Genomic DNA, 105,202 nt, shown 5'->3' with positions numbered 1-105,202 from the left:
TTAACTCTCTAGGCAACCCTGCTTCCTGTCTGGCCAGGACCCAGAGTTCCTCTGTGCCCACACAGAGGGGTGCAGAAATGGGCTGATAATCTAGGTAATGTGCTTACCAGAAGCTGTCACCTCAGTGAGATCACAGGCTGACCTCGGGGGTCCACAGCACCAGCGGGAATGAGGTGGTGCCCCAGCCAGGTCTAGAGAAGGAAGGAAGTGCATGAGCTCAGGCTTTAGGAACAGACAGCAACAGAATACCCCAGAAGCAGGAGGACCCTGTGACCCTCAGCAGCCACCACGCCAGGTGCAGCCTTGAGCAGCAGGGGGCGCTAGGATCTGCAGGGCCTGGTGTGAATCTAGGTCCCTCTCTCTTGTCAGTTTCACTTTGTCCACACCTCGTGGAGAAGAGGGGCTTTGAAAGACTGGACCTTTACCTAGGGAGCCATCCTAGAGTTACCTAAAGAGAACTTTCAGTTTATTGGATCAGACTGAGGTAACCACTTCTACTAAATCAATTAATAGGAAAATACACACACACACACACACACACACACACACACACACACTTTTCTCTGTGTAAATAGGCAGAGTGTAAATATACATCTTCTACATTCCTGATAAAATGTGATGGCCAGTCCTGAACATAAGAGTCCAGGTGAGACCTGGCCAGCACAAGGGGGAGAGGACCATGAATCACTCATTCCAGATCTTATAGGCTATATCTCCATTAATGTAGTCTAAGATTACAGGCTCACTGTCAGCAAAAACCATCAAAACTTTTTCACGCTGCTCACAGAAAAGACCAATCCTTGATAATTAATTTTCATTGAATATTTTTCTTTACTTATTTTCAAGGTAATATATGTTATAAGAAACTTTGAAAAATGCAGAAAAGCCTGCAAAAGAAATTTTAAATCATTCTTAGCCCTGCTACTCATCAGTTACTATTGATTAGCGTATCATCTTCCAATTATTTTTAAAAATCACACACAAGTAAAATCTCTTAGTATTTTATAACTTAAAAAATTTACAAAATGTATAAACACTCTCCCGTATCATTTCCTGTCATTATCCTTTCTCCACATAATTTTTAAGACCATACAGCAGAGTTTCTCAACTATTTCTGGGCCCTATTGACATTTTGGAACAGATAATTCTTTGTTGTGGGGAACTTTTCTACACACTATAGAATTTTTAGCAGTATCTCTGGTCTCTACCCGCTAAATGCCAGCAGCATCTCCCCTTCCCCACAGGTTGTGACAACCAAAAATATCTCCAGACTTTGCCAAATGTCCCATGGGAGCAAAATTATCCCCAACTGAGAATCACTGCTTTATAGTACTTTATCCTATGTAACTACTATCCTTTACTTATAAATTCATACCATTAGATATATATGTTATATATAGTTATTCTCTATCATAAATAACGCTGGGATGGCCAGCTCTGGTTTTGTTATTTTATGCATCTTACACATTTTCAAAAGTGGCTTTCTGGGTCAAAGAATATACTTGTTTTTAAGGCCTGTTTTTTTAAGGTCAATGATATATATTGTCAATTTTCCTTCATCAGTGTACCTATTTATACTCTTACCAAGAGTTTATGAAGTAACCTGTTTTCCTAACCCTTGCTAGCTCTGGGATGTATATTTTTGTAAAGATCTTGGCACATTTTATTTTTGATATACAGTTGACCCTTTGACAACACGGATTTGAACTTTGCACGTCCACTTATATCTGGATTTTTTTCAGTAGTAAATACTATAATACTACACAATTGATCCACGGTCCCTTGAATCCATGGCTACAGAACCATGGATACAGAGGATTGGAGAATGTGGGGGGCCAATTCTACGTTACACGCTATTTTCAACCATGCAAAAGATCGGTGCCCCTAACCCCCAAGTAATTATAAAACACAGTTATTCTAGTTACCTTTTATCTTGAAAATTCTTTGTTTTAGCCTGCCAGGATGTTTTAGATTGGGTTTCTGTCTCTGACAAGTTTTCCGTCTTTAACTTCATGTCCCTTGCAAATTTAATGAGAATTAAAACATTGCAAAAGATAGAGTGTAACCTAGACTCCTGTATCAGGCCAATAGAAATTTCCTGTCAGTCTACTAGTTCAGCTTCCCTAGGCACAGTCATTCCACAAGTTCCTCACTTGTCCCAGCATCTAACTCATATTTTCCAGCCTTTCCTAAAAGATACAGTGGAAGATATTGTCAGATGTTTTGTTGAGGTCTGGATATACTGTGTCTACCACATTCCTCTGATGAACCAATCTAATAACCCTGTGAAAAAATAATAATCCTTTACCTGTGCACAGCCCCTTACAGTTGGGAATCATTTCTAGGACCCTTTCATACAATGCTCACACAACTCCATGATGTTGCGATGAGGAGGCCAAGGCTCTGGGAGTTTAGGTAACTCATGAAAGTTGACAGAGGTGGTAAGTAGCGGAGCTCAGATGCAATGCAGTTTTCCTTCCTTACTTCCAAGACCAACAAAACTTTCTGTTGGTGATGCTTGCTTCTAGTAATTATTGCTTCCTTTCCAAGCCCCACTAGTCAGTATTGAGCTACCCAGCATAATGCCAGCTCAGTAAGTCTTCCCTTTCCTGGCCTATGACTTAGACATGTCTCACATTCTTTCAGGACCCTGAGGGGAGATTTGTCTGGGTCAAAAAAATCTGAAATTATTGAGAGCATGCAAGTGCTTTTCTTCAAACTGTTAACCAGTGTTGATTTTTTACAGTTTTTAAAATTCTATATATCTTCTCTATAAAACTAAATAAACTAATACCTAAATACATATTAAATATATATTATATATTTCTATTATATATAAAATATGTATTTAGTTATTAACTTAGTGTATATATATCTACATGTGTATCTTTCTCTATATATATAGAGAGAGAGAATATAAATGGAGAGAGAGGAGAGAGAAACTGTCTCACCTTATTGCCCTCCAGTTTCATGCCCCAGAAATAACTTCTGTTAAGTGTCGTGTGTATCCTGCCAAGCATTTTGTCTGGGGCTTTTTTTTTTTTTTTTTTTGGTTCATAAACAAACATGTAGTGTGCTTTTTTTTTTTAATATATATTTATTTGGCTGTGCCGGGTCTTTGTTGCGGCACGTGGGATTTTTGGTGCCGAATACAGGATTTTTAGTTGCAGCATGCAGGACCTTTAGTTGCAGCATGAAGGATCTAGTTCCCTGACCAAGGATGGAATCCGGGTCCCCTGCCTTGGGAGCGTGGAGTCTTAACCACTGGGCCACCGGGAAAGTCCCTGTAGTGTGCTTTTTATGTGTGTGTATGTATGTGTGTACATGTATATGTGTATGTGTATATAGATATATAGATTCAGAAAATTCTTTTCTACTCCAAGATCATATATATATATATATATTTACTGGTGCTTTTCTGGTATCTAAAAATATACCTCTAATTTATTTTGTTATAAGGAGTGAGGTAGGAATCCAGCGTTTTGTTTTTCAAAATAGCTAACCACTTGCCCCATCATCATTTTGATTAATTTACCTTTTCCCCACTGAAATGCCACTTTTATCATATGGTAAATTTCAAAATGTGTTCAGATGCCTTACTTTTCTGCCCTGTTCCACTAATCTATCTATTCCTATTTTATTTTATTTTTAAACCCCATTTTAATTACTTACTTTTTAAATAGAATTTTCTTAGCTGTTTTGGCTTTTTTTTTTCTTTTCAGTTAAAATTTCTATCTTGGATCTCAGTTCTTTCTAACCAAAGAGGATCCTATTTTATTCAGTGATCATGTTCTTTGACAGAGTAAACAGAAATAAAAAGTTGTGGAGTTTCACTTTCTTTTCTCATCCATCAAAATTATGCAGTTGGCTCCAAACAGTGAGCCCAGATGTCCCTCCCTGAACCTCTTACTCTAGACTTAATTAAAACAGCCCTTTCTGTTGTCATAGCTTTTTTTTTTTTTAACATCTTTATTGGAGTATAATTGCTTTACAATGGTGTGTTAGTTTCTGCTTTATAACAAAGTGAATCAGCTGTACATATACGTATATCCCCATATCTCCTCCATGTTGCGCCTCCCTCCCTCCCACCCTCCCTATCCCACCCCTCTAGGTGGTCACAAAGCACGGAGCTGATCTCCCTGTGCCATGCGGCTGCTTCCCACTAGCTATCTAACTTACGTTTGGTAGTGTATATACGTCCATGCCTCTCTCTCGCTTTGTCATAGCTTTTTGTTGCGAGCCTCAGTAGCTAGGCTTTCCAGGAACTCTCCTCAAGGCCTCTTACTGGTGCCCTCCTTACTCCCTACGCTTTGTGATCTGTGCTCCTCCGCCACTGGATTCTTTTATGTAGATCCTCCTTTTCACTGAACCACTTCCAGCAATAAAGTCGCAGTCCCTGTGAGAATGTCCTCATCCTCTTGGCCCACATCTCTGACTCTGAGTATTTAGCTGAGAGGGAGGGCATCCTTTCTATGACAGTTAGCTTCACAGCCTGAGCTGAGAGTGGTGCCCCACAGACCCCAGATACCCTCCTATGTCAAGCCCTAAGTACCTCATGATGAGGAAGAGGAAGGAACAGGTGACATCAGCATGTTGTCACTGGAAACTGGTAACCCCAGGGGCTGAGTTCCCTGCAGTCACCAGTATTGTCTGCTACTTTGCTCCTTGGGAGCAGGAGAGATCACATTCCTGCCCATCTTTTTCCAGGTGCAACGGTTCTCAATCCTGGCTCCGTGATTAACCACCTGGGGAACTTGACAAGCTATCAGAGCCAGCGCCCCGCCCCCAAAACAACTGAACCTGAGTGTCTGGGGATGGGGTCCTGGCACTGATATGTTTCAAAAGATCTCCAGGTTGTTCTGAACTGCAGCCGGAGTTCAGAAACGGTGGGCTGAGTACGGCAGGCTTCACCAGAGTGCGGTGCTTACTTGTATATATGGAACCAAGGCTGGGAAAATGGAAAAATGAAGGGAAAGACGTTTTTCCAACAACATTATCCTCCGAAAGGTTGGTAATTTTGCATTATGATTAAGTAATTAAGTTGCTTTTCATCTATTGCTACCTTTAACTCTCCTGAAAATTGTTTCTAAAAATCATTCGCTAGGGAGCTGTATATGTAAATCCATCCACATTATCGTTGCAATACAGGATCTATGCAGCTGAAATAATCTTGGCTCTAATACTCAAAAGGCAGCAAAGTAAGTGACAGTAATAATACCCCCCTCTACTTTTCCAGACCACAGAATAAGCAGCACGTGTGGAACATGGCGTTTCAAACGCTGCCACATCACTGAGTGTTCTGCGTGGCATCCGGGGTGGGAGCGTGCCGAGTAAATGTCTCCTCTTACAGGACGTTAGAACCTCAGCAGACACAGACTTTAATTCCTTCATCATCTGACTGCTTTAAAACCTTCCACTTTCTGCAGCGTGGAAACAAATTGGTCTGGGTTTCAAAATTCTTCTGTCAAGAAATAAACGAACCCGTGAAGGCATAGAGGGGCTTATCTGAGTGCAAGCAGACCCTGGGTTTTCAGAAGACTTTGACATGTTAAAAAAAAAAAAAAAGAGGTGTCTGAAGAAGGTAAATTGCTGATAGCAATAGCTCAGAGAATGAACTAGAGTAAACCAAGCTCCATCAGCCAGGGTGATACATGAGGTGGCGGTAGAATCTGGGCACATAACTTTTGCTATATGTGTATTCAACCCATCCTCTTGTTTCCAGCATCACTTTCAGATGTACTTGGGGCTCCAAATCCTTTTTGCCACGCCCCTGCAGCTAGTGGGATCTTTGTTCCCTAACCAGGGATCGAACCCGGGCCATGGCAGTGAAAGTGCCGTGTCCTAACCACTGGACCTCCAGGGAATTCCTGACCCAAATCTTAAACCTGCCCAGAATTATGTAATGTGAATCTGCTTCTGGGCTTTTCCACTGTCAGACTGGGCTTCTGATCTGCTGAACCAGTGACCACCCATCAGTATGGTGGAGTCTAAGGACTGACACCCAACATCATTCTCCCTTTAAGAGTTATGTCTGCCAGCCCCCATCGCAGAGAGCACTGCCAGCCACAGATTCGCGATTTGTGAGCACTGATGCCTATTCTATTTAGGGGCCCTCTTTAAGAAAAAGAATACAAAATTTGGGATAAAGGCAGAAATTTATTTAGAATGGAAAGGAGAGGGACTTCCCTGGCGGTCCAGTGGTTGAGACTTTGCCTTCCAATGCAGGCGGTGCATGTTTGATCCTTGGTCGGGGAGCTAAGATCCCACATGCCTCATGGGCAAAAAAGCAAAACACAAAACAGAAGCAATATTATAACACATTCAATAAAGACTTTAAAAATGGTCCACGTCAAAAAATCTTTTTAAAAAAAAGGAGAAATTTCAAGTTAAACACTTAAGCGGAAATCCACTACAAACAACACAAAATCCAGAAAAAATATATTGTATTTTTAAAATTTGTTTCTTTTAGATGTCTGCTCAGTTATCATCTCCTTGGGCGCCCCTCCTTCTCTCACCATCCCATACAAAGGAGCCAACACCCTTTACATTGTTCTCCATCCCCTCGCTCTGCTTTCTTTTTCTCTAGCACCTGTCCCTCAGGATGTCATATCTCTTCTTATTTGTTTGCTTATTGTCTTTCTTCCTCACTAGAAAGTAAGCTGTATGAAAGTGAAGGCATTTTCCGTCTCCTTCTCTATATTTCCCAACACCCAGCACTTACTAAGTGCTCGATAAATGTTTGTTGAGGAAATGTTGAAAATTTTTACACAAAATTCAATATTTTATAAAATAAATGTAGAGTATGATCCAGCTTTTGTAACAATATGCATAGGAATAAAGACCAGAAATAAACAGATCAAAATGTTAAAAGTGATTATCTCTGAGTGATTTTCATTTTCTTCATCTTGCTTTTATAGATATTCCAATTTCTTTTCAATGAGGTATTACACATCTTAGATAAATTAGAGGTGACATGCTTGTGATGAAATATGAAGTGAGAAAAGTTAGATACAAAATGTATCTAATAAGATCCTGATTTAAGTTTGTTTTTTTGCGGTACACGGGCCTCTCACTGTTGTGGCCTCTCCCGCTGCGGAGCACAGGCTCCGAACACGCAGGCCCAGCGGCCGTGGCTCACGGGCCCAGCTGCTCCGCGGCATGTGGGATCTTCCCGGACCAGGGCACGAACCCGTGTCCCCTGCATCGGCAGGTGGACTCTCAACCACTGCGCCACCAGGGAAGCCCTGTTTTGTTTTTTTTAATGAAAAGAAGACAAAAGACATACAGGAATGAGTTAATAGTAGTTACCTCTTGGAATAACTGGTGGTTTTCAATTCTTCCTACAGTTTCTGTTTTTGCAGTCTTTGTAATGGGCATGAATTACTGTGATACTCTATGAAAATTAGGACAACAAATATTAATATAAAAAAGAATAGGAGTTATGAAAAATGAGATAACTAGAGACACAGCTAGATATTTGGTGGTGTTCAAAGAAAGGGCAGGGCAAGACAAAAGGAGGGGCACCCAGAAGGAGGGAATAAAGTGGGAATACGGACCTGGATTAGATAAAGTTAAAAGAGTAATAGGGAAAGAAAGAAGGAACCAACCACAGGGAGGGATGAAAATAACAATGGAGGAGGAGAAGTGGAACAGAAAAATGCCCTCGTTTTGATTCAAATAAGTGCCCACCCTCAGAGCTTCCTAAATTTCTAAAAAATCCAAAGTTAAGTGGTAAGTAAATGGATATCATTTTGTAAACATTTTTTTTTAATTTCTTTTTGGCTGCATTGGGTCTTTGTTGCTGCCCACAGGCTTTCTCTAGTTGCTATGAGTGGGGGCTTCTCGTTGCTGTGGCTTCTCTCGTTGCGGAGCACAGGCTCTAGGCACGCAGGCTTCAGTAGTTGTGGCACAAGGGCTCAGTAGTTGTGGCTCGCAGGCTGTAGAGCACAGGCTCAGTTGTGGCACACGGGTTTATTTGCTCTGCCGCATGTGGGATCTTTCTGGAACAGGGCTCGAACCCGCGTCCCCTGCATTGGCAGGCGGATTCTTAACCACTGTGCCACGATGGAAGCCCCATTTTGTAAACTTTTGAGAGGCTCTTTTAAAAAGCAGTGAAGAAAAAATGTGTTCTGAAATTGCTAAAATGCCTTCTTAACTTCGTTTTTTCAAGATAGACATCTGAATCCGGATATTCATGACTTGACTTAATTGTGCATTAATTTCAGGTGGCAATGATTGACCATAACTGCAAGTAACTGGACAAATTCTTGTGGTCTCCAAGGACTACCTGAGTAATGGAATCATAATGATAATTAGGATGTGGTGAATCCACCTTCTCGCTAAGAAATAGAATGCCAAATAGAAGTAGTTAGTATTCATTGAAAGCAGTGTGTGAATAATCAGATAAAAGTACTTAGTGAAGGCACAAAAACACTTAGTGAAAATCCTTTAACATTTATTCTGTAGCACAATACACAATAAAATAAAATGTGGGTTAATTTTTAAATTCATAGCTTATCTAAAGGAACTCCTTGGGACTTATTGGCTATATTTAAAATTACTTTAAAGAGAGAAATAGAGGCCATATTACAAAATGGAAAGAATCCAAAGCTCCTTTTTACTAGAATACACATTGATATGTAAAAGTGCTTTTAATTGGAGATAATTAAAATAATAAGCTATATTTAAAATCATACTAAAAGATGTCTACAAAATGATGGGAACTTGGCTACAAAATTTTAACATGAGCAATATCAAGATATAATAATACCTTATCTAAATGAATATTTTTTTTTACTAATTTATCTTTTCACCCCACTTGCCCTTCTGCTTAGGGAAAAAAAAAGTCTCACTAATATATAACCCTGATTCAACAAGTACAGAAGAAATTTACTAGAATTATATCTCTATGGCAAAGTTATAAACATAAATTTACCATTGAAATAAAACTTGAAAGTAGTGCATCCCCTGAAATATATATTTGTATTCATATATCTATAAATATAGATAGCTACATATTTAATATATTACAGGCTTAACTGTGTTCCTCGCATTAAAAATTAACTTAAAAGGAAATGAAACCAGAACATCCCATCTATGTGGGCTGTTTAAGGAGTAATAAAATGAAATGCAAATTAAAACAAGAAGCTTTTTTAAAAACTTAAATTAACAAAGTATTTTAAAAATGATAGTACCCAAAGCATCATCATCAATCATCATCAATAGCATTTCAGAGTGATTCAAATCTTTTGGAAAGTAATCAGGCAATATAATATTGAGAGACATGAAAAAAATTATAACTTTCAATTTAGCAATTCCAGTTCTAGGAATGTATCTTAAGGAAATAATCCCAAGCATGGAAACAGTTATAAGCAATAAAACATTAATCTATGCATTACTCATAATAGGAAAAAAGAAAAAAAGGAAGAGGGAGAGGTTCCAGAAAAAATGCCAAATATCTAATAAAAGAATAGTTATGTAAATTATAGTACATTCATTTGATATATTCTACAGCTGGTAAAAATGATAGTTATGAAAACTAGGGAGAAATATGGAAGAAATCTTATGGTGTGTTAAATTTTAACAGCAGAATGCAAATTTGTATATACTGTATGATTGCAATTCTTCAAAGATATGCTTAAAAAAAAAAGTCCCAGAAGAAAATACATTAAAATGACAATGATGGGGCTGTTATGGTGATGAGATTATGGGTATTTTTGTTTTCTCTTCTTTCTACATTTTTGTAATGTAATTATATTACTTTAAAAATGAATGTTATTAAATTTTTGGATTGGAGATTTGATTTGCTAGTTTGGGATTTTTTTTTTTTGGCAATGTTTTCCAGCATCTTCTCCAATCCCACTATATCTCTGAAGCCTTGATAAAACTAAATAGCATAACCTTAAAGTAAGATTGGGGGGAAATTTTTTAGGTAAATTACAGGTGAAAATGCATATGATGAAATATGAGGCGAAAAAAATCTAGATACAAAATGTTTCATCTAATATGATTCTGGTTTGTTTAAAAATATTTTTATTAAAAATAAGGCATGACCTTCTTATATATGACATCAAAAGCACAAGCAACCAAAGAAAAAAAATTAATTGGACTTAATGGAAATTTAAAACTTCTGTTCTTCAAAGGATACCATTATGAAAGTGAAAAAACAACCACAGAATGGGAGAAAAATATTTACAAATCAGATATCTGATAAGAGATTTGTATCCAGAATATTCGAGGAACTCTTATAACTCAACAATAAAAGAAAGAATCCAATTTTAAAAATAGACAAGGGATTTAAATAGACTTCTTCTCCAAAGAAGATATGAAAAGGTGCTCAACCTTACTAATTATTAGGGAAATGCAAATCAAAACCACAGTGAGCTACAACGTCACTCTCAGTAGGTTGGCTATAATCAAAAGACAGACAACAACTAGCATTGGAGAGGACGTGGAGCGATTAGAACTCTCATTCATTGTGGTGGGAGTGTAAAATGGTGCACCTGCTTTGAAACATAGTTTGGAAGTTCCTCAAAAGATTAAACATAGAGTTACCTTATAAGCCAAAAATTCCATTCCTAGGAGAAATGAAAATGTATGCCCACACAAAACACCTATACATGGATGTTCAAAGCAGCATTGCTAATAATAGCCAAAAAGTACAAACAACACAAATGTCCACAACAGATGACTAGAGAAACAAAATGTGGTATATGCATACCGTGGAATATTATCCAATGAAATGAGGTTCTGATACATGCTATCCAATGAAATGAGGCTCTGATACATGTTCAGAAACATCATGCTAAGTGAAAGAAGCCAGTCACAAAGGACCACATATTGTGTGATTCCATTTATATGAAATGTCCAGAATAGGCAAATCAATAGGGACAGAAAGTAGATTAGTGGTTGCCAGAGCTGGGAGGTAGGAGGGTGGGGGAATGGATGCCGAGCATTTTTTGGAGACAAAAATAATCTAAAATTAGATGGTGGTAATGATTGTACAACTCTGTGCAGGTACTAAACCCACTGAATCTATAGGCTTTAAATGGGTGAATTATGTGGTATGTGAATTATATTTCAACAAAGCAGTTAAACAAAAAAAAAGAATGACACCTTTATTTTGACCCAAAGCTGTTTTAAAAATGGTTGAAGGAAATAGAGCAATAAATTAGTAGCCATTACCTCTTGATAGTAGGATGACAGGTTGATTTTCATTTGCTTCCTATTTTTTGGTGTTAACCAGTATTCATAATGAGCATTGTCTTATAAAGTATATCAGTAATAACTGTTATGTAATATGAGAGGTCCAGCGAGGCAGTGCTGTTAAGAGCTTAAGGAAGCTCTGGAGCAGACAGACCTGGGTCACAGTCCTTGCTCCAGGCTGCTGATGACTAGTTACGCAACCTTGGGCAAGTCACCTGGACCTCTCTGTGCCTTAGTTTCTTCTTCTGCACAAAGGACATCATGATGATTTCTCCATACTGGGTTGTGCTGAGCATTAACATAGAAGAGTTTGTGTAAGTGCAGAACAGAGCGCGTGGCATGTGGCAATCTCAATAAATGCAAGTTAGGGATAGGAGTCGTAATAGTAGTGGTATTAGTACTAGTGGTGGTAGTACTAAGGGATCCACAATGCCGAAAAGGGTTAAGAACCACCACCCTCAGTGGCAAGGCCCTCTGTCTGCCAGTTGGTCATTCGTTGTTAAGTGAGGAGGACAAGGAGGGTACCTCCCTGACTCACAGAGCTTTTGCAGATTATGTTGAGAAAAGCATTCTTTTGGTGTCCTGGACATTTTGAATTCCTAATACTGGTTATTTTTTTCTGTGAGCTTTGTGGAATCCAAAGGGAGGCCAGGCAATGGTATTTTTTTCAGTTTTGCTGCTACGCACAATTAATTTGCTCCTTTTCTTTCTTTTTAAAATTCACATCCAAATAAATGGTTGAATTTTGAATTTTTTCAACTAAATAAAATTACCTTGTTGGGTTCAAGACTACACTTCAAGAGATACAGAGTAATGAACCTTAATGAAATACAGGTTTATTTACTTCTATCAGATCTGTCTCAACAGGAGCACCATAAATTCTACCATTTTACTGAGCTTCTGCACAACTAGGGGAAAATTGGGCTGGATTTTTGCTCTTTTTATTCTGAGACTTGCTGTCCAGATCAACCTGAAAAATTGGGATTAGTTGTTTTAATGACTAGCATTTTGTGTCTATAAATAAGTGGTCACATATTGTGTATTGTCACAAGCATCAGAAAGTAGCAATTTCTGGTTCCTTCAATAATTTTCCTGATACCAGTTGTCTGGTAGAGGCAACACAGGGCGTTCCTCATTCTGTTTGTTCTTGGATGCTGGGGAGCGGGGGGTTCTGCATTTCCCAGCTTTCCTTATAATTATGCTGTGGGGTCTATGACTGGCTTCTCTGCAGTGAAATGCAGGGGGTGCAGTGGAAACAACCTTCAGTCTGACTCTTAAAACATCCTGTAATGATCCTCCAGCTCTCTCTTCCCTTGGATGCCATGTGTTCTAGATGAAGGAACCAAGATCCCTGGGTCCCCCTTTGGAGAAGAGCTGCTAAGGGAGCAGCCCAAGACACTGGACCATGACATGAGTGATACGTAAAACTTTATTGTGTTGAGCCTACCCTGTCTTATCTAAAACAAACCTGCATTTTAACACAGAAACTCCCGAATTCTCCCATTAGACGGTTGGTGTCATATCACAGTAACTGTGAATAATTTTGGTTTATATATTCTGCTTTAGTAATGTAACTAGGATCAGATGTTCACACAGTCTGCATCCTTACATGTTATGTGTAGCATCACTTGGATATTTGCCTTTACATTCTTTTCACTCCAAAACAAAAGAGGGGCTCCTGTTTACCCATGCCAGGGCTGTAACATCTTTCACCAGGCTCACTGTTCTCCCTATGGCTTCTCTCTAACCTGTGTGCCTTAGTTCTTCACTTGTAGCCAAATGTGACAGTTCAAAAGAGATGAATGCATGAAGAATGGTATAAACTATGAGATATCTTCCACTGAACGCATTATGATAGCCTTTCCCCCTTTTTGGAAAAAAAGTTTTGGTAACCAAATTACTAATGCATTAGGGTAACTCATTAAGTGAAAGATTACTGTACTATTTCTTTTCTTTTTTTTTTTTTTTTTTTTTTTTGCGGTACGCGGGCCTCTCACTGTTGTGGCCTCTCCCGTAGCGGAGCACAGGCTCCGGACACGCAGGCTCAGCGGCCATGGCTCACGGGCCCAGCCGCTCCGCGGCATGTGGGATCTTCCCGGACCGGGACACGAACCCGCGTCCCCTGCATCTGCAGGCGGACTCTCAACCACTGCGCCACCAGGGAAGCCCTACTGTACTATTTCTTTGGCTAAGAATCCAGAAGTTCTTAGCACCTTACAAGCTATCACATTTATATTACAAAATCATTTTTCCTCTAATTTATAAGCACCTTAAGATCAAGGGACGGTCCAGGTTGTTTTGGTTTTTTGTATTTTGAATTTTTTTGTAATCTCAAGTGCTGAGAGCTGGATTAATCTTATTCTTCAATTCATAGCAAATTATTGTCAGTCCATATAAGGTCCCTTTCTAGTTTTATATAATTTTATTTTTACCTATTCATCTCTACTCTCCCCCAGATAGTCATCCACCAATGCACCTGATATATGTTTTTTAAATATGCATGTATCCTTATGAAGTATGTGTTGTATTGTGTTGTGTGTGTGTGTGTAAAATCTTTGTTTCTTCTCCATGGGTATTAAATGACATTGTACAAAGTCTGATGCAAAAGTCTAGGCTAGTTTCTAGAATGTCAAATAGGCCACTTTCTCCACAGACTCTCAGATAATATGCTGAAAATTAGACTGGGCAACTTTATTACATTTATATGCTTTTCATTGCCCTTTGAAATGTGATTAGTTCTTTTAAGGATCAGGGACCCATATGACACTTAGCTTATAAATAATTAAATCCAATTAATATTCCAGACTGAACCAAACCTAATTTATTTCAAGTTCTGGTTCTTAGCTAAGGAGACCTTGGTTCACTACTTTTGAAATAATTTCATCTTCCCTTCAATTCATATGAGTAGAAAAATACAGGTGACAAGAAAGGGGAAGTTATGCATGTACAATTTATATTAAAATATGGTATTTTCTAATATGTCTTAAAATAATGGTACATTTCCTTGGATTAAAAAAAGTGTGGGGCTTCCCTGGTGGGGCAGTGGTTGTGAGTCCACCTGCCGATGCAGGGGACATGGGTTCTTGCCCTGGCTGGGAAGATCCCACATGCCATGGAGTGGCTGGGCCCGTGAGCCATGGCCACTGAGCCTGTGCGTCCGGAGCCTGTGCTCCGCAACGGGAGAGGCCACAACAGTGAGAGGCCTGCGTACTGCAAAAAAAAAATAATAATAATAATAATTAAAAAAAAAGAAAACAGAGGGACATTTTACAAAGTAACTTTCTGTTATTTTTCAAAAGTATCAAGGTCATGAAAAACAAGAAAAGATTGAGGAAATGTCACAGATGGAGGAGACTAAGGAGATGTGGTTACTAAATGTAATGTGGGATGCTAGGTTGAATCCCAAGACAAAAAGACATTTTTGGGAAAACTTGTAAAATTCTCCGTAAGTCTATAGTTTTTTAGTTATTGCATCAATGTTAAATTCTGTGTTTTGATAATTATACTGTAGTGATGTAATTTGTTACCAGTAGAGGAAGCTGAGTGAGGGTTATGCAGGAACTCTCTGTACTATTTTTACAACTTTTCTGTAGTCCATGATTATTTCAAAATAAAAAGTTAAAAAAGTCTAGGCCCCATGCCTTGTGGGGGGTCAATTTTTGATTATTGACACAATTTTTGAAATTAGTTATTGGTCTATCTAGGATTTATATTCCTTCTCTAGACAATCTTGGTATTTTTTTCTGAAAAATTTTCCATTTCAAGGGTGTTTTCAGGATTATTGATAGGATATTAATTTGTATTATTCCCCAATGTGTTTTGAAATCTCTATTGGGTTTATATTTATGTCACCCTTTCCATTAATTCATTATGACAATATTCATTTGTGATTTTTCTTATCCTGTTTTCCTCTTTGAACAGGATGGCAAGAGTTCTGTCTTTTATTCACCTTTCAAAGAATCTGTTTTGGTTTTGTCGATCATTCTATTGTATGTTTACTATTTTCATTAATTTCTGGTTTTATCTTAATTTTTTTCTTCCTTCCATTTTTTTGGTGTTCATTCTATTACCCTTTTTCTCACTTCTTGAATTGAACGCTTTGCTCATTAACTTACCACCCCTCTTTTTTTCCCAGCATAAACCATCAGACAGTATAGTATTTCTTCTAGTTCTATTTGACTGCCTCACTCAAGTTTTCATAAGGAGTGTTTTCATTGTTGTACAATTTTAATGGTCATAACTGAGGTTATAATTTTTCCTTTAACCTATGGATTATTTATAAGTTGCCTTTTAGCTTGAAATATATGAAATAATAATTATTACTAATACTAAGTTTATCTTATTAAAACATAGGCATTCTTGTAGTCTGATATCACTGTCATTTGCCACAAGGCTCACAATTTTAATAAATACTGTCCATCTGCTGTTCGTCTTCCCTTCAAAACATTAATTGGTTGATTGAAATTAGGAAATAATGTTTCAAAATAACAAAACCAATAATGTTTCAAAATAGAGTATATATAACTGACTGACCTAAAAGTTCCAATGGGCTCACCCTCCCCACACCTTTCCGACAATTTTGTATACTCACAAAGAGCAAAACACACCTTTAGCTTGATTTGTGATTCAGTTCATCATCCTCAAACAAATGATAGCCAATAAAAGTTTTCAAATTAGCATCTCCTCTCTGGCACTTGCAGGTATCAATGACATTTGTGTGTGGTTAGAGGTGATGGAGATTTGTGATGGTGCCAAAGAATATACGTCCAGAATCAGTACTTCTTACTGCTGGTGTTAAAGTATGACAAGCAATATCCTGGTGAATTTATATATTCCCACTGTTAGAAACACTGAGCTAAGCTGGAATCTGAAGGCAAGGTCAGTAAGTCACTCTCTAATATGGAACCTAATGAGGTTTAATATATAAGAGAAGGGAGTTTTTGTAACATATCCTATTTTGTGGTTTCGAGTGCTCTTTTCTATGAGCCCAAGATGTTAGAAGTAATGCCCCTAACTCATACAGACTAAAAAGGGAATCTAGCAGTGGTATCCATCACTGCCTGTGTTACTCAGGGTTGTCCAGAGATACAGAACCAATAGGAGAGATAGATGGGTGGATGGATGGATAGATAGATATATAGATAGATAAAGATAAGTCTGTAGGGTGGGCTGGCAGGCTGGAGACCCAAGAAAGAGCCAATTCTGTATGTAGTTCAAGTCTGAAGGCTGTCTGCTGGCAGAATTCCTTTTTGCTCAGAGAAGGTCAGTGTTTGTTCTATTTAAACCTTCCAGTAACTGGATGAGGCCCACCCACATCATGGAGGACAACCTGCTTTTCTCAGAGCCCATAGATTTCAAAGTAAATCTCATGCAAAAAACACCATCACAGAATAATGTTTGACCAACCACCAAACACTGTGGCCTAGCTAAGTTGACACATAACATTAGCCATCATACTGCCCCAAGAGGACAGGGCTGTCATGGGTGGCTGCTAGTATTTTGGTCCCTGGGAGATAGGGTGCCCAAAAGGAAAATTGCCTTGACGGAGACTTAATTGCAAGAAATAACTTATCCTCATTGGGAACCTTAAAATGAGTTACCTGCCCCATCTCTCTGAGGAGATATAGTCTTGTTCACTTCTCTTGGGCTTCCTTTGCTATGTTCTAAATGTCTGCTCCCCTGTGGCACTTCATAGACTCTCTGGCCCACCCTCTAAAAGACCTTGCAGCTAGCTCGATGCACGTGGCATCTGACCAACCCATTCTTTGTGTTTATTAGGTCAACTTCAGAGAGTCTGATTGATTGCTAGGTAGCCCCTTTGGCCACATGGTCCAATCAGCTGTGGCTAAGTGGGAATGAATCATGTAATTGACAGACTAATCCTTCCAGGAATATGAGTCCAAAACTTAAGCTGAAAGGGAAAGTTGAGAGTAACTACAACTTAGTCTCTAGTATGGTTTCCTAGCTGGGTCAATCAACGCACCTCAAAGAGCTGTGCCTGCCTTCTGTTTCTGTATCCTCAGCTCAGTTTGCCTTCAACTCACAGCAGGCCTCCAGACTTGCACAGGCTGTCTTCTGCCCAAGTGAGAGAAGCCAAGGCTCCCATAGGCCTTTCTGCCCCTGGCTGCCATTTGTCTGGCCACTGGAAAAGCTTATCCACTACATTATGTGTCTCCCGATAGACTGCTATGATCCCTGGCATGGACTGGACATCTCTTGTCCTGCTTTTGTATCCCTGTCTCCAGTCTCAGTGGCTTCCCTGGTCATTGCCTCCTCTTCCCTCCACAGACCTGCAGATTTTGAGTGTATTCACACTCCCCTTGCGTGATCTTAGATTTCTTCCCTCGGGATGCTCGTGGCTCAGTGGTTTACTCCACTCCAGGGTGAACCGACACATAGATAACATTGGCTTTCTGAACTTGCAGAGCTGAGAGGCAAACCCTGACATGGCTGGATCCCTAAGACATGTGAAGTGTCCTAAGATGACAGGCCTAGCACAGCTTGTCTGTCTTCCCTGTTACAGAACTACCAGCTGCAAGTGGCAGCAAAGCATCACAGTGAAAAGAACCAGCATGGGAGACAGCAAGCCTGGATTTGAATCCTGGCTCTTACATTCGCTAACTGTGGGACCTTGGCCAAGTTTTCTGAGACTTACTCCTGTAAAATAATAATAATTATAATATTCAACGCACAGGTTTGCTAGAAAAACTAAATGAGATGGGTGCAAAGTAATTAGCACACAATAAAGGAATGGTGATAGTTATTTTTAATCATATTATCAGTGTTAATAGAACATTTCCTAGTCCCCAGGAAATGGTTAAAGGGGAGGGATTACTATAGCGCACAGGCAACTCCTCATTTCTGAAATAGGTTTTTCCCTCCACTCCGTCTATCCTACAAGGTCACTGCCCTATGGGGGCGGTGAAGAAATGACAGATGTATTTATAGCAGTTAGGGAAACGGTATTTTGGATTTTGAGAACTTCCCCCACCTAAAACCCTCTCCTGTAATAAAAGTTCAAAGTCCTTTCCTTGCAGCTTATTTTTTTTCTTAAACCTCAGCAGCAATGTCACATTGAAGTCTCTCTCTCTGAGCAATTACCGCTGTACTAAAACATATTTCGTACTGAATTTTGGCTGGAGTGAAAATTATTTCTAATTTCTATTATTTCATTTTCCCCTTTAGCCAAGGAGTATACATTAATTAAAACACTATACGTAAACAAGAACAAGAAATAATTTATAACTTATGTGCAATCGTTTCATTCTCTCATGAACTTACATATTTATGTATTTGAATAAAACCTATGAATACTAACTGCCTCTTTATTCCTGCAAACGAGACTGATGGGGAGTGAACTGAAGAAGGAAAATGTGGGGCATGTAATTGAAAAATAAGATGGAATGATGAACTTGAGATGCATGTCTGCCACTGAATCATTTTGTGACTCTAAATACTACACTTCGTGCTCTGAGTCTCCACCTGGAAGATTATGGTAATATACGTATCTGGAAAGTATGAGGTAAGAGTCTATTTTTTATAAACATAGAACATCAAAAAGATTTTTGGACTTTTGGATCCAAACAGGCAAACATTCAAAACAAGAGTCTGGGAAATTAGAATCCTTGTTTAACCTGAAACATTTTATCCTTGGTTAACAGAGTTTGTAATATTTGAAGATGCTGCTTTAAATCTAGGGCTTCAACAGATTAATAGTACTCACACTTTGTTCAGCCAAAGAAACAGATGAATGGGCAACTTACAAAAGACGAAACACATTTGGCCAAGAAACACATAAAACAATTACCATCTCCACTAATAATATAAAAACTGCGAGCTAAACAACGATGTAGCTTTTTTTCACTTTCAAATAAGAAAAAAATTAAACAGTCTGATGATACAAATCCAGCTTTGGTGAGTATTGGGGAAATGCACACAGTACTGGTGAGAGTATAAGTTAGTATAGGATTTTTGACAGCAATCTGGTAGTAATTTTAAATCCACATGCCCTTTGACCAGGAAATTCCACTTCAAGGAATCTGTCCTACCTAAATACATATGACAGTCTTTACGATATCAATGTTTGTAATGGCCTGAAAAGGGAACCTAAACATCCATTAGTAGAAAGTGATTCAATCACTTACAGTAATCCATATTACCATCTGCCACTGTGAAAAAGAATGAAGTAAGTCCACAGATACTGACCGGGGTAGAAAGAGGGACTGTGCACGAAATATTGTCATAAAAACAAGTTATAGAACAATATGTAGAATATCTCATTTTTTGAAAAAGCTTTGTATGGAAGACACTAAAACAGTAAGAAGAAGACTGTAAAAGAAGTTAAAAGTTAAAGGATGACTTCTTTTTTTACTTTATATACACTATAATTTTTTAAACAAGTATAAATTACATTTTTTGTTAAAATAGTTTAAAATAGCATGTAATTTTACATGGATAGGCTCTTACAGCTATTTCTTCCTCCATCTCCCGCATTGCACTGGGCCAATCTCTTTACTGGATTTTCTCTTCTTGTTTTGGGAGGCATTTTTTAAAAAATAAATTAATTAATTTATTTTTTGCTGCATTGGGTCTTCGCTGCTGCACATGGGCTTTCTCTAGTTGCAGCGAGCAGGTTTCTCATTGCAGTGGCTTCTCTTCTTGTGGAGCATGGGCTCTAGGCGCACGGGCTTCAGTAGTTGTGGCACGCGGGCTTCAGTAGTTGCGGCTCATTGGCTCTAGAGTGCAGCCTCAGTAGTTGTGGTGCATGGGCTTTCTTGCTCCGCGGCATGTGGGATCTTCCCAGACCAGGGCTCGAACTCGTGTCCCCTGCATTGGCAGGTCGATTCTTAACCACTGCGCTACCAGGGAAGCCCTGGAAGGCATTTTTAATATACACAAGTTTTCCCTCTAATTATAATAAAAGAATGTCTATTTATTGGAGAAAATTTGCAAAATTCAGAAGTCTGTCAAATAAAATAAAACAACACTAATCTCACTGTCTAGAAATAAACTGTGCCTATTTTTCTGTATTGTCTTCCAGTCTTTTTAAAATAAATCCTTAATAATTAGAATTATAGATACGATATCATACAGTGATTTCTTTCTTTCTTTCTTTCTTTTTTTTGCGTTACGCGGGCCTCTCACTGTTGTGGCCTCTCCTGTTGCAGAGCACAGGCTCCTGACGCGCAGGCTCAGCGGCCATGGCTCACGGGCCCAGCCGCTCCGCAGCATGTGAGATCTTCCCAGACCGGGGCACGAACCCGTGTCCCCTGCATTGGCAGGCAGACTCTCAACCACTGCACCACCAAGGAAGCCCTTATTAACCACTTTTGACATAAGTTTAATAGTTACATAATATACCATGTTGTAGATATACCATCAGTTATTTCATAGTGAACATTTGATAGTTTCTAATTTTTTACCATGGTAAAGAATATGTATATATATGTATATAAAGTATATATTCCATTATATCTCTTGATTGTTTCTTCAAGATAAATTTCTTAAAAAAGGAGGAGGAGTGCAATATTGGCATGAGTATTTTAAAGACTCAATACATATTGCCAAATTCACTCCCAGAAAGGCTGAATTAATTTGCTCTTTTACCAGAAGGGGATCAAAGTGAATGAAACTTCAACCATCCTACTCTGACCAGTGGCTTAATTTCTAATTTAAATAAAATATAAAAAGAAACCAAAATAATAAGAAGAAATCTATTTAACAGGTAAAAATGTTTTTCCTTTTTAAAATTTGTATTTACTTATTGGTGTAGCTGAAAAAATTTAAGTATATTTTTTACTTCAGTTTGTAGTTTAAAAAAGAACTTCCCTCCATAGTAAAAAATTATCATAATAATTTCTTAATATTATATGAATATTTATTTGATAGTTAAATTGCACCAGTTGTCTCAAAAATGTCTTTGCTGGTTTGTTTAAAACAAAATCCAACCCAAGACCATGCATTCAACTTGATTATTATGTCTCTTAAGATTCTTTTAATCTACAGTTCCTTTATTTCTCTTTCTTTTTCCCTCACATTTCTTCCTTCCTCCCTTCCTTCCTTCCTTCCTTCCTTCCTTCCTTGCATCCTTCTTTCTTTTCTCCTCTCTCTCTCTTTTCATGTAGTGACTCTTGAAGAGATTGGGTCAGTTGTCTGTAGAATGTTTTATTTTTTCAGATTTGTCTTGTTTCCCTGCAGTGCAGTTCACTTTGATCCTCTATTCCCTGTATTTTCCGTAAATGAGGAGCTAGCTCTAAAGGCATGAGATTCAAGCTAAACATTTTTGGAAAGAATACATCACAGGTGTTGTGTATTTCTTATTGCATCATATCAGGGGTCTAACCTGTAACATCTTGTGGTCAGTCATTAGGAATGTTAAGGTTGACCCCTGATGACAGTGGTGACAACCTTCTCCCTCCATTGCACAAGTGGGTTTTCCCCTTTGCAACTGCTCAGTAATCTGTGTGGTGCACTTTTGCACCGGAAGAATGTCCTTTGTGTATCCACCATTCACCTACAGACTTTACCACCAATTGTTAATTTCTGCTTAAATCAGTGTTTTCATCTGGGTGGAAAATGATGATTTTATAATTCTATCATTCCTTCTGTTACATTTACTTCCTATTATTCTATTAAATAGAGCTTTCTCTCATCAACTGGGACCACTTGTTTACTCTGAAATACAACTCCTACTAGAAAGGTAAGATATTTATTCTTTTCTCTTTAATTACCACTTAAATATTTGTTGGCCACTTACAGCTCTTTTGTGAATTATCTTTTTAGTCCCTTGCCTATTTGCAGTGAAAATGTTCCTAATTCTCTTGGCATATACTTCCCACAATTTGTTGTCTGGTTCTTAATTTTTCATGTACACATTTTATTTTATTTATTTTTTTTGCGGTACACGGGCCTCTCACTGCCGTGGCCTCTCCGGCCGCGGAGCACAGGCTCCGGACGCACAGGCTCAGCGGCCATGGCCCACGGGCCCAGCCGCTCCGCGGCATGTGGGATCCTCCCAGACTGGGGCACGAACCCGCGTCCCCTGCACCGGCAGGCGGACTCCCAACCACTGCGCCACCAGGGAAGCCCTATATTTTTATTTAATCTCGTTCCCTAATCTTTTTCTTTGTGGTTTCTTCATTGCTTTCATGATTAGAAATCCTTCTTTATCCAAAGCCATATCCAACTTTATCTTCCTATAGCTGTTTTAATGGTTGAATTTTTTTTTAAACTATAGAACATGCTTATTTTTTAAAGCACCATTTTTTTTTTTTTTTTTTACAATTATAGAATACACTTATTTACCATTCCTCTGCTTAAAATCCTTTGAAGTTTGCAGGATAAAAGTCAAACTTGGCAGCTTGGCATATCAGCTCTTTGGAGTCTGGCCTTTCTTTTGGCTTCATCTCCCATCTACACTCTGGCAACCAGAGGCCACTTGCAGTTCCCTGAATTGTCAATGCTGTTCCATGTGTCTATGTCTTTACAAATATGGAGTCCCTTCTCCATGACTCACCACAGCTTGCCTGATTGACTTTCCTTCTTCCTCTTTATCACCTCTTTTTGTAAAAAGTTTTCTGTTTCTCTGCAGCTTAGTTACCCCTTTGTGATCCCCCTAGAGCCTTCTGGTCATATTTTTATTGACATTTATCTTATTGGATTATCATTGTCTTTATACATGTTTCTCTCCGCATCTCTCCATTTAATGCCTTAAAGGGGAGGACCATATCATGTTTACCATTGCCACTGCCAGCACACATAGGGCACACAATTTGTTGAATTTGTGAAAGGTTAATGAAAATATAGTTTTGGACAAAAAACCAAGATAACAATTTGCAAAAGCCTTTGCAGAGTGGTGGAAATGTCATTTCAGAATTTTCAAGATACAAATAAGAAGCTTTTCCCCTCCATTTCTAAGGTATATGGCTGTCAAAAACAGCGCTAACCTGAAAGAAAAATAACATCATATAAATATGACACCTATGTGTTAAGGATGGCTTTTTTTTTTTTTTTTTTTTTTGTGGTACGCGGGTCTCTCACTGTTGTGGCCTCTCCCGTTGCGGAGCACAGGCTCCGGATGCACAGGCTCAGTGGCCATGGCTGACAGGCCCAGCCACTCCGCAGCATGTGGGATCTTCCCAGACCGGGGCACGAACCTGCGTCCCCTGCATCGACAGGCGGACTCTCAACCACTGCGCCACCAGGGAAGCCCAAAAAACTCATGATTCTTGATCACGAGTATCATGATTCCTTGTATCCCTAGTAGGAAAAATACATGAGTCTCGGTACCAAGGGGTAGAAGCAGATTGGCATCTCTTATTATGACTCTTAAAGACTAATAGAGGGACTTCATATTTCTTGTCTCCACAACCCTGGGCTCTGAGGGGTTTGAGTTCCTGGTCACCAAAAGTGCCACACATTTGGCAGGTGATACAAGAATCCCATTGGATTATGAGCTATGGCTGCTGCCTGAGCACTTTGGGCTCCTGTGTCCAGGGACCAGGCAAGAAGAGTGTCAACCCAACCACTAGAGGCAACCATTTTTATGATTTTCTTTTTCACTACAGATTAGTTTTACTTGTTTAGACTTTCATTTAAATGGAAAAATACAGAATGTACTTTTTAGTGTCTGGTTTCTTTTACTCCACGTAATATTTTTAAAATTATTTTCATGGCCCAGGGTATGGTGTAGCTTAGTGAATATCACATGTGCACTTGAAAGGAAGGTGTATCTTGCTGTTGTTTGCCTTTATTTCACCTTCATACTTCAAAAGAATTTTTGCTGGATATAAAGTTCTAGATTGACAGAGCTTTTTCCTTCAGGTTTTACTTCATTGAATTCTGGCTTACTTTCTTTCTGATGTGGAGTCAGTAGTACTTCTTGTCTTTCTTCTCTGTATACAACGTGGCTTTTTCTCTGGTTGTTTCTAATATTTTCTCTTAATTATTGGTTTTCAGCAGTTTTGGGGTAATGTGCCTTGGTGAGGATTCTTTGTGTTTATCCTGTTTGGGGTTGGTTTGATTTCTTGTTATCTGTAGATTTATAGTTTTCCTTAAATTTAGAAAAGTTTTGGCTATTATGCCTTCAAATATTTAAAAATCATCACTCCGCTCTTTCTGGGTCTCTGTTTATACAGGTGATATGTAACTTAGTATTGTCCTTCAGGTCACTAAGGCTCTGTTCATTTTCTTTCTTTTTTTTGCCACACTGCATGCTTGTTGGATCTTAGTTCCCCGACCAGGGATCAAATCCATGCTCCCTGCAGTGGAAGCACAGAACCCTAACCACTGGACTGCCAGGGAATTCCTCTTCATTTTCTTTTCAACTTTTCTGCTACTTGTGCTTTGGTGTAGATAATTCTTTTGTACTGTTTCCTCATTCTCAGATCTTTTCTTCTGCAGTGTCTAAGCTGCTCTTATGCCCATCCAATGAAGTTTTCATTTCAGATATTGTATTTTTCTGCCCTAGAAGTTCTGCTTCGTTGTTTTTATAGTTTTCATTTCTTTCACGTTTTCTTTTAGATTCTTGACCACACTTTTAACAGCTGCTTTAAGTCCTCTGATAATTTCATCATCACTGTCATTTCTGGGTCCATTGACTAATTTTTCTCCTGTTCATGGTTCACATTTTCCTGCTTCTTCACATATATAATAATTTTTATTGGATACTGGACATTGTGGGTGTTACATTGTTTAGTGCCTGGATTTTCTCTTTAAAGACTGTTAAGTTTCGGGCTTCCCTGGTGGTGCAGTGGTTGGGAGTCCGCCTGCTGACGCAGGGGATACAGGTTTGTGCCCCGGCCCAGGAGGATCCCACATGCCGCAGAGAGGCTGGGCCTGTGAGCCATGGCCGCTGAGCCTGCGCGTCCGGAGCCTGTGCTCCGCAACGGGAGAGGCCATGGCGGTGCGAGGCCCACATACCGGAAAAAAAAAAAATAAAGATTGTTAAGTTTCATTCAAGGAAGCAGTTAATTTACTTGCAGATAAGCTTTTTTGGCTTTGTTTGAGTGAATCTAGAATAGCCTTTACTCTTGGGCTAGTTTAGCCTTATCTCTAAAGTGTGGCCTTTCTGAGGTCTTTTTACCAAATTCCCCAACTGTTTAATAGGGTTTTTCCATTCCAGTTGGTCAGAACTTGAATGTTTCCAAACTTTATTTAAGATCTAGTAGTTGTTCAGCTTACACTTCCCACAGTAGTTGTTATTTAACCAGCCTCCTGGAGTTTCATTAAACCTGCACCAAAGATTCAAGGAGACTCATGCATATTTCTGGAGCTCTTCATCTGGTTCTCTGCCCTGCAAATTTCAGTTGCCTCCATCTCTCATATTTCCAATTTCTCTCTCCTCAGTTAGTGAGAGTACTGTATTCTGCTTAGCTTTCCTCTATCCTGTGCTTTGGCAAATATCGCCAGAAAGAAATCTGGGGAAAACCTTGGGCTCATCTTAATTGTTTTTCTTCTTTCCTGGATCACAGTTCCACTGTGCCTATTGTCCAATGTCTGAAGACACTTGTTTCATAGATTTGGTTCAGTTTTCTATTGTTTGTGGTAGGAAGGTTAGTCTGGTACCAGTTATTTATTCATGGCTGGATCACCATAACATTTTTAAAATGTAAACTTTCTACTGAATAATAAAATGCATACTGAAAAATTGCATATATCTTAAATGTACAATTTGTTGAATTTTCTTTTCTTTTTTTTCCTTTTCTTTTTTTTTGTCTGCCCTGTGAGGCATGTGGGATCTTCGTTCCCTTACCGAAGGGATTGAACCTGTGCCTTCTGCAGTAGAAGCATGGAGTCTTAACCACTGGATAGCCAGGGAATTCCCAACTTGGTTAATTTTCATTAATTGAACACATGTGTAATCAACACCCAGATCAAACATTATTAGAACTCCATAAGCCCCCTAGGGGCCCTTTCCAAACATTAATACTACCTAAGGATAACCAATAGTCTGATTTCTATTACCATATATTACTTTTGTATGTTTTTGAACATCATATAAGTGGAATCAAGTAATACACAATTTTTGTGTCTGGCTTATACCAGTCGATTTTACGATTGTGAGATTCATTCATGTTTTGCATGTAGTTGTTGATTGTTCATTCTCTTTCCTGAAAACTAGTCCACTATGTGGATAGTCTAAAATTTATTTATCCTATGAACATTCTTATATATGTCTTGTAGCAAACATACGAATACATTTCTGTTGCATATATACCTAGGAGTGGAATTGCTGGGTTAACCCACTCCAAAAAACACCAAATTTATATAGTTAGTCCAGACTTACATATCCATATCTGTTTGACACCTCCATTTATAAGCATCTCAAACTTAACATATACAAAACCATTTTCTCCTCCTTCTAGGTTGGCTTAATTCATCTAGTTACTAACGGACTCATCCTTAATGCCCGTATTTTCTTTATCCTTCTTGGCAAACCAATCCATTATTAAGTCCCTTGGATTCAACCTCTGATTTATATATGTCTCAAAATTATCCAAATCTTTCTGTCTCTACTGTCATTACCTTAGTTGAAGCCACCATCATCTCTGGCCTTGACTAATGTAACTGTCTCCAGACTGGACTTCCAGCAAGCCCTCCTGTCCTCTTCCAAACTATTCCCCACAAACAGCTTAAGTGAGCCTTTAAATATGTAAATCTGATCCTACTTAACACTCTATTAGCTACCCATTGACCTTAAGATACATTCCAAAATACAGTCCAAAATCTATAATGTGGCCAGTAAGAGCCTGCATAGTCTGGCCTCTCTGCCTCACCTCAGCTCAAGTTGCTCCCTACACCTCAACCACACTGACTTCCTTTCAGTTCCTAGAACACATCAATTTCTTTCATGCCCCAGCAACCTCAAACATAATGTTCCCTTGGCCTGCAACATTCTTTAAGGCTCTTTCATATGCCTGGAGCTTAAAAGGCACTTCTTCAAAGAGCTCTTCCCTGATAGTCCTGGGTAATCTATCATCGCATCCACTAATTTTCCTTCGTAGAACTGATTACGATTTATAATTATGTAATGATTTATGCTTTAACATCTCTTGCTCCTATCACACTTTAGATCCATCGAGTGTTATGTTCACTCCTGTAACCCATTGCCTAACACTGTGCTTGGCACATAGTATGCAGTCAGTAAGTCCTTGTTTAATAATGCGTGATCGATACAAAAGCTGGAAGCGGCTGCAGGAACAGCATCTGGCATTCCTTTGCCAAGGATAGATGCCTCCCAGTGTGTAGTGGTAGGTGGGGCCGGTCTTTTTGTTCACTCAGAGGGGGCTTTTCCCCCTGCTTGTTCGATAAGTGTTTGCTGTAGGGCCGCGTAAGAAACAAACTGCCTCCAGATACAGGCGGCAGGCGGGAGAGATCAGCCTTATGTGCGAAAGACAGCGTAATCTGTCACCCGAGGATTTTGCACTCTCTTGACGTACAAGAGGGAAAAGCTGCCAACTCCCTTGGAGGGGGCGAGTCGGTGTGTCTTTCCCCGAGAACCGGATTGGCCCGGACGAGCCGAGGGAACGGGGGCGGAGCTTGATCTCGCCGGGCGCCAGCCACGTCTCACGTCGGGCTGCCCAGCAGAACAGCCACTCCCCGGCCCCACAATGCACTGCGGGCCGCGTCACTCGTAGCGGCGGGTTCTGGCTAGACAGGTATGGCTCGGCCCCTCACAGTGCTCGTTCGTCCCTTCTCCGCGTCGTTCCAACCCCTGGCTGGCCGCTTCCCTCGCTCGCCACGGCCTCCGACTCTCGCCGTCGGGACCACAGACCTACCTACCCCGGGCGGGAACTAAGCTCGTGGCGTGGGGGCGGGAGCGGGGAGTCGTCGGAGTCGCGGAGCTTTGGAGGGGTGGGATTACGGGGACTTCGTCCCCAACGACTTGAGGGGTCTGTGGGCCGCGCGAACGGCGGTTGCCCTTCAGCTGACCTGCCCTGATATGGGGCAACTCGTAGGGCGGTTGTAGGGGGCCCGAGGAGGAGGACAGTCGCTCTGGGCTGCCAGCGGTGGGGCAGCATTTCCTGGCGCCCAGGTGTCAGAAACACGGTGATCGTCCTAGGCTGTTTAGGTGGCCCAGAGAGCTTGACGTGGCACTTCCTATTTTTTAGGTAGGGTTACTTTGCCTTTTGTGGGGTTGAATGAGCATTGAACCCAGAGTTTTGCCCCGGTTGGCTCACGGAAACCTCTTAAGGCCTTGTTAATGGCACTTTGGGAACGATGTGGTGTAAAGGAGACCTGAGCAATTAGCTCGACAGGTGGAAGAAGGTTTCGAAATAGGAGGCTGAGCCCCAGCTGGCTTAAATCTCTCTGAAAGTGAAAACAGCTTTGGCTTTTTCTCCTATTTAGTTTCCTGGATCATCCACCTGAGGCAGTGGGAGAGCTTGAGATCCAGTTCCTCCTATGCCTCTTCAGCCAAGGCAAAGCCCAGAGCTACAGTGGCAGCCACCAGGCGGGAGATGTTGGGATCTCAGCTAACAGGTGGAACAGCCACTTTTTGAAACTCTCTGAACCCCATTTTGGGTTACTGGCATTTGCTCACGTTCTAAGATAATAAGGAATTAAGCAATACCTTAAATAGTACCTACAGTTTCTGGTGTATGAAGGTTGTAGTTCAGTATTTGAATATGACATCTGTGACCATGCCCTAACTTAAGGGACATCTGGGCATTTCCTGTGTTGAGAACCATGATCAGTTTAGTGCTTGTGTGTATGAATGGTTCTTAAAAATCTAAGTATATTTTATACTGGTGTGTGAACAGAGCCTAGGTCTTTTCAAAGGGGTGCCTGTGACCTTCCTGTCCAGGTAGTTGAGTAAGAAGCTTGAATATGTTGAGAGGCAATGTCTCATAGGGTGGTTAGAATTAGGCTTGACTTTAAATCTGTCACTTGATAGTTTAGGGATTGAATAAATTACTTTTCTGGGCTTGAATTTCCTCAAAGGTAAAATGGAACTGATAATACCTACCTCACAGGTTATTGGAAGGCTTAAATGAGGTAATGTGTATAAAGTGTCCGGTAAATAGAGGGCAGTCAATAAATAATAATAGCAAACGCTTAATATTGCACTTTCAGTCTGCAAGGCGATGTTTCGGGTTCCTTACATGTTCCTACAAGGTAGATACCATTAGCGTTTTAAAAATAACCCTATGAGATAGATACTGTTGGTAGCCACAATTGACAGATGAGGATATTGAGCATAAAAAGACAAAGCTTGCCCAAGTTTACCCAGTTACTACATGGTGGAGCCAGTTTTTGAACCAAGGCAATCTGGTTCCAGAGTTCATCCCGTTATCTGTAATACTATACTGCCTCTTAAAGAAAACATAAGCTGTTGTTTAAAATTGTTATTATCTCAAAATGAGTAGCTAGATAGTTTGTGTATCACTGGGTTCTTGCCCCTTGTTGGTTATAGGAGGAGCACAGTGATGTAGAGATACAAGAGACTTAGGTTTAAGCACTGTCATATATTAGCAGTGGGACATTGAGAAAGGGCGCCTCAGTTTCCTCATCTGTAAAATGGTTCACTCTTTGTGAACCATGAGGTGTTATGCAAATGATTGATGTATTTGTGTATGTGTTGGAGGCCCTCTTCGTAGATATAGGTATAATCTACTCTGGAACTCGAGGTCTTGTACATACTGTGCAGTACAAGCACCTGTAATAGGAATATCAAAGGCTGCTGGTAAGGTGGGGAGCGCTGGCCAAGCTGCAAAATAAACTCTGGTTGTTCTTGGTACCCTTTCCCCCTCTTTTCAAGCTCTGTCTCCCTAGTGACTTCCTGCTAACCTGTGGCTCTATAAAATCCTTCCCTTTTCACTCAATCTTGCCCCAGTGCTGTGCATCACAATTAGTGTAGCTTTCTCCACAAGTAACTCCCCCAGTCCCAGATCTCAGCTAGCACTTTTATAAAATAGTATGTACCAAGGTAGTGTTTCCCAAACTTTGGTAACATCAGATAGGTAATATAATTTGAATGATAAGCAGATGACCTTAAAAATATTCTCCAAAAATTTACACACACATTTGAATGAAACAAAAGTTCTTTATATGTTTTAATTTAAATTAGGAGAAGAACCTAACACCTCTAAACTGATTTCACAGATACTATTACTAAACATAGGGCAAAAAAATAAATCAATTGAAAGACCTGTATTAGGTAAAAAATAGTACAGGTGAGATGCAGATATGGTAAGATTTCTGAAAGTGGTACTTGGGTGACTGAAGTTTGGGAAATAATGGACTAAAATAAAATATGAGTGATTAAGCTATTATGAAATGTTTTTTATCTTAAAAGAGGCATTTATGAAAGCATCTTGCTGGAAAGTAGATATAAAATGTACTTATATGTTGGGTTTTGTTTATTACTTTTTGAGTGATTACCTTCCTGGAACCTTGGGCCTACAGTCATCACCCCACAAGGTTCTGAAGAAGACAGGTCAGCATCTTGTTATCTTGGGTCTAAAAGGCTCGTAACCACTGCTGTAGGTGTTTGGTGTTGTGGAAGTTTATTTTCCTCAGCCTTTATGTAAATGTTTACCCAGACCTACCTAGATTCTGCTTTGGGCTTTTTCCTCTAGCAGTTGCTATTGGGCAAACAATATATTAGCCAGCACTCAGATTTCCCTGTGAGTTTGCTGCTGCTGTCTAAAGGCATATGTTATATATTTTTTCTGTTAAAGGTGAGGGAAAATGGACCAGTGGCCTAAAAATGTATCTGTGGCCCCAATAAAACTACGACTGTTCTTGAATCTTCCCATGCAAGTGTTTTAACCTCTTCCTTTCCTCAATTCCTACTGGCTCTTCCTTGGTTTTTCCAGCCACCACCTTGCCTACTCTCTAAGGGTATCCTAACCCTAGCTTGGCCTTGATGTTGACAGATTCCTTTTTCTACTACCACAGTCCAGATAAGATTGGAGTGTGTGTTTGTTTTTTTAAGGAACTGTATTAAGAATTCGAGGTAAAAAGAAAAAAAGGGGGGTATATTTATTGAGTTGATAAAAGAGAGATTGCTTATCCTAAGGTGATTGAAGTAGTCAAGCCTCACATTGTTCATTGGACAGTCATCCCAGTTTCTTTTGTTAGTTCACTGGTTTGGATGCTAGGTTAAATGACTCGGGAAGGAAGAGATTTAATTTTTTCTCCTCAGAAAAATCCTATCTACTGATAAATACAAGCAATTCTCTGAAAACCTTTCAAGAATTTAGGAAGGGAATATCACTGCTGTGTTGTGCTTTCCATGACAAGCCTAAAAGTGTGTATTAGGAATATCTGAAAGGCAAGTTTGTCTAACTATAGTTTTCCAGTTAAAGCGGTGGGCAACATAGCTTGTGTTGTATTTGCTCTTTACATCTGAATTTCTTTAATTCTGGACTGATGCTTCTCGGTGGTAGGAACTATCTATTCCTAATGTCTGAAATAGCCCCTGGCATACAGTATGTACTCAGTAAATATTTGTTAAATGAATTGAACTTAACCAGGTTGTTATTCTGTTTTCAGTATATGTTTTAGGAAGTATGAATCATATCTTTCTGTCTTTTAAGTCATAAAAAAGAGCAACTTTGAAGATTACATGAAAGTTGGCACCCTATAATAAAGATTATTCCTAATATTTCTGTTGGGATCCTAGAAAGATCAGGCATAAGGAATGCAGTCTGCTTTTAAATACTACTAAGAATATGGATGTTTGGAAACTACAAGACACAACCCTGCTCTCATGTTAATTCCCAGAGTGATCATTGTGTTGCAGTATACTTCTGGAAAGACAAAGTTTTATATTTAAATCATAAATTTGTAAGGGTATGAATTAAGACATTTTCCTAATTTGTTACACTTAGGCTAAATGTTCAGTTGTGGTTTAATAAATAAAGAAGTGTGATAACAATTTTTAAAAGAGATTTATAGTATAGACCTTATCCCTTGAGGGATCTCTGCTTTCTTTTGCTACTGCTTTTAGAAGAAAAAAGAAACTGGTTGAATAGGAAAAAAAATGATTTGGATATGTCATGTTGGAACTTTCGTTCGAAGGTTCCATTATAGTAAAGGCTAATTTAATTCCTGCTGGGTTTTTTTCCTTTTAAATAAATGGAGGAGAAAAATATTAAAGGGTAATGACATATTAATACCTAGCTTTTCCTCAGAGGAAAAGGGGGAAGTAAATTTAAAGCATTAGCTTTATTATTTGGATTGATTTTAATGTCAGTCAGTTACCATCATGAATGGGCACTCAGATTTTAACTTGACATAGCAACAAAAGCTAGGGACCACTGGTTTCCAAAATTGGTAGCAGTTGATTTTCTTTGTCATTTTTTTGATATATTACTAAGTTTTTCATTTTTGGAGTGAGATAATATTGACCTAGCTGAGCTGGGCAGGTAAGGATTAATTTAGTCTCTGAGATACAATATCTTGAAAAAAGCCTATGAAATTGTTACCAGATTTTTCAGTTTTTTACCAGTTGTGCCTCCTGTTAGTGAAGGAGAAGTATTTAGTGGCATTGTGCTCTTTCCTGCCTGGCAGGAAAGAGTTATCACTTAATTTCAGACTGTGAACATGTTTTAATTCAGTGTTTATCAAAGTATGATCCTTAGATAATAAGCATAGTAATTACTTATGGAATTTGCTGAAAATGGAAAATTCTCAAGCCCCACCCCATAGTCAATGGATCAGAATTTTGGGGGGACGGTGGACCCAGAAATCTGCATTTCTAATCAAAATTCCAATGGTTTTTACACAGGGGACCACTGTGTGTGTGTCTGTGTGTGTATTTTATCAAAGTTTGACTATTTACCTGATTTCTTTCAGAACTGCATAGGCCTATGCAGTCCTTTTATCTATTTTTGTAAAGCATGATTAGAATATAATAAAAAAGGTAATTATGATTTGCTTCCTGATAAAAAGATTGAGAACAACATTAAAAGTAGTATTCCTTTAGGACTTCCCTAGTGGTCCAGTGGTTAAGACTCTGTGCTCCCAATGCAGGGGGCACGGTTGTTTTGTTTGTTTGTTTGTTTGCGGTATGCGGGCCTCTTACTGCTGTGCCCTCTCCCGCTGCGGAGCACAGGCTCTGGACGCGCAGGCTCAGCGGCCATGGCTCACAGGCCCAGCCGCTCTGCGGCATGTGGGATCCTCCCGGACTGGGGCACGAATCCGCATCCCCTACATTGGTAGGACTCTCAACCACTGCGCCACCAGGGAAGCCCCAGGGGGCATGGTTTTGATCCCTGGTGGGGGAAGATCCTGTGTGCCTCAAGGCATGGCCAAAAAAAAAAAAAAAGTAGTATTCCTTTAGCTTTAAAATTTATTTTAAATAAAAACATTTGTTCTGATTATAAAAGTAATATGTGCTCATTGTGAAAAGTAATATGTGCTCACTGTGGAATATTACAGAAATTTAGGAAATTATAAAATGATAACAATAACCCATAATACTATTTTCTGGAGATAAGCATTCTAATTTTGTCATGTTTCCTTCCAATATCTATTTCTCTATTTACCCCTCCCTTCTTCCTCCTCTGTGTCTTTATGGAAAACAGCATATGCAGTTTTGATCCTGCTTTTTTCTACCTAACATATAAGCATTTTACCACATTACTAAATTATTTTTAACAAACATAACTTTTTGTTGCATCATATTCCATCATAGCGGTGTACCATAATTTGTTTCACCATCTCCCTATTGTTGAACGTTTAGGTTGTTTTCGGTTATTTCTATGAGAAGAATGTCTTTCTGTTTAAAATCTTGTCTAATTCTTATTATTTTCTTTAAGATAGGGTTATGTATATAAATTTATTGTGGTCAGGGCTTCCCTGGTGGCGCAGTGGTTGAGAATCCGCCTGCTGATTCAGGGGACGCGGGTTCGTGCCCCGGTCCGGGAAGATCCCGCATGCCGCGGAGCGGCTGGGCCTGTGAGCCGTGGCCGCTGAGCCTGTGCGTCCGAAGCCTGTGCTCCACAACGGGAGAGGCCACAACAGTGAGAGGCCCACATACTGCAAAAAAAAAAAAAATTTATTGTGGTCAAAGGGCATAAATATTTTTAAACTCTTGTTGAATATCAACACATTGTTTTGAGAATGGTTTTTATTCCAATATGTACTTCCACATATACTTATGGAAATACCAGAAAGAAGTATTTTTTTAACAGCTAATTTGTGAAGGAAAGTATGATATATCATTGCTTTAATTAATATGTCTTTGATTATTAGTGAGTTGCACATTTTTGCACTGTGTTTATCAGCTTTGGCTTTTAATTTCTTACCTAACCCAAATTGTTCATTTTGTTTCAGGTCTTCTCTGTCACTTGAAATGTCTATGATTTTATCTGCCTCAGTCATTCGTGTCAGAGATGGACTGCCACTTTCTGCTTCTACTGACTATGAACAAGGCACAGGCATGCAGGAGTGCAGAAAGTATTTTAAAATGCTCTCGAGAAAACTGGCTCAGCTTCCTGATAGATGTACACTGAAAACTGGACATTATAACATTAAGTAAGACATCGGTTTGCTCCATTAGAATCATTTGCTTAGTGGTTGTCATTTTAATGAAATTTAAGTGGTCTAAATAGAAATTAGTGTTTGATTAGGAGAACTTTTCAAGTCAAGAATCATGTGGTTCTGAACTTATACTAAATAGTATTCATCACGTAATCACCCTTCTTATAGTTTCTCTGTGTTTATGTCTGGCTTTAGAAAATTTTATAGTTTTGCAGATTACAGATATTGTATCTTATAATTGATCATTAGATATTTATTGGTGTTCTTACATGCCCAGGAAAACTGTCATGGGAAATATAAAAAATCATACCTGATATCTGCCCTCAATGAACTTAAGAAGTTTACATCCTAGTGAGAGGGGATAGTGCTCATCACTATTTATTGTATGTAAAGAAAGTAAAACCGGGCAATGGAATAGTGACTTCATGGTGGTCAAGGGCCTCTCTGAGAGGGTTACATTTGAACAGAGACCTAAAAGATGTGAAAGACGGCAGTCTTAAGAATGCAGTGGATGAAGATCAAGGCAGAGCTGATAGCCAGTGCAGAAAGCCTTCACTACAGATCAAGAGATGGAAGGAAAACCAAGACAGTGAAGCAATACGGACACTTAATAGAGTGGTGGAAGGTGAGGTTAGAAAGGTAGGAATGGGACAGGTTACGTAGGGCCTTCTAGGCTATGATAAGGAGTTTGGATTGAGTTTAATGTAATAGGAAGCCATTGGAGAGTTTTAAGCTGGAGAGTTATATAAATCTAATTTTGGCTTTGGGTAGATCATCCTGACTGCTATATGAAGAATGGGCTCTAAGAGAGGAAGCAGAGAGGTCATTTGGGAGACTCTTAGAGAATTTCAGGTAGAGGTGATGCTTATAACTTGAATAAGAGTGATAAGGGGGCTTCCCTGGTGGCGCAGTGGTTGAGAGTCCGCCTACCGATACAGGGGACACGGGTTCATGCCCGGTCCGGGAAGATCCCCCATGCCGCGGAGCAGCTGGGCCCGTGAGCCACAGCCTCTGAGCCTGCGCGTCCGGAGCCTGTGCTCCGCAATGGGAGAGGCCACAACGGTAAGAGGCCCGCGTACTGCAAAAAAAAAAAAAAAAAAGAGTGATAAGGATGAGAAGGGGTTGGATTTGGGCTGTATTTTGGGAGCAGTACCAACAAATCTTCCTAATGGATTGAAGTGGAATGTGAGGGAAAGAGAATAATCAGAGTTACCTCTAGATTTTTGGCCTAAACAATGTCCATAATTACTTGGATAATGGGACTGAAATGAGCAAGACTGGAGGATATGTGTTTCAGTGGTAAAAATCAAGAGTTCTGTTTGGACTGTTGAGTCTGAGATGTCCTTTAAACATCCAAATGGGACTTCAGGTAGGCAGTTGGATGTATAAGTCTTAAGTTTAGTGAAGAGAAGGACAAGTGTGGAGATTTAGATTTGGAAGTTAGCTTACAGTTTATAATTAAAACCATGGGAATAGATGAGACCAAGTGGGAGAGCATACACATGAAACAATGAGAGAACAATTAACTCGAGCAATTTAATACTGATTGTGTATACAGTGGGAAATCAGATAAGAACAAAGTCCATATGTGATAAAATAAGGAGAGGGCTTCGTTACTGAGATGAGACATGAGCCATGTCCTGGAGAATTAGTAAGATTTGGCTAAGGCAGAGAGGAGGGCAATTCCAGGTGTAGAGAGGAGGCAGAAAAAGTAAAGACTGTGACTTAGCATGGTAGGTGCATTAACCTGCTTGGCCTGGTGTAGTGAATGGTGATTTAGGGATAGTTATGGGAAATGTGAGATACTTAGCGTGGGGCCAGATCCTGGATTTCCCTGCAAGTTCAGGTTGAGGGATGTCACTTTGATGATGTAATAGGTTATAGGAAACTCCTACTGCAGGATTGAGGGAAATGACTTGATAAAAAACAATGCTGAGACAGTGAAACAGAGGGTGAAATGGAAAGTCTGAGGAGAGGAGAGGCGTCAGCTTATAATTAGGGCCGGAACTAGTAACATACAAGTGCAAATGAAAAAGAAAATGCCAACCAGAAAGACACTTCAGAAGAAGAAACAGTTGAGCCTGATAAGATAGAATACCAGAGATGAAGAGAAGGAAGGGACAGAGATGACTTGGAATTGGAATTGGACAGAATGAGATCTTTGGAAAAGGTTGCTTATGGGGTGAGGGAGAAGAGGAAGACAGTGAAGCTCCATTTTGAGCATTTTAATTGAGGTTATGACAAGGTGTCCAGTTGAGGTGGGATAGAGATTTTGGAATCATTCACATAGAAATTGAAACTGTGAGGGTAGAAATGACCACTGAGTTTCAGAGAGGCCCAGAATAGAACCTTAGAGAAGGTCCATATTTACTTGGATTACCTGGGATAATGAGGTATTATCTTTAATTGGGTTTTCTGAGAGTTTTAACTAGAAAATGTGGTGGTGGTCATGGTAGTTAAAATACGTCTAAAACGATGTCTTAGTGTACTTCTATTTTTTGAAGAAAAAGCTTGAAGCATTCTAATATTTTTTTTTTTTTTTTGCGGTATGCGGGCCTCTCACAGTTGTGGCCTCTCCCGTTGCGGAGCACTGGCTCCGGGCACGCAGGCTCAGCGGCCATGGCTCACGGGCCCAGCCGCTCCACGGCATGTGGGATCTTCCCAGACTGGGGCATGAACCTGTGTCCCCTGCATCGGCAGGCGGACTCTCAACCACAGCGCCACCAGGGAAGCCCACATTCTAATATTTAATAGGCTCTTTTAGTGCTCTGGGTGTAGTGTTCTGAGTTTCAGTTATTGTATAGTGTTGTAGACAGATACCAGCATTACAGAAGATTGGCTTGAATGTGTATTAATTCTGGCAGATATCCTGGACTTTAAAAAAAAAACAAAAAACTTCTTTGCAAATGTTTTTTGTTCCTCTACCTATTGTCTTAAAAGTAGAGTAGAATGTAGTAAAATGTTAACACCCCTCCAGTGCCCAATGCTGTTTAATTGTTGTGAATTCTAGATTTTGTATTATTTATTTGCACCCCATGTTATTCCACAAAGGATGTGAGGCAATTAAAAAAAAATTCAAGAGTACAGGTAAGAGAATCATATGAGCGAAAAAATAAACATAGAATAATAAACTGAAATAACATTTTTTTCTGGAGATGCAAACTATGTAGTTTGTTCATTTTTTAGAAAAGGGCTACAAACATTGTTCTGAACTTCCTTGGGGCCAAAACAAAGGGGGATAATAGATCATTTATAGGATTCACAGTAACCATTGGATAAAAATGTTGCTTTTCATGTACTGAAACCTGATATACATAAAGAGAGACAGAATTTGGATAGCATTCTTCCAGGAACCATAACAATGAGCTTTTTATGATTTTTCTTATAATATTCCTTAGTGTAAACAAATAGCATGATGCAAAAAGCAATTTATTAGTGAGTTTAGGAGTGTGGTGAATCAGCAGAGGTCTAATCAGCCTGATTTAAGAATACAATTTAGAAATGTCTAAAGGATTAAATAGATTACATGGCCCCCAGAACCACACATAGAAAAGCCTCTGTGTATTTTTGTAGACAAGTGTTTTTTTTGTTTTTTTTTTTTTTTTTGCGGTACACAGGCCTCTCACTGCTGTGGCCTCTCCTGCCGTGGAGCACAGGCTCCGGATACACAGGCCCAGCGGTCATGGCTCACGGGCCCAGCCGCTCCATGGCATGTGGGATCCTCCTGGACCAGGGCACGAACCCGCGTCCTCTGCATCGGCAGACGGACTCTCAACCACTGTGCCACCAGGGAAGCCCTGTAGACAAGTTTTAAAAAAGGATCAAATAACAGAATTTTCAGTTCTAGTTCCTGACAAGAACCTGGATTTCATATATTTTCTGTTATTGATTGGAAGGCTTGTTAATTGGTTTCTAGGTTATTGAGGTTTTTATGCTATATGACAATAAATTTAGCCTGAAATATATAAAATTGGGAATTTATGTGTTACCTGACTTATTTAAAATTCTCATAGGACACCTCTTTTTTTAACCACCATGAGTTTGCCAGATAAAACTCACAGATCTGCAGTAGTTGTTGTAGCACAGCATGAAGCTGGCACCAGTCTACTTTCTCAGCCATGTTTCTAAATGCTTCTCTTTCTTTCAAAGCCCAGCTTATAGCTTGTGTCTTTTGAATCACCTTCTGCCTCATTACTACTATTTATTGGGTTGGCCAAAAAGTGCCTTCAGTTTTTTAAGTAAAAATAAAAGACTCATTTTCACCAAGAACTTTATTGAACAACGTATTCACCCTTTTGTTCCACTACCTTCTGCCATTTTTCAGGCAACTTCATAATTCCATCTTCACAAAACTTTTTATCTTTTTGAGCAAAGAACTGTTCCAGGTGCCTTTTACAGCCTTCCAGGGAATTGACATTTTTTCCATTAAGGGAATTTTGTAAAGACCTAAATAAATGGAAATCCGAAGATGCAACGTCTGGTGACTACGGCGGATGAATCAGAACTTCCCAGCCAAGCCATAACAGTTTTTGCCTGGTCATCAAAGAAACATGCAGCCTTGCATTATCCTGATGGAAGGTTATGCGTTTTCTGTTGACTAATTCTGGACGCTTTTTGTGGAGTGCTGCTTACCGTTGGTCTAACTGGGAGCAGTACTTGTTGGAATTAATAGTTTGGTTTTCCAGAAAGAGCTCGTGATAGAGGACTCCCTTCCAATCCCACCATATATATACAACATTACCTTCTTTGGATGAAGACTGGCCTTTGGTGTGGTTGGTGGCAGTTCATTTCACTTGCCCTACGATCTGTTCCATTCCACATTATTGTACAGTATCCACTTTCATCACCCATCACAATTTGTTTTCAAAACAGAACGTTTTCATTATGTTTAAGAAGAGAATTGTATGCAGAAATACAGTCAAGAAGTTTTTTTCACTTAACTGTTGTGGAACCCAAACATCAAAGTGGTGAACATAACCAAGCTGGTGCAAATGCTTTTCAGCACTTGATTTGGATATTTTGAGTCTGTCGGCTACCTCCTGCATGGTATAACATTGATTGTTCTCAATTAGTGTGTCAATTTGATTGCTATCAACTTCAACTGGTCTACCTGACCGTGGAGCATCGTCCAGTGAGAAGTCTCCAGCACAAAACTTCACAAACTACTTTTGATGTGTTTGATCGGTCACAGCACCTTTTCCATACATTGCACAAATCTTCTTTTGCATTTTGGTTGCGTTATTACCCTTCTTGAAATAATAAAGCAAAATATGCTGAAAATGTTGCTTTTTTATCTTCCATCTTCAATATTAAAATGGCTACACAAAAATTCACCAACTTTGGGCTTCCCTGTTTGGCGCAGTGGTTGAGAGTCCGCCTGCCGATGCAGGGGACACGGGTTCATGCCCCGGTCCGGGAAGATCCCACATGCCACGGAGCGGCTGGGCCCGTGAGCCATGGCCGCTGAGCCTGTGTGTCTGGAGCCTGTGCTCTGCAACGGGAGAGGCCACAATGGTGAGAGGCCTGCATATCGCAAAAAAAAAAAAAAAAAATTCACCAACTTTGATAAGTCTTTTTTTAAATGTACGCTGATATGACAGCTGTCACATACAGCCTAACAAAATTGTTTCGAATGAAGTTAAAGACAACTAAGTGCTACTAGAGCCATCTTATGGAAAAAACCGAATCGACCTTTTGGCCAACCCAATGATTTCTTTAGTGATCTTACTCCCTTCACAGATTGCCTGTAGAACTTGTTGACTGACATTTTCATCATTTTTTTCTTAATAATATTTTTAAAAATTTCTATATCCACTCTCTACAACTAGGTTGTAACTCATTGAGATAGTTGATGTGCCCTGGCTTATATTATTTTTGATTCCTCATCTCTTAGCATTGTGGTTTTCAAATTTTTACAGAAATTTAAGTGCTCTTTGCAGAATACCTCTGAGAAGCAAAGCTAAGTGTCTAATTATGTGCTAAATCAGATGGTACCTCACATTAGATTCTAGTTGAATAGGTAAAGGAAGTCCAAAGTTTTAAGGAAAAGAAATAGGTAACATTTAAAATAGTGAAAATTCCTTTAATTTTCTACCCCTATGTATTGGGAAAAAGATGAATTTCATCAGATTGTAGTAGCTGAATAATTCAGTTCAGCTAATGGAGCACATTCTGTGGAGCCTGGCTTGTGCTGGCACAATGCCTTGCATATATCATAGTAGCTGTTACATGAGGGATGGTTGTTTGTGGGGTATGGCAGGATTCTGAGTGCAGTGGAGTTAAAGTTAAGTCTTCATTTCCTCCAATATTCTTCAACTTGACTCATTGATTGGGGGTGGGGGTGGGGGTGGGTCGGTAATCCAGGTTTGTGATTTCTTTTCACATTACATAGTGATATTATAATTCTTTGTATAAAATTTTAAGGAATTCATCTGTTTTATTAGTTGAAGGATACTTAAATTGTAATAAATGTTTAATAGATAAACTTATGTTACTACTTAGGAAACAACAGTGACTGAAGCAATAATTATGAACCATATGAAAATTAAGTTGTGTCTTATGAGACCTTAAAACTTTGAGATTGGTTTTAGGTGCTTAAAAATCATAGTTGTACATTTTGATAAACGTTGAGACACTGATCTTATGAAAAGACAAACACTTCGGGAGGTCAGTCATACTCTGTTGAGAGTTTTAGTGCAAGAAGTGAAATTCCTTAGTTCTTTCACAGTAAATTCATTTGAAGTCTGATAATGGCTGTGAACTTCATAGGTTCTCTCCTTACCTGAGGAATTGCTTTCTTCATATTTGTCTCCAGACTGCTACCTGCAGCCAGGAATGCTGTTTTAGACTTACCTGCCTTTTGGTTTTTGTTTCTGGCTTTCCTTTCACTCTTTGGTGGTATTTTCTGATTACGGGAGTAACAGCTTCAACAAGGACCCAGTTATTAAGTACCTGCAATTGCCAGGCAATTTAGTTACTTTTCATTAAATTTTGCAACAGCTCTATGAATGGCTTTTAAATAGAACTTTTCCCCATTGCCAAGGGCAAAAACACAACTCACAGGAGCTTAAGCAAAAAAAGGGTATTGTGAAGGATAAGCAAGTTACCTAGTTGGCTGGAGCCAGGGAATCAGATGTTATCAGGAATCTTTGTCTCATTTCTCCAGTCTTTCCTTTTGCAGACAGATATTCTGCACATATTGGAAAACACTGCACAGGTAGCTCCAGGCTTACTTCATTCCAGCTGGCAACCCCACTGCCTCCATGTTTCAAGAAAAGGACTTCAATTGGCCTTGCTGTGTGATGGCCCATTTCTGAACTAACATTGTGGTTGGAGGGCTAAGGTACTCTTAGTTGGCCTGGCCTGGATTACATGCCCACCCGTTTGATGGGCAGCTTGGTCAAAGCCGTATAGAGTAGTGGTGGGGCTGGAAATAGTTCTCCAGAGGGAAGGGGAGAAGGGATGCTGGGCAGATAGCCATTATAGTACTACCAACCCTATTTTCAGAAGAGGGAACTGAGACTTAGGGATGTAAAGAAACTTGTTCAAAGTCACAAAGCTAATAAATGGTATATCTGACATGCAGTCTTTTTTTTTTTTAATAAATATATTTATTTATTTATTTATTTATTTATGGCTGAGTTGGGTCTTCGTTGCTGTGTGCAGGCTTTCTCTAGTTGCGCTGAGCGGGGGCTACTCTCCGTTGCGGTGCGTGGGCTTCTCATTGCAGTGGCTTTTCTTGTTGCAGAGCACGGGTTCTAGGCATGTGGGCTTCAGTAGTTGTGGCACGCAGGCTCAGTAGTTGTGGCTGATGGGCTCTAGAGTGCAGGCTCAGTAGTGTGGCTCACGGGCTTAGTTGCTCTGCAGCATGTGGGATCTTCCCAGACCAGGGCTCCAACCCACGTCCCCTGTATTGGCAGGCGGATTCTTAACCACCGTGCCAGCAGGGGAGCCCCATACAGTCTTTTTGCTTCAGCAATCACATTATTCTCTGGTAAAAGATGGAGTTATCTCCTTTTACCCTTAACCTCTTTCTTGACAGGGTGCATTTCTAATTCTCCTAATCCTTTTCACTTTATGGACAGTGAAATTAACCAGGGAAGAGAATTAAGTGAAACTACTCCCCAGGCCTTTTTGCTTGAGTAATGATGAGGAACAGAGTATATGTGAAGTCTGAAATTGATGAGATAGCATTGTCTCATTGAAGACAAGGTGTTTGGTGGGGAGGGGGTGTGACAGGGGAATGCAACCCACCAGTAGCTACCAGACCACTTGGGGGGAGAATGTAACCTGTGTTTTGTCTCATTATTAGCATCATAGCACTTTTCTACCGTTTAAAATTATGGTAAAATCCACAGCTTTTCAGCACCACATATGTTAAATAGGCTCTTATGAACTGGTCTAGGAATCTAATTACTCTTACAGTACAGTTTCTGTAGGTGCAGTAAACTTCTGGAATACAACTAACAGGCAAATGAGGGACTATCTACGATTGGTTATCTGAAAAAAGTCAGGATCTTTATTCTCTGGTGTGTGAAAGTGTGAAGGTACTAGGGTTAGTGGGAAAGGGTGAATCAGGAGATTAACTCTGCAGAAAAAGAAAAGGATGTCAAAGGCAAATTTTGTATCCAAGGTTTTGATGGTGTAATCACCTTTGGCTGCTTAAAATCATCTGATTCTCCTTTAGCTTACTGTTATAAGTTGCTATCACCTGGCATATTACATATTAATACATATTTTCTTATTTAATGAGGTTTAAATTAGTGACTAAAATGAGTCTTTTATTTATGGGATAATGTATTTAGCTCTTCACCATTGGAGGGTAATTGAAGGTTGGCTACCTAAGAGAGGAATAAGTGAGAAAATACGAAGTTCCTGGTAGAATGCTGCTCATGGCAGACAGTGTTACTGAGTTCTCTTTCTGGTTCTTATCACCGTACTGTCCTACTGATGACGAAGTCTTGTTTTCACCTTGTTTCTCATCAGATGTATTTGGTGATAATAAATTCATAATGTATACTGACTTTCATAACATCAAACCCTTTTTTATATTTAAAAGTGTAAACGCTTTATTTTAGGGAATGGAGTTCAGTATGGAAGGTTCTCTTTCGAAAATAAAATTTTTCTTATGCTTAGCAATTTTAAGAGTAGATTAGAGATTTCATGTCCTACTGCAGAACTTTTCTTCACCCAGGGAAGCTATTTACTGGGTAAATATGACTACAAAGGATAAGAAGATTTCCTGTGTGCAATGATACAATAGCAGTATGAAAACTATATGTAATACAAATATTATTGCTGTTTCAATTTATAAATAGTTTGCTATATACTTTGTCATTTGGCATGCTAAAAAAATTCAGTGTTGTTTCTTTAATCTTGTTTTGTATATCGTTTTAAGTGTATTCCCAGTACCTGATTGCAGGCGCCTGGCGGGCAGGGACTTGGTCTTTGACATCAAAGCCTATAGAGTAGAATGCTGGACATACGCTAGGTGCTCTATTATTTGCTGTGGGGAAAATCATCGTTTTCACTTATTATTTAGTTTGGTACAGCAAGTCCTAATAATGTCGGTGTTTAATTGGTGATGTCTAAAAATTTTTTGACATTTCATAAATAAAATTAGATACCAGGAAAAGTTTAATGTCTAAAACCACTTATTCGTTTTGTTGGACTTTAGGAATCGCTTGAAGTATGGCCTGCTTGGATACATGATAAAATTAGCTTTTAAACAAAGTGATTGAAAGGGGTAAATCCTTCTACCTAGAGTTTGAACTTCCACCAGCCTTACCTGTTCAAGACACACTTGATCTTGGAAGGCCCCAAAGAAGTTCCTAGTGTGTGTGCTGTGGAGAGGAACCAAAGATGTAATGAGGTTGGATAAATTCCTTGGCCAGAAGAAAGGCAGTAGCTATAGAGATCAAATCCCATTGGTCCCAAAGCACAGAAGTGGAAGGAAATAAAAAAGAAAAAGGAAATTAGAGAAAAGTAGGAAGAAAACAGTGGCAATTTAAGAATTGTGCTCAAGGTGGAGAAAAGAAGACGTTGTGTTGTTGTGAGATTAGTTAATGACAGTGATAAAAGGAAAGCAGACATACTTGTTAGACCTTTATAACCATCTGGAGGTGCTCACTGCAGAGGTGAGTGATTCTACATGGTCACATGGTGAGTGATTCTACAGTGTTTTAAGTAGGGGGATGTTGAAGACTCAGTGATCTGAACTGAAGCCTTCTGGTAACACTGGCCTGGAAGAGCAGGTGAAGTTCTGCTCCCTTCTGTCATTTGTCAAGTATTTATTGACCACCTTCTTTGTGTAGATACCACTGAGCTGTGCAATTATCTGTGCACAATATACTAAACAAATTAGGTATAATGATGCCATCTATGCACTCATTTATTTACTAATTTACTGAGCACTTATTGTGTACTAGACATAATATTCTAGGTGCTAAGAATACAGTGGTGAACCATAAAGAAATCATCCCTGCTCTCATGCAGCATAGATATTAGTGAGAGACATTACAACAAACATACAAATATATAAGTACGAGCTGGGTTAGTTACATGAAGAAAATTAACAGGTGCTTTGTTTACAATAAAGTAAGAATGAAATTAGATAAAATATGTAATATATTTAGCAAAGGGCCTAGTTCACACTAAGTGGTCAGTAAACCGTAGCTGCTACTGCTACTACTATTACTACTACTTTTCTCCCTCCTCATCAAGGCAGAAGGATAACAGCCAGATTGTCTATAACAAGTGAGCTAAATGAACCTGATGGACGGGCTAAAGGCTGCACAAACTGGCATGCCTCTAGTGACGTTAGACTGTTTCATGTGAGTAGTCCTCAGTGCGATGGTAGGAGTCTTTCAGTTTGTACCAGTGATATGAAAAAGCAGAACTTTTGATAACAAAGGTAAATCAACAGAGCTGTATGTACTTTTGGAAAACTGGCTTTGCATTTCAAATAAAGACAGCATTGTAAAGGTAAATTCACTATGAAAAGTCATAATATTATAGAATATAGCGTTTTCAGAGAATATCATGCATTTATAGAAAATAAAGACTTTGGGATAAAGACTCTGAAAACGTTAACATACAATCTTAAAAACATAGGTTATTTTATTTTTTTAATTTCACAAAAAATTCTCCAGTTAGATTGAGCTCAAGCAAGAAAAACCATTTGGGATAAACTCACGTAGGTGTCTGTGGTTCACTTATTAATATGGAAGTACAGTAAAACCCTGTTATAGAACAAGAAATAGAGTCTAAAAGCTTCAGTCGTCTTATTGAAGGATAGTGAAATAACTCCTATCTAGCCACTTGCAAGTTCCAAGTGTGTAGAAGCCAATCACCAATTGTGTTTTATCCCAATTCAAGTTATTGTAAGATATATTTGAATGCTAATGACATGTCAAAGAATTTTGATAACGGCAGGGAAGATTATTTTGGAAAGGGAAAAGTACTTGGGAAAATCATACCTTGATTTTTGATTTAGTTGTCAATTTTGTAGGAAAATACAGTATGTTATGACTAAACTTTTTTGACTGTGACCCATAAGAAGAGATGCATTTTACTTTGTGACCATTACTTAACATACAAATAGGATAAACAAAAGTTTTATGAAACAACATTCGGGTATTTTCTGTTATATTCTACTTCCATTTTTAAGAAAATGCTGTGTGTAATTCACTGAACTAATTTTATGATCCGCTAGTGGGTCACAACTTGCAGTTTGAAAAACGTTGCATGAAATGACTATGTGTTAAGTGGAACTTCAGAAAGGAATTCCAGGTTATTCCAGAAGCATAAGATCAGCACAATTTCACTAGTAGTATATCCCACACCGTTAATAATAGACGATTAATAGGTGCGAACCCCACATCATTTGGCTGCCTTGGATGGTCTTTTAAGAAAGAAAGATATATGTACATTTGCTTGCATATGCATAAACTCTCACAGGAAGGATACATACGAAATTAATAACATGAGTTGCTAGAGGGACAGAGAACTGGCTATCTGAGCAGAGGTGGGAATAAGACTTCAAGTATAGTATTTCCTTTCATTTTTCATTCTTTAAAAATTTGAGTCGTGAATATATTTATTTTAAAAGTTAAATTAAAAATAATAAATAAATTCTGCTACTACAGTATTAGAGAAAAGAGGGGAGAGGGGGACTCCAACATGGATCAGGGTTTGGCAGTAAAAATTGCTTTGATAGATCAGCAGTGTCTGGCATGGGAGTGGGAGTTACAGCCTGTATGCTCTGTTTGCTCCCCTTGATCTAGACCAGAGCTATGTTGATAGTACCATGAAAGAATGTTTAAGTGACTCATTAAAAAGGGTTAATTTTTGTCCCATACTCTGCTTGTTACAGGGGAGTGTATACTTTATTTTAGAAAGTTTTTTTTTCAATAGAAGATGGTTAATTTAAACATTTTTGTTTTTAATTTTTAACTTGTTATTTAGAAATACTTTCAAACTTTCAGAAAAGTAGTACAAATAAGAAAATTACAAATAATACTTGTTCCCAGACTCACCTTTTGTTAACATTTTACCCCATTTGCTTTATTGTTTTATCTGTCTACCTATCTGTCTGATTTATTTTTGTCTGAACCATTTGAGAGAAACTTACAAATACCATGCCCCTTTATTCCTAACTACTTCAAAGTGTATTTTCTAAGATTAGGGATATTCTCTTACTTAACTATAGTACTGTTATCAGGTCTATTAAATTTAATATTGATACCATACTTCACTTAAACTACTGTACTGCCTGTTTTCCGTTTTTGTCAGTTGATCCAGGAATATCCTTTACAGCATTTTTCCCCCTCTCTGGCACAGGATCCTAGGGTTAGGCATTACATTTAGTTGTGTCTCTTTAGCCTCCTGTGATCAGAAACATTTCCAAAGCCTTTATTTCTTTGTTTACAACATTGAGGTTTTTAAAGAATACAGCACCCCCATCCCTCTTTAAAGAAAATAGAATGTTGATTATTCTCATGTTCCTTCATGATTAGATTCAGGTTATGCATTCTTAGCCAGAATACTACATAGCTGACATGTCTTAATGAGGCACAGGAAGCCCATCTTCCCCTCATTAGTGATTTTAGAGTACTTGGTCAAGGTATTGTCTAGTTTCTACTGTATAATAAATACAGTAGAATTCCCTTGCAGCCAATAAACAATCCATGGGAAGACATTTTAAAGCCATGCAAAATTTCCTGTTCCTCACCAAAATATCCACCTAGATTTAGCATCCATTGATTATACTTGCTTGATCCAGTTTTTGCTCTGTGGGTTGCAAAATGCTGATTTTTCCAGTTCTAACACTATCTCCACATTTACCAGGTGTCACTCAGCATTCTGCTGTGAACTAGTCTTCCTTTCTTCCCTTTTGTTTGTTGTTATGAACTCATAAATTCTCTTCTTTCCCCCTAATGATTCATAATTCATTATTATGTGAGTAGAGGATTTGATGCTGGGGTCAGCGGATGACTTTAGGAGGTCAGTAATCACCTGACCTTGAAATTGTGTGCCAGGTTCTGGGTTGTTTCTGGGGAGAGTGTCCATAACTTTCATCAGAACCTCTAAAAAGTTCTTGATTCAAACAGTGTTAGGTTCCACTAGGTTGAAGGGTTGAAATGTTAAGCTGTTACCCTTATCTGTTTGAATAGTCTTTCCTGATTTCTACCCCAAGTGATAAGTAACTGAAGTGTTAGAATCATAATATGTGTCCCTCTCTAGATACATTTCACTTTTTTTTAAATTAATTTTTATTGGAATATAGTTGATTTACAATGTTGTGTTAGTTTCTGCTGTACAGCAAAGTGAATACATTCCACTTTGTTGTCTACTGTTTTTAAATTACAACTGAAACTAGTATCATATTTTGGTTCCTTTAATTTTTTTTTGCTGAAATATGTAATAAATGTTAATATTGTCATTGCCTCTGTAGCAGCAGTTTATGGTGTATAGAGCCAGTCTTCTGAAGTAACGAATTACCTTGATTTAATTTGAAATTTTAAATCCAATGTTTTTTACACTGTAGTTTTATTAGCTCCATGGGAGTGAGCTACATGATGTTGTGCACTGAAAATTACCCAAATGTTCTGGCCTTCTCTTTCCTGGATGAGCTTCAGAAGGAGTTCATTACTACTTATAACATGATGAAGACAAATACTGCTGTCAGACCATACTGTTTCATTGAATTTGGTAAGGGCCTGATTTTTTTTTTTCTTTTTCATTATCCTGTCTCCATTCAGTCGTAAATGATTTTTCATCTAATACTGAGGGGCAGAGGGAAAACTCAGAAAATTCTGCTAGCTTGCTTTTGACAGAATAATTTGACAAATGGTCTATAAATTATGGCAACTTCTTCATTTAGGTGCCTCTTAAAAAAATTCTGTTTGAGCTGTGTAGAGGATCCTGATTATTGGTTCAAAGAATTAATTCCAGAGGTTAATTTTTCAGTGAGAACTTTATAAGCTAGAGGTTCAGAGTTTTGTCTTTATGTGGTAGTATATTTAGGCTGCTTAATGTAGAACAGAGGTTGGCAAACATTTGTTGGAAAGGACCAGATAGTACAATTTTAGGCTTTAAGGATCATTTGGTCACTGTCACAGCTACTCAGCCCTTGCTATTATAGCTTGAAAACAGCCATAGGCAATACATAAATGAATGAATATAGTTATATTCTAATAACATTTTATTCACACACAAAAAAATCAGGCTAGATTTGGCCTATGGACATTAGTTTGCTTGACTCCTGATGTAGAAGAGGGAAAAAAAGTGAATTCAAGGTGTAAATAGTGAAAATAAAATTGGAAGAAATTTAGGAAATGTCTTTTATTGTTTTCATTAAATTTTTAAAACATCTGTTCTAATGGTGTAAGATAAATAAGAAAACAGATTTATATGAACATGCGATTTACAGTGTATGTTTTAATGTAATTACAACTGGTAAATACTGACAGACTTAATATTTTATGAGATCTAAATCCCTATAAAAATGAAGACTTTGGTTTAAGTTTAAAGGGAGCTGTTTTTGGTTTTCTTGTAGAAGCTCAAAGTAATTCCTTGAAGTGGATATAATAGTAGAAATATTCTCACAGTCATGTAATATTAAATCCTTAGTATATTTATAATTATTAATTTCTTGAGTATAATTTCTAGTGAGAAAAACTGATGATGCCATGATATATTAACCATAAACACAAATAATATTAGGACATTCATGACAGATTGAACAGTTTGGGATAGCAAATTAAACAGTTTATTGCAAAATTTACTGTCCATAAACATCACACTTTCAAATGGTTTAATTAACAAATGACTGCAAGGAAATTTATTTTTTATTTTACATAGATAACTTCATTCAGAGGACCAAGCAGCGATATAATAATCCCAGGTCTCTTTCAACAAAGATAAATCTGTCTGACATGCAGATGGAAATCAAGCTGAGGCCCCCTTATCAAATTTCCATGGGTGAACTGGGGTCAGCCAATGGAGTCACATCTGCATTTTCTGTTGACTATAAAGGTGCTGGTAAGATTTCTTCTGGTGAGTTCTGGATCTCAATTACTTCATTTAAAAAATATTTTCTAAGAACTGAGGAACTCTTAAAAATGAATTAATTTAGTCTAAAACTTTAAAGTAAGTACATGAGAGAATGTAGAAGTTCAAAGTAATCGTTTCTCCCAGTGTTTTATATAGTCATCTCTCAGATATGTGACTAATCAGCAATCTCAATTGCTTTTCAACAGCAATCTCAAAGGAACTCTTTGCTAGGGAGACACTCAAGAAGATTTCTTGGTACACATTCTTCTAGAAAAGAGTAATTTGTTTGTAATATATACCTATAGGCATGTAAAGTGCTTTGCATTATGTAAAAATGACTACATTCAAGGTTGGGGTTCTTGACTGTCACAGCACATGTGATCATCTACTCAGACATCCCCTCCCAAACAAGGAATACAGTTCTCAACAGTTGGGACATGTTGAAAACTTCTGCTTAAAAGTGGAAATCCTTGTTATTTTATAAGGTAGCATATGCCGTTGTTGAATTGCTTATTTTAAAAATTCTTTCGTGTATTTTGAGCTAAAATCTGTTCCCTATAATGCTAACATTTGTCTAAGTTCTGTGACTTATCCCTCCCTGACTTCAGCTGTACCAGAACTTTGATGTCAGCAACTCTGTGTCCTTTCTATCCTTTTAGTCTGATTGACTTCATATAAAATATCCCCAGTTTCCTTAGCCTTTGGTAATTTGAAACCCTCCTCATCCTGGAAGATTCCTCTTTATATGCTTTTGTTTGTTGGTATTCTTTAAAAGTGGCATTTAAGGCTGAACAGAACACTTCATATTTGGTTTGATTAATACAAATTATGGGAGAAAAGGGGAAGCAGATTTCACTAAAATGATCCAGCTAGTCAGGAAACAAGTAAACAAGCAAATAGCAGTAACAAGCCCTGGGGGAGAGGAGGTGGATCAGTACTTAGAGTTGTTAAAATATGTTATCTAAAATGTCCAGTTTTCAATTAAAAAAAATTACAAGACACGCAGAAGAAAAGGAAAGTATAATTCATACACTGGGGACGGGGTATGGTGGGGAAGGCAGGCATTAGAAACTGCCTGAGAGAGTGATCTGATGTCAGATTTAACAGACAAAGAGTTCAAAGTAGCCATTATAATTTTCTTCAAAGAAGTAAAGAAAACCATGATTAAAGAAGTAAGGAAGGTATGATGGTGATGTCATATTAAATAGGCAGTATTAATAAAAGATAGAAATTATAAAGAAAAAGAACCAGATTCTGGAATTGAAATTGAAATTCTGGAATTGAAAAATACAACTGAAATAAAAAATTAACTAGTTGGGCTCAACAGTAGATTTGAACCGGCAGAAGAAAGAGTTAGTAAACTTGAAGATAGATTGAGAGAGATTATCCAAGTCAAAGAGCAGAGGAAGATGAAGAAAAATGAATAGAACTGCAGAAAAATATGGGGCACTATTAAACACACTAACATACGCATGATGAGAGAAGCAGAAGGAAAGAAGAAGAGAGGGGAGCAGAAAAAGTATTTGAAGAAATAATGGCTGAAAAGTTTCCATTTACTCAAAAAATGTTAATCTATTCCAGGAAGCTCAAAGAATTCCAAATAGGATACATGCAAGAGATCCACAAATAGATGAATCATACTAAAAATCCTGAAAGACAAAGACAAGGAGAAAATCTTTAAAGCAGCAAGAGAAAAACAGCTTGTCATTTACAAGGTTTACCACAATTAACAACTGGCTTCTCAACAGAAACAATGGAGACAAGAAGGCGGTGGGATAACATGTTCAAAATACTCAAAGGAAGAAAAAAAACCTCAACCAAGAACCTTGTATTCAGCAAAGCTATCTTTCAAAAATGAAGGTAAAATAAAGATATTTGCAGATAAGCAGAAGATGAGAGAATTTGTTGCTGGCAGACTCATCTTAAAAAAATACTGACAGTAGTTCTTCATATTTGAAAGCCAGACCTAGATAATAATTTGAATCCATACCAAAAAAAAAAAAAAGAAAAAGAGCAATGGTAAAGGTAATTATAAAAGACAGGAAGAATGCATTTTCTTCCTTCTGCTAAGTGATTTAAAAAGCAGTCATATAAAACAGTGTATATATATCATCTCAATAGATTCAGAAAAAGCTTTGGACAAAGTTCAACACTCACTTATGATAAAAACTCTCCAGAAAGTGGGCTTAGAGGGAACCTACCTCAACATAGTAAAGGCCACATTCAACAGACCTACAGCTAACATCATACTCAGTGGTGAAAAGCTGAAAGCATTTCCTCTAAGATCAGGAACAAGACAAGGATATCCACTCAACACTTTTATTCAACATAGTTTTGGAAGCCCTGGCCATGGCTATCAGAGAAGAAGATAAAAGGAATCAAAATCAGAAAAGAAGAAGTAAAACTGTCACTGTTTGCAGATGACATGATACTATACATAGAAAATCCTAATAATGCTAATAGAAAACTGCTAGAGCTCATCAATGAATTTGGTAAAGTTGCAGGATACAAAATTAATAAACAGAAATCTCTTGCATTCCTATACACTAACAGTGAAAGATCAAAAGAGATTAAGGAAACAGTCCCATTTACCATCACATTGAAAAGAATAAAATACCTAGGAATACCTAAGGAGGCAAATACCTAAGCAGGCAAAAGACTTGTACTCAGAAAGCTATAAGATACTGATGAAAGAAATCAAAGATGACACAAACAGATGGAGAGATATACCATGTTCTTGGATTGGAAGAATCGATATTGTGAACATGACTGTACTACCCACAGCAATCTACAGATTCAATGCAATTTCTATCAAATTACCAATTGCATTTTTCACAGAATTAGAACAAAAAATTTTACAATTTGTATGGAAGCACAAAAGACCCTGAATAGCTAAAGCAATCGTGAGAAAGAAGAGCAGAGCTGGAGGAATCAGGCTCCCTGACTTCAGACTATACTACAAAGCTATAGTAATCAAAACAGTATGGTACTGGCACAAAAACAGAAATATAGATCAATGGAACAGGATAGAAAGTCCAAAGATAAACCTATGCCTCTATGGCCACCAAATCTATGACATAGGAGGCAAGAATATACAATGGAGAAAAGACAGCCTCTTCAGTAATTGGTGCTGGGAAAACTGGAAAACTACAATGTAAAAGAATGAAATTAGAACACTCCCTAACACCATACACAAAAATAAACTCAAAAGGGATTAAAGACCTAAATGTAAGGCCAGATACTATAAAAAACTCTTAGAGGAAAATATAAGCAGAATGCTCTCTGACATAAGTCACAGCAAGATCTTTTTCGATCTACCTCCTAGAGTAATGAAAATAAAAACAAAAATAAACAAATGAGACCTAATTAAAGCTTTTGCACAGCAAAGGAAACCATAAACAAGACGAAAAGGCAGCCCTCAGAATGGGAGAAAATATTTGCAAACAAAGCAAGTGACAAGGGATTAATCTCCAAAATATACAAACAGCTCATGCACCTCAGTATAAAAGAAACCAACCCAACCAATCAAAAAATGGGCAGAATATCTAAATAGACATTTCTCCAAAGAAGACATACAGATGGTCAACAAACAAAAAGATGCTCAACATCACTAATTATTAGAGCAATGCAAATCAAAACTACAATGAGGTATCGTCTTGCACCAGTCAGAATGGCCATCATCAAAAATTCTACGAACAATAAATGCTGGAAAGGGTGTGGAGAAAAGGGAACCCTCCTACACTGTTGGTGGGATTGTAAATTGGTACAGCCACTATGGAGAACAGTATGGAGGTTCCTTAAAAAACTAAAAATAGGGCTATCATATGACCCAGCAATCCCACTCCTGGGCATATATCCAGAGAAAACCATAATTTGAAAGGATGCATGCACCCCGATGTTCATTGCAGCGCTGTTTACAATAGCCAGGACATGGAAGCAGCCTAAATGTCCATTGACAGAGGAATGGATAAAGAAGATGTGGTAACATATATACAGTGGAATATTATTCAGCCACAAAAAGGAACAAAATAATGGCATTTGCAGAGACATGGATGGACCTAGAGATTGTCATACAGAGTGAAGTAAGTCTGAAAGAGAAAAATATCATATAATATCGCTTATGTGTGGAATGTAGAAAAATGGTAGCAACGGACTTATTTGCAAAACAGAAATAGAGTCACAGATGTAGAGAACAAACTTACAGTTACCAAAGGGGGAAGGGGGGTGGGATGAATTGGGAGATTGGGACTGACATATATACACTACTATGTATAAAATAGATAACTAATGAGAACCTACTGTTTAGCATAGGGAACTCTACTGAATGCTCTGTGGTGACCTAAATGGGAAGGAAGTCTTAAGAGTGGATATATGTATACATATGACTGATGCACTTTTCTGTACAGCAAGAAACTAACACAACGTTGTAAAGCAACTATATTCCAATGAAAATTAAAATAGCAATGTATATAGTGTATTTTGGTGCCTATGACATATAGAAATGTAATACATTTTCTAACAACAGTACAAAGGAGGTGGATGGTAGCAAAGCTGCATTGGGTTAAAGAAATGACTCCATACAGTAATTTGATTCCACAGGAACAAATGAAGAAAGCCAGAAATGATAAGAATTCATATTAACAAAACCTACAAAAATATAATTGTCCTTTTTTCTCTTAGTTTCTTTAAAAGACATAAAATTATGTAAAGTAATAATTATAACAATGTATTTTAGGGTTTATAATATTTATAAATGTAATATATATATATATCACACATATATTCAGCAATGCCACAAATATGGGAGAAAGGAAATAGAGCTATATAAGAGTAATGTGTCTATAGCTCACTTGAGTTAAGTTAGTATAAATCTGAATCTGTTTCTGATAAATTAAGATGTATCGATAGATGGTAAGTCCTAGAGCAGCCACTAAGCAAATAACTCAAAAAATAGTGAAAAATCATTAAAGAAAAATACTTCAGTATGAAATATTCACTTATTGCAATTATAGCAGTAAAGGAGGAATAGAGCAAAAAGGCATGAGAGATATCAAAATAAGTAAGAATGTCAGATATAAATCTACTGTCTCAAAAATCACATCATATGTGAATGGATTTTAAAAATGTGAATGGATGAAACATTCTAGTCAAAAGTTAGAGATTTTTAAAGTGGATTAAGAAAAAACAAAGATACAGATAGATTGAAAGTAAAAGGAAGAAAAAAGTTATATAATGCAAACAGCAACCAAAAGAGAGCCTGAGTGGCTATTTTGATATCAGACAAAATGGACTTTAAGACAAAAATTCCTACTAGAGACAGTGGACATTTTATAATGATAAAAGAATCAATATATTAAGGTATAACAATTATAAGTATATATGCATTTATCAACAGAGCCCCAAAATACAGGAAGTAAAACCTGTCAGAAATAAGAGCACAATGGGCAATTAAGCAGTAATAGTTGAAGACTTAAATACCTAACTTTCAGTAATGGGTATAAATGGGTAGAAGATAAACAATGAAATAGAAGACTTAACACCATAAACCAGCTAGATTTAACAAACATCAATAGAACACTCCCTTCATTATTAGAAAATACATTTTTCTCAAGTACACATGGAGCATTCTCCTTACGCTAAGCCATTAAAACAAGACACTTCATAAATTTTTTTTTTTTTTTTTTTTTTGCGGTACACGGGCCTCTCACTGTTGTGGCCTCTCCTGCTGCAGAGCACAGGCTCCGGACGCCCAGGCTCAGCGGCCATGGCTCATGGGCCCAGCTGCTGCACGGCACATGGGATCCTCCTGGACCGGGGCACAAACCTGTGTCCCCTGTATCGGCAGGTGGACTCCCAACCACTGCACCACCAGGGAAGCCCCACTTCATAAATGTAACAGGATAGAAATAACACAAAGTTCTTTATCCACAATGAAAAGAAATTAGAAATTAACAGGGAAAAAAATTGGGAAGCCTCACAAATATGTGGAAATTAAACAATACACTCCTAAATAAATATACATTCCTCTAATAATAATAATACACTTCTTTTTCTTCAAAGAAGAAATCAGGGGACATCCCCGGTGGCGCAGTGGTTAAGAATCCGCCTGCCAATGCAGGGGACATGGGTTCAATCCCTGGTCTGGGAAGATCCCACATGCCGTGGAGCAGCTAAGCCTGTGCACCACAACTACTGAGCTTGCACTCTAGAGCCCACGAGCCACAATGGCTGAGCCCGTGTGCCACAACTACTGAAGCCCACATGCCTAGAGCCCGTGCTCCGCAACAAGAGAAGCCACTGCAATGAGAAGCCAGCACACCACCATGAAGAGTAGCCCCTGCTCACCAAAATTAGAGAAAGCATGTGCACAGCAACAAAGACCCAACACAGTCAAAAATAAATAAATAATTTTAAAAATGAAATAAAATATTCATCACATTAAAAAAAAAATCAGAAGGGGAATTTAGACTTTGAGATGAGTGAAGATGAAGACACATCATACGAAAACTTATGAGATGCAGCTCAAGCTGCGCTTAGAAGAAAATTTTTAGCTATAAATATCAATATTAAAAAAGATCTCAAATGAATAACAACCTTCCACCTAAAGACACTGGAAAAAGAAAAGCAAATTAAACCTAAAGCAATCAAAAAGAAGGGAATAGTAAAATTTGAAGCAGAAATAAATGAAAATGAAATAGGAAGCAAAAACAATAGAGAAAAATCAATGAAATCAAAAACTGGTTCTTTGAAAAGATTAACAAAATTGACAAACCTTTAGTTAGACTGACCAAGAAAAAGAGAAATTTACTAGATACAGACATGAAAGAGGGGCCATTTCTACTGACCTTACAGAATAAAGGATTTTAAAGGAAAACTATGAAAAACTGTATGCAAATGAGTTAGGCAACTTTGATGAAATGGACAAATTCTTAGAAATATGCAAACTACAGAAACTGACTCAAGAAGAAATAGATAATCTTAATAGATCTATAACAAGAATAGAGATTAAATTAGTAATAAAAAACTATTCACAAATTCCAGACCCAAGTGGTTCTACTGGTGAATTTTATCAGTTAAAGAGTTAACCAATTCTTTACAAAATGTTCCAAAAAATAGAAGAGAGAGAATACTTTTCACCTCATTTTATGAGGCCAGTATTATTCTAATACCAAAACCAGATTAACACATCACAAGAAAAGAAAACTACAGACCAATATCTTTTGTGAACACAGATACCAAAATCCTCAATATAGTACTAGCAAACCAAATACAGCAGCATATAAAAACCATTATACACCACGACCAAGTGGGATTTATTCCAGTGCTGCAAGATTGGTTTAACTTCTGAAAACCAATTATTGTAATACATGATATCAATAAAGTAAAAAATAAAAACCACATGATCATTTCAATAGATGAAGAAAAAGAATTTGGCAAATTCAGCAACCTTTAACGATAAAAACACTCAACAAACTAGGAATAGAAAGGTGCTTTCTCAACTTGATGAAAAGTATCCACGAAAACCCACAGCTAACCTCATACTTAATGACAAAAGACCAGATGCTCTCCTATAAGATCAGGAACAAGACAAGGATGTCTGCTTTCACTACTTCTATTCAGCACTGTACTGAAGGTTCTAGACAGTGCAGTTAAGCAAGGAAAAGAAAAGTCATCTGGATTGCAAAAGGAGAAAGAAAATAGCTGTGTTCACATATGATATGGTCTTGTATATGGAAAATCCTAAAGAATCAACTAAAAAACTATTAAACTAATGCATCCAGTAAGGTTGTAGGATACAAGATCAAAATATAAAAATCAGTCATATTCTACTATCAGTGGACAATCTGAAAATGAAATTAAGAAAATCCTAGCAACTACTGGCCAAAACAAGACATTATGCTTTCTGTTGTTTGCAACTAAAAAGAAAGAAAATCTCATACGCTGAAAACTACAAAACATAGGAACAAATTAAAGACCTAAATTAATGGAAAGTAAAGTAGTCCTGTGTTCATGGATTAGAAGACAGTATTGTTATGATAGCTATACTCCTAAGTTGATACACAGATACAATGAAACTCTGAAAAGTCCAGCGCTATTTTTTTGTGCAGAAATTGACAAGTTGATCCTAAAATTCATATGGAAATGCAAGGAACCAAGAATAGTCAAAATAATCTTGAAAAAGAACAAAGTTGGAGGACTCACACTTCCAAACTTGCTACCAGGCTAGGTAATCAAGACTATGTAGTTCTGGTGTAAGGATAGACATATAGGTCAACAGAATAGAGCTGAGAATACAGAAAGAAAGACTTACATTATGGTCAATTCATTTTTAAGAAGAATGCCAAGACACTGAAAGAATAATCTTTTCAACAAATGATGCTGGGACAAGTGGATATCTACATGCAAAAGAATGAAGTTAGGCCCCTACTTTATAAAATGTGTTAAAACTAACTCAGAATGAATCAAAGATCTAAATTTAACAGCTAAAACTATAAGATTCTTAGGAGAAAACTTAGGTGTAAATCTTTGCGATTTTGTAGTAAGCATTTTTTTTTTTTTAGATTTGACACCAAAAACACAATGAAAAAAAAAGTAGACAAGGTAGACCTCATCAAAATTAGAAATTTTGTTCTTCAAAAGACACTCAAGAATTTGAAAAGAGAATTCACAGACACGGAGAAAATATTTGCAAATCATATATCTTCTAAGGCACTTGTGTCCAGAATATACAAGTAACACAACTCAAGTAACAATGCAACAATTCAATATTAAAATGAGAAAAGAATTTGAATACACATTTCTACAAAGAAAATGTGTGACTAGCACATGAAAAGATGCTGAACATTATTGGTCATTAGTAAAATGCAAAGCAAAGTGATAAGGAGATACCACTTCACACCCGCTGGGATGACTATAATAAAAAAGACAGACAATAACAAGTGTTGACAAGGATGTGGAGAAATTGGAACCTTCTTACGTTGGTGATGGGGTTGTAAAGTGGTGCAGCTGCTTTGGAAAACAGTTTGGAAGTTCTCAAAAGGGTAAACATAGTGTTACCATATGACCCAGCAATTCTGCTTCTGGGTGCCTACCCCAGAAATTGAAAATGTATGTCTAAACAAAAATGGGTACACGAATATTCATAGCAGCTAAAAAGTAGAAGTAACCCAAATGTACATCAACTGATGAATGAATAAACAAAATATGACATATTCAAGCAATGGAATATTACTAAGCAATAAAAAAGGAATGAAGTATTGATACATGGTACAACATGGGTGAAATTAAAAACATGAAAGAAGTGAAAGAAGCCAGATACAAAAGGTCACATATTTATAATTCATTTATACAAAATGTCCAGAATAGGCAAATCCATAGAGACAGAAAGTATATTAGCAGTTGATGGGAGCTGGAGGGAAATAGGCAGTGATAACTGTTAATGGTTATGAGGTTTCTTTTTAAGGTAATAAAAATGTTACGGAATTAGATGACGATTGTACAAGTCTGTGAATATACTAAAAACTTCTGAATTGTACACTTTAAAAGGGTGAATTTTATTGTATTTGGATTATATTTCAGTTTTTAAAATCAGTAATAAATGAAGGGGTTATTACTTTGAAGACTTCCAGTAATGATGGAATAGGTAATTCAGACCAACAGTCCCGCTAAATACATGTAGGAAAGCTAAATGGAATGTATATATTATATAGAATATATAGGTCTAATATAATATAGAATTAATCTAAAATATAATCTTCCTGAAGTCTTTGGAGATACAACAAGATTACTAAGAATTACTAGGATACAGGGGAGAATGGAGGCTCAGGGAGATGAGCCCAATGTTTGGAGCTACTTTTCTTTTTGGAGCCTTTACCAGTTCTGAAGGGAACTGCTGATGGCCTCTCAAGCCTTGGGAGACAGGGATTAGAGCAGAGCCCACCAAAGTGGTGAACCTCATGAGCAACCCTTCAGCTTTGGGTTACGATTTTGCATGTTTGCACTCTAGGAGTATGGGTAGACAGGAATATGAAGTAGGCTTTTATCAGGACTACAACTTAGTTTTGAATCATATTGGTCTCTAAAATCGGATTGAGCTGATTACACAGTGCTTTGTTCCAGAGATCCTGGCAGAAGCAAACAAATAAATTTCCTGTAAGAAATAGTCTCACAAGCTTCAAATTATGTCTATAACAAGATTTTGAAAATAGAATGGCAAACAATCATAAATAACCAGGCTCCTGAAGAGACTAGACTGTGAATGCAAACTATTAGGAACACATATGCATGCGTGTGCACACACACATGGTCTCAGGAACCATGGAAGCCAGAAGACAATGATGTCTTCTAAAGGATAAAAGAAAATAACTGCAAATGTAGAATTCTGTGCCTAACAAAAATATCCTGAAAGAATGAAGTAGCAAGAATGGATATTCTTGCATTGTTCCTGATTTTGATGTTACCAGGGAAAGCTCAGTCTTAAAGAGTTAAATATAATATGATGTTAACTTAGGGTTTATACTGATGCCTTTTTACCAGGTTGAGAAAATTCCCTTATATTCCCAGTTTGATGAATTCAGTTTTTATCAGGAACCGAAGTTAAATTCTGTCAAATGCTTTGTCAGCATGTTTTTTGTCTGCATTTATTGAGATGATTGTATGCTTTTTCTTTTTAAAGTCTATGTGGTAAATTACATTGTTAGCTTTTCAAATGTTAAATAAACCTTGCAGTTCTGTGATAAACCCCAGTGGGTCATGATGTATTATCCTGTTTATATATCATCAGATCCAATTTGCTGAAATTTTGTTAAGATATTGTATCTGTATTCATGAGGGAATTGGTTTGTAGCTTTCCTCTTTTGTGTTTTTTGTCTGGTTTTGCTATCAGGAAAAAACTGGACTCATAGAATAAATTGGGAGGTATTCCCTCTACTTCAAAATTTGAGAAACGTTTCTGTAGATTTTTTATTTCTTCTTCTTTAGGTGTTTAGTAAGTGAAGCCTTTTGAGCTTTTGGTTTTCTTTGTGATAAGGATTTTAACCACAAATCAGTTTCTTTGGTGAATGTAGGGTTATTCAAGTTATCTGTTTCTTCTTGATTTTTAGTAGTTTGTTTCTTTTAAGGATTCTGTCTGTTTCACCTAAGTTATTGAATTTTTTGGCATAAAGTTTGGCATCAGTCTTACTAGAGTTTATAATTTTTATTGATTTTCTTAAAGAACCAGCTTTTGCTTTCTTTGACATTTTATTGTTTTTGTTTTCTGTTTCATGATTTATGTTCTGATGTTTATTATTTCCTGTCTTTTGCTTCCTTAGGGTTTAGTTTGCTTTTCTTTTTCTAGGTTATGAAGGTAGAAGTTGAGGTCATTAATTTCAGAACTTTCTTTTCTAATACAGGCATTTAGTAGTATGTATTTCCCTCTAAATATTGTTTTAGCTAAATTTCATACATTTAAATGCATTGTATTTTCACTTTCAGAATGCTTTTTAATTTCCCTTTTGATTTCTTTTGCTATCCATGGATTTATTAGGAATGTGTTGCACAGCTTTAAATATTTAGAGATTTTCCAGATGTCTTTCTGTTAACTGATTTCAAATTTAGTTTCATTGTGGCCAGATACCAAATTTTGTATGATTTTAATCCTTTTACATTTATTGAGGCTTGGTTTATTCTCTCAGAGTATAGTCTATCTGAGTCATTTTTCTGCATTCATTTGAAAAGAATGTATATTCTACTGTTATTGGGTAGCTGATCACCCAATATAATATCAGTGATTAATATCATTTAGACCAGGTTGGTTGATGATGTTCAAGTCTTTTATATCTTTCTGATTTTTCTGTCTACTTCATTAATTATTGAGAAAGGGGTGTTGAAATTTCTGACTATATTTGTGAATTTATATTTTTCTCCTTTTAGGTCTATTGTTTTTATTTTGTATATTTTAGATCTTGTTAAATATTTAGTATTGTTTTGTTCTCTTGGTGCATGCACACCTTTGTCACTTTGAAATTACTTTCTTCATACCTAGTAGTATTCTTAGCTCTGCAGTCTACTTTATTAATATAGCCATGGTATCTTCTTTTATTAAATTAATGTTGGAATGGTATGTCTTTACCATCTTCTTTCTTTTAACATTTTTGTGCTTTATATATATATATATTAAATTTATTCTATTGAAGTATAGTTGATTTACAATGTTGTGTTAATTTCTACTGTACAGCAAAGTGATTGAGTTTTTTATACACACACACACACACACACACACACACATTGTTTTTCAGATTCTTTTCCATTAAGGTTTATCACAGGATGTTGAATATACTTCCCTGTGCTATACAGTAGGGCCTTGTTGTTTATCCTTTCTATGTATAATAGTTTGCATCTACTAATCCCAAACTCCCAGTCCATCCCTCCCCCACCCTCCTTCCACCTTGGCTACCACAAGTCTGTTCTCTATGTCTGTGGGTCTGTTTCTGTTTCGTAGATATGTTCATTTGTGTCATATTTTAGAATCAACATATAAGTGATATCATACGGTATTTGTCTTTCTCTTTCTGACTTACTTCACTTAGTATGGTAATTGCTGTAAATGGCATTATTTCATTCATTTTATAACTGAGTATTCCATTGTGTATATTATGTACCACATCTTCTTTATCCATTCATCTGTCAGTGGATATTTAAGTTGCTTCCATGTCTTGCCTATTGTAAATAGCACTGCAGTGAATGTTGGGGTGCATGTATCTTTTTGAATTATAGTTTTGTCCGGATATATGCCCAGGAGTGGGATTGCTGGATCATATGGCAACTCTATTTTTAGTTTTCTGAGGAACCTCCATACTGTTCTCCAATTTACACTGGTGCATACTGCACCAATTTACATTCCCACCAACAGTGTAGGAGGGTTCCCTTTACTCCATACCCTTTCCAGCATTTGTTACTTGTAGACTTTTTAATGATGGCCATCCTGACCCATGTGAGGTGGTACGTCATTGTAGTTTTGATTTGCATTTCTCTAATAATTAGCGATGTTGAGCATCTTTTCACGTGCCTGTTGACCATCTGTATGTCTCTTTGGAGAAATGTCTATTTAGGTCTTCTGTCCATTTTTTGATTGGGTTGTTTGTTTTTTGTTATTCAGTTGTATGAGCTGTTTGTATATTTTGGAAATTAAGCCTTTGTTGGTCGCGTCATTTGCAAATACTTTCTCCCAGTCCATAGGTTGTCTATTTTTTCATTTATGGTTTCCTTTGCTGTACAAAAGCTTGTAAGTTTGGTTAGGTCCCATTTGTTTACTTTTGCTTTTACTTCTGTTGCCTTGGGAGACTGTTGTGTCTTTATATTTAAAGAGGTTTCTTTTAGGTATCAGATAGTTGGGTCTTTTGAAAAAAAAATCCAATTTGACAATATCTGCCTTTTTATTTAGGTGTTTAGATCATTTATATTTAATGTGATTATTGATATGGTTGGGTTGAAACCCACCATCTTGGCTATTTGTTTTCTTTTTGTCCTTCCTGGTTTTGATCACTTTTCTCTTTTCCTGCCTCTTTTTTTTTTTTTTGCGGTACGTGGGCCTCTCACTGTTGTGGCCTCTCCCGTTGCGGAGCACAGGCTCCGGATGCGCAGGCTCAGCGGCCATAGCTCACGGGCCCTGCCGCTCCGCGCCATGTGGGATCTTCCCAGACTGGGGCACGAACCCGTGTCCCCTGCATCGGCAGGAGGACTCTCAACCACTGCGCCACCAGGGAAGCCCCTTCCTGCCTCTTTTTGTATTGGTTACTTTTGATCTGTTTTCTGTTCTTTGTTGGCTTACTTTACCTCCTTATTTCATTTGTTTGTTTTTGTGGTTGCTTTGGGTTTTATCGTATATATCTAATATTTTGTGGTAGGGCCACTAGGTTCTGCCATGGCTAACAAGCAAGCCAAGAATTAGTTCTCAAAATGAAAACAGGTTTTGCCTAAGGGCCGTGTCATTGCTTCAGAATACCTGGAGCCTCTTTTATGATTCTTCTTTCCAGGTTTGCAGCAGGCTCAAAACATCATCCCTGTTTTCCACGGATATTTTGAGCACCATTGGATCCATGGGTCATAAGCGCTGAGTGGCAGAACATCCTCTATTGAAGCCTGGATCCTTCTGTTGCTCTGGGCCCTCCTCAACCATTGTCATTTAGTAAATAAGTTGGAGCATCATACTGAAATCTAGAAAGGCATATGTTTCTAGAAGTATGTTTTCTTAGTGGTATGGGTTGAAAGGTGCAACTTGATCTTTACTTTCAGTGTACTCTAGACCTTTAACTACCTGAAACTTGACTGAGGTTGTAGACTTTTCTAATTTTGTGATTTTTTTTTTTTTTTTTTTTTTTTGTGGTACGCGGGCCTCTCGCTGTTGTGGCCTCTCCCGTTGCGGAGCACAGGCTCCGGACGCGCAGGCTCAGCAGCCATGGCTCACGGGCCTAGCTGCTCCATGGCATGTTGGATTTTCCCGGACCGGGGCATGAACCCGTGTCCCCTGCATCGGCAGGAGGACTCTCAACCACTGCGCCACCAGGGAAGCCCTGGATTATTTTTTACCCTCTGGCATATACATGTCATCCCAAGGTATCTAATCTAAGGCATATACTGTCTGTTCTTCAGGTACTATCAGCATGAGGTCATCAGTAAAGTAGATTAATATAATGTCCTATGAGGTGTTAAGATGTTAGGTCCTTTGTAAGCCAAGAGTTAGCAAACTTTTTTGTAAAAGGCCAGGTAGTAAAGGTTTTTACAGGCCATATGGTCTGTCTTTCAACTACTCAACTCTGCTGGTGTAGTATGAAAACAGCCATATACAGTATGGAAAAGAATAGGTGGAGCTGTGTTGCAGTAAAACTTTATTTACAGAAATTTGTGCTAGGCAGGATCTGGCCTATGGGTCGTGTCTGGCAACCCCTGCTATCGACTAATCAGTGGCACATAGTTGATATAACCTGGTGGCAATATCATAAATGTACTGATATCTCTACTAAGTAAAAGTAAAATGCTTCTGATTTTCTCTGTTTGTTAGGATAGAGAAAAAAAAAAAGTGTTCAAAAATTAGTACCTATGTGCCAGGGAATTAATTGATTTGTTCCACATGGAGACCACATCTGGTAAAGCATGTGCAATTGGAACCTACAGTAATCTGTTGTCATCCTCTAAGATGCACCCATTTTGGAGACAAACTAGAGAGTTAAAAGTTTTTGAGTATAATAGGAATCACCATACATGTGTCTTTTTAAACAAGCCTTGGATGGTGGCACTGATCTCTGCAGTTACCCTAGGGATTAATGTTTTTATGATATTTGGGTTGGGGGAGCTCCAAGACTTCCATTGGCCTTTCTTTCTCAAATATTTTTAATTCCATAGGCTTGGCAGTTGCTAAGAATGTATGTCCATTAACATACACACTCAGGATCCAGGAGAATTACCTTAATTTGGGGTAGGGGTCCAACTTGACCTACTAGGAGGCAGACTCTACTAGAAACTCCTTGTATTACTTGACATCCGTAAGTCTCCACTCTGACCTGTAGACTGCAGTGGTATCTTGGATAACCAAATAGAAGATACTTGAAAAATGGGGAGAATCTGGGATTTGTTATGATTTTAAGAAAGAGAAAGAGAGAAAAGTCTAAAGAAAGAAGTTTTTAAAGTAATTCACAATAGAAATTATTTTAATATTAACTTTAAAATTTGTTTTTAATTCAGACCAGGCCTCCATAATATTTTCTGTAGTCTTCCAGTTTAAATATACTTTCCTGTTTTACAATTTTCTTTCCTAAATAAATTTACTTTATTTTGGAATCTGGTTAATAGGTATTTGATAAACCTTATTTTGCAGACCTTTTTCTCTGTTACAATATCTTACTTTTGATTTCTTTTTCTTGTATTTCTTGACTTTTTTTCTTTCCTCTTCCTAACCTTGTGACCTGTCTCTCCACAGTCAGGCATAAATTTTTTTTTTTTTTTTGCCATATTATTATTTTCTGAAGTCTACAGATGTTCTCCTGGGGTCAATATGTTGAATAGTATGTCCTCTTTTACTTGTTCTCTTTTTAAAACATTTTATTATAGAAAAATTTAAACATATATCAAGTAAATAGAATATTATAACTAACACATCACCCAACTATAATAACTATATCAACATTTTGACATTCTTGTTTTATCTATACCTCCATTCACTCCCCACTTATCCACTTGATAATTTCTACAGTTCTTTCTCTTTTTCTTTTTTAATTAATTTTTTATACAATTTATAAAGGTTACTTTCCATTTGCAGTTATTACAAAATATTGGCTATATTCCCCATGTTGTATAATACATCATTGAGCCTGTCTTACACCCAATAGTTTGTACCTCCCACAGTTCTTTTTTAAGGGAAATTTGCACATATTGAAATGTATAAATATTTGCTATATGGTTTCAATAAATGGATACAGTTGTATAAACCACACTGTTTCAAAATGTAGATTTTACTGTTATTCAAGTATGGCAAGGCCAACAGATTAGGAGGCAACAGCTGTTGAAAAGATAGTTCTCATGGATCCCAAGAGAAGGGAGCACAGCACCAGCAGCCACATGGGGAAGTGCCAGTGAGGGTCAGGAGGCAAAGGAGCAGGAGGGAAATGTGGGCAAGAGCCTTTAGTGTGATTTCCCCAGGAAGGAACTGGAGAGGCAGAGTAAGCAAGTTTAGGATTGGCTAGTTTGAATACTTTTATTGAGCTGTGGGACATAGGGCTCTTTGTCTGATACCTGACCCTGCCGTGATTTGGGCAGGGGAATAGTGGCCCTGAGTGTGAGAACCCCATAGAGCAGATAGTTAGGAATGTCGGCTCCAGATTAGGGGTTTGCTTATGAAAGGCACTCTTGCAGGCGAGTTGTTTGCTGTCTCTAGGAATTAGATAGTCCTGGGACGGGCAGTCCTCTGATGTCAGCAAGGCCCCAAGATGTCAAAGTACCAAAAATACAGAGTAAAAAACCATGATTAGTACATTCCCCTATCACAATGTAGACCATTTCCATCTCCCCAAAAGTTCCTTTGTGTCCCTTCCCAGTCAGTCTCTGCCTGACTCCAGACAACCAGTGTTCAGATTTTTTACTTTAAATTAGTTTTATTTGTTCTAGAACCTGACATAAACAGGATTATATCATGTAATTCTTGTGTTCCCCTTCTTTTGCTCAACACGTCATATGTATGTGTTGCTTGTCTCTTTAATTTGTTGCTCTTTATTGCTGAGTAGTAGTCACTGTGTGAACATACCACAGTTTGTTTATCCAGAGTGGATAAACATTGGACATTAGCTTGTTTCCAGTTTTTGGTTATTGTAAATAAACCTGTTACAAACATTCATCTTTTGTTGACATATGTTTTCATTTCTCTTGAGTAAGTATTAGGAGTGGAATTGCTAGGTCAAGGGTTAGGTGCATGTTTAACTTTTTATGAAACTGCCAGTTTTTTGAAATAGTTGTGCCATTTTACATTCCCACAAGCAATGTATGAGAGTTTTGATTGCCCTGTATCCTCACCAACAATTTAATGTTGTTATTCTTTTAAATTTAATATCCTTTAAAATTAAAAAAAAACACTTCCTGAAACCCTAAACTTAATACCCTTTTCTCAGTTTCTTTGACACCTCTATTTTTAAGATAAATACTTGGTTAATCAGCCTTTTTTTCAATCTATACAATTTTCTAGACAGTTTGTCAATTGCCTGAAAATGCTGCTGTATTTGGCTGGTACCCCACAAGGCAAGTAGATTTCTCAATCTCTTTCTCTTACACATACACACACACACCCCTCACAATCTAACAAGTATTTATTGCTTTATTTTCTCCAAAGTATTATGCTAAATATTGTAGGGCATTTTATAAAGATAATAAGCACATTATCTGCTTTCAAGATGGGAAAAGCAAATAAAAGTCAATAAGTAAAATACAAGGTAGAATGCAATACATGCTCTAAAAGAGAGAAAAAGGAAGTAACACTTTTAGACCTTGGAGCCTTGAAGGACATGCAGGTTTTGACAGGTGGTGATGATAAGAAAGGGCCTCATAGTGAAAAGAATAGTATGTTTTTGAACCATACAATTAGTCTCATTTAGTCATAATTTAGTAATAAATTATGCTCATTTAGATAGAACTGACTTGAAATCTCTCTCTAATGTTCGAAAACCTTTTTCTCCAGATATTTTGGGCATCACTGAATAACTGCACCTTCTGAACTTTATCTTTGACTCAGAACATAGACACGTATTAGGATGAGGTTTGAGGGTTAGAATGGTACCATCTTTTTGAATCCTCATTATGACTGTTCTGGTACTCTGTTTCACCAATTATTTTTCCTTTCTCTTGATTATTTTACTTCATCTTCACTGAATTTTGTTGTTACACCTATAAATGTATTAAAATCTCCCTCCTCCACCCCATTACAGGGGAAAATAACTCTTTTTCAATCCTATTGTATCTGTCAAGCTATCATCCTGTTTTCCTCTCCTGTAACTGCAGAAGTGTTCACTTACTGCTTCTATCTCTTACCTTCACCAGTTATTTAACCTTTTGCTGTCTGAATTTTGCCTTCAGCCTCTCTTCTGAAACTATTTTATGAAGGGTCGAAACCATCTCTTAGTCAATAAATCTAATCTTTTTTTTTTCTTTTTCAGTTCAGATTGTCTTTGGCCTGTCTGCAGGCTTTGTAAGTCATATCTTTCTTCTTGATGGTCTCCCCTTCCTAGGCTTCTGTGGCTCTTTCCTTTTCTGGTTGTTCTACATCTGTCTTCCCCCCTTTAAAGGTAGTGTTTACCAAGGATTTGCCCTTGGCCCACTTCTTTCATTGGTAATCTCATCTGAACCCGTCCCATCATATGCAGACCTCATCTGTTTCTCCAGCTCACTGCTTTTACATTCTTCAGTTGCTTATTAAACATGCCTCACCATCACTTCAAGTTTGATATGTTTAAAATATCTCCATACTCGATCAAACCTGAGTTTCTTCCACTGGGTCTGTTAATAGCACCCTTATCTTTCCAATCACCCACACTTCAAACCTTGGCATTTTCCTTGATTTTTTTCTCTTTTGTTTCCCACATCTAGTTAGTTGCCGAGCCTAATAGTTTTAGCCTCTGTGATCTCTCTCCCCTCTTTCTTCTTCTCTACTTCTACTGTCACTATCCTAATTTAGGTCCTCATTTCAGTAAGTCTTTTGCAATGACTCCCTCATGAACTTCCTAATACAGAATTGTAGAAAGAGCATGGGCTTTTCAAACCCAAGTGCTAATTGTGAAGATGGCACTTACTAGCTGTCTGGCTTAGAGCAAATTATTTAACCTCAATTTATAGATGAGAAGATTCAGACACAGAGAAGTTAGTCATTCTTAACCTCATGAAGTACGCTGTTTCGAAGGATAAATGGGACAGTGTATACCTAGTGAGAAGGCACTAAAAAAATATTACTTATCTCTCCCTACTTTTAATCTCTTTACAGCCCATTAACAGATTAATATTCTTTTTTGTTTGTTTGTTTGTTTTTTTTGTGGTACGTGGGCCTCTAACTGTTGTGGCCTCTCCCGTTGTGGAGCACAGGCTCCAGACACGCAGGCTCAGCGGTCATGGCTCACGGGCCCAGCCGCTCCGCGGCATGTGGGGTCCTCCCGGACCGGGGCACAAACCCGTGTCCCCTGCATCAGCAGGCAGACTCTCAACCACTGCGCCACCAGGGAAGCCCCAGATTAATATTCTTTAAGCACAGCTTTAATCGTCAATCTCTTGCTCTTCCGTGTTTCCCCATTGTCTAATTTGCCCATAATTTTTAGCCTAGTGTTTCACTCTTAATTTGCTTCAGCCTCCCTTTCTGACCTTATTTCTTCCTACTCTTATAAACATCTTTTTGAGCAAAACAAAACCAGTAGCAATGCCCCATAGCAAAGTGGTTAAGAGCATGAGTTCTAGAGTCAGGCTACCAAGATTTAAATCCCAGTTCCTTTACCCAATTTGGGCAAATTTCTCAATCTCCCTAAACCTTAGTCTCCTGTCTGAAAAAACTAGGATAACTATACTGCCTACTGCATTGGGTTCTTGGAAGGATAAAATGAGATTATGTATATAAAGCAGTTGGTGCCTGGCACATTGAAAGCAGCCACTTTTAGAAGGATTAGTAGAAGGAGTAGCAGTAATAGTTTTTGTTGATGCTGTTATTATTTGCTTCTCCCATTTCCATCTCCAGGCTCTTCATATTCTTTTCTCTGCATGGAATGCAGTTCTTCCCATTTGTACCTGTCTAAATTTTAACCATCTTTAAAGATCTCCCTTGGTTCTTGTGTCACCACCTTTCCCCTAGTTATCTTTCCTTTTCAGAATTCTCTAACTCTTTTAGTTTAGAATACTTATTACTTTCATGTGCTTATCAGTCCATTTCCCTTTAAAAGACTAGAAGTGCCTTGAGGGCAGATTGTGTAATTCATTTCTTTTATCCTCTAAAACACACCATCTTACACAGAATCATGACAAAAAGTATTTGCTTAATAAATATATTAATTCACTATAACCAATAGCCCTTTTGTTCCAAAGGATTTACTCTTATTTCTTTAGGAATTTTTGTAAACTCTCCATTAATCGTTGGTACATGAAAATTTTAATTTTGTCATGCAAATGAAATTATTGGCCTCAAGGAGACTAATTAAAGAAAAAGCATTGTAGCAGAAGACAATAATAGCAAAACAAAACAAAAACTGACCAGGTGACACTGTTTTGAATTCAACAAAATTATTTTTTTCTACATTGCCTCTTATTTCTTCATTTCTTACTGTTCCAAATCTGCTCTGTACCTAATAGTACCTATCGTGGTGCCAGATTGAGGTGTGAAGTAAGCATTTGTGGATAACAACTGATATAAAATCTGTTTTATGAAATAAAGAATATCATATAACATAATACATTAAAATGTGATTAAATATCTCGTTCAATTTGTTAAAATGAGAAAGTGTCACCCTCACATTCTGTGCAGATGGAGTTTTCTCTTAGTAAGCATTCCCACAGTTCTTAGGAAGGGGGTAGGGTGGGAGTGGGGGAATCTCCACTTGAGAATTTCCTTTCTCACGGTGATTTGGCACTTCTCCAGCCTATCCTTCAGCATAATGTGTGCCTTGTCCTTGTTAAAGGAGGCTTGTCATTTGCTTTCATGTCTTTAAAAATATTTCTGGTCATTTGAAATAATTTATAAATGGTATACTATCATTATAAAGAGAGTGCTCCAAGGGCAAGAGGCAAGTGTTAGCAACTGAGTAAATATTTAATTTGTATAGACATTTATTTCTTAAATAGGTATTGATCAACACATTAAAATGGTAATATTTTTCTGTTCAAGAATGGCTGTTCCTTACTTGACCACAAAAGGCTATGGTTCTTCAAATGTAAAATGGATAGCTAGTGGGAAGCAGCCGCATAGCACAGGGAGATCAGCTCGGTGCTTTGTGACCACCTAGAGAGGTGGGATAGGGAGGGTGGGAGGGAGGGAGATGCAAGAGGGAAGAGATATGGGGACATATGTATATGTATAACTGCTTCACTTTGTTATAGAGCAGAAACTGACACACCATTGTAAAGCAATTATACTCTAATAAAGATGTTAAAAAACAAAAAACAAAACAAAAATTATAATTATGTGACATGATAGAGGTGTTAGCTAACACTATGATGGTCATATTGTAATATACAAATGTATCAAATCAACACATCGTACACCTTAAACTACAGTGTTATATGTTATTCATATCTCAGTTTTTGGTATGAAAAAATTTTTGATTGAAACTTTATTGCAGCTTTATTGTAATAGTGTTTTACATCTTGATGTATATCTGTTCAGTTTTTTGTCTGTTTCTATGTATGCATGTATGTGTGTTTATATACATATAAAAGTGACATTATACCATACACACAAATATATATACTATAAATAAGTATGTTTTTTAAAAAAAACTCATGATAACTGCATTAATTGTAATGAAAATGTAAATTAAAACTATGGTTAACTTCCAAGTTATATTAAAAAGAACGATAAGGATGGAGTGCTATCTGAATTCTCATTAAAAAAATTTTTTTTAAAAAGCTATGGTTCTTAATTACAGTACAGAATATTGTTTGGCTTTTTTGTAAGGTAAACTTGCTTTGTATACTTTAGAAATATTATTTCTATAATCTATTTAGTTATCAGGTGTCTTTATGCTTGAGGCCCTTGTTAAGGATCTCTTTTTTACTTAGAGCCCAGTTCCCCCTTACTACTCAGAGGGAGTGGGGAAGCATGGAGGGAGGGATGTAAAACATGACTAATTGATAGACCAACTGGATAGATTTTCAAATTGCGAGATTTTTTTCTGTAGTGATAGAAAATTTGGTATCAGTACTTTACAAAGGCATTTAGTTTTTTGTTTTCATATTAAAATCTCAAGGAAATTGATTAGGAGACCAAGCAGTCAGCTCGGGCACAGAAGAAATTTAAGAAAACTCATCCTGTATTAGGTGGATTTTCTGCTGAACCTGGGGAATAAATACTTTTTTGCGACATGTGGGTTTTCGTGTTTTTATGAATTGTTTAGGGAAGCTTTTCTGCTGTAATGGCTGAATATAAGTTGCAGAGATTTAAGCCCTTCCTTATATTAATGTCCCACCTCATTAACTTCATTGTTAGGGCTTTTACACTTCAGTGATTTAAATAAAATGATCTAAATGTAGTTCTGTTGTCCTCTCTTTCTCCCTTTTGAGGTCTAGATGATTATGTATTTAGTTTTGTGTTTTCATTTAGACTCTATAGTTAATTCTGTTAACTGCAAGATGATGAAGGGAAGCTATTGTATTTCTAAGTATCTTATGCTGCAACTTCTTCAACTGTTGTTTTAGCTTTTTTACTTTCAAATGGTCTTCAGAGACCAGGAACCTCATAACTATAAGAATCCATTCTACTGTAGAGTCCAGATCGGTGATTATAGATGAGCTTTCACATATATCCTGTGGTATTTATAGAGCTGGAACCCAGATAAGGAAAAGCTTTGCTTAAAAAAGCAAGCTATGTTTGTCCTTAAAACTGTTTTCTAAGCATTTTCAGAAAAAGTTGGAATTATGTAGTGAATTTCTGAGCAGACTCACCTTTGCAAATATTTGCAGCTACTTGTAAATGGTAGACATATTTAGGCATAAGGGTTTTTCCTGTATGATTTACTGCCAGATATGAGGACACCTTAGCACTGTATACCCCAAATGCAAATTAGGTGTCTTTGTTAAAAGTGTAGAGAAAAAGAAGTTAATTTGAGTTCAGGGGAATTAAGCTGTCATGTCAGATATTTTGCATTTTAAAAAATATTTAATTTCTAAGGTGCATTATTAAATAATTTTATGAAGATTCATCCGTATTTGACCCCTTTAAATTGAGCATTGAATTTCATTTTACATACCTGTAGGTATTGACGTGAGATATTGATGTTTATTCCTAATCACTTCTTTTATTTTCCAGCTCACCAGCGACTGGAACCAGCAACTCTGTCAGGGATTGTGGCATTTATCCTTAGTCTTTTATGCGCAGCTCTGAATTTAATTCGAGGCTTTCATGCCATAGAAAGTCTCCTGCAGGTACTGTGCTATTTTTGCAATTTCAGGTGACTATGCCTTTTGATTTTACTTGTTACACAATTGATTTAAATTGATTTGGGTATTAGTACAACTTAAAATGCATGCTCAGATTTTGTATTCTTTATACCTACTCTAGTTTCCCCTTCCTCTAAAAACACTGATTTCTAGTTGACTTCTTTGACCTAATTAACACATATTGATTTATTATCTACTCTCCCAGAAGGTACTGTTTAGAGGTATTCTGGGGACACCAAGATACGTGTGACGAGGGCCCTGCAGTCTCAGACCCTAGAGTTGAATTGGGGAGGCAAAGAAGTCCACAAACAAATGCCAAGTACAGAAAGTTTGGAAGAGGAGTGGTCAGTGTGAGTCAGGATAGGAGAAGGAAGCTCTGTGGTGAGGGAAACTCTGGGAGGGGTGAGCGGGACCTAGAAGGATCTGAGTGGACAGAGAGGAGTAGAAGAGGGCATTCATGGCCAGGTTTTTGTCCTACCGCTGGGTATTCCTACCTAGTTATCTGCTCCTTTTCCTTTTTTACTGGTGGCTGCCTGTGAAATCACTAATTTCTTGAGATATTGCCAACTATTTTGTTATCCAGAGGAGTTTCTTCCAGAGAGTAAAGCTATCAGAGTATACTTTTTCTCTTATTCTTTTTGTAAACTTTTGAAACTCCCTTTCTTAAAGTTAAGCACATCTCAGGCTTCCTTTCCGTGTTTCTAATCACTTTCCCTGAAGATTTTTTTGACACTCCCATGTTGTAAATTAGTTCTCTTTTTTTGGCCAGTATTAAGCCAAGAATATCATTTGTAAAAACCCAATCAAGACACCTTCTATTCTGTTTTTAAATAGCTGTTAGTTTGGGGGAATACTCAAGAGAGTGCCATTTTGAGTACCCTCTGAACATCCTCAGCCATATGAAGCCAATAGCTGAGGACATCACAGGTTCCAGGCAGCTGAGCTTTGCCTGCAGGGGGGTTGGGGGTCTTTTCATGACTTCCAAATTCCTCTCCCGAACATCCTGGGCATGCAGTTAAAGCCCCTCTTCCCTTTCAGGCACAGGACAGCTGGCTATTGTCTCTTGTCATTCCTGCCCCTGTTCCTTAGCCAGTTAGCTTTATTCCAGCAGGATTTCAATTTCGAGCTCGTTAAACAACCTGCCAAAAAGAAACAAAGGCAATTTGGAGACTGCTGACTCAAAATACTAATAAATAAGATCTTCTCTTGCCTTTTTTTTTTTAACTTGATGTAGTGGAAAGAACAGTAGCATAGGAGTGTGAAGAGTTGATTTTTGTTTGTGGAAGAAAGAGAGCGAGAGAGAGGGTTGGCTCCAGCTGAGCTACTGATTAGCTCGGTGACCTTGAGTAGCTCACCTTACTTCCTGGTCCTCAGTTTTATTGCTTATAAAATGAAGGAGAAAGGTGGATTTGATGAGTATTTCTCTAAGTAAAGGACACATTTACACCTGGTTACACAATAGATGACTTTAGGTGGTAGAGAGAGAAACATTTTTAATTTTAAGAGTTATGTATTTAATGTATATTAATGTATAGTGTCTGTGTTTGGTAAGGGATACTAGTTTCTGTTAATGGTAGAGATATGAAAATTTCCTTTTAAAAGAAATTAATTTTAATAAAAGTCACCTTTATGACATATCTTAATAAATAATGGTATAATTAGTATTTAGAGTTGTCAAAAATTATGAAGGTGGTTCTGTGAGGTTAAAATTTCATTGTTAAAATAATTCTCTGGTTGTTTGAAATTGGCAAACTAATAAAGGGAGGGAGCAGGCCTGGGTAGAGGAAAGGAGAGCTTTACCATCCCTGACTTAGAAGACAGTACATAAGTTGCAGAACCTGGCGTTTAGTCTGCATGATTTTTAAGTTAAAATTCAGGCAAGGCTGTCATATCTCGCAATTTTTTCAGGCACTCACATCCTATCCTTCCTCTTCCTGGACTGATTCTTTCCTCTGATTCACAACTTCAAAACTAAGCAAGTAGTATAGAACGGATGAACAACAAGGTCCTACTGTATAGCACAGGGAGCTATATTCAATATCCTGTGATAAACCATAGTGGGAAATAATATTTTTTAAATGTATGTATATGTATATCTGAATCACTTAGCTGTACAGCAGAAATTAATGCAACATTGTAAATCAACTATACTTCAGTAAAATAAATTTTTTAAAAAACTAAGCAAGTAGTATAAACTACAGCTTTTCATGGCTTTTGAGCTGTTATCCCCGACTAATGCCTGCCTTGATTCCTAAGTGTTTCATGTTCTCCCTCTGATCAGTAATGTCTTTGCCTCATCACAGTTGAGGTTTTCAGAAGAATAGTAATATGATTAAACTACTGCTTATGTGTAACTGACTGATAGCTCTGAGACTTCTCAGCCTACTTATATTTTAAAAAGACAACATTACAAACCGGTATCTCTCATGAACATAGAAGCAAAAGCCCTCAACAAAATATTAGCACATTGAATCCAACAGTGTATTAAAAGTATTATACACTACAACCAAGTGGGTTTTATTCCAGTTTTGCAAGGCTGACTCAACATTTGAAAATCAGTTAATACAATCTATCACATCAACAGCTAAAGAAGAAAAATCATATGGTCATATCATGCTTTTTTGTCAGAAAAAGCATTTGGGGGCTTCCCTGGTGGCACAGTGGTTAAGTATCTGCCTGCCAATGCAGGGGACACGGGTTTGGGCCTTGGTCTGGGAGGATTCCCACATGCCGCAGAGCAACTAAGTCCGTGCACCACAACTACTGAGCCTGTGCTCTGGAGTCCGCGTGCTACAGCTACTGAGGCCCGCGCTCCTGGAGCCCGTGCTCCGCAGCAAGAGAGGCTGCCACAGTGAGAGGGCTGTGCACCACAGCGAGGAGTGGCCCCCGCTCGCTGCAACTGGAGAAGGCCCGCGCGCAGCAACGAAGACCCAATGCAGCCCAAAATAAATAAATTAAATTAAATTAATTAACACAAAGAAAAAGCATTTGACAAAATCATGATAAAACTCACAGCAAACTAGGAATAAAGGGGAACTTCCTTAACTTGATAAGGAATATCTACAGAAACCCTACAGCTAACATCATGAATGATGAGAAAGTACATGTTGTCTTCCTAAGATCGGGAACAAGACAAGGATGTCCCCTATCACCACTCCTATTCAACATTGGAAGACCTAGTGAATGCAATAAGACAAAGAAAACGAAAAGTATACAGTTTGGGAAGGAGGAAATACAGCTGCCTTTATTCATAGATGGCATGATTATTTATATAGAAAATCCCAAAGAATCAACAAACTCCTAGAACTAATAAGTGATTGTAGCAAGGCCACAGGATCCAAAGTTAATGCATAAATGTCAATTGCTTTCTTATATATCAGCAAGGAACAATTGAAATTTGAAATTAAAATTACAATTCCATTTATATTGCCCCCCCCCAAATGAGACACTTAAGAATAAATCTAGCAAAATACATAGAAGATCTATATGGGGAAATCATGAAACTCTGATAAAAGAAGGGCTACCATGTTCATGGATAGGAAGACTGAAAATTGTTAGGATGTTGGTTCTTCTCAACTTGATCTGTAGATTCAACACAATCCCAATCAAAATCCCAGCAATTTATTTTGTAGATATTGGCAAAGTGATTTTAAAGTTTATATGGAAAGGCAGAAGACCCAGAATAACCAACACAATACTGAAGAAAACAGAGAACTGATGCTATCCAATCTCAAGACTTACTGTTAAGCTATAATTAAGACAGTGTGCTACTGGCAAAAGAACAGACAAATAATTTAGTCAATGGAACAGAATAGAGAGCCTAGAAATAGACCCACACAAATATAATCAACTGATCTTTGACAAAGCAACTAAAGCAATTCAGTGGAGAAAATTTTCTTTTCAATGAATGGTGCTGGACAGCTGCACATCCACATGCAAAAAAAAAAAAAAAGCTTGACACGGATCTTACACCTTGGACAAAAAAGTTAACTCAAAATGGATCACAGACCTAAATATAAAACAAAACTATAAAACTTATAAAAGGTAACAGGAGAAAACCTAGGTGACCATGGGTGTGGTGATGAATTTTTAGATCAATAACAAAAGCTTGATCCATGAGAGAAAAAATTGGTAAGTTGGACTCAATTTTAAAACTGCAAAGGACATTTTTAAGGGAATGAAAAAGATAAGCCATAAGCTAGAAGAAAGTATTAAAATATTTGCAAAACACATCTGGCAAGGACTTGTATCTAAAATATACAAAGAACTCTAAAACTGAAGAAAGCAAACAACCCAATTAAAAAATGGGCTAAAGAACTGAACAGACACCTTAACAAAGTAGATATACAAGAGGCAAATAAGCATATACAGAGATGCTCAACATCATATGTCATTAAGAAAATGAACATTGAAACAGCAGTAACATACCACTAAACATCTATTAGAATGGCAAAATCCAAAAAACTGACAATACCAAATGCTGATGAGGAAATGGAACAATAGGAACTCTCACTCATTGCTGATGGGAAATCAAAATGGTACAGTTACTTTGGAAGACAGTTTGGCTATTTCACACAAAGCTGAACATAGACTTATTGTATGATCTAGCAGTCATGCTTCTAGGTATTATATACCCAAATGAGTAGAAAACTTACATCCACACAAAAACTTGTGCATGAATGTTTGTATCAGCTTTATTTGTAATTTCAAAAAGCTGGATGCAGTTAAGATGCCTTTCAAAAGGTGAATGGATAGGGACTTCCCTGATGGTACAGTGGTTAAGACTGTGCTTCCAATGTAGGGGGCATGGGTTCAATCCCTGGTCGGGGAACTAAGGTCCCACATGCCGTGTAGCGTGGCCAAAAGAAAAAAAAAAAACCAGAATACACCCAAATAAATCCATCATTAAAAAAAAAAAGTGAATGGATAAACAAACTTCAGCAATCCATACAATGGAATATTATTCAGTAATATATAAAAAGAAGTGAGCTATCAAGCCAGAAAAAGACATGGCTAAACCTTAAGTTCATATTGCTTAATGAAAGAAGCCAGTTTGAAAAAACTATATACTATATGATTCCAACTGTATGACATTTTGAAAAAGGCAAAACTCTAAAGACAGTAAATGAAAAGCTTTGGAGGGAGAGAGGAAGGGATAAATAGTAGGAGCGTGAGATTTTTAGGGCAGTGAATCTGTTCTGTACCTTACTGTAATAGTGGTTATGTCATTATACATTTGTCAAAACCGATAGAATGTACAACACAAACAGTGGGCCCTAATGTAAACCATGGACTTTAATAATAGTATGTCACTATTGGCTCATCAGTTGTACCCCCTTAATGCAAGATGTTAATGATAGAGGAAACTGAGTAGGGGAAAAATGGTTATATGGGAACTCTACTATCTGCTTCATTTTCTGTAAACCTAAAACTGCCCTAAAGATAGCAGTCTATTCACACGTACATACACACACACACACACACACACACACACACACACACACACACACACATACACACATATATACACATGCTTCTTGCCTCTGTCTTAGAGTCTACAATTTCTGTAGAAGCTTCAAGGGTTTTTTTGTTTGTTTTAAATAGTTCCTTAAAACTGTGGTGGTAGGGTGTGAAAGCAGCATGGGGTACATTTTGGATGGAGAAAAGGGTTAGAGTGGTCTTTTTCATAGTAAAAGTAGTAGATCATTTATAATTTGGGCACTCTCTGGATGCTTGTATCTTTGAAGATGTGTCTTTCTGATGGTTGATACGGAATTCTTTCTTTTTCACTGTCGTCCTAGACTAAATTCACTCCAACAGCACTGCTTTCTCACTTGACCCAGGGAACTGTAAATTGGTCCATATGGGATTTTTAGCTATCTGGGAACTAGGGACACCTGCTTATTCTGTTCTCTTAGCATTGTTTCAAATCTTTGTTCTGCCATAACCCACATACATTCATCAACTCATCAACAGTTGAGGTTCCTAAAACAGTGATGCTTTAAGAGAGCAGTGAGGAAACAAGAGTGCAAAGTTGGGGGAATGTAGTCCACAGGTACTTTGTCACTCATAGGTAATTTTAAGGTATTTTCCAGCAAGTTCTGATCCTCACCTAAATGAGAAATACTGCTTTTGGAAATTCACTGGACCAAAAGTAGGGACCCCATTGTTCCAGTTATTGGGGATTTTATATCTGCATAGAGATAATGTTCTGGTAAGTGACTGGTGCTTGGAGATATGCTTCCTTGTCTTGTTATGAGAATAATGAGGGAGTACTATGTAGTGTTGGATTCCGTGTCCTAAAAGATGGAATGGACCATAGGCAAACAAATGGAGATGAATGTCAGAATGCAGAGGGCACTGTGATAAACTTAGACCTCTTAGCAGGATAGGATTAGGGGTGCAAGCTAGATTAATTTCAGTGAGTACATCCTTTATAGCTTGAATTAACCTGAAAAAAAATATACACGAAATTAGGGGCCTGAGTTCTCTCCCTTTTAATTTTCCCGCATTAGCACCTATTTTATCATTGTTCATGACTTGTACTGGTTAAAAGGTCCTTTGTATTCTCACTAAAGACATTGAACTTAAGACATACTCTTAGCCTTCTCTCTGGTTCATCATTGTACTTTGTGTTAGGAATAATCTCTAGAGTCGCTGGTTAATTTTTGGTCAGTAAAGTAGATCTTTTTGAGGTAGTCTGCTGTGTAGACTTGAATGCAAAATCCAGGACATGGGGCTTAAACTTTTATCTGTTCTGAAGTTACCTGTATTGGTGTTAACTCAGATAGATCATGGTGGTGATAGAGGAGGTGGAAAGACAGTACCTAAATTAAGTGGCCTCAACATTTCTTTAATACTTGATTTAAGAGCAAAGGATTTATTTGGGGATCATATTTTTAGATCTAAATGAAAGTGTGTAGTGTATTTCCTGAGTGTGAGCAATATATCAATATTAATTTAAAGTTTGCTTTCTTGGGGCTTCCCTGGTGGAGCAGTGGTTGAGAGTCCACCTGCCAATGCAGGGGACGCGGGTTCGTGCCCCAGTCCGGGAAGATCCCACATGCCGCGAAGCGGCTGGGCCCGTGAGCCATGGCTGCTGAGCCTGCGCGTCCAGAGGCTGTGCTCCGCAACGGGAGAGGCCACAACAGTGAGAGGCCCGCATACCGCAAAAAAAAAAAAAAAAATTAAAGTTTGCTTTCTTAAGGCTGTGAATTCTAAATACTCTTCTTGAATGCTAAAAATGATTGCCACGTTTATCTTCTAGTATGTAGCCTGGTGCCTGAGGCATGTTTAAATTTCAGAACCCACATGAACCAACATACCTGTATAACGCTGTTTGAAGCTTCAGCACAGTTTGTTTCTTCTAGATTAATAACTGCCTCTTAGGGTGACAAGGAGGGATTTATTAAAATGTGTAGTACTGAAGTTTTTCTTTGGTATCTTGAGTTCAGACTGAGGAGGTTTAGGGTGAATACAGTTTCTTTTTATTAAGTTGGTGAATTTGATTTGCTGTTCACAGTAATGTGTAAATTAGATTATTTTCACTCATTTCCATACTTTGTTCTGAGTTTAGAGATGTTAATAAGTTTATTGTGAATTGACACCTCACAAATGTATGAGCTTTTATCACACTGGGTTTCTTTTTCCTGTGTTCCTTTAAGGATCAACCTTGAAGCAATGATCTTAATTAAGCTGATGCCAACCTAGAAGTAATTCGCACATGGTACATTAGGAAAAAATATGAGTATTCTGATATAGCAGTAGAAATGCTGACCTGGAAGTCAGAATACCTGGCTGGATCCCCTCTGCCAGTTAACTAACTTTGTGACCTTGGGTTGGTTATTTTACCTTCTTGGAGCTCATTTTCCTATTCTGCAAGAGGAAAGTTTTAGACTACATAGGCTCAAGGACCACTTCAGTACTAAGGTGCTAACTCTCTGATTCTAAAATTGTTTGTAATGGATACTACAACTAAAAGTAATCAACTTGCTTTTATTCCTTCAGTTCTTTATTTCCAGTAGATTTGTTACTACCTTTTAAAGAAATTACATACCTATTAAAGCTCACTGAAAGTTATTTATTTAGTAGCGTAATATCTATGCTAAGATGCATTGCTTGCTTTCTTCTAAAAAAATAAATGTATTTTTCCTGAGTTCTATGCTCATTGTTAAAGAATTGGGGGAAAATGTATAAAGAAGAAGAGAAAAATCCCAAATTTTCTTATTTTATTAATATATACCATATATATACATATCATATCCATTATGTAACTTTGTGTCCTTTTTTTCACCTAAGATTAAAAAGTGAATTTTTCCCAATTATTACAAACATTTAAATAGTATCATTCTAATACATTTGTATGGCTATTATATGAAGCTTCTGCTTACCTCTTTATCATCACCTTAAAAAAAAATTCTTTCCCTTTATTTGTTATTTTTCAAGCAATGTTGGTAATCTAGCATCCTCTGAAGGTGAATGTGATTTTTAAAAATTTGAACTCCTTACCTTAGCCCTTCCTTCCCCACCCCGCCTTTATCCCTTCTCGTGTCGACCCTGCACCCCCCCCCCACTCCCACTTCTGTCCATTCTCTAAATCTCTGCCCCATGTTTCCCCAACCTCTAGCTATTCATCTGTTTTTCATCTGCTTCCTCTCTACTGGCTCTGTTCTCTCAGCTCATAAATATGTTATAGCCTGCTGATCTTTAAAAAATGAACAAAAAACCCTAAAAAAAACCTCCTGATGCATGTTCCCTTCTAATATTTTGAAAGCATAGACTATGCCTGTTGCCCCCGTTCCCTTACCTCTGTTCTCTTAGTTTACTGTGATCTCTTTCCGCCCTCATAATTCTTTCAAACATCGACCATTAAGTTCACCAGTGTCTTTCTGGTTGCCAAATATTGCAGCCACTCTTGAGGCCTTGTTTGATGTTTCCTCTCTGTCTCATCTCACACACTGTTCAGTTCTTCCTTTTGAAAATAACTCATTGTTTAAATTCAAAAATAATGTTTATTTTAGAAAACTTAGAAGCAAGTGAAACAGCTCACTATTAATAGTTTGATGTGTTACTTTATTCTTCTTGACATTATCTCATTCCTTCCGTTCTGTGAAACAATTTTCTCCTGTTGTTTTTTTTCCTATCTCTTCTTGTTCCTCAGTTTATTTGGTAAACTTTCTTCCTCCACCTCTCCTTTAAAGAGTAGCGTTTGTGTCATGTCCTGAGCTTTATATTCTTCTAACTCTATACCTTCTCTTTGGATATTTTCATAACTTAAAGAGTTAATACATGTATATCCACAAATATCCACAGTCACGCATACACACAGTAAAATGTGTAGATGGTAAATTTCAAAGCCTTTAATTTTCACAGTAAGTAATTCTCTTCCCATTTCTCCTCCCCAGAGTCAACCACTGGTGTATCCTTCTAGAGCGATTATGTGCATATGCTAATACATATGTATTTCTATATTTACTTATATAATTATTCTTTTAAAATTATTCCTTTATAAATGGCAGTATACTGTTCATAGTGATTTGCATCTTTTTCCACCTGACAATGTGTAGATCATTTCATAGCAGTATATAGAGATTCTTTTTAGTGACTGCATAGCATTTTTATTTTCATTTGTATCCCTGTTTTCCCCCACCACACAACATTTTATTTTGAAAGAATTTAAACCTACAGAAAGTTTTTAAAAAAACAATACAATTAACATCTACCTGTATACATACCTACCTTTCTTTCTTCTTTTATCTCTTTATTTTCTTTTTTTTCTGAATCATTGGAAAGTAAAATTGTAGGTATTATGACATTATATCCCCAAATTATTCACTATGTCTGTCTTAAGGACTAGGACATTCTCCTGCATAATCACAATACCATTCTTACACCAAAGACATTGAAGATCAGTGCAGTATTAGCTAATGTAAAATCTATATTCAAATTTCACAATCAAAATTGACCCCGAATATCCTTTATATATACTTTTTTCTCTCTCCAGTCTATCAGCCAATCAAGAATTAAGCTTTGCATTCGGTTGTCATAGTCCTTTATTTCATTTAACTACTATTTAAATATATGACAACTAAACTAGAGCTCTAGGTTAAACTGTTCCCTGAAGCTGACTTAAATGTCTACTAAACATAATTATTTGGATGTGTCACTAGCAACTCCAAAATACCTTGTCCAAAATGAACTCAAGTTTTTTCTGCTCTCAGACCTACTTTTCCTCCTGTATCCCCAACTTGGTGAATGGTATCATTTAAATGTTGCCTGAATAGGAGACCTTGGAGTCATCCTAGCCTCTTCCTTCTTGAAACTGCACAAGCTACTCCCTTTGCCTGGAATTCTCTTCCTACCTTGTCTACTAGTCCATCCTTCAAAATGCAAATTAAGCTTTATTTTCTGTGCCAAACCTTCCCTGATCCTTTTTTTCTCCAGGTAGAATTAAATGTGTCTCCAGTAGGCTCCCGTAGTACCCTGTACACACTCCTATCCCATCAGTTACCACTTCAGGCGGGAATTGTTGCTCTTTGTATCTGCCTTCCTGTTTAGAGTTGAGCTTCTTGAGTTGCTGTTGACTTGTTTTCTGTCCTTGGTCTAGTAACACAGTACTTGGCCCATAAGTGTTTAATGAATGACTATTTATTGAATGGAAGAATATGTTTATAGATATTCTCTTTAGCAAGGGGAAATAAAGATTTTTCAAAGCTGAACTCAATTTGGCATGCATTTGTTGAATTCCTACTATGTGCACAGTTTCATGCAAGTAGTAAGATTTAGTTTCTGCCCTGAAGGAAGGTTAGGATCTCATTGAGAAGACAAGGCCAGTACATTAGAGATTTAAACAATATTGAAAGGTAATCCTAATTATCTGATGAATGATGCAGACAGTAACCTCTGGGAAAGAGAAGTTAGAGAATGTTTTTGAATACTTACTGTGTGTCAGTTACTGTTCTATATTTTTGCCAATGTTATTTCATTGAATCTCTACAACTTTTCAAAAAAGGGAATTGAAGTTAAATAAATAGTCCATGATCATACAGCTAATAAGTAAAGATTTGAACCCAGATCTGATTGTCCAGAAACATGCTTTTAAGTGTTCCAAAGGCAATTAAGAGAGTTATAAAGTGATAGTGTAAATTTAGGGAAAATACAGTATTCAATTGTAAGACAGTAATTAAATTATTATATAGTCCCACAATTAAAGGTTATATAATTATTACAAATTAAGTAGTTGAGAAATATTTAGTATCTTGAGAACATGTTTATGATATAGTGTGAAGTACTAGAAAGCAGTATGTAAAAGTATGATTCCATTTTTTTAACGTACATATATTTTTGTACAGAAAGGATTGGAAGGAAGTACCTAAATGGTTAATAGTAATTCTCCCAAAGTTGTAATATTATGGACCATACGAGTTTCTTCTTTGTAACATTCTGTTTCAGATTCTCTACAATGAACATGAACTTTTATAATCAAAAAAGATCATTTAATGGACTGAAGAAAAAACAATCAAGCAGAACTTATTTAAAAGTCTTAGAATTATTAAAGTAGAAGGATTTTGTGTTGACCTTCCCTGCCTCTGGGATTGAACTGGCCTAACCATCCCAGACAGATCAATGGTTTCTATTTTAAGATCCTCTCACTAGGATAAGCCCCTTTCCCTCTGCCTTACAGGCACTTCTGTTGTCCAATAGCAAATGGAAAAGCAATTTTCTCTTTATATTATTTCCTGAAGACATGGTCGTGAGAGACACTCCCATGTCTTCTGGAAATTTTTATTGTATAAAGAGATTTTTTTTCTAAAGGGCCAAATTTAATGTTTCTACCTAGAAGAAAGAAATTTGATGCTCCTGCCTGGGCTTTATGTTCTACTTCATAAAAACATTGAAAGAAATGATAAATATAGATATTTAAGAGGAATCAGAAAGGAATAGAAAAAAAGGGTTTGTTACATGTCTCTATTAGTTTTCTTTTAAAAGAAATATTCTATGAATAATCTATCTCTGTTTTTTCTCTGGGTGCTTTTTTTTCTAGCATATCATGTACGACTGAATTTCCTCATTGGGATATAGCACACTCTAGTGGACAGTAGCTTTTCAGTTTGGGTTGTCTTTTTTTTTTTTTTTTTTAAATCATGCCAGAGACTTTATTGGACAGTTCAGTAATGTGCTTACTAGATGGTAAAGTTTGTCAATATTTATTTGAGCCAAATAGTAATCCTATCAAGCAGGCTTAACTTTATAGGCCACTGGGCTGTTGTACTTTTTTTTTTTTTAATTAATTAATTTATTTATTTTTGTCTGTGTTGGGTCTCCGTTGCTGCATGCAGGCTTTCTCTAGCTGTGGCGAGCGGGGACTACTCTTCATTGTGGTGCATGGGCTTCTCATTGCAGTGGCTTCTCTTGTTGCGGAGCACGGGCTATAGGCACGCAGGCTTCAGTAGTTGTGGCACGTGGGCTCAATAGTTGTGGCTCACAGGCTCTTAGAGCGCAGGCTCAGTAGTTGTGGCACATGGGCTTAGTTGCTCCTCAGCATGTGGGATCTTCCCGGACCAGGGATCAAACCCATGTCCCCTGCACTGGCAGGAGGATTCTTAAACCACTGTGCCACCAGGGAAGTCCCTGGGGTGTTGTACATTTTTATTTGGTTTCTTTAGTAGCAAGAAGAGAGGCTTTCTACGTTACATGGAAATTTGTTTCCATTGGCTTTCATCTTCTCTTGGATAAGATATAGTTGATGGGGAGGCCCAGACATAGAGGAAGACTGGTAGCCTTCCTCTACCTCACACTCCCTGGTTCTTATAATGTATTTTATGTTTCTATTTCAGGGCTCTTGAGAATTTTTATATGCCACTTTTGAAAATTTTGACCATTTGTGCGTAAATGTTGTCATATCCTATCCCAATGGATTGTTTTTGGAAATGGGCTTGCACCAGAAAAAAAAAAGTAATTTTTATTTTGCTTTTGCAGAGTGATGGCGAGGATTTTAATTACATTGTTGCATTTTTCCTTGGAACAGCAGCCTGCCTTTACCAGGTAGGTTCTCTCTGATTTTAAGAAACACTTTCCCATTATTGCTTGTTTCAGGTATCAATTCTAAAAATTTCTTGTGCACTTTAAATAAATAAAAATAATGTCTGAGTTTTTGCCCCTTTTTTAAATTTGAGCCTCTGTTAGCTTTGTGACCCTTCTGAATGGACATAGATCCCAGTGAACTCAGTGTTAGCCCTCTCCTGTACTGGGGCTTCATTGGCGGCAGGTCCTCAGCCTATGGCAGTAAAGACTATACTTCTAGATATTCTGGTGACTTATTATTCAGCTTCAAAGCTCTGCTTTTATTCCAGGTTGAGGATTTTGTACTTTGGGGAAAGTCTTTGAAGAGGGAACAGTAAAAGCAGGATTTTAGGATATTTAGCACTGATGAGTAGGATGGATTGTCAGAACAGAGAGACTAGAAGCAAGGAAATGAGTTGAGAGGCAGAATGTAATGAAAGCCTAAGTTAATGGTAATGGCAGTAGGGATAGGAAAAGGAAGGACGCTGAGAAGGAAGACTCACTAGGACTCAAAGACAGAATAGATCTGAGACTTTAGGAGGGAGGAGGTTTTGTACCTGAGAGATAGGGAGATACGTACTCCCATTTCTAAGAACAGAGGAAGCACAGATGTGTTAGGGAAGGGAGAGGTAACCATGCCAATTACCCAGATTCAAGAATGTCTTTGCTGGGCTTCCCTGGTGGCGCAGTGGTTGAGAGTCCGCCTGCTGATGCAGGGTACACGAGTTCGTGCCCCGGTCCGGGAAGATCCCACATGCCGTGGAGCGGCTGTGCCCGTGAGTCATGGCCACTGAGCCTGCGCATCCGGAGGCTGTTGCTCCGCAACGAGAGAGGCCACAACAGTGAGAGGCCTGCGTACTGCAAAAAAAAAAAAAAGAATGTCTTTGCTAAAACACGTTAGAGCAAGCAAGGCATTTTGACCTAACTTTTCTAAGTGGCACATTTCTCTGTCTTGCATAGAAAAACATTAGAAAGGTTCAGGACTGCAAATAAAAGACTACCTAAAACTCGGTAGAAGCCTTTAGGGAAATAAATATACATATATATATATATATATATATATATATAAATATATAAAGTACATGTACACTTTTTTTTGACCGCGCTGTGCGGCATGCAGGATCTTACTTTCCCGACCAGGGATTGAACCCGTGGCCCCTGCATTGGGAGCACAGAGTCTTAACCACAAGGGAAGTCCCAGGAAATATTTTAAATATATGCATTTGACTTTTATGTAAAAACATATTAGAAATTTCAGTTTCAGTGGCCGCATTTAAAAATGTATTTATTTATTTGGCTGCTCCAGGTCTTAGTTGTGGCACGCAGGATCTTTAAAGTTGCAGCATGCTGTCTCTTAGTTGTGGCATGTGGGATCTAGTTCCCTGACCAAGGATCGAACCTGGGCCCCCTGCATTGGGAGCGCAGAGTCTTAACCACTGGGCCGCCGGAGAAGTCCCAGCACCATTTTTTTTTCAATCCCCTAATTTTTCTTAATCATTTATATTAGCTTCAGAAATTTTTCCTGTAAAATTTGGCAGATTGAATTTAATTAATGACATTTCATGCAGGAAATGTAAAAGCTTGTATTCGTTGATGTCACAAGTACTTTAATTTTATGAAATATTCTTATGTAGATTTTCTACTTTAATCTCTACAGTCCTATCACACAGGGTATATATCCTCATTTTTGAAAAGGAAAAATCTGAGACAGTTTCAGTACTATCCTGAGGTCACATAGCCAGTAAGTGGTAGAGTCAGAACTCTGAGTCTTCTGATTTTCAGTGTCATATTCATTCCACTATATCATGCTGTCTCTAAGCAAAATTCCTATATTTACATGATTTTTATAATGCTATAAAGTTACAATTTAATAACTTTTATAGGCATTATTTCATATGATTCTAAAACAGTGTGAGGTAAATATTAACTTTAAAATAATTTCCTGAATGATTGTTCTTATAAAATATACTTTTAGCTGTTTTGCCTTAGTGAAATAATTTTAAATTCTAATAATAATGCAAAAATATGTTGAGCTCTTGCTTTGTGCTAAGCTCTTTGCTTTCCTTGTACCACTAAATCCTCAAAGGAAGCCCCACACTAATCCTATTATTATCACCATTTTTCACTGAGGCCCAGACAGTTCTTACAGCCAGTCAGTGACTTGAACCCAGGCGACTCCAGAACCAGTGCTCTTGCCTATAGATAGACACACCTGTTACCTTTCTCAGAACACCTAAAAGTAGTTTTTAGAGTTGCCTCGTGGTGGAGCAGTGTCACCCAGGTGATCTTTTAACTTGAGAAAAATAAACAAATTCATGCTTTAAAAAAGAAAATCAAAAAACCAATTTCCTTCATATTGACAGGCATGAAACTGCATGCTTTCCAAATTTGCTGAGCAGAGTGATAATAATGTTTTTCCCACAGTAAAAACTAAGTGATTACATTTTACCATATAACATGCTCTATCTCCAATTGTCAGGATATTTTTTCATCTCCGTCAGATCAGACCTCAAAGGCCACTACTACATGGTTTGTTGCCTTTTCCTCCAGGCCATGGGTACTTAGGGAATCACAGCGTTCAGCCAGATAGAGATAATCTTGATATGGAGCATTTAAAATAGGAAATCAGGGAATTCCCTGGTGGTCCAGTGGTTAGGACTCCACGCTTCCACTGCAGGGGGCACAGATTTGATCCCTGGTCGGGAAACTAGCATCCTGCAAGTCACGTGGCATGACCTAAAAAAAAAGATAAAATAGGAAATCAGAGGAAGTCTGAAGAAACTAGAGACTATTTTCCTTCAGTGTTTTGTTTTGAAAACCTTCAGACTTACAGAAAAGTTGAGAAACTGGTACACCTAGAATCACCAATTGTTAGCATTTTGCAGCACTTGCTTTATCTCATTCTCTCTTTGTATGTTTGTGCGTATAGTGTGTATATTTGTTGTTTATAATGTAAGTTGCAGATAAAATGAATGTATAAAGTTGTTTTTCTTATTAAACTTTTTATTTTGAGATAATTAGATTCATGTGGAGTCATAAGAGAGCGCCTGTATAATGTTTACCTGCTTCCCCGCAATGTTCCATCTTGCAAAGCTATAATACAGTATCCCAACAGGATATGGATATTGATGCAGTTAAGATATATAACAGTCCTATCACCATAAAGACTCCTCATGTTGCCTTTTATAGTTCCCTCCTGCCCTAACCCCTCCTTAATCTCTGGCAACAACTAGTGTGTTCTCCATTAATATAATTTTCTCATTTTGAGTATGTTATATGAATGGAATCATATAGTATGTAACCTTTTGTGATTGGCATTTTTTACTCAGCATAATTCTCTGGAGATTTACCCAAGTTGTTGGATGTATCAATTGTTTGTTCCTTTTTATTGCTGAATTATATTCCATGGTATGGCTGTACCACAGTTTGATCAGTCACTCATTTGAAGGACATCTGAGTTGTTTCTAGTTTTTGGCTGTTATAAATAAAGCTGCTATAAACCTTCATGTACAGGCTTTTGTGTGAACAAAAAAGTCTTCATTTCTCTGAGGTAAATGCCCAGGAGTGCAATTGCTGGGTCATGTGGTAGTACATAGTAGTTGCATGCTTATTAAGAGACAAACTGTTTTCCAGAATAGTGTACCATTTTACATTCCCACCAGCATTGTGTGAGTGATCCAGTTTTTCTGCATCCTTATTGGCATTTGGTGTCGTCTCTATTGTTTTATTAATACTTTATCCATTCTGATAGATGTGTAATGATATCTCATTGTGGTTTTAATTTGCAGTTTCCTAGTGGCTAATGATGTTGGAAATAATTTTATGTGCTTATTTGTCATCTTTGTATCATCTTGGGTGAAATGTCTATTCATGTCTTTTGCCTATTTTCTAATGAGATTGTTTGTCTTAAACTGTTGAGTTGGAGAGTTCTTTATATATTCCAGATATTAGTCCTTTGTCAGATACGTAGTTTGCAAATATCTTCTCCCAGTCTTAGCTTGTCTTTTCATCCTCTTAACAGAGTCTTCTGCAGATCAAGCATTTAAAATTTTTATGAAGTTTAATTTTTCACTTTTCCCTTTTTTTTTTTTTCTGTACTGAATTGCTTTTGCATTAAAAAAAAATCGGTTAGGCATGTTTATGTGGCTCTTTTTCTGGGCTGTGTATCTGTTCCATTGATCTATGTGTCTGTCCCTCTGCCAGTACCATATAGTTTTGATTACTTCAGCTATTTAATAAGTCTTAAATTCAATTTTCTTAATAGTTATAGAGATATTCAAATAATGTTTTATACTGGGTGAATTATGGTGGTTTGTGTTTTATGAAGAAGTGGTCCATTTCACTTAGGTTATCAAATTTGTGTGTCGAATGGTTATAGTATTCCCTTACTATCCTTTTGATGTCTGTAGGCTGTGCAGTGGTATTTCCTGTTTCAGTCATCATATTGATCATTTGTATCTTCTCTTTTTCTTTATCAGTCTTTCTTGTTAATTTCATTGATCTTTTCACAGAGCCTGCTCTTTGTTTTGTTGTTTTTTTCCTATTTTCTATTTTATTTTATTATTTCTTTCCTCATGCTTGCTTTGTCTATTTGGCTCTTTATCTAGGTTCTTGAGATGGGAGCTTTGATGATTTGATTTGAGATTTTTCTCTTTTGTAATGTATACATTTAGTGTTACAGATTTCCCTCTTAGCATTTCATTAGCTGTGTTCCATAAATTTTGAGCTGTTGTATTTTCATTTAATTCAGTGTATTTAAAAAAATTTTCCCTGGGATTTCCTCTTTGGCCTATGGATTGTTTAGAATTGTGTTGCTTAGTTTCCAAGTGTTTGGATATTTTCTGGTTTTCTTTCCATTATTGATTTCTAGTTTGATTCCATTGTAGTTTGAGAACATATTCTGTGTGATTTCAGTTATTTTACATTTGTTGAGGTTTGTTCCGTGGCGCAGAATATGGTCTGTCTTGGTATATGTTCCTTGGGCACTTGAACAGAATGTGTGTATTCTGCTGTTTTTGAGTGGGTGTTCTATAAATTTTGATTAGGTTCTGTTGGTTGATGGCTTTGTTCAGTTTTTATGTATCCTTGCTGATTTTCTGGCTAGTTCTATCAATTGTTGAGAGAGGAATATTTAATTTTTCAACTGTAATTGTGTATTTCTCATTTGAGTTCTATCAGTTTTTGCAGTTCTGTTGTTTGGTTCATACACATTTAGGATTGCTGTATCTTCTTGGTTGATTGATCCATTTATTTTTTTAACATCTTTATTGCAGTATAATTGCTTTACAATGGTGTGTTAGTTTCTGTTTTATAACAAAGTGACTCAGCTATATATATACATATATCCCCAGATCTCCTCCCTCTTGCGTCTCCCTCCCTTCCTCCCTATCCCACCCCTCTAGGTGGTCACAGAGCACCAAGCTGATCTCCCTGTACTATGCAGCTGCTTCCTACTAGCTATCTGTTTTACATTTGGTAGTGTATATATGTCCATGACACTCTCTCACTTAGTCCCAGCTTACCCTTCCCCCGCCCCGTGTCCTCAAGTCCATTCTTTGTGTCTGCATCTTTATTCCTGTCCTGCCCCTAGGTTCTTCATAACCATTTTTTTTGATTCCATATATATGTGTCAGCATACAGTATTTGTTTTTCTCCTTCTGACTTACTTCACTCTGTATGACAGACTCTAGGTCCATCCACCTCACTAAAAATAACGCAATTTCGTTTCTTTTTAAGGCTGAGTAATATTCCATTGTATATATGTGCTACATCTTCTTTATCCATTCATCTCTTGATGGACATTTAGGTTGCTTTCATGTCCTGGCTATTGTAAGTAGTGCTGCGATGAACATTGTGGTACATATATATCTTTTTGAATTATGGCTTTCTCAGGGTATATGCCCAGTAGTGGGATTGCTGGGTCATACGATAGTTCTATTTTTAGTTTTTTAAGGAACCTCCATACTGTTCTCCATAGTGGCTGTATCAATTTAATTCCCACCAGCAGTGCAAGAGGGTTCCCTTTTCTCCACACCCTTTCCAGAATTTATTATTTCTAGATTTTTTGATGCTGCCCATTATGACTGGTGTGAGGTGATACCTCGTTGTGGTTTTGATTTGCATTTCTCTAATGATTAGTGATGTTGAGCATCTTTTCATGTATTTGTTGGCCATCTGTATGTCTTCTTTGAAGAAATGCTTATTTAGGTCTTCTGCCCATTTTTGTATTGGGTTGTTTGTTTTTTTGACATCAAGCTGCATGAGCTGCTTGTAAATTTTGGAGATTAATCCTTTGTCAGTTGCTTCATTTGCAAATATTTTCTCCCATTCTGAGGGCTGTCTTTTCTTCTTGTTTATGGTTTCCTTTGCTGTGCAAAAGCTTTTAAGTTTCATTAGGTCCCATTTGTTTATTTTTGTTTTTATTTCCATTTCTCTGGGAGGTGGGTCAAAAAGGATCTTGCTGTGATTTATGTCATAGAGTGTTCTGCCTATCTTTTCCTCTAAGAGTTTTATAGTGTCTGGCCTTACATTTAGGTCTTTAATCCATTTTGAGTTTATTTTTGTGTATGGTGTTAGGGAGTGTTCTAATTTCATTCTTTTACATGTAGCTGTCCAGTTTTCCCAGCACCACTTTTTGAAGAGGCTGTCTTTTCTCCATTGTATATTCTTGCTTCCTTTATCAAAAATAAGGTGTCCATATGTGCATAGGTTTATCTCTGTGCTTTCTGTCCTGTTCCATTGATCTATCTTTCTGTTTTTGTGCCAGTACCATACTGTCTTGATTACTGTAGCTTTGTACTATAGTCTGAAGTCCAGGAGCCTGATTCCTACAGCTCCGTTTTTCATTCTCAAGATTGCTTTGGCTATTCGGGGTCTTTTGTGTTTCCATACAAATTGTGAAATTTTTTGTTCTAGTTCTGTGAAAAATGCCATTGGTAGTTTGATAGGGATTGCATTGAATCTGTAGATTGCTTTGGGTAATATAGTCATTTCGCAATGTTGATTCTTCCAATCCAAGAACATGGTATATCTCTCCATCTGTTTGTATCATCTTTAATTTCTTTCATCAGTGTCTTACAGTTTTCTGCATACAAGTCTTTTGTCTCCTTAGGTAGGTTTATCCCTAGGTATTTTATTCTTTTTTTTGCAGTGGTAAATGGGAGTGTTGTCTTAATTCCTCTTTCAGATTTTTCATCATTAGTGTATAGGAATGCAAGAGATATCTGTGCATTAATTTTGTATCCTGCTACTTTACCAAATTCATTGATTAGCTCTAGTAGTTTTCTGGGAGCATCTTTAGGATTCTCTATGTATAGTATCATGTCATCTGCAGACAGTGACAGTTTTGCTTCTTCTTTTCTGATTTGGATTCCTTTTATTTCTTTTTCTTCTCTGATTGTTGTGGCTAAAACTTTTTGTTTTGTTTTGTTTTGTGGTACGCGGGCCTCTCACTGTTGTGGCCTCTCCCGTTGTGGAGCACAGGCTCCAGATGCGCAGGCTCAGTGGCCATGGCTCATAGGATCTTCCTGCACCGGGGCACGAACCCATGTCCCCTGCATCGGCAGGTGGACTCTAAACCACTGCGCCACCAGGGAAGCCCTTTTTTTTTTACATCTTTATTGGAGTATAACTAAAACTATGTTGAATAATAGTGGTGAGAGTGCACAACCTTGTCTTGTTCCTGATCTTAGAGGAAATGGTTTCATGTTTTCACCATTGGGAACAATGTTGGCTGTAGGTTTGTCATATATGGACTTTATTATGTTGAGGTAAGTTCCCTCTATGCTTACTTTCTGGAGGGTTTTTTAAATCATAAACGGGTCTTGAACTTTGTTGAAAGCTTTTTCTGCATCTATTGAGATGATCGTATGGTTTTTATCCTTCAATTTGTTAATAGTATATCACATTGATTGATTTGCATATATTGAAGAATCCTTGCATTCCTGGAATAAACCCCACTTGATCATGGTGTATGATTCTTTTAATGTACTGTTGGATTCTGTTTGCTAGTATTTTGTTTAGGATTTTTGCATCTGTGTTCATCAGTGATATTGGCCTGTAGTTTTCTTTCTTTGTGACATCTTTGTCTGGTTTTGGTATCAGGGTGATGGTGGCCTCGTAGAATGAGTTTGAGAGTGTTCCTCCCTCTACTATATTTTGGAAGAGTTTGAGAAGGATAGGTGTTAGCTCTTCTCTAAGTGTTTGATAGAATTTACCTGTGAAGCCTCTGGTCCTGGGCTTTTGTTTGTTTGAAGATTTTTAATCACAGTCTCAATTTCAGTGCTTGTGATTGGTCTGTTTATATTTTCTATTTCTTCCTCATTCAGTCTCGGAAGGTTGTGCTTTTCTAAGAATGTGTCCATTTCTTCCAGGTTGTCCATTTTATTGGCATATAGTTGCTTGTAGTAATCTCTCATGATCCTTTGTATTTCTGCAGTGTCAGTTGCTACTTCTACTTTTTCATTTCTAATTCTAATGATTTGAGTCTTCTCCCGTTTTTGTTTTTCTTTTTGCTTTTTTGCGGTATGCGGGCCTCTCACTGTTGTGGCCTCTCCCGTTGCAGAGCACAGGCTCCAGACGCGCAGGCTCAGTGGCCATGGCTCACGGGCCTAGCCGCTCCACGGCATGTGGGATCTTCCCGGACCGGGGCATGAACCCGCATCCCCTGCATTGGCAGGCAGACTCTCAACCACTGCACCACCAGGGAAGCCCCCTCCCTTTTTTTCTTGATGAGTCTGGCTAATGGTTTATCAATTAATGTTTATCTTCTCAAGGAACTAGCTTTTAGTTTTATTGATCTTTGCTATTGTTTACTTCATTTCTTTTTCATTTATTTCTGATTGAGTTAATCTTTATGATTTCTTTCCTTCTGCTAACTTTGGGGGTTTTTTTGTTCTTCTTTCTCTGATTGCTTTAGGTGTAAGGTTAGGTTGTTTATTTGAGATGTTTCTTGTTTTTTGAGGTAGGATTGTATTGCTATAAACTTCCCTGTTAGAACTGCTTTTGCTGCATCCCGTAGGTTTTGGGTCATCGTGTTTTCATTGTCATTTGTTGCTAGGTATTTTTGATTTCCTCTTTGATTTCTTCAGTGATCTCTTGGTTATTTAGTAGTGTATTGTTTAGCCTCCTTGTATTTTTTACAGATTTTTTCCTGTAATTGATATCTAGTCTCATAACATTGTGGTCAGAAAAGATACGATACTATTTCAATTTTCTTAAATTTACCAAGCCTTGATTTTTGACCCAAGATATGATCTATCCTGGAGAATGTTCCATGAGCACTTGAGAAGAAAGTGTATTCTGTTGTTTTTGGATGAAATGTCCTATAAATATCAGTTACGTCTATCTTGTTTAATGTATCATTTAAAGCTTGTGTTTCCTTATTTATTTTCGTTTTGGATGATCTGTCTGTTGGTGAAAGTGGGGTGTTAAAGTCCCCTACTATGATTGTGTTACTGTCGATTTCCCCTTTTATGGCTGTTAGCTTTTGCCTTATGTATTGAGGTGCCCCTATGTTGGGTGCATAAATATTTACAATTGTTATATCTTCTTCTTGGATTGATCTCTTGACCATTATGTAGTATCCTTCTTTGTCTCTTGTAATAGTCTTTATTTTAAAGTCTATTTTGTCTGATATGAGAATTGCTACTCCAGCTTTCTTTTGATTTCCATTTGCATGGAATACCTTTTTCCATCCCCTCACTTTCAGTCTGTATGTGTCCCTAGGTCTGAAGTGGGTCTCTTGTAGACAGCATATGTACGGGTTTTGTTTTTGTATCCATTCAACCAGTCTATGTGTTTTGGTGGGAGCATTTAATCCATTTACATTTAAGGTAGTTATCGATATATATGTTCCTATTACCATTTTCTTAATTGTTTGGGGTTTGTTATTATAGGTCTTTTCCTTCTCTTGTGTTTCCTGCCTAGAAAAGTTCCTTTAGCATTTGTTGTAAAGTTGGTTTGGTGGTGCTGAATTCTCTTAGCTTTTGCTTGTCTGTAAAGGTTTTAATTTGTCCGTTGAATCTGAATGAGATCCTTGCTGGATAGAGTAATCTTGGTTGTAGGTTTTTCCCTTTCATCACTGTAAATATGTCCTGCCACTCCCTTCTGGCTTGCAGAGTTTCTGCTGAAAGGTCAGCTCTTAACCTTATGGGGATTCCCTTGTATGTTATTTGTTGTTTATCCCTTGCTGCTTTTAATATTTTTCTTTGTATTTAATTTTTGGTAGTTTGATTAATATATGTCTTGGCATGTTTCTCCTTGGATTTATCCTGTATGGGACTCTCTGTGCTTCTTGGACTTGATGGACTATTTCCTTTCCCATGTTGGGGAAGTTTCCAACTATAATCTCTTCAAATATTTTCTCAGTCCTTTTGTTTTCCTCCTCTTCTTCTTGGACCCCTATAATTCAAATATTGGTGTGTTTAATGTTGTCCCAGAGGTCTCTGAAACCGTCCTCAATTCTTTTCATTCTTTTTTCTTTATTCTGCTCTGTGGTCGTTATTTCCACTATTTTATCTTCCAGGTCACTTATCCGTTCTTCTGCTTCAGTTATTCTGCTACTGAATCCTTCTAGAGAATTTTTAATTTCAGTTATTGTGCTGTTCATCCTTGTTTGTTTGCTCTTTAGTTCTTTCTTCTAGGTCCTTGTTAAATGTTTCTTGTATTTTCTCCATTCTATTTCCAAGATTTTGGATCATCTTTACTATCATTATTCTGAATCCTTTCTCACGTAGACTGCCTATTTCCTCTTCATTTGTTTGGTCTGGTGGGTTTTTGCGTTGCTCCTTCATCTGCTGTGTGTTTCTCTGTCTTCTCATTTTGCTTAACTTACTGTGTTTGGGGTCTCCTTTTCGTGGGCTGCAGGTACATAGTTCCCGTTGTTTTTGGTGTCTGCGCCCAGTGGGTAAGGTTGGTTCAGTGGGTTGTGTAGGCTTCCTGGTGGAGGTGACTGGTGCCTGTCTTCTGGTGAATGAGGCTTGATCTTGTCTTTCTGCTGGGCAGGACCATGTCCAGTGGTGTGTTTGGGGTGTCTGTGACCTTATTATGATTTTAGGCAGCCTCTCTGCTAATGGGGGTGGAATTGTGTTCCTGTCTTGCTAGTTGTTTGGCATAGGGTGTCCAGCCCTGTAGCTTGCTGGTCGCTGAGTGGAGCTGGGTCTTAGTGTTGAAATGGAGATCTCTGGGAGAGCTTTCGCCATTTGATATTACGTGGAGCCAGGAGGTCTTTGGTGGACCAGGGTCCTGAACTCGGCTCTCCCACCTCAAGAGACACAGGCCTGACACCTGGCCAAAGCACAAAGACCCTGTCAGCCACATGGTTCAGAAGAAAAGGGAGAAAAAAGAAAGAAAGAAAAAATTAAGTTATTAAAATTAAAAAATTATTGAAAATTTAAAAAATTAAAATAATGCAAAGAGAAAGAAGAGAGCAACCAAACCAAAATACAAATCCGCCAATGATAACAAAGCACTAAAAACTATATTAAAATTTAAAAAAACGACAGACAGAACCCTAGGACAAATGGTAAAAGCAAAGCTATACAGACAGAATCACACAAAGAAGCATATACATACACACAAAAAGAGAAAAAGGTAAAAAGTATATATATCTATATATAAAAAAAAGGAAGAGAGCAACCAAATCAATAAACAAATCTACCAATTATCATAAACTCTAGATACTAAACTAAGATAAACGTAAGACCAGAAACAAATTAGATGCAAAAAGCAAACCCCAAGTCTATAGTTGCTCCCAAATTCCACTGCCTTGATTTTGTGATGACTCGTTGTCTATTCATGTATTCCACAGATGCAGGGTACATCAAGTTGATTGTGGAGCTTTAATCTGCTGCTCCTGAGGCTGCTGGGAGAGATTTCCCTTTCTCTTCTTTGTTCTCACAGCTCCCAGGGGCTCAGCTTTGGATTTGGCCCCGCCTCTGCATGTAGGTCGCTGGAGGGCATCTGTTCTTTGCTCAGACAGGACGGGGTTAAAGGAGCAGCTGATTCGGGGGCTCTGGCTCACTCAGGCCCAGGAGAGGGAGGGGTATGGAATGCAGGGCCAGCCTGCCGCAGCAGAGGCCAGCATGACATTGCAACAGCCTGAGGCGCACCATGTGTTCTCCCGGGGAAGTTGTCCCTGGATCCTGGGACCTTGGCAGTGGTGGGCTGCACAGGCTCCCAGGAGGGGTGGTGTGGATAGTGACCTGTGCTTGCACACAGGCTTCTTGGTGGCTGTAGCAGCAGCCTTAGTGTCTCATGCCCATCTCTGGGGTCCATGCTGATAGCCGCATCTCGCATCCGTCTCTGGAGCTCGTTTAGGCAGTGCTCTGACTCCCCTCTCCTCGCATACCCCAAAACAGTGGTCTCTTGACTCTTATGCAGTTCCAGACATTTTCCCGGACTCCCTCCTGGCTAGCTGTGGTGCACTAGCCCCCTTCAGGCTGTGTTCACGCAGCCAACCCCAGTCCTCTCCCTGGGCTCTGACTTCCGAAGCCCAAGCCTCAGCTCCCAGCCCCCACCTGTCCCGGTGGGTGAGCAGACAAGCCTCTCGGGCTGGTGAGTGCTGGTCAGCACCGATCCTCTGTACGGGAATCTCTCTGCTTTGCCCTCTGCACCCCTATTGCTGCACTCTTCTCCGTGGCTCTGAAGCTTCCCCCCCACCACCCCCCATCTCCGGGGGGTGAAGGGGCTTGCTAGTGTGTGGAAACTTTTCCTCCTTCACAGCTCCCTCCCATATGTGCAGGTCCTGTCCCTGTTCTTTTGTCTCTGTTTTTTCTTTTTTCTTTTGCCCTACCCAGGTACGTGGGGAGTTTCTTGCCTTTTGGGAGGTCTGAGGTCTTCTGCCAGCATTCAGTAGGTGTTCTGCAGGAGTTGTTCCACATGTAGAAGTATTTTTGATGTGTTTGTGGCGGGGGGGAGGGTGATCTCCCCATCTTACTCCTCCACCATCTTGAAGGTCTCTCTCCGATCCATTTATCATTATATCCCTCTCTGTCCCTGGTTATTTTTACTTTCTTTGAAATATTTTTATTTATTTATTTATTTTAAGTTTTTATTTTTTGGTGGCGCCATGCAGCACATGGGATCTTAGTTCCCTGACCAGGGATAGAACCCGTGCCCCCTGCAGTGGAAACCTGGAGTCTTAACCACTGGACCACCAGGGAAGTCCCGAAACATTTTTATATTTATCTAATAGTAAGATAGCCACTCCTGCTTGCCTTTGATTAATGTTTGCATGCTATATCTTTTTCCATCCTTTTACTTTTAACTTGCCTATGTCATTTGGATTGATTTTCTGGTAGACAACATGGAGTTCATTTATGTTTTTTAATATACCCTGCCAATCTCTATCTTTTAATTGCTATATTTAAGCCATTTATATTCAGTATAATTATTGATATGTTCCAGCTTAAGTCTGCCATCTTATTTTTTGTTTTCAGTTTTTCATTTTTCTGTTTTCTTTTTCTTGTCTTCCTGTGGATTACTTGAACATTCTTTTAGAACTCCATTTTGGCTTATCTATAATGTTTTTGAGTATGTCTCTTTGTATAGCTTGAAATATTGCTCTAGGTATTGCATTTCACCTTCTTATCTCAGTTTTCTGGTGTTATCCTTTTACCAGTTCAGGTGAAGCATAGGAACTGTACCTCCCTTTATGTCCCTTTGTCCTCGTCTATTTATAATATAATTGCTTAAATATTTCCTCTACATATATTTAGAACCACATCAGGCAGTGTTAACAATTTTTACTTCAACCATCAAACATTTTAGAAAGTTCTTAAAAAGGCAAGCCTATTACATTAACCTGTATTTTTGCTGAGTTCCTTTTCTATTCATTATTCCAAGGTTCCTTCTTCTGTTGTTTCCTTTCTATCTAGAGAGCTTCCTTTAGCCATTCTTTTAGAGTACATTTGTTGGTGATAAATTCTCTTAGTGTTCTCTCATGTCTTTATTTTCCCTTCATTCCTAAAGGATATTTTTGTTGAGTATAGGATTCTGGATTGACAGCTCTTTTCTTTCAGCACTTGAAAAATGTTGTTCCACTCTTACCTGAACTTTATGGTTTCTGATGAGAAATCCATTGCCTTGCTAATGCCAAGTGGAGGTGAATGTCCAGAGTCCCACTTGGTCTCCACTGACACCACAGGGTGGGAGTCAAAGTTCTGGCTTCCCACTTGCCTTCTCTGAAGCCCTGGAATGTTAGAACATCTCCTTAGAGCATTATAGGCTCCCCACATAGGCTTTGATGGGGTGGGTGTGGGTGGTCACAGTTTTTTTGTGGGTTGCTTTGCTTTGTTTTGTTTTTGGTGGCTGGAGTAGAATAGTTATTATGTAAAAGTTCTCTGTCTCGGAAAGGTACCCCTCTCATGGTCTTTTGGCTAGAGAGAACAAGATTTTACTGAGTGTTTTTTGTTTGTTTTGTTGGTGTGCATCCATTGGTGTTTCTAGTTGCCAGCTTCTTCAGCTCCAAGTTTGGGATATATGAGGCAAAAAAAAAAAAAAAAGGTAGTTTACCACTGTGTCATTCCCTGGGTCTCAAGGTCCTTAGCCTATATGCCTTCTTCTCTTCATCATCCAGAGTCATCTTTTGCTCAATATATAATGTCCAGGGTTTTTAGTTGTACTTAGTGGGAAGAATAGAGGAAAGTGCATCAACTCCATGATCCCAGAAGCAGAAGTTCCTGCACAGTTGTTTTTAAAATAAGTTACAAACATCAAGATATTTCACCTCTGAAAACTTGAACACCTGTCTTTTGAGAACAAAGACATCGTTCTACATAGCCATGATACCTTTATCACACCCAAGAAATTTAACATTGATACAGTATTATCTAATAGAGGATTCATATTCAGATTATGTTGTCTCCAAAATGTTCTCTATAGCTCTTTTCCTCTGATTCCAGATTATGCAAACCTATTTCTTAAACCTATTTCCCTTTTAAATAGGGAGTATATTAAAGATACATTGAGTGTATTAAAGATATTACACTGTCTTATCCGTAGTTGAAAAATCCCCTTTTCCACTCTCATATTTTACCCTGTGACCTGTTACAGCTTTATAGTAGAAGCATCTATTTCTTTTCCTGTAACCCTAATCATCTTTCATTTTTATATTTTCAACAGTGTTATTTATTTGTCTACTACACCGGCTGGCGGAATGTCAAATCTTTTTTGACTTTTGGCTTAATCTGTCTATGCAACATGTATCTCTATGAACTGCGCAACCTCTGGCAGCTTTTCTTTCACGTGACTGTGGGAGCATTTGTTACACTCCAGATCTGGCTGAGGCAAGCCCAGGGCAAGGCTCCTGATTATGATGTCTGACACCATCCTTCAGACTTGTTGCCTTGGCTTCAGGGGAAAAAGGAGGGAGCATATCTTAACTACCACTGTGATGAAGAAACTGTTCACCACCAATGAGAAGCTCTGCTGTCTTTCTCTCCAGCTGTCCTTTTTGTTTTAAGTCAGCATGGCATGCCAATGAGCATGCCATACCTGCCACGCAAACTCCTCTCAGCAGAATGCTGGCCATGAGATTATCAATCAGAAGAAGATGAGGAGACCTCTCTGCAGGGCCATGGCAGTGGAAGAACAGTCAGATGCCATTGGAAGACTTGGCCAGCAGCCCTGGATCTTGGCTGGAGAATTCAGTCAAAAATTATGTGTGGTACTTGCTCTGAGAACTAAGCAGGAGCTCTACAACCTGGGTTTGCCTTTGTGAGGCATTAGTGTAGACCAAATAAAAAGATGCTGCAGTGAATTGGAAAGTTTATGTGTAAAACAAATTACTTGCTAAATATTAGATTTTGCACATTTATGGTACCATGAGTTTGTGAAGTCCAGATTGGTGTGCAATGGGTTCTTTTTCCTTTTATATTTTTGCTTGAATCTTAACCCTGGAAATCACCCGATGTAGGAGAAGGCTCTGGTGAGCTCATCCCTGGAGCATCACAAGTATTGAAAACACAGTGACACATGTTTCTTTCCTAGGCCATGTTTATACTTTCTTTTGAAATCACTTTTTAAAAATATTTGTTAGGCTATAGCCATTGTTTGCCAAACTTCACTCAGTTGAGTATTACATATGCTATAATTTACTTAATATTTATCTTTTAAATTTTAAAATATTTAAAAAAGAAACTAACCTCTATTCCAAGTAGAAAACCAGCATCAGTTTGCCATAAAAAATGATAACTACAAAATAAATAAAAATAAAACAGATGTTATTAAATTCTAGCTGGATACTAATTCCTGGCAAGGCTCTGAATCCAAAAAGCCTGTTCTTTCTTTGTTGCAGTGAGAGAGATGTTACCCAGCACTAAAATGGAGCTCTGTCTGTGGAATTATCAGAAGTTTAAAAGAAAATTATAAAGGGAATGCCATTCTCACTGTGATTCAGCATTATTTAATTCTGTGTTGTGTATCACCTAAAATCATCTTGTATGCCACCAAGTGGCATGGGTCCTGCACTATGGAGACACTGAGCTGTTCTAAAAGAATCAGAAGGTGACTCTTCTCTCAGCACTTCTTATTATTCCTCTTATTATTTTATGGCTTTGAGGAGTTAAGCACCTACTATCTTAGAGAACTTACTTCCTTTTTGATAACTTTATAAAGATTGTTTAAGCGGCTTTGAATTAATAATAGAGGAAGCATAGTTTGTTTCCATTAGCAAAAATCTACAGCTCTTCTGGTTTCGAAGTCATCTTCATGAGTGATTTTCTTGAGAAAAGATTCCAATTAAGGAATTCATAAGGTACTGAAATTCGATATCCAGAAAAACAGTGGACCCATTACATATAATTCATGTTCTGGGTATATTAATTTTCCAGAAGAAATTGTCCAGAGAGGTAAAGTCACTGAACTGCACTGTTTCCAGAACCAGTATACATAGGTATGTCTACAATGAGAAATCTTGCTTAATTAGAACCTTTTTGCTACACTCTTCTTTCAGGAGAATGAGACAAAAGAAGACAGTAAGCTTAACGATTTCGGGGATTTATTTAATGCAAGAAACTCCAGTTCCCTCCAATTTTCTGCCTCTAACAAAACTGCACAGAAATTATGAATATTCTGAGAGATATCCCAAGGTACCACATGATCCTAAATCATCAAAATAAAATTGATTTATGTTTGGCGTTTTGTAGTTACTGAGCAAGGAAAGTAAAGTGGTTCAATTTAGAAAGTTTTTTTTCTAAACTAATGGTTAAAGCAAGAGGTGTTTTCTTGTAAATAGTTGATTAACCAGGAGATTGGAGTATTCTGGTTCATTGTGATTTTGCTGTATATTGATATTTTATAGCTCTTTTACCAGTTTGGTTCTCCTAATTACTGAATTATAATATTTGGTATTTGGGTACATTGAGCAAGGACACTTGAAAACTCACCAGCTATCTTTAAAGGCTTAATTTGTTTTTTGTTTTTGTTTTGCTTTCTCACCAGCTATTTTGGATAAGGGGATGTTTACATTTTAATGTAAAAAATGAAAACAGGTATAAATAATGTTTTATGTATAGAAATGCTTTCTTTCATTATTTGGTGCCTGCATCTCTCAGTGTTCATACAACCTCCCTGCCTCTATCATGATGTTGCCAAAGAAACTTAATTTGGAAAGATAAATTTTTGCCATGAATGTAAAGAAGTTTTTAAGCTCTTGAGAGAGAATCACTTAGGCTTCTAATGTGTATGATGGTAATACGTTGTGTTTATATTGCAATTTTACTTCTAAGAGCAAGTCCGCATTTACCTACCTAATCATAATGGGTTTTGTAGTGTCAGGGAATAGTATTTGCTCTCCTATTAGGAAGGAGGACACTAAGGTAATCAGATGGTAATGACTTACCTAGGGTCAAGAGCAAAACACACACAGTTTCTAATCTCTTAGCCCAGGGTTTTTCCACTAGAGTGGAAAGTAATGAAGATAACTAAGATTATATTCAGGGAATATGTCCTTGATAAAATTGAGGTACTGGGGACTTCTTAAAATAATGAGATTTAGCCAGCTACTGTCAAATCTAGGTGTATATTTTCTTCCTTAAGGTAATTCTGAAATACTGCTTTTGATTGAGGTATGCTATGAGGGCAAAGATACTCCTTTTATATCCTAAAAGTAATTTGCAATAGTTGCTTGCTTTTTTTGGTCTGTATTCGAAGTGCATTTATACCTGGGCTCTTTCCCCAAAGAATTCGAAGCAGCATACCCAGAAAAAACATACCAAATAATGTTAACAAAATATGAACTTTA

General features: G+C 37.7%; 1 protein-coding gene across 3 annotated transcripts; it reads left to right on the top strand.

Annotated features, from left to right (window-relative positions):
• Positions 1–27,819: 27,819 nt before the first annotated feature.
• SEC22A (SEC22 homolog A, vesicle trafficking protein) lies at positions 27,820–103,187 on the top strand. 3 transcript variants are annotated; one of them, XM_032631318.1, is made up of 7 exons: positions 27,820–27,863; positions 34,492–34,692; positions 48,746–48,909; positions 50,062–50,256; positions 73,766–73,881; positions 86,875–86,940; positions 102,082–103,187. In XM_032631318.1, exons 2-7 carry the CDS (start codon positions 34,511–34,513, stop codon positions 102,280–102,282), a joined length of 924 nt encoding a protein of 307 aa, XP_032487209.1. In that variant the 5' UTR covers positions 27,820–27,863; positions 34,492–34,510; the 3' UTR covers positions 102,283–103,187. The 3 variants fall into 3 exon arrangements, with proteins under 3 accessions (XP_032487209.1, XP_032487211.1, XP_032487210.1); XM_032631319.1 differs by lacking the exon at positions 27,820–27,863 and adding an exon at positions 28,645–28,686; XM_032631320.1 differs by lacking the exon at positions 86,875–86,940 and having other exon boundaries at positions 102,082–102,718.
• Positions 103,188–105,202: the final 2,015 nt, after the last annotated feature.

This window comes from Phocoena sinus, chromosome 4 (assembly GCF_008692025.1).
Source record: "Phocoena sinus isolate mPhoSin1 chromosome 4, mPhoSin1.pri, whole genome shotgun sequence".
NCBI classification, from domain to species: Eukaryota; Metazoa; Chordata; class Mammalia; order Artiodactyla; family Phocoenidae; genus Phocoena; species Phocoena sinus.
Note: the sequence above shows the minus strand (reverse complement) of the source record. Positions and strands in the feature narration are given on the sequence as shown.

Bases quoted from the DNA above. Each gene is read 5' to 3' on its own strand.
- SEC22A (XM_032631318.1), top strand. From the start codon at position 34,511: ATGTCTATGATTTTATCTGCCTCAGTCATTCGTGTCAGAGATGGACTG. The intron at 48,910-50,061 runs GTAAGGGCCTGA...TATTTTACATAG, and splicing joins ATACTGTTTCATTGAATTTG to ATAACTTCATTCAGAGGACC. The intron at 50,257-73,765 runs GTGAGTTCTGGA...TTTATTTTCCAG, and splicing joins TGCTGGTAAGATTTCTTCTG to CTCACCAGCGACTGGAACCA.